At 39.7% G+C, this 138159-nt stretch overlaps 1 protein-coding gene and 1 non-coding gene across 2 annotated transcripts; one reads left to right on the plus strand and one right to left on the minus strand.

Annotated features, from left to right (window-relative positions):
* Positions 1 to 47850: 47850 nt before the first annotated feature.
* SP3 (Sp3 transcription factor) lies at positions 47851 to 104959 on the minus strand. The gene is made up of 7 exons (XM_061185038.1): positions 104234 to 104959; positions 103486 to 103616; positions 102871 to 102993; positions 93781 to 95140; positions 57566 to 57758; positions 51998 to 52194; positions 47851 to 49569 (listed from the first exon to the last, which is right to left on the minus strand). The coding sequence occupies exons 1-7, from the start codon at positions 104238 to 104240 to the stop codon at positions 49253 to 49255; spliced, it is 2328 nt and encodes a 775-aa protein (XP_061041021.1). The 5' UTR covers positions 104241 to 104959; the 3' UTR covers positions 47851 to 49252.
* LOC133078922 (U6 spliceosomal RNA) lies at positions 58570 to 58676 on the plus strand. Its single transcript, XR_009697974.1, has one exon. It is a non-coding gene; the product is annotated as a U6 spliceosomal RNA (small nuclear RNA).
* Positions 104960 to 138159: the final 33200 nt, after the last annotated feature.

Consider the following 138159-nt stretch of genomic DNA (forward strand, 5'->3'; position numbering starts at 1 on the left):
TTTCCCCAAAGGTGTTAATTACTATGAATAGGCTGCTTTTTGAGAGAGCCAGTTCTTCTCTGATCTATAAAGCATTTCAACAAAAACGCTTGCATCAAACTGGTTAGTTTTAAAAGAAAATTTCCAGATTAAAGTCCGTCTGGCAGACTGGACTGCTTGGCAGTTGGATGAGCTTAGCCAGGTGGCTCGACACATTTCTCAAACTTTATTTTTCTAATTTCCTATTACATAAATGATATAGAAGAATTATTTTAGTAGGAGAGAACTGAGAGGAAAAAAATAGAGCGTGCCTGTACATATCTGCCTCATGCAGACAGTGCAATCTACATTCTAGGGTAGAGAAGGCATATTTGCTTAACTTGTTTATCTAACAAAGCAAAACAAAATCTGCATGTTAGAACTGTTTGGTTCTAACAAAGCGTTAGTTGGTTGCAAAACTTCAAAACACAAACTAGCAAAAAAGAAAAAAAATAGATCCCATTGTCTGATACCAGACCACAGGAAGAGGGGTGCCTCCTGAGCAAGAGAACCAGATCCTCTCACACTGTCAAAGATCTCTCTCTGCCCACTCGTCCTCCTCCTCTCTGCTTTTCTCTGCTGCCTGCCTTCGTTCCCTCAGATCACCTTTACCTCCCGGCTACAACCCGAGCCACTTACAGTTCACACAGTTCCATCTTCCCAGGATCCAGGCAGGAAAGTAAAGTACCACTTCCTCTTTCCTACGGGCTTCTGTTTTTCTAAAAGCCAAGGAAAGACGCTGATTGGTCTGGCTTACGACGCATGCGCATTCTCGGACCAATCATTGTTTCCAGCGAATCAGGTGCTGTGACTGGCCCAACTCGCGCCAACTTCTCGCTTGGTGACAAGCACAGTGCCAGACAGTTGCGGTCAAATTAAAAAATGCAACTCTCTTTTAAATCATATATTAAACCAGCAGCTTCCCGAAATACAGTCTCAGAAGGGGGAGTGCTAAGCAAATAAAATAACAAATGCTCACCCAATTTATGTGGCAGTCATGACCCTACAGTCTTTGCCAGGTAAGATTTTGCCCTCGTTTGACATTTAAGATGCCAGAGATTAAATTATTATAAATTATTTTATATCAGAGGCCTTGTTTCCCCAAAATACAATTATAATTGTATGGATCATTAATTACGATGTAACATGAAAAGGAATAATTCTAGGGGGCAGAGAAATGGGGAGATGTCTGGTCAAAGGGCACAAAGTTTCAATTATGCAGTTTCAGATACGAATAAGTGCTGGACATCTAATATACAGCATGATGACTAGCTAATAATACTGTATACAGTACTTGAAATGTGCTGAGAGATTAGATCTTAAATGTTCTCATTACACATACACACACACAAATGGTAACTATGTGAGGTGGTGGATATGTTCATTAGCTTGATTGTGGTAATCATTTCATGATGTATACGTATATCAAAACATCACGTTGTACATCTTAAGTATATACAGTTTTTGTTTGTAAGTTATACCTCAATAAATCTGAAAAAAATAAATTGATATAGTTCATTTTTAGCGTTCTCTGATTAAAGGAATAATTCTGTAGTGACATTAGTTGAACTTTCTTTTTTTCATTTCTAGCATTCTCTTTTATTCAAGTAGGTCTTTGTGGAAATAAAGAGTTTTCTCATCATTTACAATAGGCTACATTGATAATTTTAGGGTGCCATTAATAATCTTTGCACATAAAAATAAATTCTCTAGAATTGTTCTAATTCAGCAATGTCAGCAGCGCCCAGGACACTAAATGAAAACACCACAAACACCTGTTATTAGTGGAAATGGCTGTGTCCTTCATCATACAGACATAGCCAAGCAATACTAGGAGCCAGTATAAAGGTGTCTTTTCTGCTCAGTGTTGGACGCCATAACAAACTGACACACAGGACTCTGAACCAGAGAGTTGGAGGTCATTATGGCAGGCAAGTGACCTCACTAGTCCCAGCCATCCTTTCCTTGGCTTTTAGAATGACAGGTTTGGGGTAGATAAACTTTAAGGTGCTTTCCAGTTCTAAAATATTATAATTCTAACAGAAAATAGCTTAGTATAATTGGGACATCAAAGGGCCATTTGTTTTATCATTTAGAGGAAAGCCAGTTTTCAGCCTCTCACTTATTAAATGTTTACACAGCCCCTTGCCGCCCTCTGGGCTGGGCGTCAGGGGCACAGAATGAGTACATTGCAGTCCTTGTCCTCAAGGAGCACACAGGCTGGGGGTGCAGAGGGGAGACAGGTGTGTAAACAGATCATTAACATGCAATGGCACAAGGGAGCTGGGAGAGGAGCCGACAAGGAACAGACGGGAGGAAGTGACTAACTCACCCTGGGAGATGCCCAACAGAGGAGGCGCTGTTCACGATGAGCCTGGAAAGGTGAGCTCAATAGATCATCCGTGCAGAAGGCCAAGTTAGAGGGAAGAAAATCTGGGCAGAGGAGAAAGCATGTGCCGAAGGAGCCCAGGATGTTCCAAGAAAGGAAGTCTGGTAAGAATGGGGGAAGCATGGGGACTTTCTCCTGTTGACAGGAAGAGCCACTGAAGGGCTTCACATAGGAGTGAGGCAGGCTCAGACCTGCCTTACAGCACGCTCCCTGGTACTGGTGTGGAGGGTGGATCAAGGGAGAAGGGCCTGAGGGCGGGGACACTGAGCCTTTGGGAAGCTCCTGCATTAAGAGTTGAATGAGCTGGTGAGGGTCTGGGTTAAGGCAGGGGCAAGGGAGAGAGAAGACAGGTGCTACTGAAGGAAAAGAAGTTTTTCCCAGGGCCCATGAACTGAATTACATTTATCATGTTGAGGAGGAAAAACTTTTTTTATACCCTCTTAGGTTCAGTAACTAGGGGACTGTGAATTAAACTAACACAAAACAGATTAACAGGAGAAAGAGCACAGAACTTTTGTTAATATTGAAACACATAGGAGTTCACAGAAAAGAAGTGAAACTCAAAAAAGCAATCAGGGCTTCCCTGGTGGCGCAGTGGTTGGGAGTCTGCCTGCCGATGCAGGGCACACGGGTTCGAGCCCTGGTCTGGGAAGATCCCACATGCCGCGGAGCAACTAGGTCCGCGAGCCACAACTACTGAGCCTGCACGTCTGGAGCCTGTGCTCCGCAACAAGAGAGGCCGCGATAGTGAAAGACCCGCGGACCGCGATGAAGAGTGGCCCCCACTTGCCACAACTAGAGAAAGCCCTCGCACAGAAACGAAGACCCAACACAGCCATAAATAAATAAATAAATATATAAAAATTAAAAAAAAAAGCAATCAGACTCAGAGGCGTATATACCATTTTAACAAAGGAAAGAAGGTTTGGGCTTCAAGGGAGGATAAATCATGGAGAAGTGACTAGGAAATATATAGGGGAACCAATGGAAGATAAGTTATCTTAGTAAGTTTTATGTCTGCAAGTTTATCTGGGTATCGACTCCCCATCTTGGTCTTCCCCTCCTGGTGATGGGGGCAGGTTAGGGTTCTTAAAGGAAGACTTATGCCCTCCTGTTAGGCAGATAAATGAAGGGTAGGATCTCTTCCTGCATCTGTTGATTCTCAGTTGCCTTCAGCTCAAGAGGATCCTTATGCCAAATTGGTATATTTCAGGGTGGCATATTCTGATGCTCTACATGAGTGGTTTTGAATTTAACCTCACTGAGCCTCACTTCCCTCACCTCCCAAATGAGGATAAAACTTTGCAGATTTACAATTAAAATAAAATGACACAATCCATTTAAACCACTCAAGACAATAGTAAGTTTCAGCAAACATAAGTCAACATCACCTTAATTATCATGCACTACGGTCCAGTCCTCCTTGAGGAAATGGGGCCAAAAGGAGCTGGCCAGTCCACTCGATCTTGGCATGAGGTCAGTGCAGACTAGGGCTCAGTGGGCGAGGGAACCCAGAGTGACCACGAGTCAAAGAGCCAGAAAACCAGGGAATAAGTGTCCTTTGGGTGTCAAGGGTCAAGGCTAGAAAAGCCAAAATCTGTCATCAAGGTTAAGGGACTAGCATGGAGGCCAAAATAGGAAACAAAGGCAAGAAGGTCAGGAAGATGCAGGGACTGAGTAAGAAGCCTAGAGCAAGGTTTGGGGAGAGGAAAGAAGGTTCAGAACAATTGCCTTGTGGACAGGGCTGAAGAGCCCAGGGTGTGGATGGCCCCGAGGAGTCAACTCGGTTTAAAAGACAGCATGGACTGGAGCAGACACCAGTGACCATCACCCACTAGTGACCTTGAGGACACCTCCCAACAAAAGACCCGAGAACCTTGTAAAGAATCTCTTCAGGGAACTCCCCGGTGGTCCAGTGGTTAGGACTCCGTGCTTTCACTGCCGAGGGCGCCGCAAAGTGTGGCCAAAAATGATTATAAAAGAAAAGAAAAAGAATCTTTCCAGTTTCAAGGTAACACTGGCAACATTCAGTCCCTCTCATTGTTCTTCCCCTCCAAGACTGAAGACACGTGGGAAGAGATCATTGCACAAAAGAAGAACTTTTATCTGACTCGCCAAACCTTGTTCTAAACGTTTTCCTGTATTAATCCTTTCATCCCCACAACCCCATGAAGTAGACACCATCCTCATCCCCATTTTACAGATGAGTCAGGTGAGGCTTAGAGATAGTGAGTAACCTGGCTGAGGTCGTCCAGCCCATAAGATCCCTGCTGCCTGACGCCAGAGAGCCCCAACCACTCGGCTCTACTGCCTCGTGCTGGGGCGAGACCGTGGTGGGTGGGAGGCAGGAGATGAAAGCTCAGCCTGGACGACTGATACCTCTTCCCGAAATGGAAGGGAAAACGGGGAAGGTCAAATAATTTGGAGTTTCGGGGAGAGGAAGGAAGTTGAGGTTGTTGAGACTTGATAGCCTGTATTTTCACTGAAAAGCCAAGCTTGGTTTGTGTGAAAGAGTTGGCAGGGTGATGGTGGGGAAACATGAGGTGTAGGATTTCCTGGAAGGGGCCCAGGACCCTGAAATGCAGGGAGAGGGCTGGCGATGGGCACTGCCCTACGCAAGACCGGGCTTTCCTGGACCAGGTGCTGCTTCTAAAGTCAGGAAGCCCCGGGCGGCCTTTAACAAGACCCAGCCCCAGAGCGCTGGCCTTTTTACATGCTGATTTGGGGAGTCCAACACAGACAATACTTGTGGGGCCCCCCTCTAACGTGTGCCCATGGAGAAGTGACTAGAACCTGGCTGCTCCTGTTGCAGCCCCAATTCAGCAGCAGCACCAGGAACTTGTTGCAGACTCTGGCCCGCAGTCACATTTACTGAATCAGAATCTGCATTTTAACAAGTTGCCCAGGTGATTCGTGTGTGCATTAGAGGGTGAGAAGCACTGCTCTAGAAGGCAAAATGCCCAGCTCCAAAGCGGCTGTTCAAGCCTCAGAGTCACTCGGGGTTGATAGTCTCATTACCATGTTTCTCATCAAGATGAAAACCTCTGGAGAATCAGCAGTGCTCGAGGCTGTGCCAATGATGCTAGAAAAAGTCTCGATTTCAATATTCAGATGAAAGATGACATGGGATGACTCCGTACGTTCTCTGCAAGGAGAAGGAAGCTGGTCTGAATGTGTGGCCTCGGGCAGGAGAGCACTCCTGTCTCGTATCCGGTGGCCTTGGGCAGTGTTCCCAGCACCATCCAGTCATAACTGAGCACCTACTAAGTGCCAGGCGCTCTCCTAGCAGCTGGGGAAACCACAGCGAACAAATCAGGCAAAAAATCCCTGCCTCCAAGAAGCTTACATTCTCCTGGGGAAAGAAAATAAATCAAATAAGTAAAAATACATAGTTTGCTAGATAGTGTCAGTACAATGGAGGAATGTGAAGCGGGAAGGAGTGCAGACAACATCAGTGGTCTTTGCAGTTTTAGATAGTGGAGACCAGGTAGGCCTCCCTGAGAAGGTGACATTAAGTCAAGGCCCAAAGGAGATGAGGGAGCAAGCTCGACAGTGATCTGGGGAAACAGCATTGCAGACAGAATAAACAGTCAATGCAAGGGCCCTGGGGCAGGAGTATGGCTCGCTTGCTTAAGGAACAAGGAGGCTGGTATGGCTGGAGAGGATGAATAAGAGGAGTAGGAGGGTTGGTCAGAGAGTCAGCACAGGGCCAGATCCGGTTAGGCCCTGTAGAGTGCAGTTAGAATTTTCACTTTTACCAGGAGTGAGATGGCAGGCAAAAAGGGTCTTGAGCAGAGGTGTGATGTAGCCTGACCTGGGTTTTAACAGGATCACTCTGGCTGCTGTGTCAAGGATAAGCAGAAGCAGGGAAAACAGTTGGGAGGCTCCTGAAAGTGTCCAGCCAAGAGATGCTGGGGACTTGGAGCTGGGTGGTAGCAGTGGCAGTGGTGAGAAGAGGCTGGATTCTGGATATTGACTGAAGGTAGAGCCAAGAGGATTTCCTGGCCAGTTTAATGTGGGATGACTCCAGAACTCTTGGCCTGAGTAACTGGAAGATGAAGTTGCCATCATCTGAAATGGGGAAGACTGCAGGCAGAGCAAGCCAAACAAAAGAATCTGGAGCCACAGAGCCTGGTGCGAGCGCTCAAGGAGAAACATGTCATGTTTTCATTTCATATGTCTGGGAGCAAGTGGTTTTTAGTTTTTGTTGGAAAATGTAGTTAGGTGTCTCCCGCTCCCCCACTTAAAAGGATAAACTAGGGCTTCCCCGGTGGCGCAGTGGTTGAGAATCTGCCTGCCAATGCAGGGGACACGGGTTCGAGCCCTGGTCTGGGAAGATCCCACATGCCGTGGAGCAACTAGGTCCGTGAGCCACAACTACTGAGCCTGCACGTCTGGAGCCTGTGCTCCGCAACAAGAGAGGCCGCGACAGTGAGAGGCCCGTGCACCGCGATGAAGAGTGGCCCCTGCTTGCCGCAACTAGAGAAAGCCCTCGCACAGAAACGAAGACCCAACACAACCAAAAATAAATAAATAAATAAAACTTAAACAAACAAACAAAAACTATTTAAAAAAAAGAAAGGATAAACTAAACTATCGGATTACCAAGTCCTCACAAATGTCAACAGTTGGCAGGCACCAAATGCATCCGAGCTAGTACATCACCCTGAGCACAAACAGTGAAGATCCAGCTCATTGCGATGGAAATGGAGGGCTGGATGGGACCGGGAAATCAGGTTAGCACCAGAAGTCACACTGCCTGGTACCACCCCGGCCCCATCCTCGTTCTCTCAGAACGAACCTTTAGTGAAAGCCACTTGGTGCTTGGCTTCTTCAGTCACAGATGAGAAGAGCCTTCCTCTGCCTAGAGGGCCACCAGTGAGGCCAGGAGAAGACCTGACCAGGGCACAACGTGGCCAGGCTTGATCAGCAGCTGGAGACCTCTTTTTTTCCCCTAGCTTTATTGAGATATAATTGATGTGTCACGTTGTGTAAGTTCAAGGTGTACAATGTGATGATTTGATACACGTATATATTGTGAAATTATTGTCATAATAAGGATAATTAACCCATCCTTCGCCTCACATAATTACCATTTTGTTGCTGTTGCTATAGTGAGAACCTTAAACCTCTACTCTCACAGCAACTTTCAAGTATACAGTACAGTATTGTTAACTAGAGTCACCAGGCTGTACATTAGATCCCCAGAACTTACTCATCTTATAACTGAAAGTTTGTACCTTTTGACCAACATCTCCCCATTTCCCCACCCCTCAGCCCCTGGAAGCCCCCATTTTACTCTCTGCTTCTATGCGTTTGAGGTTTTTAGATTCCACATATAAGTGCAGTCATATGGTATTTGTCTTTTTCCGTCTGACTTATTTCACTTAGCATAGGCTAAGTGAGGCTCCTGAAAGTGAGCCTCAAGGTCCCTCAAGGGACCCTCAAGGTCCATCCATGTTGTTTCAAATGGCAGGATTTCCTTCTTTTCTTTGGCTGAGTAGTGTCCCATGGTGTATATACACACCACATTTTGTTCATCCAGTCACCTGTCATGGAAACTTAGGTTGTCTCCATGTCTTGGCTATTGTAAATAATGCTGCAATGAACATGGAAGTGCAGATATCTCTTCAAAATAGTGATTTCATCTCCTTCAGATATATACCCAGAAGTGAAATTGCTGGATCATGGGGTAGTTCTATTTTTAATTTTTTGAGGAACCTCCATACTGTTCTCCATAGTGGCTGCACCAATTTACATTCCCACCAACAGTATACGAGGGTTCCCTTTTCTCCATATCCTTGCCAACATTTGTTATTTGTAGATGTTTTGATGATAGCCATTCTGACAGGTCTGAGATGATCTCTTATTGTGTTTTTGATTTGCATTTCCCTGATGATTACTGATATTGAGCACATTTTCATGTACTTGTTAGCCATTTGGGAAAATGTCTATTCAAGTCCTCTGCCCATGGGATTGTTTGGATTTCTTGCTGTTGAGTTGTGTGAGTTTCTTATAGATTTTGGATATTAACCCCTTATCAGACGTATGGTTTACAAACATTTTCTCCCATTCCATAGGTTGCCTTTTCATCTTTTTGATTGTTTCTTTCACTGTGGAGAAGCCTTTTAGTTTGATGTAGTCCCATTTGTTGACTTTTGCTTTTGTTGCTTATGTTTTTGCTATCATATCCAAAAAGTCATTGCCAAGACTGATGTCAAGGAGCTTCTCCCCTATGTTTTCTTTTAGGAATTTTACAGTTTTCGTTCTTACATTTAAGTCCTTAATCCATTTCGAGTTAATTTTTGTGAGTGGTGTAACTTTGGGTCCAATTTCATTCTTTTGCACATGACTATCCAGTTTTCCCAACACCATTAGGAAAATGGAAGAGACTATCCCTTTGCAGTTGAGTATTCTTGGTAGTTGGGGAACCTCTTGATGGAACCTTTATGAAGATCAACAAGGAACATGCCAAGGCCACCTGACATATGTTGTCCTTTTAAAAAATTCACTGAATTTATACACAGCCCTATGGAGAACATTTGGCTTATATCGTGCAGTTTCAGCACTAGGAGCCTTAAAAATCATCAATTTGATGATTTTACAGATGATGAAAAAGAGTCTATAGGTTAGCGGGAGTTACACAGCTAGTCAGGGGCAGAGCTGAAACAGAGATCCCACCATCCTGACTCCCCGCCCCGGGGCCATGAGTGTGCTTGGGGAGGCCAAGAGATGGCAATGGTCCACCAGTTCTTGTAGAGAGAAAACTTTGAACCTGTTTCTTATGTATACAGTTGAAATTATATTCGACCAGGATTTGTATAGCCCTCCCTGGAAGCATCCTAAATTCCCAATTATTATTTTGACCTGTGAGACTTCAGCGTAGCATCTGCCTCCACACTGCTACATCTAATGTGGCCACATTTCACAGCACCACCCCCTGTTGTGTTGCTTAGACACTGCGGGTTTTGTCAGTGCCATGATGTGAGAAGGGTCGAGAACTTTTCCTTTTTATATATATTTTTTTATCTTTTGATAATTTTAAAATATACCAATGTTGGTGGAATCTACTTTCCAGGTCATCAACCCCTTGACAATCATATTTCTTAAAAAGCTTGGCTGAGGACTTCCCTGGTGGCGCAGTGGTTAAGAATCTGCCTGCCAATGCAAGGGACACGGGTTCGAACCCTGGTCCGGGAAGATCCCACATGCCGCGGAGCAACTAAGCCTGTGCACCACAACTACTGAGCCTGTGCTCTAGAGCCCATGAGCCACAACTACTGAAGCCCGCGTGCCTAGAGCTTACGCTCCGCAACAAGGGAAGCCACCGCAATGAGAAGCCTGCACTCCGCAACGAAGAGTAGCCCCTGCTCACCACAACCAGAGAAAGCCTGCACACAGCAACGAAGACCCAATGCAGCCAAAAAAAAAAAAAAAAAGCTTGGCTGAGAGTCATCTTAGACCAGCCTTTCCAAGGGCAAAGGAAAGATGCTCAGTGTGGCCCACGATGGGAGGAAGGAGGCTGTACCTCTCAGGCTTCAGCCACAGTGACGGGAACCCGTCAGGAACACTCAGCCTCCATAAGGAAGGCGGCACCTGGACCTCCTTTAGACTGTGATCGATTTCCTTGTGATAAATGTTCTGAAGCTCTGAAATTCTTGCCTTGTTTCTAGAAGTCTTTCTTCATTCTAAGTCCATTTTTTAAAGTCTTCTAGATCCCATTTTTTTAAATCTTAGGAATAAGGTGTGTGTAAGGCTAGTATAAAGAATCTGTTCAATACGTGTGTGTTGAAAGCATATTGTAGTTAAAGTATATAAAGTCGTATGATAAAATAAGTGATCGTGCTCATTATCGGCTTTAACTGAATGTTTCACAGGACTTTTCTAAGTTGTAAAAAAAAATAGTAAATGGGTTCATTCAGTAAAACAAAACAGCAAATATTTGCTAAAAGGTTTAACTTTAAAAAAAAATTGATTGAGACTAAATTCAGCAGGTATCATCAGTGCATTATCACCAGAATGGTGTGATGTGATATGTAGATTATTTGCTTAATAATCCACAAAAACAACCCAAAATAACCAAATGGTAGACTGTTTCAGTCACCACTTTACTTTTTTATCCAAGGATAATGTAAACTACATTGAAATTACTGTAATATGTGGAATACTGGCAAAGCCTTCTAGCTAGAAATATGCAACTGTAAATGAGACGAGCTTATACTTTGTTCCACTGTGCACACCCATGGGATCTCAATTGTACAGAGTACTTGATTTCTTTGGAGAGTTATTGAGTTGAAGGTTTCATCTCTGTTCTTATATTTAAGGTCCTCCTTTGCTTCTTTTCGGGGGGGGGAGGGGAGAACTAGAGGTCCACAGCATGTCACGTCATATGGATATGCAATCAATATTAACCCCAAATAATTAAACAATATGTTCTTCATAAAAATAGGCCTTTGTTACTCTTTATACTGTAAGCATTCACACACACACACACACTCTATATTGTAAATCAATGTACCTCTAAAAAATATATATATATGTCAAAAAAAGAAAAAGAAACACTCTAATCGCCTACAAATTAACTATGTGAGTTTCCAGGAGCATTCACAAAAGCAATACCATAGAATTATTCTAGCCTGAATTCCTGCCCCTTTACCACACAAACACACAGCCAATTCATCCCACCTGCCAAATGACCAGTTTGATGCCTGTCAGTGAACGTCTGGGAATACTGTACTCTATTTGTGAAAGCATATTCTAATCCTTACCCACCCCCCCATCTCTTTGTATTACTAGGGATCATGCTAAACTGCCCTTTAATCTGTCACCCCCCAGCACGCCCAGTGATCAATGGTGCCTCCACGTGAAGCCTCACTGTTCCTTTTTTTTTTTTTAAACATCTTTATTGGAGTATAATTGCTTTACAATGGTGTGTTAGTTTCTGCTGTATAACAAAGTGAATCAGCTATACATATACATATGTCCCCATATCCCCTCCCTCTTGCGTCTCCCTCCCACCCTCGCTATCCCACCCCTCTAGGTGGTCACAAAGCACTGAGCTGATCTCCCTGTGCTATGCTATCCTCACTGTTCCTTGACTGGAGCATGCAGACGACTCCTCAAGGCTTAGCCCCCTTGCAGTTGGGCATGGCCGTGTGACTAGTCCTGACCATTGGGCTGGGAGGAGGAGGGAGTGCCCTTTCCGGGAGAAAGCACAGAAAAACCCCATGGGCCCCTCCAGGGTGATGAGGGGCAGCTTACTCCAATGGGCTTCTAAGTGGCTGTGTGGGCAGAGCCTCCTGCCGACTGGGGGGAACACGTAACAGGAGCAGGAAATGAAGGTTGCTGTGTTAAACCCCGGAGCTTGGGGGTTGCGTGTTTCTACAGCATCCTGATGAATCCAGAGACTTTAGCTGGCATTGCTTCTAAGCCACCTGGACCAGGTATTGTCCCTATAAATGTTCTGCACCTTCTCCAAGAAGCTCTATTTTCCGACCCTGCGGAAGAACACATAAATTTAGTTGCACAGATAGAGAACTTCTCCAGGAGGTGCCTTCTACCTCAAGAAACACCACCTTCTTCTGGCCCGCCTCATGCACACCTCTGCCGCTCTTCCCAAACACGTTCGTGAGCATCCTGGAAAGACAATTGCTGGGAAGCCCTGCGCAGCTCTCTTCCAGGACCTTCCTCCTGGGTCGCTCATACCCAGAAACCAGCTGCCTCAGGAAACTAACCTGTCCTTAGCTGGCCTCCTGGCTCCTCTCCAGCCCACTCACTGAATTCGATTCACAGCCCACTTCTCTGCAAAGCAGACTGAGACTCGCCTCGGTACCTAGGAGAGACACTACGTTCTCCCTCAGTTCATAAGCAAACACCTGTATTTCTGTATTTCTCTCTCCTCTACCAAGGAAGGAATCAGCTGCTTTCCACTGGGAGCCAGAAGCGGAAATCTGAACTGCAGTCCCGAGGTCACAGGGATGATCTCACACATCGTATCAGCCGTTCCAACGCAGGCAATTCCTGGGTACACGCTTCCAGCTAAAACTCTTCCATGCTCCACTTCTGAGTTTCCAGGGTTTCCTTGTCTGCCGGTTTAAGCCTGCTCCCTCCTGTTATTTTTAGATTTGGTTTTACTCCTTATAAAGGGCCAGGGGTGGGGATGGGGAGAACATTTTTTCTTTTTCATTGGAAGCAGATGACAAGGACAAGTCAGTCATGGGGATAACAGGAGTCGCGCTTTCTCTGTCCGTTCCCTCCACCAGCTGCCACTGAGCAGAAAAGCAGCCACGCTAATCCAGTCTCCTCTGCCTTTTCTAGAAGATACGCATTACCTAAGCAGGTGCCTACTGAGATTCCATTGGAAAACGGCATATGGTGTTCCCTTTCCATTCCTGCTCGCAGAAGGATCGCATCTTAGAGCTGGTAGGGAGCGTCTGTGATCGTCTTCAGGTTACCAGGGAGGAGCCCGGGGCAAAGGGAGGCCAAGGGAGGTGACCGAGAAGGTCTAGCCTCTTGAGGTCTCTCCAGTTCCACCTTGCAAACACTGAGCCTGTCTGCTGAATCCACGTTTCTCTGCTGCTAATAATCAAAATAGAGCAAGAGCTCCTTCCAGGGAGGGACCCCTGCCTTGTATGCTCTGTTGCTCACGCCTCAGGAACTCGCCCAGGCAGGTAATGGTTCAGGGCGAGGCACTCGGCTTTCGCTCATTCTCCCACGCACACTTCTTGTTGTTTACCTCCTTTCCGATGACTTTTTTCTGTCTCTCAACCAAATGTAGCCTTGTGCATACTCTGTAAGCCTGGATATTTGTTTGCTTGCCTGTTTCTTGACTCAAAGATAGTTTAATTCCAGATTTTCTTACAAGACTTCATTTAGATTCAGTTTCAAAGTCCCATTATTAAATGTGTTTACAGTTGAGATGTCCCAATATTGGACGTAATAATTCAAAAGTCCTGGTCTGCGTGCTCAGGTAAGTCACGCGGAACAAGCACAGTACTTGTGGTCATAGCATGGAATGCAGTTTGCTGCTGTCAGACTCTTGCCTTCCTTCCTTGTTTCCCCAAATGTAAGAAGAAGGCCATGGGGCGGGTGTGACCAGATGACATCACTTACAGGTTATCCGCGGGATTAAGCCAGGGAAGGCCTGGTGAGGACAACCTCTGCTTCCTGTCCTACAGCTGATGCAAAAGGCGTGCGTTCTGGAATCTCTGTGTTGCACACCAGGAAAATTAGGACACTCGATTGCAAAAGACAGAAACCCAAACTAGCTTGAGCGAAAGGGCAAACTTATTGCAAGGCTCACATCCCCGTCTGGGGTCTGGGAAGGGCAGGGAGGCCGCTGGACGTCAGAGGGGGCGGGGCCCAGGGCCTCACAGCCCCCATGTGCTCTCTTTCTCTCCCTCTCGCTCTGAGTCAGCATTATTTCTCCCAGGCGGGCTCTGTCCATGGAGAGCAACCACGAGCGCTTCCTCATCCCCAGTTTAAGCACTGGGGAGAGGTTAGCTCCCTCTCCCCAGTTCCAGCTGCAAAACCCCCAGGGAATGATTCGGTTGGTCTGCCGAGGGTTAGGTGCCTCCCCCCACGCCTGGGTACTGCGGGCCTTCCTCAGATGAGGAGAAATCATAGCCGGCCCCACAGCTACCTTGATTCACTTCCACCGCCACATGTGGCGATGGGCAAATTCCTTAGCTTCCCTGAGCCTTGCTTTCTTCACTGTAAAATGAAAAATTAGGTTTTTTTGGGTGGGAGGCAAAAATAATCGCTTCTTCAAAGAGCTGTCGATCATGTTACATAGACAACCAATGTCAGTGGCTGGTGCAGAGTCTGGTATACATGAAGCATCAATAAATATTCATTTTCTTTCAAGGTGAGTCTTAAAGTCAAGGAAGAAGTCAGTACGTTAAAATGGAGAGGAGAATGATTTGGAGCCCAGGGAACCAAATGGGAAATGCTACACAATTCAGAGTAAGAGGCACTACAGGTGTTGTTAAAAGGAGGGTAATTGAGTCTTAAATCATTCCTACCCTTAAATCACACACAAGATCTGTATTCCAGAAAAAGGGGGGCCAGCATTAGCTATCGGGAACCTGGAATGTCAAGTGGATCAATCCGTCTGTAGTTTGTGAGACATTCTCTGCTATCCGGGGGAAGATGATTTCAGTCAAGTAACATTTTAGGGCCAACATAAAAAGAATTGGAAAAGGTTCGGATTTTGATGAACTCCGAGGAGTAGAAGCTGCCTTTGCTCATATTCCCTTTATAACTTTTTGGAGCCAGGCCAATGAACGGACCCAGCTGTGCAGTAGGATAACTTGAATTTACTACTAGTTCTACAAAAATATACCCTGTGTTGTCTTCCCTCATACATTTCATCCTTAAGTTTTATGAGAGGAAAAATAAACTTCATATTAAACATTTCTTAGGTACGATTACTACACCAGTGCACCAATGGAGCACTGAAATCAATAGATTGTAAAATTTCCAGTTTTCCCAAAGCTTAGAGAGTTTAGTACACCTAAGGTTTGGCGGTTTTTGCATTTGAATCAATTTAACTCACACCAACATCTGCTCTTGATAAAATACTATGAAATTTAACATCTTCCTGGTGGCACAAGATCAAACTCTATCCCCTCTCCCTACTCTTCATCCCTTTCTTCCATAGTCTCCATGTCATCTGCTCCTCCAGTTTGTAAATGACCACGACGTCTGACAACTCACTAGAATTCACCCACCCCAGGACACACTTGTGGTGGCTGGAGTCCTGCACAGTTCAATCTCCACACCTGTCAGGTTCATCCCACCCCCTTGAGCTTTAACTCAGCCCAGAGCCTGGCCCTAAGACCCAGCCCCTCAATGAAAGCATCCCTTACTGTCCCAGCACAAGGCACATTCTCCTCCAAGCTCTTACTTAACAGCATCAGTACTTTGATCTTAATCAAAGGCTGCCTGGTATTGCAATTTCATCTTTACGTGCCTATGTCTGGGACCTTGCTGTGTACTTGCTCCCTGGTACCCAGCACAATGCCGATACACGGTTGAGGCTCCATAAATACATGCGTGCGTGAATGAGTGAGTGAATAGAATGCTTTTCTACACAGCTCGGCATTTAAGTCTTTGGGAATTGAGGTCTATGTCATATTTAGGTCTAAAGACAGCAGATTTTGGCTCAACCCTGTCGATTTCTCTTATAACAAATTGTCTCATGGATCTGGAGAAGCTAAGATCAGCATATGGAGATAGAATGAAACAGGGGGCCGTGACGGGTGAGCTGTGGGCAGGCACAGATGTGGGGATGGTGACACAGGATGGGGCAAACATCCCAAATCCTTGTCCAAGAACTATGTGACCTGCATTCTGCCCCTGGTCAATCACTAAAAAGCAGGTTCTGTGATCTAGGGCAAGTCACTGAACCTTCCTGAGCCCAAGAAAATTCATAGACATCTACCAATGTGTATATAAATTCCTCCTCTTCATCGGCAGAACAAATTCCAGCAACCATTTGAAAGTCTAAGTCATGGACCCAGTGTCAACCTGGCAGGAGACTTGCTACCCCAGGAGAAAATCATATGCAGGCCTGAGGGCTGCTCGGAAAATCATGACAATGCGGGCAGGCCATCAAGATCACTGACAGGTGACCCTCATATTTAAGGATCAGCTATCCCCTCTCCCTTGACACACTGGACACCTGAGCATCCCGCTACACCAGAGACCAGATTGGCTAGAAGAGGAGGAAGAGGGAGAAACTCCCAACGTTTGAGCATTTACCAGTAAGACCCTGAATTAACTGTTTTAAAGCAGAAAATAGAGATATCGGTCTTCAGTTTTCAATTAAAAATTTTTCCCCATCCCCTAAATCATCTGTGAGATGGCGTTCAAAAATAAGTTGAGGTAAGTTATATCCTATACAGGAAAGCCCTACAATGCTGACCAATGTTCCACAATAGACCCGCTGCTTTAGCTGAGTCATTCTATACCATCCATTAGGAGATCCAGTACTAATGCCCAAGACTGAGTTTGGGATGAAAAGAGGGGGAAGTCCTAAAACACTTTTAGCATTTCTTTATAAATATATCTATTTCAACATTTTTTAAAAAAATTATCAGCAAAACCACCAGCAACTCCAAAACTCCAAACTCAAATATTTATTTTTCTAACATAGGCTTGTGGGTCTCCTTCTTCACTTCATGTTGCTTTAAGGCTGCATTTCCAAACCTCCCCAAAGATAAGAGCCATTAGATGCCTGTTAATAAAACTAAGCCCAAACCCCTCCCTGGACAGTCAGGTACGGCAAGTTGGGGCAGGACCCAAGATCCTTTGTTCCTTAACAGGTGCCCAGGAAAGGAGGGGAAACACTGCTTTAAGGCAGTTGGTTCTCAAAGTGTGGTCACTGGACCAGCAGCGTCAGTGTCACTTTGGAACTTGTTACAAATGCAAATTCTCCTCCACCCCCAACACACACACATCTACTGAGTCAGAAGTTCTGGGCGTAGGGCCCAGTGATCTGGATTTTGCCAAGCTCCCCAGATGATTCTGATGCACACTAAAGTTTGAGAACAATTGCCGTCAGGAAAGGATAAACAGGGAATGATGAAAGTTTATTACAACTAAATGCCACTCATGGATCCACACCCCACCCACACCCAAGAACCCAACAAGAATTCACCTTGTATCCCTGTGTCCGACATGGCATGAGGTTGCTGTGACAATGGTTCCCAGACTTTGCTGTATGTTAGAATCTCCTGGGGAGGTTTGAAAGCTCCAGCTGCCCACATGGCTCCCCATATGGATCAAATCAGAACTCTGGGGTGGGAGCCAAGCACCAGTATTGGTTTCAGATACTCAGGTGATTCCAGTGTGCAGAGAAGTTTAAGAACCACTGGCAAAGCGCTAAACAAAGCCCCTGGGATCAGACTTGCCAGAAAAGATGACAAAATGCAGACAAGAGGCTGGATAAAATAGGGCAGGCCCAGCAGGGAGACTATCCTTGATGGAATAAAATGACTAGAAGCTGCTTCCCAGGAGTCACTGGAGAATTGGGAACACACTCTCATCCTCTTGAGTTCATCCAGAGTTAGCGAAAAGTGGATAGGTCAGAACAAGAAGGAGGAAGCTTCCCCTCCCCCTCCCTCTTGACCCTTTTCTGAACACATGTGAGCGCTATTAGCATTTGCATTAACATCTGACTCCCTCGTAGGGCTTGGTAAATAGCTACTGAGCAAGACTGGGTCCCTGGGTGCAGAATGATGGTGACAATGAGGGGGAAGAAGAGGAGGGGGAGGGAAGGAAGAGGGCAGGAGGAGGAAGAGAGCTAATGTTTTTTGTTTTTTGTTTTTTTTTTATTGTGAGAGCTAATGTTCTTGAGAGGCTCCCATGTGCCAAGCTCCGGGCCCCAGTCATTTTCTTATCTCCCTTTTGCAGAGGGCGATCTGAAGCCAGGACAGGGTAAGAACTTGCCCCTGGTCACACCTGTGAGTAGCAGAAGCTCTCACCAGCCAAGATGTGAAGGCTGCTGAGGGATCAAGGATGCCAAGGGACGGGAAAGAGACTCGGAGAGGGCAGACGGAGGATGCTTGAGGCTCACTGGGGCCAGATCTGTGACACAGTGACACTTTACGAATCAACCTTACCATCCGGTTTAGTCTAGGCGTGACATTCTGGATCATGGGGGAGCGAAGGGAGGCTTCCTGTGGGGTCCAGAGCAGCTGGGGTGAGGGAGGGGGCTTGGCACAGGGGCTTGGGGCAGGGGCATCTACCAATGGGCACAGATAGATTTCCACATTCAAGATTCAAAGATGAATCCTGGTTTAACCCAGTGCGGACACAGAGCATAAGTTTTTTTGTGGTTTAGGAGACTTAAATTTTTAAAAAGCCCTTTGGCATCCTCCTTAACCCATCTTTAATGAGGTCCCAGATGTCTCGATTGGGCCTCGAGCACAAGCACATCCAACTGCATCCAAGAGAACACAGCACCCCTCCCTCCACCGGAAGGCCATCCTGGGGGCTCTAATTGGAACCTGAGGTAAATAGTCATTGCACGTGAAGAACTAGTAGGTAGAGTGGTAGGGAGAGAGGGGGAGAGATTCATGAAACATTACCCAGATTTATCTCAACTTTCATATTTGAGCTCGGAAAACACACCCAAAACATAACAGATAGGAGCAGCTCATTGCTTCAATGTTGCAAGTTTCCAGTCTGCTAGGCATGGGCATCACAGTTTTGTCATCTTCGGAGAAAATGTCATCCAGCTGGGAGGGAGGGTGAGTGGGAGGAGGGAGGGGCGAGGCCCACAGGAAGGTCAGAGGATTATGACAGAGCTGGGAGTCTCGGGAGATTTCAGTGAAAACAAATCACAAGTTTGCCACTTCACAGATGTTAACCAAATTATGGCACAAAAATTCCTCAAGAAAAATGTGGACTGAAATGTATTGTTTCTGCAATGCTCTGGCAATCATTTTGCACAGATTTAAGAAAATCAGAGCATAGAAAAAGGGGCATCCAGTGCCAGTGACCCTGGTTTGAATTTTAAGCCAAGCGTCAAACCGTCTGTCAATAGTTACAGGGTGATGGTGAAAACTGAACTACTTGGATGTAAAAGTCACCTAAAAGCTAAATGTCACTACTCCGAAGATCCCAGTGATCGACACAGCACTTAGAATAGTAGCAAACAGCACCTGTGGAAAGTTTACCTCGTGCAAGCACGTCCTGACTATATTCTAGATGCTGTCCCGAGTAACCAGTGCGGCAACCTGCCCCCAAGTTACAAGGGAGGAACCAGGGAGGTCACACGAGTGGTACAAGGAAGAGCCAAGGGGTGACCTCAGGCAGCCTGATTCCAGAGCCCATCATTTCTTTATAGTTATGTGCTCTTTGCTTATGCTATAAATCAGTGACATTTCCAGGCACTGTCCTAAGCGGTTTACAGGTATTAATTCATTTAATTCTCATTGTTATGAGATACTAGTCACACACTTTTCTTTTCTTTCATTCTTTCTTCTTTTTGACAAATGAGAAAACTGAGGCACAGAAAAGAGATGTAAATTTTCCCAGATTTCACAGTTAGTACGCAGTGGAGCCAGGGTTCAAAATTAGGTAGCCTGATTCTGGGCCTCAGGCTCCTCACCAGCCAGTAACTGCCTAAGAAACACACACGAGTGTTGAGGAAAAGCCTTCATGGAAAGCGTGAAAGCAGGAAAAAATTCTGCTGCCTGAAATCTAATCGTGGTCATGGATGGGGAAAACCTCCACCCAACTGCCCGCATTAAGGCCGAGGGAATCATGGGAGCAGGTGACGAGCTCACCCCTTGGTGTTGCCGCCGTGCGAGCCTGGGTCTCAGTTTAACATGCACAGCTTAGCCTGGGTACCACCCTCTCGGCACAGGTGGGATGGGTCTCCACCCAGGTCAGGGCATCCCTGAACTCCTTTGTTTTTCTCATAAAGATGGTCCCTCTGTTTAGTTTCCCAAGCACGTGAATCTGCCCCAACTAGCACGCTGAGTAACCAACACTCCAGCCGTGTCAGGGAACCTAAGCTCAGACGGCTGCAGCCTGCTCCAACCCAAACCCGCGGGAGGAAGTGACGTTTATGGAAAGGTGTACTTACTCTAGGTCCCAGCCTCGCATTTAGATGCACCAGCAGAAAGCCGAATCCCTGCACTGTGTCACCCTCGTCCCTCGTAGAATGTCTTTCCTAGAGTTGCATTTGGATATTTTGCTGTCAACATTTACCAAAAATCCTTTGTGAAGCAGTCAAATGAAACTCTTTACAGCATCTGCCATTGGAAAATTTTTGAGGATATTGTCCACTGTATCACCCAGGCCCCAAAAGAAAAGCTCCCATAAAAAACTTGCTTTTTTTTTTAAGCTGAGAAAAACTTTACTTATCTTGAGAAAATAGTATGTTTTGTCATTTCTGAGCATGAAAATTATGTCCTAACTGTCCATCACTCTTTCTGTCTCTCTCATTTTTTTAAGCTTCTAGGAAGCTCAGAATCAAACTTGAAGTTGTGGGCCTTTATAGCCTATACCAGGGACCCCAAAACCTTTTTTTTCTTAATCTCACCATCTCCATAAGGGAAAAATTTAAAGATAAATCCCTATTAGGTATAGGGATTTATCTTTAAATAAATCCCTATGGATTTATTTAAAGAAATAAATAAATTTATTTATAAAGAAATTTACTTCTTTATCTATAAATTATATGCATGTACCTGATTATATAATATTACCTGATATTTTTAATCATAATATACACAGAGGTTGAAGTTCATTGTTAATGAATGGGGATATAAATCCATATTTCAAAGGGTCTTCTAATAATTTCAAAATTATTTTAGCCTCTTCTTTCAGCCCCAACTAGATTATATTTACTTTTAATGAGTCTGACAAAGAGCTTGCTCAAGCAACACCAGTACCTTCTTTGCTTGAAGATAATACCAGTATGACAAGCAAAACCGGCCGTTTCCTTGCAGAAATATTTTTAAGCTACTATCCTCCTTTCGTGAGGATATACTTAAACATGGGCAATACAAACCAGAAATCCACTTAACTGGACGCATGTGTGCTGCAAGATGTCCCAGCCTGCTGCAAGCAGCCAAGCAAACAAGGAGGCGCTGGGGTTCTCTGGCTGTAGGGCGTCTGCCCAGGGTTCCTCAGACGCCTTCCAGAAGTGTCAGGGGCTGGCTGAGGGAAGCACATGACAAACACATGTTAGATGGCACTAAGTCTTAACACCTCTCATTCTAGATGAAAAATGTCTCTAACTAAACATTCTAATGTATTTTCTTCCCATACCACAATTGTTCTCATATACGCACACCTCTCTGGAACCTACCTGTACCTCTGTCCATTTTTACCTTTTCCTGGTCCTGACCCCCTACTTATGCTTTTCCTCGCCCTCCCTCTATTTTTATTTACACTACCCATTATTTTGGCCTGCGTTCTCGTTAAATCCTCTACGGAATGAGAGTGTGTGTACATTCCTACATGTTGTGAACAGAACAGATATGAGAAAGTGAATGAAAACACTTTTCCTCAATGTCCTTATTGTTATTTTAGCTGATCATATATTTGAGAATCTGTAAGTTTGGGGTTATTCCATACACCTATGTCTCCGAACATTTCAAGGCCATGTTCAGAGGAATAAATGTGAGCTGGCATTGATTATCAGCTGAAATGGAAATATTTCGGCTTTAAGGAGATGTTAAGTATATACCTAATCAGGATTAGGTTTGATTAGGAAACCCTGAGAAAACAGTGACTTTAACCCACTAGGTTTTAGCCTTTCATGTAAAAGAAGTCCAGAGAAGGGTTCTCTAGGGTTAGTCTGGCAGCTCCATGAAATTATCTGGGACGCAGCCACCTTCAGTCACTCCCAGGATGTGGTCTTCATCCCTGTGCTCTAAGACGGCAGCTGGGGCTCCAGCCACCTCGTCCACTTTCCAGGCTAACAGCAAGAGGAAGAGGGGAAGGGCGTGTGTCCCTAAGGACACACCGCAGGGGGCTCCACACCACTTCCCTCACTTCTCAGCCAGGACACAGTGAGATGGTAGGTGGGTGGGAAACGGAGGCACTAAGATCAGGGAGAATGGATACTGGGAGAACAGCAAGCAGTCTTGGCCACAACTGCTTTAAATTTGAGCTTTTCATTAGCCAAGTACAGGATCCAATACTAGAATTGCATTCAACAGAATTCTAATTCTAGGCCATCAACTTATAACTGATTCCAACCTTTTCTTTTTTTTTTTTTTTTTCTATTCGAAGACCCATTATCCATTGCTATCCAAGGGTATTTAAAACAAGAGTCATCCCAGGAATACATTGTACATTGTAGAAGCCCTGAAACATGTCTCTGTGAATGCACAACTAATACAGACATATTGAAAGACAAACATTTTCTGCCTAATAGAAACCACAGTAAGTATCTTCCTAAGACATTGTTTTGCAAACCTGATCCTCCTTCAAATGCATTAGGAAAGTCAGCTACTTCATGGAACCCACAGTGAATGTGAGGCAGGGATTTGGGGGTGGGGGAGACTTCCATCTTATAATGTGAATAATCACACTCTAAAACATCTGTATCAGAATCTGAAATGTTCACTTATCAGATTTTCCTAAATTAATACAATCTCACAGATGATTTTAACAAACTAAAAGAAAGCCTCTGAAATAAACCCCAAATGTGAATCTCATCATGGGTCATCATTTCCCTTTTTAAGTCTCATCTCAGCCACTGCCGTGTGTTCTCCAGTAAAGGCCCCACTGGGAAGACAGTCAGTGGATTTTGCTACTTTCCCATCGACTTGACTTCCACTGTGGGAGATGCGGGCAGACGCTGAGCGGCGGTCTTGCTTGCTGAACATGAGTCAAGAAAGGATTCACTGTGCAACCACGCGCACCTCTCATCTTTCAGATGCCAAATGTTCCAAGTAGAAAAACACCTCCACTGGTCACTGAGTGGAATAAGACAGGCTGTGTTGCATTCATGAGCTCACACCTCATGGGTGACATCACACTCTAACCAGGAGGGCCTGTGCAGTTTATAACTAATCAACCATCAAGCCTAAAATAGACAAAGGTTCTCCTTTGCTGGGCCTCATGCCCCCTCACCAAAGCTGGAGTGCTTGCTCGCTCGAGTTTACAGGCGAAGTCCAGGAATCTGGAGAGCTCCATTAAGCTGAAGAGTAAAACACGCTGGGGGACAGGGGTTGAATTTAACTGTGTCCCTTACCAGTAGTGAAACGGCCATCTCAAGAGGTGTGGTTTCCGGAAAGCTGCCACCATGTGAGCACATTCACCGACCCATCAACATTACTTCCAACCCACAGGAGGGGAGGAAATCTCTTCCTCCGTTTTGTACTTTTCCTCCTCTGAATTTTAAGGGAAAGAGGAAAATTATAAAATCAGGAGACTGCCTATCCCCTGAGACATTTAAATTTAAGCTGGACCAAGCACTACCCCTGTATCACAGGCAACAATTTCACCCTGGCAGGGAAGTGGACTAAGTGACTTAATGGGTATTTTCCATCTCTAATTTCCATGATTAAAAGAAAGAGGTTGAGAGGGGTACATGTGGAGCCTATTGTGAGTTTGCCAATGAATCCTAATTTAGATCAAAGAGAGCCTATGTGACACTGAACCATAAACACCCTAGTGTGCGTTACTTCAAGGAAGTTGTTAGTGTGTCCCCGATGGCTATTATGGGATATAGTTGCGCTCTATAGGCTGCACCCTTTAATTACTAATATAGAAGAAAATCCCATATAAGAGGGAGGAATGTAAATGAGACCTCTGCTCTTTTGAACATTTTATGCACTTGCCAAATTAAAATTTGCTGTGGACTTTGGTTTTCCCTGAAAGCTGTTGGTAGTGATCATTTGGCTCGTGGGATTAAACCTGACTTTCCAAAACCTAGTTCCGATCGGTGTGCAGGTTTCCAATCTTTGTGTGCGCTTTGCTTAAGACATGGATCATCAGAACCAGACTGGGAACAATTTCTTTGAAGTTCTCAAAGGTAGGGAAGAAATCCTCTTTCATCCTCATCTTTCTTTGTGCCAGGCGCTGTTCAGTGCAGGTTGAGAGGGCTGCCACTGAGAGAGGAGCCCAGGGGTCCAGAGGCACAATGTCACACCACACTCGCACACTGCCCCCAACACATGCATGTGCTCCTGCGCTTTAGGGACGTGGGTCCGGCTCAGTAAGCACGACGATGCTCAAAGATGTGGGGCTTGTTCACGCTGAGTTTTAATGCGCAATTTCAGGATGAGGACAACCACAAGTGTCAACTTGAACAGCATGATTTTAATGCTACTTCCTTCCCTAGGATTCTTCTGTCCTCAGCCTTGTGTAGGGGAAAAGGATAGAGAACAACTTTGCATTTTAATGAGGAGCTGAGTGTAGGTTCACATGGATGAATGGCCCCAGGGTGAGGGACAGCCGCCCCGCCTCTCCAGGGGACTCTTCAAGACCAGCAGCCCTGTGGCTGACAGGGTCTTGGTGCGCCGGCTTGGTGTCAGGCCTGAGCCTCTGAGGTAGGAGAGCCGAGTTCAGGACATTGGACCACCAGAGACCTCCCAGCTCCACGTAATATCAAGCAGCAAGAGCTCCCCCAGAGATCTCCATCTCAACGCTAAGACCCAGCTCCACCCAACAGCCAGCAAGCCTCAGTGCTGGATGCCCCACGCCAAACAACTAGCAAGACAGGAACACAACCCCACCCATTAGCAGAGAGGCTGCCTAAAATCAGACTAAGTTCACAGACACGCCAAAACACACCACCAGATGCAGTTCTGCCCACCAGCAAGACAAGATCCAGCCTCATCCACCAGAACACAGGCACCACTCCCTTCCACTAGGAAGCTTACACAACCCACTGAACCAACCTTACCCACTGGGGGCAGACACCAAAAACAATGGTAACTATGAACCTGCAGCCTGCAAAAAGGAGACCCCAAACACAGTAAGTTAAACAAAATGAGAAGACAGAGAAATATGCAGCAGATGAAAGAGCAAGGTAAAAATCCACCAGACCAAACAAATGAAGAGGAAAAAGGCAGTCTACTTGAAAAAGAATTCAGAGTAATGAGAGTAAAGATGATCCAAAATCTTGGAAATAGAATGGAGAAAATACAAGAAATGTTTAACAAGAACCTAGAAGAACTAAAGAGTAAACAAACAATGATGAACAACACAATAAATAAAATTTAAAATTCTCTAGAAGGAATCAATAGCAGAATAACTGAGGCAGAAGAACGGATAAGTGACCTGGAAGATAAAATAGTGGAAATAACTACCACAGAGCAGAATAAAGAAAAAAGAATGAAAAGAATTGAGGACAGTCTCAGAGACCTCTGGACAACATTAAACACACCAACATTCGAATTATCGGGGTCACAGAAGAAGAAGAGAAAAAGAAGAGTTCTGAGAAAATATTTGACGAGATTATAGTTGAAAACTTCCCTAATATGGGAAAGGAAATAGTCAATCAAGTCCAGGAAGTACAGAGAGTCCCATACAGGATAAATCCAAGGAGAAACACGCCAAGACACATATTAATCAAACTATCAAAAATCAAATAAAAAGAAAAAATATTAAAAGCAGCAAGGGAAAAGCAACAAATAACATACAAGGGAATCCCCATAAGGTTAACAGCTGATCTTTCAGCAGAAACTCTGCAAGCCAGAAGGGAGTGGCAGGACATATTTAAAGTGATGAAAGGGAAAAAGCAATAACCAAGATTACTCTGCCCAGCAAGGATCTCATTCAGATTTGATGGAGAAATTAAAACATTTACAGACAAGCAAAAGTTAACATAATTCAGCACCACCAAACCAGCTTTACAACAAATGCTAAAGGAACTTCTCTAGGCAGGAAACTCAAGAGAAGGAAAAGATCTACAAAAACAAACCCAAAACAATTAAGGAAATGGTAATAGGAACATACATATTGATAATTACCTTAAATGTAAATGGATTAAACGCTCCAACCAAAAGACATAGACTGGCTGAATGGATACAAAAACAAGACCTGTATATATGCTGTCTACAAGAGACCCACTTCAGACCTAGGGACACATACAGACTGAAAGTGAAGGGACAGAAAAAGATATTCCATGCAAATGGAAATCAAAGGAAAGCTGGAGTAGCAATTCTCATATCAGACAAAATAGACTTTAAAATAAAGACTATTACAAGAGACAAAGAAGGACAGCCTCTTCAATAAGTGGTGTTGGGAAAACTGGACAGCCACATGTAAAAGAATGAAATTAGAACACTTCCTAACATCATACACAAAAATAAACTCAAAATGGATTAAAGACCTAAATGTAAGGCCAGACACTATAAAACTCTTAGAGGAAAACATAGGCAGAACATTCTATGACATAAATCACAGCAAGATCCTTTCTGACCCACCTCCTAGAGAAATGGAAATAAAAACAAAAATAAACAAATGGGACCTAATGAAACTTAAAAGCTTTTGCACAGCAAAGGAAACCATAAACAAGACGAAAAGACAACCCTCAGAATGGGAGAAAATATTTGCAAATGAAGCAACTGACAAAGGATTCATCTCCAAAATATACAAGCAGCTCATGCAGCTCAGTGTCAAAAAAAACAAACAACTCAATCCAAAAATGGGCAGAAGACCTAAATAGACATTTCTCCAAAGAAGATATACAGATTGCCAACAAACACACGAAAGGATGCTCAACATCATTAATTATTAGAGAAATGCAGGTCAAAGCTGCAGCAAGGTATCACCTCACACTGGTCAGAATGGCCATCATTAAAAAATCTACAAACAATAAATGCTGGAGAGGGTGTGGAGAAAAGGGAACCCTCTTGCACTGTTGGTGGGAATGCAAACTGATACAGCCACTATGGAGAACAGTATGGAGGTTTCTTAAAAAACTAAAAATAGAACTACCAAATGACCCAGCAATCCCAGTACTGGGCATATACCCTGAGAAAGCCATAATTCAAAAAGAGTCATGTACCACAATGTTCATGGCAGCACTATTTACAATAGCCGGGACATGGAAGCAACCTAAGTGTCCATTGACAGATGAATGGATATAGAAGTTGTGGTACATATATACAATGGAATATTACTCAGCCATAAAAAGAAACGAAATTGAGTTATTTGTAGTGAGGTGGATGGACCTAGAGTCTGTCATACAGAGTGAAGTAAGTCAGAAAGAGAAAAACAAATACCGTATGCTAACACATATGTATGAAACCTAAAAAAAAAAAAAAAAAAAAAGGTCTGAAGAACCTAGGGGCAGGACAGGAATAAAGACACAGATGTAGAGAATGGACTTGAGGACACTGGGAGGGGGAAGGGTAAGCTGGGACGAAGTGAGAGAGTAGCATTTATATATATACACTACCAAATGTGAAATAGATAGCTAGTGGGAAGCAGCTGCATAGCACAGGGAGATCAGCTCAGAGCTTTGTGACCACCTAGAGGGGTGGGATAGGGAGGGTGGGAGGGAGACGCAAGAGGGAGGGGATATGGGGATATATGTATACATATAGCTGATTCACTTTGCTATACAGCAAAAACTAACACACCATTGTAAAGCAATTATACTCCAATAAAGATGTTTAAAAAAAAGAGACACTTAAATTGTAATTTTAAAGAAAACTTAAATTAAAAAAAAAAAAGAGCTGAGTGTAGAACCAGGCCCTGTACAAAAGCCAAGATGCTTATTAGAAAGAATGAATACTGCAGATATTAACCGTTCAGGGAGATTTGCCATGTCCAACACTGCATCTTGTGCAGTAAAGCAAACTCCTTCTTTGCCATCTGTCTCATACTACAAAGGGATAATAATACTAAAATCATTGCTTAATGAGTAAACTAAGTAGAGGATAATTCCCTGGTAGATCATACTGGTGTTCTTCTCCAAAGGATGCCATACTCTCAATGAGGCAGAGAACACAGGGGAGAGTGTGTGCTCATGCACAAACGAGGATGCCTAAAATCAAAAACCAGTGCAGCATATGTCAGTATTTAAAGCCCCATCAAAGAAACATCCAACTTTTCAGCTGTAACCCAAATATAAATTTTCCTTACCCCATCAATTAGCAGATTACAAAACTTCTGTAGCAGGAAGACCATTCTGCCAACAAAGCCGTAGTGTTTGGAATGGGTCCAGGTCTGACAGATGGCGTGGAAAAGGGGTGCAATGAGACGTTCCCTATCAGCAGAGGCAACTGTTCTTCCGTGCAGCAAACGTAACCTTCGAAGGGAGGAGCCCCAAGTTGAAGTGCATCTCCACACAGCTGGAGAAGCCTACACACGTCCAGAATCACCAAAGTAGTCAGTGACAAGCACAACAATGGGCTGGCTTAAGGGGAAGCATTTACAAAAGGAAAATATGCAAAATATTAAATAACCGGAAACCTTGGTTTTTGGCACCTAAAATGTGTGCCCCCAACCCTAAGCCGATGGCCATAAAAAAGCAGAATCCCATCTTCTCCAAGTAAGACATGACTGCTAAGTTAGGATAATAGTTCTCGCTCTCTTTGGAATGCTGACTATACTATAAACACTTGAATGATGTAACCACAAGGGGAAGACAAAGAACATGTGTTATATTATTATTAAATGCCGCCTGTACATGTCACAGTCTGTTTGCAAAACTGGCTCACTTAGAAACAGCACCTATCCAGCTGCACAGAAAAGCTTGATTCAGAGTTGGTGATCAGTGAAGTTATTATGCATAGTAATAACAGTAACAGCTCATTGGATTTTAAAAGTGAGTTAAAAAATGTAGACACTAATTGATGACTTTTAACATTTTTTTTAAGAATTTAAATTCGCTTTCATTAAAATCAAAGAAGCAAACTACTTCATTAACTGAAATATTTTTAGGTCAGTAAAAGTGACTTTGTCGCTATTTCTTTAAATTAATAGTGACCAAGCCACTAGTATGCACCAACAGTACACACCCTTTGACGCTTTACACGTGTCAACCTACTTAACCCTCTAAACAGCCCTACAAAATGGAAAAATTCTCATCATTTTAGAGGTAATAAATTAAAGATCCAAGAAAGGAACCTGGCCACAGCAGCAATAACTCAAAGCACTGATATTCCAAACCCCGGGGTCTAGCTGGAAGGCTGTTTTCTCTCCACGCCACTGCAATGCCCTCAAGGACGAAGTGAGAGAGTAGCATCCCTCCCTCAAGGAGGGAGTGGCTGATTCCTGCAAGTTCTAAGTCAAACTTGCCTTCAGATGGAGAAGTGCCACCTGTTGACGTGCAGATGAATTGACCCAATGCAAGACAACCAGTTTCTTTATGTCCTAATTCCTATTTTAGCTAGCTCCAGGTCTTGGCTAGTAGAACATGATTTTGCACCATGAAGTTATTTGCGCCCAAGCACAGGCTGGAGTCTTACGCTGAAGCAGCTCTTCCTGAAGGTGTTCCTGCAGGCCCAGGAACCTGGTTCCACCCGGATGACTGTCTTCTGCCAAGTGAGAGATATACACAACACATAAGGAGGGCCTGGCCCTTTAGATCTTCTTGGTGCCCTTCCTCCTTCTATTGGTGCCCACTCACTCACAGAGGCTGTGGTGGCCAGGTGCTCTTGTTGACACAGCATAGAGAGGAAGACACCGGGGCCATTATCCTGACCACACTGGCTAAATTCTTTCCAGCTGCTTTAGCAAAAGTGGACTCTGCCTTCACACAGAGGATGCGTTTTCTTTACCATGATCTTGATCGAACAAAATAGCACATGTCATGCTCTGTCTGCAATAGCCCCTGATTAAAGAGACTATAGACCTGGCAATGCATTTGATGTTGTAGAGATTTCAGAACCAAAGCAAGGTTCACCCACCAAGCCTGGAGTGAAATTTTATGACTAGCACCACTGTTTTCACTTTACAACGACCTATAAGAAAGGTCGTGATTAAAACACAGTGATTAGGACTTCCCTGGTGGCGCAGTGGTTAAGAATCCTCCTGCCAATGCAGGGGACACGGATTCGAGCCCTGGTCCGGGAAGATCCCACATGCCGCGGAGCAACTAAGGCCGTGCACCACAACTACTGAGCCTGCGCTCTAGAGCCCGCGAGCCACAACTACTGAAGCCCGCGCACCTAGAACCCGTGCTCCTCAACAAGAGAAGCCACCACAATGAGAAGCCCACACACCGCAGCCAAGAGTAGCCCCCGCTCGCTGCAACTAGAGAAAGCCCGCGCGCAGCAACGAAGACCCAACGCAGCCAAAAGTAAATAAATAAAATAAAATAATTAATTAAAAAAACACACACACACAGTGATTAAAACAACAATTAACTTGGTCATCAGTTTAAACTTTTCAACCCAGGCCCCTGCCCTATATCCACACCCTGAGAAGAGAAGAAAAAGAAAGCACAAAAGCCTCACAGAAGTAACAATTGCCTACTTTAATGTTGGCAACGTATAAGTGACAATTATGTTGTTAATTGATAGTTATTTCAGCGAGTTGTCATCCATGTAGATTGTTCAGATTAGCTATGTTGTTTTTGCATTGTGATTAAAACACCGAGTAGCTGCACAAAAACTGTTGTATTCTATGGTACATACACTCTAACAACTCAGAAGAGAAAAGGGGCCAAGCTTTGTTTGTTTGTTTTTGAATTTTTATTGGAGTGTGGTTGATTTGCAGTGTTGTGTTGGTTTTGGGTGTGCGGCAGAGCGGATCGGTTATACATATACGTATGTCCACTCTTTTTTGGGTTCTTTTCCCATATGTGTCATTACAGAGTACTGAGTAGAGTTCCCTGTGCTGTGCAGTAGGTCTTATTAATCTGTTTTGTGTATGGTAGTGTGTATGTGTCAATCCCAATCTCCCAATTTATCCCTCCCCCCCTTTTGTGTTTTGGTTGGAGTCCTCCTGGTTTTCAAACTCTCTTTTCGGTGTGTGCACAATAAATTTTTACTAATTACAAAAAAAAAAAAAAAAAAAGATACAGATGACTTTTAAAAGAGTCTGAGAAATACAAAGTTTTGTTAAAATGTGATTTTTAGCAGAAGCCTGGATTAGTGAAATGCAATGTTTAATTAAAGAAGTTTTTTTCTATGTAAATGAAGTATTAATTAGACAGAAGGCAGTGAAAGAGGGAGTGATAGTTAGCAGCATGGTTACCGAGCATACCAAGGAAAATATTACTCCTGCCTAGCATGAGGCTAACGGAGCCTGTCCCTGGAACTCTCTCTCAAACTCATGACAGGGGCTGGTTTCTTTTTAGGGCTGAAGACCAGAGCAAGTAAAACCCCAAAGAAGTCTGGCCTGAAGGAAAGATTTAGAATAAATTCACAGCCCAAGACTAAATAGCAATGGATAACTCTACATCTTTTAAAAGAAACTCCCAAAACTCTACATCTTACTTAAGTTTTCTGTGGCTTTCCAATCTTACAAAAACAGATTGAATTTCGAAGTTTTCCTACTGTGTAGAAGCTTAAAGCTATAGCCATTTGATTAGTAACATAAAACAGTGATCTTGAAATCTGAGGGCAGCAACTCCAGAAGGCCTACTGGCCTCTCCAATCTCATGGGGCAGTCCTGGCCGCAAGGTGGCAGCTGCCCAAATCTTGGGTAAGTGACCTGTTGGAAGTAAACAGAGTCTAGAGGCCATTTCATAGAGTTTCTCCTTTTGGGTTGAGGTCTGGCAGGTCTCTACTAAAATGTAAATGCTGTGACCCAATCTATAAATATTCATCCAAGTTGTATCTGGAAGAGTAATATATTATTAACCATTAGCAACTTAGCATCGATTTATTAACCAGATTAGAAGTCTAAGAGGAGAGACCTGGATTGTGTGCTGACTTTGGGGGGGCCAGGTAGCAGGACCCAGGTGGAGAGAAGAGAGAGAAGCAGAGAGAAGAGGAATAGAGAAAGAAGAGTGGCACAGTGCCAAGAACAATCCGCCTAAGTTTCCTGTCTGCAGCTGCCATTTGCAGGAATCATATCAGCCTTGTTTAAGGGGCGTATTGGATCAGAGCCACCACACGCCGTTATGCAGGACATAACCTGGACGAGAGTGCAAGTAGGGACTGAAATCTAGCCAAGTCCCCTTGCCAAGCCCTGAGTCCTAGAGGGGCTGCATCTGCCCCAAGTGCCTTTCTCTGGTTGGTGCAAATACTTGGCAGTGGGAGTCCTGCATCAAAATCATTTTCAAGCCTTTTTTCACCCATGGAGGGACAAGAGCATGTTGACACTTCCTGGTGGCACAATCTTCTCCCACTTTGGGGAAAGTGACAAGGGACCTCGTCGCCTTCCACGTCAATGGTACGCCCAGGGCAATGTCCCCCAGTCACTCTCCTGACATTCAGGCTTGTTTGGGAGGTGACAGAAGGCAGAGGACTGTAGCCCAGGAAAGAACATTGCGGCAGTTATCAAATTATTTTCAATGACAGAGCTACTGGAGCCAAGTCTGTACTGGAAACATTGTGGACACTGATCTATCATCAGGGCGGTCAGAGAAGGACAGCGGAGGAAGCTTCCATTTTACAAGAATCCTATTCAACGGAAATCAAAAATGAAACATTTTTATCTTCTCTCTTTTCTGCTACGTTATTTACTGGAAAACAACACAACAACAACAACTAGAATCAACGTTAGGGAGATCCCTGTGCCCTGTAAGTTATTTCTCCCGACACTTTCAGGACGTTAGTTTGCAGGGTTGCTTCTATCATATTTTGACAAGGAAGAAGTGGCCAATTAGCTCATTATTTCTTTTAAGCAGCGCCAAGAGGCTCAGAGAAAATCCTGTCTGGCCTTAGAGTATCTTACCTGTTGAAGATAACCAGCAAATGTTCGTTCTAGTTTTGCCCAAACTCTTTTCTACAGCTTTTTCTCAGGCCGATAGCAGAAGCTGAGGCTCACTTTGGACCCGTGGTCATCTGGGGTCCCCCAGGATTGCTGTCACCTCCGGAGAGCAGCAGGCATCCTTGGTGAGCCCAGATGGGACCCCAAATCCCAGTCATGAAGGAAGCTTAGGCAATCACCATTGCATTTACTCTCCCTTGGTTTTTCTTTCAGTATTCCCAGTTAATGACATAATGCAGACGCTGAATACAGAGGAGGCGGCCACCTAGGAGATTTTAATTTGAGGCACCAACTGCGCTTGAGCTCTTCCTCCCAGTTGTCTGCCGCTGCCCAAAATGTTTGCACAGGGTTAAGGGATCGTGTCTCCCAATGGTCCTGTTAAATGCAAGCTTGCTATTCTGGAGGGACAGTACATTAGCAGCCCCTTCCTACAATCATGCAACAGGTACTTATTGATGACCTACTCTGCCCAATGAGGTCATATGCTAAGCCCTGAGGAGACAGTGCTAACCACATAGATATATGGAGCTGCCTGCCTAATTTGCCATTCTCATCTATCCAACTTTTTCCTCTTCAGCTTTTGTCACTGCTCCAGGAAGCCTTCCGTGAGCCTCAACTCTGGTTTACATGGCCCTTTTCTATTCTCCCAAGCAGTCTGTGCATCCGCCTACGGCCCCCAGCACTAAAAGGAAACTCCCGGTTCCCAGGATTTCAAATAGGGGCAAAGGTGAGTGTACATCTCAAAATCTCCTTTCATTTTCCCTTCAGTTGTAAAGGACCAGGTAAAATTCTTAAGTGCTCTTCAAAGGAGGGAACAATTGATATTCATTGCACAAAATCTGGAAAATATAGAGTCCATATTGCTGAAAATGGCAAAGGTGGTTGTGAGTCATGAATCTGGTCTAAATCACTAAAATCCGTAAAACAATAATTACAACGTGTTCATAAAACACCTCCTGCGAGACTTTCCATGACAAACTTTAGGAGGTAATGAAACATCAGACAATGGGAAGTGCTAATTAACTCGGGCAAAGCCTTGAGAAACTTGACTTTATTATCTTCATTAGGTGCATCATGAACACTGCACCATCGACACGTGCCTCCATCACCCGGGGTTCCGGTACTGATGGGCAAAAGGACTAGAGCTCTTTCTGCCACCGGACTTAATAGTCCAGATTTTATTTGTGAGCTTCACAATGTACCTTTGTATGTCTTCCTGCACATTCCTGGGTCACCAGATAGAATAGATCCTGTAATTGAGAATTAAGACTGTTAAGGGCCCAGGTCCCATGTTCAAAAATTGAAATTAAAACCAGACCTATAAATCATAGTGCAGGATGTGAAAGTAAAGTAAAGGGGAGGAAAATTACCAAACAGGCTAAGAAAAGTCCTTTTACATCTAGTTTCTCACATAAAATATGGAATCTTGGGAAAATTCATAGTATCTTGGATTCAGAAAGCCCTTTTTTACTCTTTCTCCTCTTTGCATTTTTCTTTTTAATCCATAGTAGCCTTGGCCTATGTTTTTAGGTTTCCCAGACCCACTAGCCATTCTGTATTACCATGGTGTTTATCATCATCTTGAGCTCTTGACAAAAGCAGAGGTAATTTTCCATCATGGTGAAACATTTGCTAAGTACTGACAAATATTATTTAAACATCTCCAAGAGGAGCTACTTTTGACGTGATAAAATAAAATAAGATTACGGAGTAATCTTTAGTCGTAATAATCTTATTATTCATGATGACCCTTTTTTTTTTTTTTAATTTATTTATTTATGGCTGTGTTGGGTCTTCGTTTCTGTGCGAGGGCTTTCTCTAGTTGCGGCGAGCGGGGGCCACTCTTCATCGTGGTGCGCGGGCCTCTCAGTATCGCGGCCTCTCTTGTTGCAGACCACAGGCTCCAGACGCGCAGGCTCAGTAGTTGTGGCACACGGGCTTAGTTGCTCCGCGGCATGTGGGATCTTCCCAGACCAGGGCTCGAACCCGTGTCCCCTGCATTGGCAGGCAGATTCTCAACCACTGCGCCACCAGGGAAGCCCCATGATGACCCATTTGATTTCACAAAAATAATTCAAAGGGAGGAAGGGAAATGCACCAATTGCTAACTGTCAAAACATATTAAGAGGTATCATGGCAAGAGTCAAGTTATTAGGTTAATCTACAGAAACTTTGATTTCTCTGGAGTCCCCCTGCCCACAATCTTCTGTTCAATATTTACTCCGTTGACATTACCTTTTAATGCCTAAGAACTGCTTTAAGATTTTTGAAACAGGAAAAAAGTCATTAACATATATTTGTACCAAAGGTGTACAGACACTGAGGCTGTAATTATGTATCATAATAAAGGATATATATAATTCAATGTCCTAAAAGACAGCTTGCCTGAAAACATGTAGGAGGTGATTTGGGCATGTGTTCAGGGACGGAGCAATTTGGTAGTTAGAAAATAATTTAGGCAGCAAGCAATGTGGTCTGCTTTCCCAAACCACAGAGCAAATGTAATTAAAACGGGGAATGGAAAATATTGTGGGTTTGACTTAAAAAAAGTGGGTAGGGACTTTTCCTGACTATAATTGTCTCTTGTTACAAATGTCAGCATAAGGAAGTATGGATGCAAAGAACATGAAACGATGGTAGATCTGTCCAGGCTCTTCCTCTTAACCACCCGGTACGCAGACAAATAGTGAGAAAGACAGAGATAACTCTAAATGGTAAAGCTGGTAAATTCAGATACTTCATCCCCTCCGATAAAAACCCTATACCAGCCCCCTTTCAGTCTTTTGCTGAACTAACATGTAAGAAAAAGAAGTCAAGAGAAGGAAAACAAAGAACCTGGAGGTTAACATAAAAAGAGAAAGACGTATTTCAACAAAACACGGCTATCCCTGCCCACCCCCTTCTGCTGCCAGCAGGTTGCTGCAAAAATGCCAGAGGAGATATATGATATAATGCTAGGGAAATCACCACACTCTCTGTTATACATTATTCTATTGATACTTGGAATTTCTTTCTTCATAAAGTTCCAATTTTACCTGAGACTTTCCAAAAAGCACAAGGTCTTGAAAAAAATATTTAGGGCAGCATAACATGGTTATATTTTACTATCTAACACCATCAGTGCCATCCTCAGGACTAGAGAGATTGGTCATTTTTCTTTTGTTAAGGTCAGGTTCCCCAAGGGGAAGTAATGAAATAGGGTGAAAGCATGAGAACCAAGAGGACCCTGGTACCAGGAGCTGGGGACCTGGATAGGCTCCAGCTGAGGGAGCCAGAAGGTGAGCTGATGATACAGACATGCAGAGCAGTTCTCTGCTTTAAGCTCAGACTGACCATTGCCATCAATTCACATTTCTCCCTGGAATGGACGCTGAGAATAAATCCACTCTCTATCCTACTCAGTGAGCCCCATCTGCTCTACAAGGCATTTCACAGGCTGGGGCTGTCCCTCTCCTGGTGCAGCAAAGATGCAATAGAAGCATCTCAGACAGAAGGAAAAGAATTCAGGGTGCAATTAATGTCAGACACAGTAGGCACAGCAGTGCCTAGGCTCACAATATGTTTAGGGGTCCACGAAAATGTTTTCAATTTCTTTTAAAATCAGGAGAATAATGAACCCAGCAATTATGCTCCTAGGTATATACCACCCCCCAAAAGTTGAAACAGGCATTCAAATAAATACTTGCACACAAATGTTCACAGCAGCACTATTCACAATAGCAAAAAGGTTAACAACCCAAATGCCCATCAGTGGATGAAAGGATAAACAAAATGTGGTAAATCCATACAATGGAATATTATTCAGCTGTGAAAAAGAATCAAGTACTGATACATGCTACAACATAGATGAACCTCCAAGACATTATGCCAAGTGAAAGAAGCCAGATACAAGAGGCCGTGTATTGTATGATTCCACTTATATGAAATATCCAGAATAAGTAAATCCATGGAGACAGAAAGCAGAATAGTGATTCTCAGAGACTGGGAGGAGAGTAACTGCTTAATGGGTACAGAGTTTCTCTTTGCAGTAATGTTTTGGAACTAGACAGAGGGGGTGGTTGCACAACAATGTGACTATATTAAATGCCACTGAATTGGACATTTTTAAATGGTTATGTTATGTGATTTTAATCTCGATAGAAAAAAGAAAAAGAAAAAAATCCAACCTGGATTATATTCATCTTGGTACCAATGTAGTCATAAAATACATGGTTTATTATTATTATTATTATTTATGAAGGAGCCCTTAAAGGCAAAAGTGCCTAGAGCCCACAGAAGTCATAATGCATCCCTGACAGAATACACGATCCCAGAGGCAAGCCAGAAGGAACATGAGGTATCCGAGGAAGTGAGAGATGGATTGTGGCTGGAGCACAGCAAGTGAAGTACAGACCCATCTGAGGAGGACCAACCAGGCCACGGCAAAGACTCAGGATGCTATCTGAAGCGCCAATAAAGACTTTTAATGAGACTGATATATTTTTTAAAAAATCATTCTGGGCTGCTACTTGGAGAGTAGATTAGTAGGGGTTCAAGAAGAGTGGTTATGGGGAGCCCAAACTAGGGGATATTTCCATAATCCAGGCAAAAATGATGGCTGTTGGCCAGGATACTGGCGGAGGAGATGGAGAGCGATCCATGCCTTTGAGACACCTGGAATATCAACAGGACTGATACGGGGGATGAGGAGGGGGCTGTCCAGGTTAACTTTCACTTTTCTGGCATGAGCATCTAGATGCATATGATGATGCTAGTCATTCAGATAAATCCTGAAGGTCGAAGTTTAGGGGAAGACATGCAGAAACTGAGTTTTTTATGAACACATAAAGTTTGAGGTACCTTCAAAACTGCCAACAGAGGAGCCTAACAGACAGTTCAATATCTTAGCTGCAACTCAAGTGAGGAGGAGTAGAGACAGAACTCTTGGGAGTTGTCCATGTCTGAAGTAAAAGGAAATCCCCAGAATGAATGAGGTCATCCAGTAAGAGTGTAATGTGAGAAGAGAAATCAGCTCAGGATCAAGCCTGGAGAAAATCCAACATTTAAGTGTCAGGTAGAAAAAGAAGAAAAGCCAGCAAAGAAGAGGAGACATGGAAAGAAGTAGAAGGAAACCCAGGAGGGCCGTGGATGTCAAGGAAAGCGACTGTATCAAGAAGGGGAGAATAGCCAACTGACCCGAACACTCTTGAGGTCAAGCAGGATGTGTATGTTTGTGTCACAGGGTTTAGTGACATGGAGGTCATTAAAGACTTTTCAAGAGCATTGTCAGTGGAGTGATGGGGCAGAAGAAACTGAGAAGAGTGAAAGGAAGGTAGGTAGAGAGTGTGGACCACTCTTTCAAGAAGCTGACTTCACTCACCCTCGCTGCCTGTCCATCTGGCAAGAGAGAAATGAAGGCAGAAGAAACTTGGCCAAAAACAAAGGAGCTAGCAACCTGGTGCTGCTAATTCTTAGAGATCCGTGATAAGCATGAATAAGGCCCTTCTGCAGCTGGAGGCCTGTCTGGCAACTTGATAGTAGCCACCCTGGGATCCTGCTAGTTTTATGACTGTTTGCAAAGGGACAGTTTTCTCTGCCCTTGCAAAGCAAAACCAGAGGAATAAAAGTTTGCAGCTTGCTCCCCAGCAGCTTTCAAGTTGTGAGGGAGAGCCTCAGGAACAAAGACTCTGGGGCAGAATCCCAAGAGCCATCTTCAAATAATGTTAAAACTCTGTACCAGCAGCAAGAAGTTGGCTCCTGTGAATAAATTCAGAGGTTCTTTCCGTCTAGGTGGTTAAGAGCATGCGCAGCACCAAGGCTGAAGGCTGAGCCCTGCCCCATGATTCTCCTGCACATTCCTCCACATCATCGGCTCTTAACTGCTCACTTCCTTTCTCCAAGCCTCTCCTCCCTGTGTCCCAATCTTAAATTCTGGGACACAAAAAATATCTCAAAAGCTGTCCCTTTATCTTTTTACCAGTTGAAGAAGGAAGCAGGCCAGCAGAGAGGAGCCAGATACGACAAGCCCCTGGGCTTTTTGGGTGGTGTTTACAGCTACTGCCCCTTCCACCTTGTCATCAGAGCAATGATTTTACAGGGCGGGATTATTATTTTTTTCCTTCTTCACCCACTGTGATGAGAAAGTTGGTTGTGTGCATATGTTGCTGCCTTGTAGTCTCCAGTTTCCAATTCAGGGCTGACTGTCTCCAGTAGTAGAATAGATTTGAAAAGACTTTGGCCAGAAAGACAGACCCCATAAGCAACTTTTCTTACTTTTTTTCCTACCCTGAATTTTGGCCTATCAAGTAAGCCTTGAGCTCAACAGTAGAGCCTGAGCAAGTCAGCCGCAAGTCAGCCGCTATGTTCTTTCTTTGAATGTCATAGAAGCTTTATTAGGTGCCCTCACGTATATAACCCCGTGCCAAGCAGAGGGCCCACATCAGGCTCTTGCATGCTTGGTGTATGATGTTCCAGATGTCACATCTGTGGACAGTTAGCAGGTTTATGCTGTAGCTCTTAGAGGCTCATGTGTATAAAAAAAAAAAAAAAAAAGCTAATCTTCCCCTAACTTTGAAATAGAAAGAATATGTTGCTATAATGGAAAGAGTACATGAAACTAGAGAAACCAGGTAGAATTTTTTTATTTAAGTCAGAAAGGTAATTGTAGTCAGAATGTCATCATCCTCTCTATATCCTTCAGGACAGGAACTATGAATTGATCATTTTTTTATCCCAAGTGCCGAGTATGTATCAGAAGAATCAAACAGGGTTACGTGTGGGAAAGAAAGGTAAATGGTAGTCAGAAACAGGACAGAGATGTCTGTTACCACCACTTCTAGTTAATATTAAGCTGCCAATGCAGTAAGATACTTTTTTAAAAAATAAAGGTATCAGAATTGGAAATGAAGAGACAAACCTTTTCTTATTTGAGGCCCATTTGACTGTCTATGTAGAAAATCTTATAGAATCTATAGGCAAACTATTAGAACTAGCAAAAGAATTATGTAGAATAGACAAAATCGATTTATAAAAATCAACTGCATTTATAAAGACCAACACTGATCAATTTACACATTAACTTAAAAAAAGCCTATTCCCCAGAAAAAAAAAAATTACATAGGAATAAATGTAAAAATAAGATGTGTTAAGACCTTTCAAAGAGATAACAATAACTTATAAAAAGGACATTAAAGTAGACTTGAATAAGTGAAGATAAAGAAGGTCCGTGGATAGGGACAGTCAGAACTATTTTGAAGGACAGGTAAGGGGGGGGCGGAGGAGACCTGCCCTACCAGACATCAAGATGTGAAAGCCATGCTGTGGACACAGGGGGAAGGGGAGGGTGGGACGAGTTGAGAGTAGCACTGACATATATACACTACTATGTGTAAAATAGATAGCTAGTGGGAAGCTGCTGTATAGCACAGGGAGCTCAGCTCTGTGCTCTGTGATGACCTAGAGGGCTCGGATTGGGCGGGGTGTGGGGTGGGAGGGAAGCTCAAGGTGGGGGGATATATGTATACATATAGCTGATTCACTTTGTTCTACAGCAGAAACACAACATTGTAAAGCGATTATACTCCAATTAAAAAAAAAAAAGTGAAACCCATGGTATTGATTGTATGGTCTCAGCACAGGAAAGGCAGAAAGAAATCAAGGAATAGACCCAGATGCAAATGGAAACTTGATAAATGAGAGGTAGCATTACAATTAGTGGGGAAAAGTTGGGCCATTCAATAAGCTGTGCTGAGACAACTGGTAATCCACATGGAAAGTATTAGGAACTTCACACCATAAACAAAAATCATTTCAAAGTGGATTAATAAGCCAAACTGAAAGACAAAATAAGAAAATTTTTAGAGAAAAATACTTTTATGACAGCAGAGAATTTGAGACAGAAGAGCTACAACACATAGATTCAATAAAACTTTTGTAGAACACTACCACACATACAAAACACCATAAACAAAGTTAAAAGATAAGCCAGACTAGGAAAAGATATTATCTGCCCATATATACCTAAAATAATATGTATCTGGAATATTATTATTATTAAGAATGCTTAAAAATCAATGCAAAATAAAAATAACCATAAAAGCAAATGGGCAAAGAATTCAAATAGATAATTCCTTTCAGAGGAAACATGGGTTACAAACGTAACAAAAATATGCTCGACCTCACCAGAATACAGAGAAATCAGAATCAAAATCATGAATTATTTCATATCATTCATGTAGGGATGGAGATATATATATATAATGTATATATAAAATATATTATATATATATATTTTATATATATATAATATATTTTATATATATTTTTTATATATATATATATATATAAAAAATATATATATTTAAGTGGCAACACTGGGGTCTCTGCAAGAAAGGATTTCCCCAGTTTGAAGTGGGCTTCTGCAGCTGATGGGCTGATCTATGACTACTTGAGTTGGAATATGGGTGGAGATGGAGGGGGAAGAATTGGAGAAAACAGGGCAAGAGGCCACAGCGCAGGAGACTATACTCCCAGCCCCTGGGAGAAGTGAACATCATGGAAAACAGCTAGCTAGGCCTGAGCCTTCTTTCCAATATTCAATCCAAGAGGGTTGTATACTGTGTGAAGAAACAGTATATTTTCTTATATAACTCTTGAATGAGAGTTAAGTGGTGGAACCAGTAAGAAAAACATGCATTGTTTCTGCTATAGTTAACATTATGTTTGGTTATGCCTACTGGTATCAATATCTTTATATATACATGGCTTTGTTTTTCTGATTCCTTTTTAACTTTTTACACCTGCTTGTTTTTCTCCCAGATGGATTTTAAAGCACTTTGTCAGACTCCAAAATAAAATTGCATTGTTTTTTTCATTGGAAAGAAATATCTGCCAAGTCCAAGGATTTGGGGAGAGTGTGGGAAAATGTGAACTCCTATGTACTGTTACTAGGAGTGGAATTTGGCACATACACCGTGGAGATCAATTTGGCAATATCTGGTAAATTTGAAGATAAGAATATCTTATTGACCAGTGACTGAAGTTCTAGATACATACCTCAGAGAAACACTCACACACATGCACAAGGAAACATGTCAAGTATTTCATTGCAGCATTGTTTATAATAGACAAAAATTGGAAATAACTGAAATGTGCATCAACAAGAAAATGGATAAACTGTGATATACTCAAAGAACTACAGCATTTAAAATGAAGTTTAGAGGAACATGTGTTAACATGGATACATCTCAAAAACATGAGTGCAAAAACAAGTGCCCAAAGATTATGTACAGTATGATACCATTTATATAAAGTTTCAAAAACATGAAAACAACCCTATATATGCACACATACAGTAAGCATTTAAAACCATTCATGGTATCATTCTGATAAACATCAAATCCAGACCAGCACTTACCCCTGTGGGTGAAAGGAGACAAATGGAATGAGACAGGACTATATAGATTTCAACTATAGCTATAATCGTTTTCTTTAAAAGAAACAAGCAAATATGTGTAAAATGATTAAGACTGTAAAAGCTGTAAAAGCTGGATTAAGACTGTAAAAGCTGGATACACAGGTATTTGTTATATTGTTTTCTATATTTTTTCTATATACTTGAAATACTTCATCAAAAAGGCACAATACAAATACTAGCAATTCTGTTAATGTCTGCTGACAGAAAACTAGGTGGATCTAAGTGAATGAACACATTAATACAAGATGGGGATAATTATTTCCAAGTGTAGGAAGATTACTGATTTCTCTAAGGCTAACATTTACTAATACTTAACTACGTGCCAGGCACTGTGGGAAGTGGTTTACATGCACTAACTTATTTCATCTCCTCCATCACCCTTATGAAGATGATGCTACTATTACCCCCATTTTACATTTTTAAAAACTGAGGCCCAGGGTGGAAAGGTAGAATCCATGGTCACACAGCTAGTAAGCAGCAGAGCCAGGACATAAACCCACGTGTGCCCAAGTCCAAAATCTATGCACTATGTTATACTGTGAAAGTTTTCACCTTTACTAAATGATTCAAGATGAAAAAGCCACACAAAGTTACCAACAGTAAAAATGGGAAAGATGCAATTAACTAAGAATTTTTAAAGGATCTGGATGGGAGGAAGCTAAGTAATTGGGTACACACAATTAAAAGTGAACCAAACTGCACCTGAGTCTGAAGACGTCATGAAAATATAAAGACCATGTGGTGGGAGATACTAACCATAAAGCTAATGCTGGCAAAAAGTCAGTGCTCCGTAAGACCACAAACACAGACACAAACATAGACACAGCCCTCTGGTAAGTATCCTCAGACTGTAGATGGACTTCTAGGCCTTTTAATCAGTTCTCCTGGGCGCATCTTATTGGCCCTTCAAAGCTCACCCTTTCTGACTCATTCAGGCTCTACGCTGAGTTTTCCCTCATCTAAACCTAACTGATCTGGCACTAACCATGACTTTTCGTTGGTATTTTCTACAGCACCAAGTCATCAACCGTTTCAACCAGTGTATTTTATTCAAGAAGGAATTGTATCTCAAGATGTTTTAGTTGGCACTATTTGGTAGCAAGTAACAGCCTCTCAAACTTAAGAAAAACCTGAAGATACAAGTGGGGGAGTCTCTGGAAGGTTTTGAGGGTATCTCATGGAATCCAGGAACAGGAAATGCACAGGCACAAAACATTGGAACAAAAACCAAAGTTATCAGGAATCAAGGCAGCCGTTCTCTTCATCTTTTTCTTCTGGGATTGTATGGTCTCTCATCTTTGATTTATTCTTTCTGCTTCACACGCAGGTTCCAAATGCAACGTCCCAAGACATCATTTTCCGACTCCGAACTCCTGGGAGAAATCATCTAATTGGCTCAAATTTGACCAGATGTCCGCTCCTTGTCCAATCATCTAAACAGCTCGCCCCTGAAGGTGGCAGGAAGTAATATTCAGAAAATGGGACATAAGTTGGGCAGATATCCTAAAAGTTATCTACCCTAACATTTCCTGTTATTTCACTGTTGCCTATTAATTGGAGGCTTAGACTTTTTTTGGAGAAATAAGCTGCATTTCTTTGATGACCTCTTCCAATTTTAAGGTTGGGACCACTAAACTGTAAATGTTACCTTTCAATCAAAATGAACCTAAAGATTCTTTGGCTGGTTCCTAGAAATGTTAAACTAGAATTTTCTATCAGGGTGTAATTTCTGTGTTTCCTTCTTTTCTTCTTATTCCATCCTTTCTGATGAGGCAGTCACTTCAGACACATTGTCCACTATCAATTTAGATTCTATAGCTCTCTTTTCAGATTTCTGCTTTGAAAACTCCCCCTCATTCTGAAGTTGAAAATCAATGCATGAACCGTATTTAAACAATGGACATCCTAAAACACTGGTCCCTTCACTACGGAAAAGTGAAATCTCCAGAGTTAATAATCGTGTGGGGGATAGGGGAAGATATCATTTATTGAGTCCCTACCGTAAGCCAGGAACTATGCTAAATGCTTACATTTTAATCCTCGCAACAATCCTATGAGGGATACTATTGTTAGTTATCCCCTTTTTATGGATGATGAAAATTAGGTTTTAAGAAGATAAGAAACCTACCCAATATCACACCATATAGTATGTAGCTTAATATGGATTTAGGAGAGAAGCAAGGCTGTTAAAAAGCTGGGGGGTGAGGAGAGGAAGGCTAAAGGCAATAGACTCCTTTTTCAGAACATCATGTATCTTAAATATATAATTTAAAAAACCGATATAAATCATGTTACATGACAGCAAATCATGCAGCTTTTTCTAAATTTCAACTCCAACTGATATGCATTTTCAAAGGAAATAAGTTATCTCTGAGTAGCTCAGGTTATTTAAATTCCTTCATACTCTTATTTTCTTAATATTTATCAATATTAAGTATCACTTATATAATCAGAAATTTTCCCAACAATTTTCTTAATCCTGACTGAGCCACACATCTGCCCATCTTTCTTCTCTTCACCACTTAATTTAGAATATCCTATGCTTCCTGTCTCCATAGCCTCTTCCCTGTGTCCTCAGTTTTTGACCCGACTGCTAACAAAGATCAGTTGGCAACTCCTTATTGCCAAAATCTTTTCTCTTTTCATCTAACTTGACCTCTCTACTGCATTTGATGTTCATCACCATCTTGACACTCAGTTTCTATGTCAGCCTCCTTGAGGACTCCTCTTTCTCCACCAGTTCCTTTAATGTGGCTATTTTCCAAGGTTCAGGACTTTGCTCAAATGAATCCTCATGTAGTGTTTGAACAGTTTTAACATTAGACTACAATGAATTAAATGTGCATTTTCTAAGACCTATGATCCCAAAAAGATTAGGAACCACTGGTAAAGATTAAAATCTGATCTCCTTTTCAATTTGACAGCCCCTCCTCCAAAACGTCCCCACTCCATCTCTCACAATTTCCCCTATCATCCATAGCAAAATCGCACCGTTCCTTTGCTAGAGCCATTTCTTCTGCCTGAATTTCCCAACTTCTCCATGCAGAATTCTCCCTCTTTTAAGTTTCTAGAGTGCTTTTTATCTGCCACTAGCATGTATTTACAATATATTTGATTATAATACAAATCTGCCTGAACAAGGGGCCAAGTCAGTATTATCTTTGTGTCTCCAACACTAAATAAAAAACATGATTTCACTAAAGTATCAAATCTTGTTCCCAAGATATCGACCAATTTTGTTCTGTGATTATCAGACTACAAAAGACTTACTGCTCACTCATGGCAAAAAGTTTTAAAAATACTATTTAGTAAAACAAATTGTTCTTACACTGAAAACTATTCTTGTCTACTCAACATAATTAAAAATGAAAACCAAATCGTCTACTAGTAGGGGAGCATGACCAACAATACTTTAAAACCAAATGTTACTAGTAATAACCCCACATTTCAAACAATATTGACTACAATATAAATTTTAATAAAACAAAAACTTTGGAATCATGAGTAAGTCAGTAATAGGATCCTTACTACAATTAAGATACTAAAGGAATGCTTGCTCTATTGAGAGTGATTCTAACCCAGGAGTGTTTATCAGAGCCACTTGAGGAGCTGTTAAAAATACATACAGTTGACCTCTGAACAACATGGGGGTTAATCCACATATAACTTATGGCCCTCACCATGCCTGATTCAGCCACATCTGTGAACTCAACCAACCAGACTGTACAGCACTGCCGTATTTTACCCCTGAAAAACAGCCGCGTTTAAGCAGACACCCCACAGTTCAAACCCACCGCCGTTCACGGGTCATGTGTGTGTACTCTCCATCTCCAGAAATGTAGATTTAGGTCAAGAATGAAGCTAGGCCTGTGGACATTTTTAAATGGCCCCAGCATTTTCTGATGAACAATACTGGCTAAGAACTATTTTCTATGAAGTATGTTTGACATGCCTTCAAATTACATGTACATGTATTTTTACTATTTAAGCGTTTTCACTATTCTGAAATAACTTAAGCATCTTCATTATTTTGCCCAAAGTTACTTACAGGGCACCTGACCTTTTGCAATAGGTGTATGTCTTTAAAACTTTATTAAAGTAATTTAATAATTACTTTTAATTTAATAAAGTAATTTAATTACTTTTCAAAGGCATTAAGTCTCAATCAACAGAAAATAACATTTTCTTAAGGATTATTTTCTTTAAATTGAGGTATATAGACACCTAGTCCACTAGAAGAGCATGTTCTGATAAACAGGAATTATTTGTATGTAAATATACTGAATATGCACTAACTCTAGCCTTTACAAAAATAAGGCAATTGCCAAAAACACCTTACTGAAGAATATACTTACACTAAGAAATATTATACCCATACACACTAATAGATTTTATAACTAGAAAAAAATTACTTCAGGGTAATTCTTCAAATATTAAGTTTCCAGAGTATATTCAACATTTTTTCAATAAAAATCAAGAAGTATTTAAAATCACCTTGGTTGAGGTTGAACACTAACTTTCATTTCTTTGTTAGGTAAAGATCCAAAATTCACAGGTATATTCCAGGTGGGCACTCAAAAAAATCTAAAAACTTATTTAAATAATATTTAAGACTACTTACTTTCTTCATTGCATTCATGTTCTAAGAACTGATAAAATTTGCTTGGAAACTCATGGATCAAAAACGCTCTATAAGCTTACTATAAATTTTCAATATTAAAAACAGCTCTACTATCACACTCTAAAAAGTTTTTTAATCTCCTGACTTAACAGGGGTTTTTGCTCAAGTGAGCAACCTCCTCACATAATCCTCTTCACACAACCTAAATAATTTTTTAAATTCTAGAAATTATTTACAGGAGTTTGAAGATTCAAATTCTAACCATGTAACTTCAAAATAGATGTACATTCATTAATTTCTATGATTCCAAGTAATACTTCCTATTTCACGTCACAAGCTTAAGTCTCACATGAGAAAAACTTTGTGTTTATATGTGTATCTAGCGTTGTCCTATGCGTTCAAAGATATTACTGACAGTATCAGATTGGGCCTGGAAAACAGACAATGGAAATCTTTAACCCCACTGTATACACGTAGAAAGTAACTGGATTTTTTATTTTAAAATATCTAAAATAGTCATATTAATATCCTGTTAGTTTTTCCTTCCCTCTTACCCTGCCTTTACGATTAGACATATATAAATTCAAAAACATAACTCTTTCAAATAACTCTTGCCATGGTTACCAAAGCTTGTCTTATGCTATCATTTTCAAGAATCTTCATGTAAACTCAAGTTTTTGATAAATCAAAATATCCTGCATTGCTTTAACAGGAAACAAACAAAGGAAAAACAAGGTTTGCAAAATGGATTGATAAAATTCTAATGAATCAAAGTGGGCTAAAAGATTTTTTTCAAAAGTTCTATTTAATAAGTTCATTTTTAGGCGAAAAAAATAGTAATCTGCTAGAGCCTCTACTCTTCCCTTTTTAAGTAAATATACCTGTTTACAATAATCTCAGCATCTGAAATCAAGAATCTGCAAATAAAATGCTAAGAAAAATAAACCACACTGATTTTCTTACCCCATACCACTGCAATTATTTTAAATGCATAGGAATACAACAAACTCAAAAGAAAAAAAAATAGTGTTTTATTAACTACCACACTGTTATAATACACTTTAAACGTACAATAAGGTAGCCTTTAAATTTGAGGTGGTCTTAAGAATAACAAATGAACAGAATCCCAAATTTTTGAAATAAGTGAACTGCTGCAGTTATAGGTATACATTTTGGAAAATTGTATAGCTCTTACAAGACCAGCAATGAAACTTTATTTTGTACATTTTTTAATAATTGAAAATATAAACAATAATTAAAAAATAAAAAGAAAATACAGCATAATAAAAAACATACATTTCTCAATTAAATGTACTGGATACATATAAATTTTAAGGGAAAAAGCAAAAAAGGAAAATGGTTGATATTTAAGTGCAGACTGACTACCTAGACCAAAAATAAAACAAACAAAAAAAAAACACTTAAAAAAATATCATAAAACCTCTAGTTCTCTATGACTAATATCCATATGGTTGGAGTATCGTCACTATGGAAGTGATTTTGTTATGTTTGCATATGTTATACTTCACTGGTAATTTACATGATGGCTTTTAAGGCCCTGGCAGACATGTGGTTTTTGGAAACAAGATTGGATTCAAAAAAAAAAAAATCACTGCTAAGACGCAATAACACCTTATTTTTTTGGTCCTCCAATACTCAAGAAAAGGGATAATTCACTATAACATTTTCTTACCACCCAAATGCCTCAACCTATACATTTTAAACTTTTTTAAACATTGGTTATATTGCCCAACTTCGTTATTGAAAGAATATTAACAAGACATTATTTTGGCAAATTAAATCTTAAACATGGCTTTTCAACAGGATTTAAAAGGTGACTATCCCTAGAGTTCCATGTTAAAATGTAGTTTTCAAAATCTTACAAGAGTAATGCTTAAAATATTGTACATAGTTAACCTAATTAAAATAATTAGCTTCAAAATGACAAATTGATAAGCTAAGTAAAGCCTACACTATGTAACATTTGCTTGGAAACTTGATTTGTCAGTTATGCATAATAAAAATTCCAGTCATCAAGAAAATTACAAAAATTTTTTTTATCATAACATGATTTCTTTCACCCACCAACTTTTTTTTTTATCTTACAATAGATAAATACCAACATGTTCTCATTTTTACACTAAACCACACAGGATTGATGCATTTGGTTAGACTACCATTCGCATTGTTAAATTCAATTTTCTCTTTATATAACTTGGTAAAATTTCATTTCTTCTAGATTCCAAAAGTACCTACAAAACCCATGCAATTTTACCATTTTTAATATACTATGGAATATCATACAAAGTAAGGCATTTCAGTGTCATGTATAACCAAGTTACTGTCAATCCAAAAATTTTTGCACATCAATAAAAAGATATCTAAGAACTTAGGAACAATGTTCTTCTCACTACTGTATAAAAATAACCACAATGAATAAGTATTTGTGTAATATTTACTCCATTGTCTCATTTCCAGAAACTGTGACAAGCTGTAAAGGTATTTCAGTGTTGGTAAGGATATCTTGATTGCTGGTGGTGGAAGTATTAACAGTTCCTATCCCTGAAACAGAACCTTGTTGAATATTTGCAAGGATAAGTGTTGTTCCTCCTGCAGTAATCAAAGTATCATCTCGTGCAGCTTCCACAGATGCCAGCACTGTACTGCTAGAATGAATACCTTTTTTATTCTGATGTGTTTTAATATGTTTGGCAAGGTGATCACTTCTCATAAAGCGTTTTGAACATTCTGGACAAACAAATTTCTTCTCACCTGTTGAAGAAATTAAGTTACTTAGTCTTTTAAATTTAACATTAATAGACTCATCATTCCCTGAGAAAGAAAATAAGCCAACACTGACAGTTAGGGACAGGGAGCAGAGTTCAATTAGAACTATATTAGTTTCATGAGCTGTCCCTGCAAGATTTCTCTCATAGAATATTTTTCCTCAAAATAAATCTGTCACCTTTATTTCTGGATGAAAAGCAATCTTCAAACTTATTAAATTATACACTGATATTCAGATAAGAATTTAATACCTCAACTATGCTAATAGTTTTGAAACATCTGTTACAAGATACCGGCTTAAAAATGACTATCTGTAGCATACTTCTCTAAAGAAAAATACACTGTTTTAAGCTATATTTAAGGTATTATTAACATGTCAGATCCCTGATACTCAACCTTCAACTCTTAAATGCGAATTCAAGTAACTACACAGAGTACTTCTAGATTAAAGCCAAGACACAAGCTTGAAGTCTAATAAAGACTGAGTAGTCCCAAGAATAATGGAGATGGCCAGCTGACCTGATTTCAGCTGGAATAATCAAGAGCAAGCCTAATACATCATGATGTTAAAAGTTAATAAGACTCCATGATGCCTAAATTTATTTCCCAGCATAAATAAAATACTTTTTTTAAACACAAAAGACAGACAGAACTTCTATTATTTTGAAGACCTACTATGTAAGACAATTAGTAGAAGATAAGGCAAAAGGCCAACCTACAAGGAATCTAGGGAGAACTCAATCAATCAACAAATCCAGTATTTTCTTAATTTATTTTCTTCAAAATGTCTTTCTTACCTATCTCTTGTTCCAGCACCTCTCCTCTCAGTAGGTCCTCATCAGACCTCATGCCTGAACTATGTTACAATGGCACGCTAGTCTCTCCCTTTCCAATCCAACAAATCAATGCCAGACAAATCTTCCTTAAATACCAAATTTTATTACAGTACAAAACTTCACCACTGTACTAATTAAGTGGTATGGGAATGCAAGAGTAACCTGCAGATAACTAAACAGTTTAGACTCTCCATTACCTAACTTCCAATGACTTCTATAACGTGGTTCAATCCTACGTAACAGAAATGTGTTAAATAAAATCTCATCTTCACTCGTGACAAACAATCTCTCACTTCTTCTATTCATATAATATTCTATTCTTCTGGGAAGGTATTTCCCAAAGCTTCTCTTGGAACATTGGTCCTGAGACATACTCCATGGCAAAATGGCACAATGAGAGGTTGCCACTACCTCCCCTGACTTGGAGAAGTACAGTGCTCATTAACATTCTACTAAAGGTCCTAAGAGGCATTCCTTGAAGGTACTTGTATAGTAACCCTCTTTAACACAGTGTTTCCTACACTTATTTGATCATAGACCTTTTTTCCCTTTTACATTATTTCTTTTTATATCCTGCTGATAAAATTCCACTGAGGAAAATTCTATTATAGGGCCATCTTAAGGTCTACCCCAGCCCAATGCTCAAAAATACCTTACTATCCCAGCAATAATGATCTCTGCCTCCAAGCACACTTTATCTACTTTCTTATATTGTCCATTGCAGTTTCAAACAGGTTAAGCTCATCTGTCTACCTACCTGATGAGACAGAAATTAAAACGAGTAGAGCATGTAACATAATACTACATACTTCATGGGTTATTTTATATATTTAGATCTAAGAGACTTCAAAATCCATATTGTCCACCATTTCACCATAGTTCTTTCTTCTAAGCTCTCTAAACTTTGTAAATGCATTATATATTTTTCAATTCTTCAGTATTGACCATAGACTGATGAACACCTTGATCATTACATGGCAGTAGAAGAAAACTATCTGTATATGTTATATTAAGTTAGAATTCAATTTGGGTCATTCCTAGGTCCATTTCATGTAACAACCACACGACACTATGTGTTAAAACAATTAAATGAAAGAGCCTTCACATCAACAATGCCTTGGTTATTCCTCAGTGAAATATCTTTTGCTTACCTCACACATATTAAAACAAGAGAAAGGGTGAAATGCCTGAATTTATCAGAGGAAAAGGAATTATTCTTTATTACAGTGTTAAGGAGGAGGAAGAAGATAATGATCAAGAGTAAAAGCACACAACTAATTTAAAACATTAACGTAATTAACAATGATGAGATAAATGTGGCTTAAGACACTGAATAGTATGAAAACAAAAGCTAACCAAAGTTTGTATAAAATAAAACATTATTTTGTAAGATAAGCCATACTGGCTTGTTTGGAATTAGTGTTTTGAAATTGGTGTTACTGAAGATAGAAATTTGATGTAATTGGTCTTATTTTAAAAGATTCAGTTCAGTAAGGTATGCTTAAAAAAAAAAAAAATTCAAGGTAGTATGTAGCCTTACAATTAACTTTTGTCTGTTAAAAGTAAATATTAGTAACCTGTATGTGTTCTTCTGTGCCTCTGTAATTCATCACTTCGAGTAAATCTTTTACCACAGAACATCCAGTTACAAATAAAAGGGCGCTCCCCAGAATGCCAACGCAGATGAGCTCTCAGATGTGAGGTCTTCCCATAGACTTTACCACATCCTGGTATATGACAAATGTGTTGCTTCTTTTTCCCAAGATTGGTACCTCTAAAAAACACACACAGAATAATATATACTTATATGAAAATATTCAAATGGACATTATCACTCATATCATACTCCCCATGTTGAATTTCAAATAGAAGACATTATCACCGTGAGGTCAATCAGAAACCAAGACCATTTAAAATTAATTTAAAGAAAAATTAGTAAGTTTTACATATTCATTTTACTCCACAACTAATGTGAGTGTTGTCCAAATGTAAATATGCTAAAGAAATATATAATTTAAAAGAACATTTCATACATAAAGAGTATATAGTAAAGTTATTTATTATTCGGTCAGAACCATTCCCAAATTCTATGCATAGGCCCAATCCAATTAAATTAGTTGTACCGGAAACTACATGGTCTATTCAGAGTCATGATGTCACCTAATTTAAAAAGTAATAAACCAACAATAAATGCATAACTAATCATAGGTACAATTAAGGCACCTTAAGAAGACTTTAAGATGATATAAGCATTATTTATTCCCATATTTGTATGGCCGCATCCTGAATATACACTGACTTGGAGAAAATCAGAGAAAAAAATCTAGACAAAGCTGTTGTCTTAGATCCCTAGAACTACATGAAATAAATTAAAATTATCTTTACAGTTAAAATTCCCTTATTAACCATGCAAAGATACCCAAAATTATAAATCAGAGATAATAAAATGCAGTTTCTCCACATTGCAAAATTTGACATCTGTTACATTTCAGTATTTGATACCAAGAACAGGGTTTAGAAGATATGTGCTTATTAGATGGGTGAACACAGGTATCTTAGCCTAAGCAAGAAGAAAACTTTTTTGATTCCAGAACTGATATTCAAATCATATTAAACACTACAGAAAATGTTTACTCAACCTCAAAAAAAAAGAAAAAGGCTAGTTACTGAATAAAAACAAATGAGTTTATAAAAAACATGACACTTTAGACTCATCAACTGTCAAAATCATATTATATAAACTTTGCAGTTTCTCTGAGATTACAAAAAGGTACATTTAAGACCCCCCCAACTTCCCCTCCTCCCACAATCTCACAGTCTAGGTATAGCCTGTTAAACCTTCCGTAAGCCTGCAAATCCTCCTGTATATAATATACCTATTGTTTTTCAAATTTTACTGGAAAAATGCATATTTCCCCACATTTATATTTTAATGTACTCACACTCAGTAGCATGTGAAATTGCCATAGGACAAACAGTGCTAAACGGTGCAGTGCTGGCTGTTAGATGCCATAGGTGTTCTGAACAGGGAGACATCAATGTGGGCTCCAGTAGTTAGAGAAGGCTTCGTGGAGGAGGTGGGTAGGATTTAGATAGAAAGGAGGGAAGGCATTCCAGGCAGAGGAATAGCATAAGTAAAGACAAGGAGGAGTCATGCTGTTGTCTCAAGGGCAAGGATGTCATAATCTAACACAATTCTAGTTTCTGCTCCAGTCCACCCCCAATTTCTACAACTCTCTTCAAAGAGCTGAGTTGAGTGAAACAGGTTTTGCTGGCTCACCTGCAATGCCAAAGTCTTAACCAAAGCCAATAATATTTCCATTTAATTTAGCTTTTTAAATTTGTTTTATTCTTAAATGGCCCTAAGAAAAAGAGCAATGTCTGTGGCTATTGGTGTACAAACCGATTTTACATATTGTGTTCACCATAGCAATTTCACAGAGAACCCAATTCAGTTCACTCTACACTCATAACTTGCCTCTCTTCTAATCCTACCACTCAGGTGAATCAATGTGCTTTTATAAATTCAAAAGTGCTATTTTACTAACTTAGCAAAATTTAGCTTTGAGAGCACGAACAAAGCACAAGACTGTAACAAATTACAGCAACAAATATGAGTTCCCAAAGAACCAAAAATCCAGGGAAAGATGTTTTTATCAATTGAATTATAAGGAAACAAGACATACTCATTGTCTGAAAATGGGACAGGCAACTAAGAAAAAAAAATGGAGACAGGGCACACAAAAATATACAATATAAGGGAAAAAGTCCAATACCGAGGTCCAAGTTTTTATTTAAAAAAAAAATTTTTACTCAAGATAAGATCTAGATATGCCAGATATGGATTTATGGCATGTGATGTGAAGGAAGAGAACTGAAGTGAATTTATCAACAAACTTCAAGTAGTAAAAGATTACCGTAAGTTTTCCTCTTGATTTATATAGTTACACCACTAATACCTATTGCATGATCTTAAAAAACTAACAATTTTAAGTTCATTTTCTTGACCGCTTAAACTTGCTCCCAAAATTTTAATAATGCAAAGACAGAGTGACACAATAAATAAAGCTAAATTCTGAGTAGAGGGATTAAGAAAAGTTAAGTAAATCGAGTCTTTTGCTTGGGACAGGAGAAACGGAACACAAACTGAAAGGCTAACAGGGAAGAAAACAGATTTTACAAATTAATTTTTTAAAAAATGGATTGAGGTTGTCTAAGCCACACAAAACCTATATAACAATAACGCCTTCAGAATTTATTTTACTTTATAAAATTGTCTCTTCCACTAGAGTATAAAGTTTCTGAAGTCTGGTTCTGCTTAATAAATATTGGCTAAATGCCCAAATGAATACAGTTTTTAAATATTTAATTATATTTTACACCTTGCTCAAAAAGGTAAAAATATAAAATTTAGTTCTCTAAAGATGCCACTTTATACATACTATTATTTTTTTAAAAGAATACTGTTGCGGAAAGAAAGGCTAATATTCTAAAATGTTTAAAGTGCCACCTACCTTACCTTTGCAGAACAGGATTTACTATATGTTATGCTTCTATTAATTAGATGCAGCAACTGTCAATGATACAATTGTGCCTATCATGAATATATTAGTTGAATTTTGTTCAAATGAGCTCTAAGAAACAATAGTTTTTTTTCTTAAGAACTTCAATTTTAATTGTTAGAATAAGTTATTAAAAAATGAACTCACAAAAGTTCTGGAAAACTATGAGTATTTTTATAATCCTCAGTTTAAGGAAGACTTTTAATAGCATGACAATAATGCATCTCAACTAAAAATTTTCTGCTTAAAAAAAAGTTTGCAAACTTTAAGTGAGAACTTTCTTTACTTGTGTAAATAAATGCATTTTGCAAACCACTGACAAAGTTGAAAGACAATGTAAAACTGAAAAAAATATGTGCACACATGACAGACAAATTAACAGATTCACAAAAGACAAAGAAATAATTCACAAAAGAAATTTTGAAATGGTAAAATAACACAACAAAAAATGTTCAATCTAATAAAGTAACAAAAATATACTGAATAAAACAATAGTGAGGTATTACTTTTCATCTCTCAGACTTTAAAAGGTTTTTAAAAATTATAAAATCCATTGTTGGCAAGGGTGTGGGAAAACAGATACTCTCATACACCACTGATGGAGTATAAATTGATACAACCTTTCTAGCAGACAATTTCCCTTTGATAAAACAATTCCACCACTGCCAACTTATACTGATGAAATAATCAGATGTGCAAAGATATGTGTAAGAATTAGAATTTCAACAATAAACTCCCAAAAAAGTTGTTAAATTCTTACACATCCATACAATAGAATACTACAGTCATAAAAAATTGATACAAACTCTATGTACACTTGGAAATACGATCACAAAAATTTTCAAAAGAAAAACAGACACGTAAAACAGTGAGAGTAAAGTCTGGAAGGATATATACAAAAATGTTACATTAGTCATCTTGAAGTAGGGTAGAAGTTTGGTATTCTTTTAAAACTCCTCTATATTTCTGAATTTTTATGAGCATGTATTAATTTAATAAAAATAATTTTAAAAGATTTTCAATTTAAAGAAAAGAATAAGCAAAACACAGGCAGCCTTGAGCCTCAGTTAGATTTGACTTTCATGAACAATTTATCTTGAAAGTTCCCGTAAAAATGAGAGTACATTTCAGAAAAGTTGTCTAACCAGAATTCCACACTAACTTATTTAAATTGACCAAAACATTTCAAAGAATAAGTAAAACTTCAAACAGGTGAATAATCACCAGTAGGAAATACAAATGCCTAAGGATCAGATGCAGAAGAAGCAAATTCACCTGGGAGGCAGTACAGCGCAGTGGTTAAGGCCTTGGTGAGAAACTGGGTCCAAATCCCAGCTGTGTATGCTGTAAAGAATCATTCAACCTCTCCATGCCTCACTTATAAGACCATCTAGAACACAGTAGGCTCTCAGTATTAAGAGTTACTAGTCATTACTACCATTGTGAATGGGCTGGCCAATGTACAAATCAACTCAAAGGCAGAGAGGCTCTATTAGATCAAGTTTATTAACTGTATTAACAGGGTTGTTTTTTTTTTTTCTGGTCTATTTAAATAGTTCATTTCTGAGAGAGGTATATTAAGGTCTTTCACTATGACTAGAGGATATGGTTATAATGTCTTTAGAGTTCTATCAGTTTTTGCTCTATATATTTCAAAGTTGTGGGGAAAAGGTACCAAGGCTATTAAATCTTCTTGGTGAAAACTTCATATTATTAAGAAATATATCCCTATCTATCCATTTGATATTTTCACCTTAATCTTACCATGTCCAAGTTTCCTTTTTGTTAACATTTGCCTAATAAATCTTTTCCATCCCTTTATTTTCAACATTCCTGCACCAATTTGAGATGTTCCTTATAATCAATATAAGGCTGGACTTTATGTCTTTTAAATATGATCTGAGAGTCAATCTCTCAATTATTAAGCTTAATCCATCCACATTTAATATAATTACTGATCTGTTTTGAGTTTATTTCTGTCATGTTATTATTTCTTAATGTTTATTTTTAAAAACACTGAATGGAAATATTACAGTTCCACTTTTTAAAAAATTCCATTATTAAGGCTTATTATTCATTTCTGTTGAAAATGGAAAATACTTATGCTTTATTAACAATTTCTGAACTTATTTTATATTATATAACTGTTATTCTCAAGCTAAGAATCAACTTTTTTTTAAAATTTATTTTTATTGGAGTACAGTTGCTTTACAATGTTGTGTTAGTTTCTACTGTACCGAAGAATCAACTTTTAAATCAGTATTTAGGCAAATCCACTGCTGGTTTGCAAACAGACTAATATCCAATATGGGCCTGTTAAATGGCATCTTACTATACTTTTTTTTTTTTTTTAAAGTAAACTAAGTAATTTTAGTTTTTTTTAAAAAGGCATTTAGAACTGAAAATTTGATTTCACATATTTTGTTCTCTAACTTTTTCTGCCACACTCATACAGACAAACACACAAGATGATCATGTAATGAATAATTTCCCTTAGTTAAGTGACATGGCATGCAGCATTTCAAAAATTAGGGTGATGATATTAACAGTCTAAAAAGAAAAGTATGTTTCATGTGTGCATACCTCCCACCACCTTCTTTACAGTTGGGACAGGTGCAAGCTACCCTTCGAAGTCTTTTTCCTTCTTGATGTTGTTGGTCCCCTTCTTCATCTACCACCTGTACTCTTAAGTGTGTTAGATCATTGGTATTCAATGTAGAATCACCACTGAGCTGCCACTCTTCAGGATCAGGTTCTTCTTCCTTGATCCTAATATCTAAAGAAGAAAACAAATACAGATGAGAAGCAGCCCACTGGCCCAAAAAGATAGCATGAGATCTGAGCCTCTCTAAGGTAAAATGAATAAATACTACGTAAAAGTAAAAAATCATCTGTTTGTGGAGCATAATCATTGCTCCCTGTTGTGGATTATTCTTTTAAAACAATCTATTTTATTCTAAATATCAGAGATTAAGCCAAAAAGAGAATAAAGCCACCATGAGAGCTTGCTTTTTAAAATTCATTAAGAAAGCCAATTTCTTTTGAGCAAGCTGAGTCATAAAACAATCTCAAACTTCAGTTATAATTGTTCAAACAGTCGATAAATCAATGGTCAACTCAGAATAGAACAAATTCTAATGCCTTAAACGTCTTTTTTACAGCCTGTTATCAATTACGCATATTTGTAGGTACTACGGGAATGCAAAATGTAGGTCCTATGGGAATGAAATTATGCCTGTCTGTAGGTACAATGAAATTATTACTCATAAACTTAAGTTTTAAAGTCAATCCTTACTAAAAATCTATAATGGCCACAACCACAATATCATTGTGGAAGGAGGTGCATAAGTATGAGAGAGTTTCTATTTTCAATGGGTTTTATTATAAACCAGACTGGGAAACAAAATGAGCATGCAATGGTGAGGAAGAGTGGATACGGCAGGAAGTTACATCATTCTGTCAGCATAGCCAAACACCTTTCTTTATATCGATAATGATATAACATCATTTCCTATGTGAAACTAACAGGTTCTTTCAACTCAGAAAACTAATTTAAAAAAAAAAAGAAAAAAAAAAACAATACATGAGTGCTAGCTTTGGCAGCACATATACTAAAATTGGAAGGATAGAGAGAAAATTAGCATGGCCCCTGTGCAAGGATGACACACAAATTCATGAAGCATTCCATATTTTTACAATTTGTACGGCAACACAAAAGACCCTGAATAGCCAAAACAATCTTGAGAAAGAAAAACGGAGCTGGAGGAATCAGGCTTCCTGACTTCAGACTATACTACAAAGGTACAGTAATCAAGACAGTATGGTACTGGCACAAAAACAGAAATATAGATCAATGGAACAAGATAGAAAGCCCAGAGATAAACCCACACACCTATGGTCAACTCATCTATGACAAAGAAAGCAAGAATATAACAATGGAGAAAAGACAGTCTCTTCAATGAGTGGCACTGGGAAAACAGGACAGCTACATGTAAAAGAATGAAATTAGAACATGCCCTAACACCATAGACAAAAATAAACTCAAAATGGATTAAAGACCTAAATATAAGACCAGACACTATAAACTCTTAGAGGAAAACATAGGAAAAACACTCTTTGACATAAATCACAGCAAGATTTTCTTTGGCCCACCTCTTAGAGTACTGAAAATAAAAACAGAAATAAACAAATGGGACCTAATGAAACTTAAAAGCTTTTGCACAGCAAAGAAAACCATAAACGAGACGAAAAGACACCCCTCAGAATGGGAGAAAATGTTTTGCAAATGAAGCAACTGACAAGGCATTAGTCTCCACAATATACAAACAGCTCATGCAGCTCAATATCAAAAAAACAAACAACCCAATCAAAAAATGGGCAGAAAACCTAAACAGACATTTCTCCAAAGAAGACATACAGATGGCCAAGAGGCACAAGATGCTCAACAACACTAATTATTAGAGAAATGCAGATCAAAACTGGTCAGAATGGCCATCATCAAAAAATCTACAAACAATAAATGCTGGAGAGGGTGTGGAGAAAAGGGAACTCTCTTGCACTGTTTGGTGGGAATGTAAACTGATACAGCACTACGGAGAACAGTATGGAGGTTCCTTAAAAAACTAAAAATAGAACTACCATATGACCCAGCAATCCCACTACTGGGCATATACCCAGAGAAAACCACAATTCAAAAAGACACATGCACCCCAATGTTCACTGCAGCACTATTTACAATAGTCAGGGCATGGAAGCAACCTAAATGCCCATCGACAGACGAATGGATAAAGAAGATGCGGCACATATATACAATGGAATATTACTCAGCCATAAAAAGGAACAAAATTGGGTCATTTGGAGAGGCGTGGATGGACCTAGAGTCTGTCATACAGAGTGAAGTAAGTCAGAAGGAGAAACACAAATACTGTATATTAACACATATATGTGGAATCTAGAAAAATGGTACAGATGACCTATTTGCAGGGCAGGAATAGAGACGCAGACGTAGAGAACGAACGTGTGGACACGGTGGGTGAGTGGTAAGGGACGGTGGGATGAACTGGGAGATTGGGACTGACATATACATACACACTACCATGTGTAAAACAGATAGCTAGTGGGAACCGCTGTATAGCGCAGGGAGCTCAGCTCTGTGCTCTGTGGTGACCTAGATGGGCGGGACTGGGGGGGGGGAGGTCCAAGAGGGAGGGGATATATGTATACATATAGCTGAGTCACTTCATTGTACAGCAGAAACTAACACAACATTGTAAAGCAACTATCCCCCAATTAAAAAAAACAAAAATAAAAATGAAAACAAAAAACCCCACAATACATGATTTATAACAAACACTGAACATAATCATCTTTGATAAAACATAAATTCCTACACATTTTTATTTTGATTTATGTAAACTAAAAATCTTAATGGAAATTTATTTTAGATTTATACCAGTCACTAATAATTGGAGCCAAAAATAGCCTAAAAAAATCAAATGTGCCCTAATAGCTCCTGAACTTATACTAATGAAAACTAGAATGTACAACCAAGAAAAATGCCTCAAACAGTTTAAAATTAATTTATTTTATCATAAAAACTACCAACTAAGAATCAAGGGGGGAAATGGGAAGAGAGGGCACTCTGGCCTGGGCAACAGGGTAGATGGTGGTGCCATTCACTGCAATAGGAAACACTGGAGAAGGTTCAGGTGGAGGTAAAGAAGGACAGTTAATGAATTCAAGGTTGTTGGTCATGGAGTCTGAACAGCTTGTGAGACAAAACAGTAAAAAAGCTGGATCTACACAGATAGAGTGCATCCAAAGCAGTAGGTTAGATCATTCAAGGACTATGAGTAGAATGAGAAGAGAAAGTAGCCTATGAGGAATGCAGACATTTAAGGAACAGGCAGAAGAGGATGAACCTGTGAAGGAAAGGCATACCCAGAAAAATGTGCTACATTAAAGAAAGGAAAAGTGGTCAACATCAAATACTGCAGAAAAATCAAGAAAGAAACTAAGAAAATGGGCAAGAAGTGAAAAAGTGTTTAATAACAAGTACAGATACGTTTTTTAAAATGTCTGGCTTGAGAGGGAGACAGAAACATGACACTACAAGCTAAAGGGGACCAAAAAAGAGAGTCTGGGGGAGGAAGTGTTTTGTTCCATGTTTGAAGACAGGGAAGACTTGAACCTGTGTAAGTGTTCATGAGAAAGATCCAGTACAGAGGGAGAGACTGAAAACACAAGAATAAAGTCCCTAAGAAGTCAAGAGGGGATGATGATCCATAGCACTTACAGGCTTAACTGCTGGAGCACAGCCACCTCTTCCTCTATTACATGAGGGAAGAAAAGATACAGGCACATTCATTCATTCAATAAGTGATTAGCTACTATGTGCCATGAACTGTGCTAGACCCCAGAGGCAGAGAGAATTTGATGCCTAGAAATTAAGGGGAAATGGTTTCTATTTCCTCAGTGAAAGGATGAAGAATTAGATATGTATAAAATTCATCCAAACACACAACATAAATGAGTATTGACCTCTGTTCCTTTATAATCAGGTGTCCACCTGCATCATTACGACAAGACATTTAAATATATGCACAAATACTGCATAGTATTAGCTTTTTTACAAGTTAAATAAAAGACACAGCATATGGATATCACATATCCAGAGATGGATAAATTTTAAGTCCATAAAATGAGGAATTTTGTCAGATGTTTTTAAAGCTACTCATCTTACATTATTTGTGACAAGACAGCAAGGAAAAAGGACGACAGAATAATATTAAGAGCAGATAAAGGAGTCTAGAGAGAGAGAAGATTTAAAGAAATCGCAGACAACAAATAAAGCAACTGATGGGAGAGGGCAAGAATGAAATACAACCTGACTGAGGGAATAACGATATTACAGGTCATTCCTACTCTTATTGCTAATTCTCTTACTGGAACCTACAAAATATCTTTAAAGAGTGTGTCATGGCCATGGATACTTATAACTTAGTTCTCTTACTGAATTCCAATAAAACAAAGGCACATAGAACATAACATGTCCAAATTGAACACATCTTGTCCACTCACCAAACCTTCTCCTGCATCCCCCTTTATTGATAATTACAAGCCACCTAATTGCTCAAACCATCAATTTCAGGTGAGTCCTGTCAGTCCATTCCCAGCCTCTCATCTCTCTCTTCTGCCAATCCAACTTCTACAGAGCTTCCAGAATCTTCTTCCTAAATACAAAATCTAATGGCATCACTTTCCTGATTCATTACCTGCACTAATTCTCTATTTTCTACAGTATTAAGTACTAACTTGTTAACTTGGTACTCAAGAACCTTCTCAATCTGGCCGCAACTGCTCTTCCAACTTCAGTATTAAAATACTGAAATTCTCATCATTGTCAGAACCCATGTCCTTTCTCAATGTCACACCCGTAAGTATGTGCCTCTCTTGCCTGGACTGTTTTCTAGCTCTTTTCCTTTTTCATGTAACTAACCTCTACTTATCCTTCAAGATTAGTTCAAATGTCATCTCCCTTATACATGCTTATGGTAGAATTAATTCTACTTACTGGCTCATACATCCCTTTAGATAATAAATGCTTCACTCAAAAGTGCTCAGAAAATACAATCTGACTAAATGAACAAACCCTTCCTTAAGGAGGAACTTCCAGTCTAGGTAATAATCTACCTGGAAAACTCTGCCCTCTACTTCTCTATGCTCCTTCTATCTGCAAATAATACATATAGAGAGGATTTTAAAAATTTAATTTTATCTCAAATGGATACTTAATTTTCTAGCATCACTTACTCAAAACAAAAAAAAGAGTCAGTTCATATGGACAGGACCACAAAGTGCTCATTAAAGACAATAAATTATTTGCCCAACAAGTGTTATACCCAATTTTCAATCATTTTTCTTGCTCATACACATCTGGGGTATTTTAGAATCTTAATCATAAATTTCACCCATCTAGTAAATCTTAAATAATTCCTCTTTGCCAACTTGCATTATCAATTTAATACAGACACCTTAAAAACAGGTCTTCAGTACGAGGCAGTCAAGTTTGTATCTTCCTCTATATCTTAGTGTAGATAATAGCAAAATATTTTTTACCATGCTGCATTAGTGGCCTACATGGTACCTAGTTATTCTTAGAAATCTACTGTTTATAAAGCTCAGGAGAAGGGGAAGTAGTACCCATCAAAATGGCCCACAGAAGTATGAAAAGGTACTCAATATTATTAGATATCAGGAAAATTAAAATTAAAATCATAGTGAAACATCCTACACATCCACCAAGATGGCTAAAACTATTTAACAGGCCACCTGTTAGCAAAGTAATAGAGCAACTGAAACTCTCCCACACTGCTGGTGGGTGTGTAAATCAGTGTAACAACTTTGGAAATCTTTTGACCATATCTTTTAAAGATGAACCTATGTATACCCTATAACGGAAGCAATTTCACTCCAACGGAAAGGCATATACACATGACACCAAAAGTACAGAAATTCATCCTAAACTGGAAGTAACTCATATATTCACTAGTGTTGGAATAGAAAAATCATAATATATTCATTCATACCGTGGAATATGTTAAAACAACGAAAATTAACAACTTACATGCAACAGGAACATCACAGACATAATTTTAAACAAAAGAAGGCACACACACACTCTCTCTTACATATAATATCTATATCTATAGAGAGACAGATATACCATTTAAATAAAGCTCAAAGCAACAGGAAACACTACTATACAGTGACTGCCTACCTTTACGAGGCGTAATGACTGGGTACAGGGAGATTGAGGAACTGCTGGCAATATCTTATTTCTTGATCCAGGTGGTAATTTTTCCTATGTGTTTGTTTTATAAAAATTCATCAAGTTACACACATATGATTTGCACATTTTTCTAAGTGTATATTATACTTTGAAAGATCATTCTAAATAAAAAATTTTAAAGTAATCTATAGGAGACTACTTAGGGAATTTGTTAAAGACAGTCAATCAGTGTTTGTGGTGGTTTCATCTCTAGTTCCTATATAACCAACTAGCCCCTTCTCCCACCACTGGAATTAAAAACAAAAACATAAACAAACAAACAAAAAAAACCTTAAGATGACTGGGCTCCCAGCAAAGTATTGCACTGGATCTGAACCCAGGCATTTGGATTCCAGAGCCTGCACTCTTAAGCACTAGTCCATACTAAATTAATAAACCCCTCATTAAGATAACGCAGTAGCAAGACCAGGAAATAAATCACATTTTATTTCTCATTTGAATTTCCAGTGTCTTAAACTCATGACAACACACTTCCATATTCAGTAAGTAATTATTAAGAATCTGCTGGATATCAGGCACTGTGCTATGGGACAAAGAATTAAAGGGAAAAAAGAGAAAATGAAAAAAAAATGTCTAAGGGATTTTATCGTACAAGAATAAAGTCATAATCAAAAGAAAAAAAAAAGATGACTGTGCTCCAAAAATTAAGTCAATTTGAAGTTTAGGACATAATGTTATTCTCTACAAATATGTGAGTGATTACAATATGCCAGTCACTGTTCTAGGTTCTAAGGATAAAAGTTAACAACAGTTAAGCTCATGTCTTTATCAAGTTTCCTTTTTAGTGGGAAAAGACAGAACAAATAATCGAGTAAATATGGCTGACCCTTGAACAATGCAGAGTTAGGAGTGCCATTGTGTAACTTATAGTTCTCCCTCCGTATACATCTGCCGATTCAACCAACTGCAGATCGTGTAGTGTAATACTGTTGTATTTACTACTGAAAAAACTCTGCGTGTAAATGGATTTGAGCAGTTCAAACCCATGTTCAAGGGTCAACTGTACACAGCATTTTGTGTGGTGGTGAACTGTTATGGGAATAAAGTGAGGTAAGGATAGACAGAAAGTGAAAGGAGAGAAGTACTTGCTGTTTTAAATAAGTGGCCAGAAAAAGCTTTGCTAATACGGTGACATCTGACCCTGAAGGAGGCAAAGGAGCAAGAAGGTGGGGGAAAGTATTCCAGGTAGAAGGAAGAGCAAGGTGGATGTATGCTTGGTGTGTTCAGAGAAATGCAAGGAGGCCTGTGCGGCTAGAAAGAAATGAATGTGAAAGAAAAGTAGTAAGTGATAAGATAGCAGAGATAAAAATGTAAAGGTGGGATAAGATTATATATGATGTTATACATTGTGTACTACCTTGTAGGCCACTAAAAGTTTACATTTTATTCAGTGAGTGAAGCCACTGAGAGTAGAGAGGTGATAAAGTGGCGTAAGACTAGTTGTTAATGAGGAAGTGGTAAGGAATGGTCAGAATCAGGAAATATTTTGTAGGCAGAGTCAAAGATATCTGCTAACAGATTTGATAGCAGGGTTTTATGTGAGGTGTGAGAACAAGGAGTTAAATATAACTCCAAGGTTTTAGTCCCGAGCAACTAAAAAGATGGAGTTGCCATTAACTGAAACAGAGTAGAGTGGAGGTAGAAAAAATTATGGGAGAGGGGTGCCATTCAGGGGTCCATTTTTGGATATGAAAGTTTTGAAGTACCTATGAAGTACCCAAATGATCATGTTGATTAGGCAGCTGACGGATCTGGAGTTCAAACAGAAGTATGGCCCACAAATATAAATTTGGGCATCGTCAACATTTATAGTCGGTTACTGAGAGTCACCTGGAATGAAGTATATATATATATATATAGGAAGAAACCCCAGGCACTTCAAAGCTGACAAGCAGAGGAGATTTAAAAAAGAAAAAAAGCCAGTGAGACAGGAGGAAGCTGGTATCCAAAAGCCAAGTGAAGAAATCATTTCAAGAAGAAAATAATCAAAGATGTCAAATGCTTGTCAGTCAAGTAAGATGAGGATTGAGAAATGACTTTTGGATGTAACAATGTGGTAATATCTTGACAAGAGCTGTTCCAATAGAGAAGTGAGAATACAACCCTGCCCAGAGTACATTCAAGAAAATGGAAGGAGATGAACTAGAAACAAGTATATACAAGTCTTTCCAAGAGTTCTGCGGGGAAAGCAAGCATTATAAAAAGGGCACTGAAGGTCCTAAACTAGCCCACAAGGGTAGATTTAACACATAACACTACCTGAAATAGTGTAAACTAACCTTTATTTTCAGTAGCACTACCTGTATGATATACACTAGTAATATAAAAATGAATATGCTTATTTAAACTTGACTTTTGGTACTTAAGGAATAACAAGTTTTAAACGCAAGAAAAAGACGTAAGCAATGGAAACAAATTCTCAAGGACATTTGAGTATACATTTAAGAACTTTATAAACTAACAGCACTGGTTTTTGATTGTATCTATTCTCTACCTCAAAATGCTTAAATGTCCGCTTCATCTGGCCTGGTATATGACTGACAGTATCTCTGTGCCATAGTTATAGTTGTTTTCAAGGCCTACCCCAATAAAACAAGTTTGTGAAAGGGATATATAAATGAACAAATTTTTTTTCCAGTTTCCTGCACACCTCGGTAAGAGCTAAAGGAAAAGAGAGAGAAACAGAGACTTTAAATGATGAAAAAATACACACACACACACACACAGTATGGTTACAAAGATAAGACTAATTTTCTTGTATAGCCAATGGACAAACACAAAATAATAGAAAGGTATTATTTTAACATGTCATTAATACACTTTAAGTAGAGGAATACCAAAAAAGTAGAGACTGGCGTACGGAAGTGTGGTGGTGAGGGTGTAGATGGATCCAACTTCCCATAGACACCACTATATAGCACTGATGACTTCAAAGAGTTTGGCTGTTTTTGTGGATTAGGAAGAGGATGAAGCCAGTGGTCTCCAAATCTTCTTGATTGCTCGACACTATTAGTAAAGTTGTGAACATGCACCCCGTAAATGTGTTTATTAAGTATATACAAGTAAATACTATTCTAACTGATTATTAAACATCATAAAACACAAATAGTTATATAAGATAAACAAATGTATTGTTCACTGTGATAGCTCAATATTAGATAATGTCACAACAATATTTAGGTAAGATTCAGTGTTATCAACAGCAGATGGAAACTCTACCATTTTCAGGGATACTTGCATTTCTTTTCTATTCAATCCATGGTTTCTTTACATGAATATTAAAGCCACTTGTCCACTCTGAAGGATATTCAGTTAAAACCAAAAAATACAATTCCATTTAATCCAAGCATATCCAAGTACATATAAACAGCAATATGCAGCAGCATGCTAAAAGCAACAAAAAGTGGGCAAGTGAGCAGGCTTATCATATGTAACACAAACACAAATGACATGGAATTAGTGAAGGCACCAATGGCAATCTGTATAACCAATATTAGTTAAGCATTAATAACTCAGGGCATGTTTAGATTTCTATTAAAAATATTACCAGAAGAAAATGTTAAATGCTTCCTCCTGAGACTATTTGCTACTTATTTGTCAACAGAGCTAACTGAATATTTAAGATAAATTCTTTACTGGTTTATCAAGTCTGAAACATGCATATTTAATTTAAATAACACTAGATAAGTATGAACTACAGTACTACTGATAAAATGAGACATTCTCCTTTATCAATAGCATATCATTAGGATTTTGTTGTTCTTATCAAAGGCTTTCATGTTCTCTGCCTTCAGTTTTTAAAGTACTGATGAAATTACTTCATTTGATTCTGAAAGTTTATTTTACTTACATTTTTTCTTTAATCAGTTTCACCTGCTATAAAAATCACCTAAACAGAATTACAGAATAATCCTACAAGATCTCAGAGTACATTATTTAATTAGATTTTCACGTTCATAACTATTTAGATTCCTATGGACATTTCAGAGCTACCAAGTCTTTTTTTTCTAGTTTTTCTTTCAAGGGGATAGTTCTAAACTACAGATATGGATTCCTAAAAATATAAGTTCACTAATTTGATCAAAAGAGGTTAACACTTTAGGGGAAGGTTTTAAAACCAAATTTTATTTCTTTAACAAATATAAACTTTATATATATAAAATCTCTGCTTTAACATGAAGCAATCTCTTTCCCATAAACCCTATCTCCTTAGATTTGGATCATTACTCTTCTATGACTGCTCCCTTCCCCCTCCCCCACTTAAATTTAATCTTTAATTTCATCTCTACTCATCTTTTTCAAATCCAACCCCCTTCTATTTTTTTTTTTACAGCAGTTTCCCAAATTATTTTCAAACCTTTTCTACCCAACTGGAGATTATACATTAATAGGAGTATTCTTCCTAGTAAATCTAAACAATGCAAGCTTTTGTAAGATACACACACATAGATATAAACATAACTGGAAATGACTGAATTTCTAATATGCCTTACAGAAGACCTCATTTTACAGACATACCACAAATATATGAGAAAGACTATGACCTGCAATTAATATACCACTGTGAACAGTGAAATACTAACGTCACTTTATTTAATCTGAAGTACTAAATAAGTTACTGTTAAAGGAACAGTGTTCAATACCGTATGCTAATGCATATATATGGAATTTTAAAAAGCTGTACTCGTGAACCTAGTGGCAAGGCAGGAATAAAGACACAGACGTAGAGAACGGACTTGAGGGCATGGGGCGGGGGAAGCTGGGATGAAGTGAGAGAGTAGCACTGACATATATACACTACCAAATGTAAAATGGATGGCTAGTGGGAAGATGCTTCACAGCACAAGGAGATCAACTTGATGCTTTGTGACAACCTAGAGGGATGGGATAGGGAGGCTTAAGAGGGAGGGGATATGGGGATATGTATACATATAGGTGATTCACTTTGTTGTACAGCAGCAACTAACACGGCATTGTAAAGCATTTATACTCAATAAAGATGCAAAAAAAAAAAAGGAACAGTGTTCTACTCTATCATGACAATAACATATAAGATTTACTACTTGTTGGACACTATTACAAGCACTTAACATACAGTGACTTACTTCATACTCCCAACTACCCTAAGGTTTTAGTCATACTTTTCTCCCTACTTTCTATATGAGAAAACAAAGAGGTTAAGTCATTTGCCTGAAGTCAAATGTGAAAAGTGGTGAAGCCAGGACATAAAACAAAGAATTATGCAAAACCATATTATAAGTATTGTTAAAAATCAGTTCCCTCGCTTTTGAAAATGTCCGTACCTAGCACCGTCCCTCCATCCAAATACTGGCAACCCTACGGTGGTCATTATAATAATTTGGGGAAAACTGGGATGGGAAACATTACCTGTGTGTAACTTTGCAAAGTCTGAGACCTCTGAGGTAGAGCACAATGTAGGGTAGAGCACAATGTAGGGCAAATGTCAAGGGCCTGACATCATCTTATTCAAAGAATCCATGTCCTTAGAAAACAGACTTGTGATTGCCAAGAGGGAAGGGGTATGGGGGAGGGATGGATTGGGAGTCTGGGGTTAGCAGATGCAAACCATTATATACAGAATGGATAAACAACAAGGTCCTACTGTATAGCACAGGGAACTGTATTCAATATCCTGTAATACACCAAAATGGAAAATAATTTTTAAAAGAATGTATATATATGTATAACTGAATCACTTTGCTGTACAGCAGAAATTAACACAACACTGTGAATCAACTATACTTCAATAAAAAAACCAAACCAAACCAAAAAAACCAGTTCCCTCCCAGGGCTAGTTCCCAGGAATAGCAGTCTAGCCTCCTTACATATGAATATATGGTTTTAATTGTAGTTTGTTCAAATCAGTGTGACTTAAAAAATGTGGGGACGATAAAGAAAATGTATATACATACAATGAAATATTGTGCAGCCTTAAAAAGGAAATCTTGTCATGTGCTACAACATGGATGAACCTTGAGAACATTACACTAAGTGAAATAAGCCAATCACAAAACGACAAATGCTGTATGAGTCTACTAATATGAAGTATCTAAAGTAGACAAAATCATAGACAGAACATAGAATGGTGGTTGCCAAGGGCTAGGAAGAGGAAAGAAGGGGAATGGATACAGATTTTCAGTTTTTCAATATGTAAAGTTCTACAGCCTGTTGCACAACAGTGTGAATATATTTAACACTACTGAACTATACACTTAAAATGGTTAAAATGGTAAATTTAATGTTATGTGTTTTTTACTATAATTTTTAAAAATCTGGGAAAATCTCCCCTGTTACTTCCCACTCCCACAGATGACTTATGTTAGGAACTTTACAGATAAAATCTTCAGTGTCACAGATAAGTTCAAATTAACTATGAAGGATACACATCAATATAAGATATTACTGCAGACAGTACTCTTTGCTAAGATTCATCCCTTCCTCCATTAGCTGCAGAGACTAGTTTTCCTCTCTAATTTCAGATTTATAAAGACTACTTTAAAACTATTCCAAAGTTTTTTAAAAAGTAAAAGCTGTTTTCCTCCAACACTCCCCCAGGTTAAAATAATAACAAAAAGATAGTTCTCAAAAAGCCCTGACTGCCCTCTAAGAAACAATAAGAAAGTGATTTGTTACCAGCAGCTCTCACAACTCTCACTATTCAAATCTTAACAGTACCAAACATTCATCCTAAGAGTAGATTCAATTTTTAGAGACAAGATGATGACCAGAAGTCACATGTTATGAATAATACTAGTATTTAAACTGGAAGATATAATTTTGCTCTTCATTCAAAACAAACCGTGACCACAATATAAATTGGATCCCTACAGTAGCTTACCTCCCTAGCACCGAATCATCATTGGAATAAGCAGAACACCTCCTTAGCCTAAGCAATTCAGGACCAATTTTTTTTAAAGTCTTCTTAGGAAGGCCAAGAGGGGAAATATACAAAAACGTAGTAAGTTATACATGACTTTTTTTTTTAACCTCACCTCTCACAATCCTATTCTCAGTTTTCATATCATCCATCCAGTAGATAAACATATCTTCTCCCATGTTCACAAATCTATGTTTATGTTACTCACCAAGGGTGCAAAATATAGCTCTACATTAATTCTACTACTAATCCATTCTAATTTCATGTTGCAAGAAAATTCTCTTCCAAACTGGTTTGCAGTCAGGAATTCCCTGGAGAGTCAGTGGTTAGGACTCGGCGCTTTCACTGCCAGGGGCCCAAGTTCAATCCCTGGTTGGGGAACTAAGATCCTGCAAGCCTCGCAGCGCAGTCAAAAAAAAAAACTGGTTTACAGTCATCTGTTAAAACACTCTTTTAAAAAATAGCTATGGAAGAACAGATAGTTGTTTGAATACTATATGTTATAATTTGTTGAAATACAATGGCAATAGCATATAGCATATAGTATACTATATGCTCATCTTCTCAAATTTATACAACCTGGGTTTCTTTTGTAAGTTTTAATTATTAAAAACTCTTTAAAAGGACTTCCCTGGTGGCGCAGTGGTTGAGAATCAACCTGCTAATGCAGGGGACACGGGTTCGAGCCCTGTTCCGGGAAGATCCCACATGCCGCGGAGCAACAAAGCCCGTGTTCCACAACTACTGAGCCTGTGCTCTAGAGCCTGCGAGCCACAACTACTGAAGCCCGTGCGCCTAGAGCCCGTGCTCCGCAACAAGGAAGACCCCACTCGCTGCAACTAGAGAAAGCCCATGCACAGCAAGGAAGACCCAACGCAGCCAAAAACAAACAAACAAAACTCTTTAAAAAATTAAACATTGGGAGTATGATCTACTACTTCAATGTTTATTTGTATATCACTTTAAAAATACATAGAAAACGTCTAAAATTTTAAACCTTCAGGGCATGAGTTGTTTAGAATGATAGTTTACCAGATAACTACAGGTTACCATATTTTGAATGGAAATCTCTCCAGAATTAATTATACATTTACCTACTTTCTTTAGTGGGAAGCTCAGTCTAATGACTCAAATTCATTATTAAAAATAATTTATGGGGCTTCCCTGGTGGCGCAGTGGTTGAGAATCTGCCTGCCAATGCAGGGGACACGGGTTCGAGCCCTGGTCTGGGAAGATCCCACATGCCGCGGAGCGACTAGGCCCGTGAACCACAATTACTGAGCCTGCGCGTCTGGAGCCTGTGCTCCACAACGAGAGGCCGCGATAGTGAGAGGCCCGCGCACCGCGATGAAGAGTGGCCCCCACTTGCCGCAACTAGAGAAAGCCCTCGCACAGCAACGAAGACCCAACACAGCCATAAATAAATAAATTAATTAATTAAATTAAAAAAAAAAAAGTGGACAAAAGAGAGGAAAATAACATTAATCAAAACTAAAGATACTTCTACTTTTTTCGAAAAGATTTCCTTATCTCCTTTAGAAGTTAACGTTCTGCCATTTAACACTGTAACATAAAAATCAATTGCCTAGCAGTGGTTAAGAGTCCGCCTGCCAGTGCAGGGGACACGGGTTTGAGCCCTGCTCCCGGAAGATCCCACATGTCGCGGAGCAACTAAGCCTGTGCACCACAACTACTGAGCCTGCGCTGTAGAGCCCGCGTGCTTAGAGCCCGTGTTCTGCACCAAGAGAAGCCACCGCAATGAGAAGCCCAGGCACTGCAACTAGAGAAAGCCTGCACGCAGCAACGAAGAACCAATGCAGCCAAAAATAAAATAATTAAAAAAAAAAAATCAATTGCCTATTTATTCATCCAAAATAAAGGTATTATTTCAAAGCTTAAAGTTTTACTTTCACAGGCCTAAGGCTGAAACCCCTTTCTTCTAAAAATAAACTCTTACACTCTATTCCACCTTCACTTAAGCATCAAAAGAAAGAATTTTAGCCTATTAGAGGACCCAAGATACTGGCTGGATTACATGAAGTTTTAGAAATTAAAGGGTATCCCAGTGAGGTATAAGTGGTAGGCAGTAAAAGAGCATCATGGACTTGCCTGACGGCACAGTGGTTAAGAATCCGCCTGCCAATGCAGGGGACACGGGTTCGAGCCCTGGTCCGGGAAGATCCCACATGCCACGGAGCAACTAAACCCGTGCGCCACAACTACTGAGCCTGCACTCTAGAGCCCACGGGCCACAACTACTGAAGCCCGCGTGCCTAGAGCCCATGCTCCGCAACAAGAGAAGCCCCAGCTCGCCACAACTAGAGAAAGCCTGCGCACAGCAACGAAGACCCAACGCAGCCAAAATTAACTTAAAAAAAAAAAAGAGCATCACAAGGAGGGACTAATGTAAATAAAACAGCAAATTTTGCTTAGGGAATACATGTGTGCTGGTATATATGGGGATTGGTTTCATATAACCATTAATACCTCCCTACAAAATCCTTGTTTTGAAGCCGGGTATTCTAACTTAATTATGAATCAGGGTAAAATAAACTCTTAAATAAAGAATAAGTGATAATATCTCAAACTGATAAGCAATCAACATAGACGACTTTCTGAGAGAAAATAATAAGACAAAGCCAAACCCCAAACAAACAAACAAAACCAAAACTATACTGAATCCAAACTAAACTTTGATGCCAGACATCAGAAGAGAAATACCTGTTTTCCTGCTACCCAAAGAAATCTACTACCCACTAAAACTTTATAATCCTAAAAGAATATCTTAGAAATGGTACCAAATATACACATTTTCATGCATTTTTATTAATGCTAACAGACCATCTAATTAATTTACAGTCCCCATCCCCCCAAATCTCCCCCAAATCTTCTTTTTTATAACTTTCTCATTCAGCTTACCTACTCATGACTTCATGTTATCACCTCTCTTCTACAGAATTCCAGTCCTCTGTCCTGAGCTCAGTCCTCTCTCTCTACTACCAATAGTCACTGCAACCTAGCACCACAAATTCAATCCATTAAAACTGGTATCCCTTTGCTTCCGCAGATCAGTTTCCCTTCCCAACTCTGCCCATGGTATGATCTTTTTAAAATAAAGGACTCATCTTTTATTCCAGATAGCTTATCACTAAATCCTGTAGATTCAACTTCTGAAATGTCGAGCATTTTTACTTCCTTACTTTATCCCTCTATGACTGAAACAGCTTCCTATCATCTATAGTGCCAGTTTCTTCCCATTCCAATATATTCCTGAAGTACATCTTCCAAGAGTTGACTTATTCATGTTACTCATTTGTTCAAAAACCTTCAAGGGCCTACGTTAAAAATATTAAAATCCTCACCAATAGTACTTAGCGCTGTCTACTCTTACCCAAACATGTCCTATCAGTCTCTGGTCCCCAGACAACATCAAAGCCTTCTATTTATGCTGTTACCGCTTTCCCAAAGCGTTTCTCACAATTAACCCAAGAAATACTTATCTCCAGAGATGCATAATCTAAAAAAGGATGCTGCTTCCTTTCCTTAAACAGTCAGGTTTATTTTCCACAGGATTTCTCAGACTTTAATAAGCTAATGAGAATTTTTCATAACCTATTTAATAATACCCATTAATATCTTACAAGCCATTTTTTGGGAAATGCTGGGCTATTAAACTGTCTTCTGGATAGATTGTCTCTATTCTCACTTATATGGCTTTTTGTCTTGTTAGAACATATCTTCCCCTCATCTTTCTACCTATACAAATCTATATTCCTCTACTGAAGTTCTCTCTTTTCCATAAAATCTTCCCTGACAGCTGGAACCCTCTTTGATCTAAGAATTCTCTGAACTTTCCTCATATGCAGACAAGACTAAATCTAAATTCCTTGTGCTTCTCTTGTTTTTTTCCCCCCACAGATTTATAGATTGGTTTCTGAAACATAATTCTCAATCCCAACAGTCTTTAAAAAGCTACTCATTTAACACAATTACACAATTGGAAGCAGTATAAAATAAACAAGTATCAGGCATCTCACACAACTGAACAAAGTTAATCATTTCAGAAGCAAGCAGGTAAAATTTACATCATATGTTACCACACAAACCTATGTTTATCCTGTATCTATTACTGATATTTCATTCGTTCACTCTCAAAAAAAGCACAGACATCAAAAGATGAATAAGAAATAATTGCTGAATTCCAAAAGAAGACAAACATGTTAACTGTAATACACAAACATGCTATTAAAATAAAGGAGGCAGGAGTCAGGAAAGGCTATGGGATGAGGTAGTATCTGAGCTAAGCCTTGGAAGATGTCAACTCAAAGGTTACTCCTCTACTCCTCCCTGTTCCCAACTGTGGTTCAATGTTAGTGTACCATTTACCACATTACATTAGGATCTTCTACCTGACTGCCTAACCCAATGGTTCTCAAAGAAAAGGGGGGAAATTTTGCCCTCCAGTGGACATTCGGCAATGTCTAAAGCCATTTTTTATTGTCACGAATGAAGTGTTAGGGGGTGCGACTGGCATCTAGTGAGGGATGCTGCTAAACATCCTACAATGGAAAGGACAGCCCCCACAACAAAGAATTATCAGGTCAAAAATATCAATAACGTGGAGACTGAGAATACCCAGTCTAATCTTTAGATTATGAACAATTTTGGTGCAAGAAGTATCTTATTCACCTTTGTATGCCCAGCACTGGACATAGCAGGAACTCTATACATAGTGGTAAATAAACCTCAATTTAAAGGCAATGGAATACAACTTTACATGTCAATTGTACCTCAATACAAATGAAATAAAAAATAAATAAAGGCAATGGAAGAGCCAGTGAAAATTTTAAAGAAGGCAACAACATGACCTGTGTTTACTGATGTAAAGGATATACTGGAACAACTTCCAGTATCTTCCAAAATTAAAGATGTATATAATCTCTAGATATATATCTATTCTTCAGATACACATACATTCCGTAGGTGAAAAAAATATGTGTATAAGGGTATTCACTGCAGTATAATTTGAAGTAAGATAGAAAATAAATACCCACCAATAAGGATCTTATTAAATGACAAGATACTTGTTCAATAGAATACTGTTACTGTCATTGTTAAGAATGAGATAGCTCTCTACTTGTAATATTAAGAGGTCCAACATAAAAATCTTTTATGCAGAAGAATGGTACAATTTCAGGGAATGGTAGAGAATACACAGGTATGGTAGTGTTTGTAAATGTATCCTTCCACCAGAGATATTCTATACAGTTAAAAAAAACCCAAAAAACTGGTAACAATGGCAATCTCTCGGGAGAGAAACTGGGGGGTTAAGATAAGGAGGGAAAGAGACTAACTCTTTAATGATTACCCTTTAATGTATTTTCTGAATGTATGCCTTGTGCAATTATTACTTATTATTCAACAAAAAATTTTTCTAAAAAGAATTTTAAATGCACTATAAAGAGGAAAGATTAGAGGCATGGAAAACAAATTAACTATTATAACAACAGCCTAGGAGAACAGTAAAAGCCAGACTAATAAAATGAGAATGGACAGGAAGAACAGATCACAAAAACATGGCAGAGATAATACCAAAAGGACTTGGAACTTTCTACCAGGAAACAGAAAAGAGTTAACCCTGCACCTGCATGCAAGCAACTAAAGGTAACTGGAGAAAAAACACAATTGTACTAATTATTCAACTGAGCACCCAGTAACACCTGCAATTCTGTCTCACCAATAATTTCACTTTGCAATTGTCTCAGATGACCATTTCATGCCTTTTTCCTTCTTAAATTTCTAAAACCTGTCCTCCTCACCCATCTCAGCTTCTTATAACAAAAGGAAATTAGAAGCAATCTGACAAGAATGACCTTACCTTCCTACCAACATAGCTGTATCTGCAAAGACCTATCCCATGCCCTTCCCATTAAAACATGATTATTCCCACTCTTCTCTGTGGCCAACCTCTATACCTGTGTCCTTTATTTCATCTTGCTTGCCTTAATAACTTTCCTCTATTATACCTTCTTCCTGCATCATCAATTTCTTACTTTTTTTGAGACATTCCCAGAAAAACCCACCCTGACCTCAAGCTTACCTCCAACTACCATGTCTTATTTCAACATTCCTCTTCTTAACAGAAAAAAACCCTTAAAACATTTGTCTGTAATTACTGTTGCTACTCCCTCTTCCCTTCATCTCCTTTTAAATCACTCTATTCAGGCTTTTCTCCCCAACACTCCACTGAAACCACAACAATCGGATTCCCATTCTTTACCATCTTATGTACACTCCACAATATCTGAAAAGTTAAGAACTCTTCCTTTAAGTGGTTCATTCACTTGGCTTCCAGGATATTGCTCTCTGCTGGAAGCACCTTCCATTGCCCTTACTGGTTGCTCCTCTACTTCTTGCCCCCTAAATGTTTAAAATGTCCTCAGATTCAGCCAAGGATTTCCTTCAATTTTGATCATTTTAAGTTTCAGTTCCTGAATTTGTATTTGGTTCTTTTACAAATCTCCCATGTCATTTTCATCACAATCCCAAACTCTGTTAAAAATTTTCAAGCTTGGCTTTTTCCTTCCAGACCATAGTAAAACAGTTGTTTTAATCCATATTTGGTATATAAAGTGCCAGTAAGTCTTATTTCTATTGTCTGATGTTTCTGCTGGTTCTCACTCATGGCATGTCATCTCCTCATATGCCCAACTACCTCTGATTCTGTGCTAGACACTGCATTTGAAAAATCAAGGAAAATAATCTGAGGCTCAAGATGATACTATCTTCCAATCTCTTCTTTATCTATATTCTTTCTGTATTAAGTTACTAATTTTTAAACCAGTTGCACTTCAAAATCTCTTGGGGGCTTTTAAAATACATCTTTCCTAGGCCTAATGCAGCAATTAAATTAGAATTGGGAGGACGCTCAACACAAACTGTTGGCATTTTTAAAAAGTTCCCTGTGAGAGAGAGCAGACAGCAGAAGCAAGAACTACAATTCTGCGGCCTGTGGAAGGAAAACCACATTCACAGAAACACAGACAAAATGAAAAGGCAGAGGACTATGTACCAGATGAAGGAACAACACATAAAACCCCAGAAAAACTAAATGGAGATAAGCAACCTTCCAGAAAGAGAATTTAGAATAATGATAGTGAAGATGATCCAGAACCTCAGAAAAAGAATGGAGGCAGACTTGAGAAGATGCAAGAAATGTTTAACAAAGACCTAGAAGAATTAAAGAAAAAACACCTAGAATAATTAAAGAACAAACAAACAGCAATGAACAATACAATAACTGAAATGAAAAATACACTAGAAGGAATCAACAGCAGAATAACTGAGGCAGAAGAACAGATAAGTGACCTGGAAGACAGAATGGTGGAATTCGCTGCCGTGGAACAGAATAAAGGAAAAAGGATGAAAAGAAATTAAGACAGCCTAAGAGACCTCTGGGACAACATTAAATGCAACAACATTCGCATTACAGGGGTCCCAGAAGGAGAAGAGAGAGAGAAAGGACCAGAGAAAATATTTGAAGAGATTACAGTCGAAAACTTCCCTAACATGGGAAAGGAAAAACCCACCCAAGTCCAGGAAGCACAGAGAGTCCAAGGCAGGATAAACCCAAGGAGAAACAAGCCAAGACACACAGTAATCAAATCGACAAAAATTAAAGACAAAGAATAATGTTGAAAGCAGCAAGGGAAAAATGACAAATAACATACAAGGGAACTCCCATAAGGTTAACAGCTGATTTCTCAACAAAAACTCTACAAGCCAGAAGGGAGTGGCATGACATATTTGAAGTGATGAAAGGGAAGAACCTACAAGCAAAATTACTCTACCCGGCAAGGATCTCATTCAGATTCGATGGAGAAATCAAAACTTTTACAGACAAGCAAAAGCTAAGAGAATTCAGCACCACCAAACCAGCTCTACAACAAATGCTAAAGGAACTTCTCTAAGTGGGAAACACAACAGAAGAAAAGGACCTACAAAAACAAACCCAAAACAATTAAGAAAATGGTCATAGGAACATACATATTGATAATTACCTTAAACGTGAAGGGATTAAATGCTCCAACCAAAAGACACAGGCTCGCTGAATGACTACAAAAACAAGACCCATATATATGCTGTCTACAAGAGACCCACTTCAGACCTAGGGACACATACAGACTGAAAGTGAGGGAATGGAAAAAGATATTCCATGCAAATGGTAATCAAAAGAAAGCTGGAGTAGCAATACTCATATACTAGATAAAATAGACTTTAAAATAAAGAATGTTACAAGAGACAAGGATGGACACTACATAATGATCAAGGGATCAGTCCAAGAAAAAGATATAACAATTATATATGCACCCAACATAGGAGCACCTCAATACATCAGGCAACTGCTAACAGCTATAAAAAGAGGAAATAAACAGTAACACAAGAATAGTGGGGGACTTGAACACCTCACTTACACCAATGGACAGATCATCCAAAATGAAAATAAATAAGAAAACAGAAGCTTTAAATGACACAATAGACCAGATAGATTTAATTGATATTTATAGGACATTCCATCCAAAAACAGCAGATTACACTTTCTTCTCAAGTGCACACGCAACATTCTCCAGGATAGATCACATCTTGGGTCACAAATCAAGCCTCAATAAATTTAAGAAAATTGAAATCATATCAAGCATCTTTTCTGACCACAACTCTGTGAGGTTAGAAATGAATTACAGGGAAAAAAATGTAAAAACCACAAACACATGGAGGCTAAACAATACGTTACTAAATAACCAAGAGATCACTGAAGAAATCAAAGAGGAAATCAAAAAATACCTAGAGACAAATGACAATGAAAACACGACGATCCAAAACCTATGCAATGCAGCAAAAGCAGTTCTAAGAGGGAAGTTTATAGCTATACAAGTCTACCTCAAGAAACGAGAAAAATCTCAAATAAACAATCTAACCTTACACCTAAAGGAACTAGAGAAAGAAGAACAAAAAACCCCAAAGTTAGCAGAAGGAAAGAAATCATAAAGATCAGAGCAGAAATAAATGAATTCGAAACAAAGAAAATAGGAAAGATCACTAAAACTAAAATCTGGTTCTTTGAGAAGATAAACAAAATTGATAAACCATTAGCCAGACTCATCCAGAAAAAGAGGGAGAGGACTCAAATCAGTAAAATTAGAAGTGAAAAAGGAGAAGTTACAAGAGACACAGCAGAAATACAAAGCATCCTAAGAGACTACCACAAGCAACTCTATGCCAATAAAATGGACAACCTGGCAGAAATGGACAAATTTTTAGAAAGGTATAACCTTCCAAGACTGAACCAGGAAGAAATAGAAAATATGAACAAACCAATCACAAGTAATGAAATTGAAACTGTGATTAAAAATCTTCCAACAAACACAAGTCCAGGACCAGATGGCTTCACAGGTGAATTCTATCAAACATTTACAGAAGAGCTAACACCCATCCTTCTCAAACTCTTCCAAAAATTGCAGAGGAAGGAACACTCCCAAACTCATTCTATGAGGCCACCATCAAATCACCCTGATACCAAAACCAGAGAAAGATACTACAAAGAAAGAAAATTACAGACTAATATCACTGATGAATATAGATGTAAAAATCCTCAACAAAATACTAGCAAACAGAATCCAACAACACAGTAAAAGGATCATACACCATGATCAAGTGGGATTTATCCCAGGGATGCAAGGATTCTTCAATATACGCAAATCAATCAATGTGATACACCATATTAACAAATTGAAGAAGAAAAACCATATGATCATCTCAATAGATGCAGAAAAATCTTCTGACAAAATTCAACACCCATTTATGATAAAAACTCTCCAGAAAGTGGGCATAGAGGGAACCTACCTCAACATAATAAAGGCCATATATGACAAACCCACAGCAAACATCATTCTCAATGGTGAAAAACTGAAAGCATTTCCTCCAACATCAGGAACAATACAAGGATGTCCACTCTCACCACTATTATTCAACACAGTTTTTGAAGTCCTAGCCAAGGCAATCGGAGAAGAAAAAGAAAAGGAATACAAATTGGAAAAGAAGTAAAACTGTCACTGTTTGCAGATGACATGATACTATACACAGAGAATCCTAAAGATACCACCAGAAAACTACTAGAGCTAGTCAATGAATTTGGTAAAGTTGCAGGATACAAAATTAATGCACAGAAATCTCTTGCATTCCTATACACGGATGACAAATCTGAAAGAAAAATTAAGGAAACACTCCCATTTACCACTGCAACAAAAAGAATAAAATACCTAGGAATAAACCTACCTAGGGAGACAAAAGACCTGTATGCAGCAAACTACAAGACACTGATGAAAGAAATTAAAGATGATACCAACAGATGGGAGAGATATACCACGTTCTTGGATTGGAAGAATCAATATTGTAAAACTGACTATACTACCCAAAGCAATCTACAGATTCAATGCAATCCCTAGCAAATTACCAATGGCATGTTTTACGGAACTAGAACAGAAAATCAGAAAATCTGAAAATCTGTATGGAGACACAAAAGACCCCAAATAGCCAAAGCAGTCTTGAGGGAAAAAAACTGAGCTGGAGGAATCAGACTCCCTGACTTCAGACTGTACTACAAAGCTATAGTAATCAAGACAATATGGTACTGGCACATAAACAGAAATATAGATCAATGGAACAAGACAGAAAGCCCAGAGATAAACCCACGCACCTATGGTCAACTAATCTATGACAAAGGAGGCAAGGATATACAATGGAGAAAAGACAGTCTCTTCAATAAGCGGTGCTGGGAAAACTGGACAGCTACATGTAAAAGAATGAAATTAGAACACTCCCTAACACCATACACAAAAATAAACTGAAAATGGATTCGAGACCTAAATGTAAGACCGGACACTATAAAACTCTTAGAGGTAAACATAGGAGGAACACTCTTTGACATAAATCACAGCAAGATCTTTTTTGAACCACCTCCTAGAGTAATGGAAATAAAAACAAAAACAAACAAAGGGGACCTAATGAAACTTCAAAGCCTTTGCACAGCAAAGGAAACCATAAACAAGACAAAAAGACAACCCTCAGAATGGGAGAAAATATTTCCAAACCAATCAATGGACAAAGGATTAATCTCCAAAATATATAAACAGCTCATGCAGCTCAATATTAAAAAAACAAACAACCCAATCCAAAAGTGGGCAGAAGACCTAAATAGACATTTCTCCAAAGACATACAGATGGCCAAGAAGCACATGAAATGCTACTCAACATCACTAATTATTAGAGAAATGCAAATCAAAACTACAATGAGGTATCACCTCACACCAGTTAGAATGGGCATCATCAGAAAATCTACAAACAACAAATGCTGGAGAGGGTGTGGAGAGAAGGGAACCCTCTTGCACTGTTGGTGGGAATGTAAATTGATACAGCCACTATGGAGAACAGTACGGAGGTTCCTTAAAAAACTAAAAACAGAACTACCATATGACCCAGCAATCCCACTACTGGGCATATACCCAGAGAAAACCATAATTCAAAAAGACACATGCACCCCCAATGTTCATTGCAGCACTATTTACAACAGCCAGGTCATGGAAGCAACCTAAATGCCCATCAACAGACAAATGGATAAAGAAGACGTGGTACATATATACAATGGAATATTACTCAGCCATAAAAAGGAACGAAATTAGGTCACTTGTAGAGACGTGGATGGATCTAGAAACTGTCATACAGAGTGAAATAAATCAGAAAAATGAATATCGTGTATTAATACATATATGTGGAACCTAGAAAAATGGTACAGATGAACCAGTTTGCAAGGCAAATAGAGATACTGATGTAGAGAACAAACGTATGGACACCAAGGGGGGAAAGTGGCAGGGGGGGGCTGCTGGTGGTGGTGGTGGTGGTGGGATGAATTGGGAGATTGGGATTGACATATATATACTAATACGTATAAAACAGATAACTAATAAGAACGTTCTATATAAAAAATTGAATAAAATTCAAAAATTAAATCAAAACAAACAAACAAACATAGTAGTTCCCTGTGAGATTCTACCATGCAGCCAAAAAAGCTATGACCCAAATTTTTTCATCTGGTCACTTCTATCTACATTAAAGCCTCCCCAAATTTTATCTCTTGCTTGACCTGAGCTCCAGATTCTGATATACAACTGTTTACTTGAACCATCCACTTGGCTATCTAATAGACATTTCAAATTTAACAAAGCCACAACAGAAGTCCTACTTCTCCCTTCACCCCTCCTTTCTCCAGGCTTTCCTTACTACTAGGCGTAGCCAGACTCACTATCTCCTTTTGCCTCTATTACTGCACTAGCCTTATCCTTACTCTTGTCATTCCAACCCCCAACCCCCATCACCACCTGCCACAGGGATCTGCCAGAGTGATCTTCTTAAAACATAAAAACCTCCAACGTTTTCATATTAAAAAAAAAAAATCCAAGTTCCTTACCATGGCTTTGATTATCCCTGCCTACTTCCAATCTCATATTCTGACTCCACCCATTCACTAAATCCCAGCCACCTTTGCTCATTACTTGTCCTCCAGATGTCAATAAGACAGGCTCCTCAATGTCCAGATCTGAACTTCTTTTTCACCTCGTTATAAGGAGGTTATTTCCTAACCACCCTACCTAAAATAACAACCAACCTCCATGGTTTTCCATATTCCCTACTATTCCATAACCCTAACTTTATTTTGTTCAAACACTAGTCATGTAAAATTACTGTGTTTGCTTATTTGTCTTCGTCCACTAAAACACAAAATTTATGAGAGTGGGGACTTTTTCTCTTTCACTGTTGCAAAGAACCTAAAAAACATTACCTGGAAAACTGTAGTATAGACTCAAATACTTGTGGACTGACTGAATGATGACTGACTTCCCTAATCTAAGTTGCCAGCAAGATGACGGTACTGTTCATCAGAGGAGAATTTATGAGATTTATGAAGTGTCACATGTCAAGTACCCTCACATAAAATAAAGTTGGATACAAAGTCTGTCCCCAAGAACCACTGAAATGACAAAGTAGTGTAAAGACCAGCTTTAATAAAGTTATTCTAATTAAAAATAATATGGAACTACAGAACAATGTATCAAAGAAGGCATACTAATGAAAACCACACATTATGTGATTTCCATTCTGTTGTGTCCATCAAGAATTCTAATTTGCATTATTACTATTACATTATGAGGTAAATTTGGTTAATCATAAATTAAATATACTATTTCAGAAAATAAAGAGAAATGTATTTAAAAACAGACACCAAGCAGCCATTTGTTGAAGATGCATCTGATGAGTTAAACTAGTTGACCCCTCTAAGATTCCATGGTTTAAATAACAGAGATACATAATACTGTTATTATATATTCCAATGTTACTATATATACCATATAATAATGATACTACTATTGAATATTATACCTAAAATATCTGAGACTTCTAGAAGTATCATTGTCAAAGGATTACTCATGGATCTGTGAACACTAATTTTCCATAGGATACTAAGAAAATAACAAGTGTGACCAAAAACATACATTAAAATGATTTATTTTAAAAGGCACATAGTGTACTCTAGATATTTTTCTAGGCATAGGAATTATCATTTGAAATTCCCAACTTCTTGCACAAATTGTTGAATTGCATCAGATGACTTGTAAATCAATACAAACTGAGTTCAAAAACTATGGTTCAAAGTTTCTAAATTATTTTACTCAAAAAAAAAGTCTAGTAAGAACTTACATGTACTAAAACTCACCACTAAACGAACTTAATGGCAAACAAATTGAGAAAATATCTGTGGTGTGTGACAAAAGACTAATGCCCTTAACATAAAGAGGTCTTTTAAAAATATCTTACCAAAAAAAAAAAAAAAAGTCTTACAAATCAGTAGTGAGGGAAAAACAGGCAAAAAACATGAAAGGGTAATGACCAAACACAAATAGACAATAAACATGCAAAAATGTTCAAGTTCCCCAATAATAAATAAATGTATTAGATTCTATTTTTACCACCCCAAAACTCTGCCATTTGACAAAATGATATCCCAGTACAAAAAACCCTATCCTCGCATACAATGGGGGTGAAAGAGCATTTCTGCAGTATATATAAAAGCCTTAAATTCTTCTGCATAAGGAAATAATCAGAAGTGTGAGCAAAGATTTCTATATAACAGGAAAAAAATGAAAAATAACCTAAACACCTAACAAGAGAGGATTAGTTAAATCATGAAATATCCGCACCAAAATACTTAGTAATGAAACTAAATAATCACGTTGTGGAAAACTAATGATCTGGGAAATGCACACAATATATTATTTGGAAAAAAAAAGTTATAAAGTTGTGTATATGACCGCAATTTTAAAGTGACCCCGAAGTGTAAAGACACAGTATGCAATATGCACAGAAAAAAGACCAGAAGATTATACAGGCAATTTACCAACTTTATTGGTTGTAGGATTACTAATTTTTTTTTCTTTTCAGGACTGTCCTGAATTTCTACATCTGATATTAGTCTTTTTCTTTGCTATACTTCTTCTCCTTTCCTATTTTCTGTTGGATTGATAATTTTCTACCTCCTGCCCCAGTTTAGAAGTTAAAAATTGCATTTTTGGAATAGACAGAACACAGAGGGTCTCCAGGGCAGTAAAAATACTCTTACAATACCATAATGATGGATATGTTGTTATACATTTGCCCAAACTCAAAGAATGTACAACACCAAGAGTGAACCATTATGTAAACTATGGACTTCGTGTAATTATGATGTATTAATGTAGGTTCATCAGTTTTAACAAATGTATCACTATGGTGAAAGACGTCATGATGGGGGAGGCTATGCATGTTTAGGGACAGAAGGTAGATGGAAAATCTCTGTACCTTCTCTTCAATGTTGCTGTGAACCTAAAACTGCTCTAAAAAAAAACAGTCTTAATTTAAAAAAAAATATATATAAAATCGCACTTCTGTTCTCTTAATTACTTTTATCCAAATTATAAATTGATGTAAAATGGCTAAAACTATTTTCTATAAAGCTGATCCTCCTAAAAATGACAAGAACCTCTACCCAGGAACCAATCCCCACGAGTCCCACACCGCTATTTCTTTTTTAGGCTTAGTATTCCATTTCTTAACAATATAAATATTAATTTCCAAGAATAATGAATACCATGTATTAAAATACAACTGATAAAAAAATGAGTTCACAATGATACACCAAAGGGAAAAAAAAAAAGAGAGAGAGAGAACCTCTGATGGCAGCTAAGACACCAACTCATTCTGAAAACAGATAAATAAAAGGAATGGATTTAATAGCTTATCCTGCCTTTCTTGTACAAACTGTGCTTCAGGGTAACCAAATAGCTAACAAGGGAGGGATCTTTTCAGAAAAAAATCACAGCTTAACACAAAAGGACTGAGAAAATTAGAAAAATCACCATTTTGCAAATCTTAATGAAATAATGAATCCAAGTGACAACAATGAAAAGCTGCTAAAACCATTATTTGAAAAGCTGAGACTTGGAGGCACATGAACCAATAAAAGACACAGTGCTTGTTTGAATCCTAACTTGATCAATTCTAAAAAGATATTTTTTAATCATTTGGGGAAAACTAAACATTACAAGGTTATTAAATAATATTAAAGGATAACTATAAATTTAGGGTATTGTAAATAATGGTACTATGGTTATGTTTCTTAAAATCCTTATTCGTTAGCGCAGCAGTTTGCAAACTTTTTGATATCAGAATCACTTTGTTTTAAAAATTACTGAGGACTTCAAAGAGTTTTTGTTTATGTGAGTAACACCTATTTGCCAGAGAACAAGGGTAAAGGAGAATGGCTGACTATGAAGTGGCATATGGGAATGGAGAGAAGTGGTAAAATGATACTATATCTTAATTATGGTGGTGATTATACAACTGTGTTCAGTTACTGAAAGTGCAGATTTGTGCACTAAAATTTTAGAAGGAATTTTACTGTACGTAAATTATGTTGTTAAAAAAAATGGGAAGAAATCCATTTTTAAAAAATTTGAAGATTTCAATGGGCCTCTGCTTATATAAGTATATCAATATTTTCCATACTAGGAATCAAAACTGGGAACATTTTAGAAGTTGATTTATTAATTTTAAAGTAACATCTTATGAAAAATATGTATTTTTAAAAATTAGAATAGTTTGACATTTTTGCAGATCTCTTTAATATCTGGCTTCTTAGAAAATAGCTAGATCCTACTAGGTAAAATAAGTCACACAAAGACAAATATATGCTATCACTGATACAAATTAACTTATTTACAAAACAGAAATATACTCACAGACACAGAAAACAAACTTATGGTTACAAAATGGGAAAGGAGAGGGAAGGAATAAATTAGGAGTTTGGGATTAACAGATACACACTACTCTATATAAAACAGATAACAAGGACCTACTGTATAGCACAGGGAACTATATTCAATATCTTATAATAACCTATAATGGAAAAAAATCTGAAATAGATATATACATATATATACCTTTACTGGTTTGCTGTACACCTGAAACTAACACAACATTGTAAATCAATAATACTTCAATTAAAAAAACCCCCAAAAAACAGCTAGATCTTTGTATCAGCTTCTGTGTTAAATCTGCTGTTATCACATATCATATAGCCTCTGAAAAACTCCACTGTACACCACTTGTGAGGCAAAAATGAAATAAGCAAATAGCATCTTGGTATTATTATGAAAATAACTTGGACCTCACAGACCCCTATGAAAAGGGTCTGGGACTCCTAGACCACACCGTGCAAATCACTCCATTAGTGTTATTGGGTAAAGTTATACACTCTCTGGAATTTACTTTAAAATACTCCAGCAAGAGTAAAATTTTAAACAGTGGGAAGAGAGGAAAGAAGAACGGCAGAATGTTGATAACTGTTGAAGCTGCGAGGTGGTTACCTTAAGGTTCATCATACATTTATCTGCTTTGGTGTATCTCTGAAATTTTCTGTAACTTAAAGTTACTAGTGTTTTATGGTCAGTTAAATTATTAATTTTTTACCCACTGTAATCACTACTATGTCCTCATTTCCTCTGGATCCATTTTTCTACTTAACACTTCAGTAGTTAGATTCATAAGGGTCTTTGAATAATAAACTTTCAGTTCTTGATTATTTTAAATATCGTCATTATATTCTAACTCTTAAGTAGGATTTTTAACTGCATACAGAATTCTTGCCTGCTGGTTATTTTCTCTCAGTGCTATAAAGATACTACTACATGATCTTCTGGTATGTGTGTGTGGCTGATGAGAAGTTTGTAGGTCTGTAATTTCTTTGTTAGCAATCGACTTCTCTGTTAAAATTTAAGATTATCTTCCTCCAAAATTTTAGTTTAAGACAGAGGTGGACTTATCTTTCTTAATACTTGAAGCAAAATTTTCATTTGTAAACTATATATCTCCAACACAAGAAAATTCTCAGCCATTATCTCATCCAATACTGCTTCTCTTGCCATTCACTCTACTCTCTTTTTCTGAAAATCTTATGTTGGTGACTCAATCTTTCAAGTCTCTACTTGTTCATTATCTCTAAACTATATTCTGGGTAAATTTCTAAGTATATTACTATTCACTCATTTTTTTCTATGTCCAGCCTAAAGGTTCTCCTGTTTGTCCCGCCAAATTTTTCTATTTCATCTAGACAATGCTATCAAGACATACCACTACCAGTAAAAAAGAAAAAGCACTGTAAATTAAACACTGACATGCCACAGTCGGTAAGATATACTCAGATCTCAGAAATGTTAAAATGTTAAACAATGCGTGTCTTAGAATCAATGAAATATGCTTCTCCTTTCTAGGATTTCTGGTTGTTTCTCTTACACATCTACCTTTCTTGTTTCACAACTTCTTTTCTAAAGGTGCTATAGCTTCCTTTTATCTCATTGACAGGTATAAATATACTGATTTTAAAGTCTTTCACAGATTTTTAAATTATCTTTCTTTAATTGGACATGAATTCATCTCTTGATTGTTGATTTTACTGGCTATCTTTCATAGATTTTCCCTTCATCATGTATTTTGGAATTTTGGTTTTCAGGCTTATATTGAGTATCATTTTTCTCTCTGCATTATACCTCCATGCCTGGCATTTTTCCAAGTGTTTCCACCAAGTCTCTCTGGCGCTAGTGCAGACCTAGGTCTTTTATTGGCTTCAGAGGTAATACTGGAGATGTCGTAAATCTAGACACCAAGTTAACAGCTCAACGGTTCAGACTGGTTCAGAATCTGATCACAAGACTGCTGATGTCCTCCTATTTCCCCATGTCCTCTTCTCATTTCTGTAAGTGTACAGCCTCATTTAAGCTGTACCTTAGAGTAACAGACAGCAACAAACTTTTTTTTAAGCTCCAGGCCCTGGTTTTAGGCAGTGAATTTGACTCTCAGCTCCTTCTCATGTGGCGTCTTTTTAACTATATTAATAGATAATTAAATAGAATATAATTCCTGACCTAAATACTTAACAGGTATGGTCACCCTACCAAAAAAAGTAACTAAAAATTAAGCAGGATAAAAAAACTGTGCAAGCAGTATAGTTATGACAATATTTTAAAATGTGTATGACACCAAGTTTTAAATATACCCAATCTTAGAGGATAAGCCAAAATTGGATAGAGAACTAAAATTTGAGAAACTGGGTTAAGTCTTGGCTTGAATTTGGGAGAAATTTTCTGACTCGAAAAGATGTTAGAAAGATCGCCTAGCTTCAAATACACAGCAAATGGTAGATAGAGTAAAAATTAAATTTCAAAAACAGCATGCATTTCTCAGTGGGCAAGGAAAAGAAATAAAGGGAGTGAGTGCGGTTGCAGCTTGGGGCCCAATGAGCTCTATGTTCCAAGGAAGATGAGGGTTTGGTTTCTAAGGGATAAGAGGCACTAAACATACCCCTCACGAGGAGAGGCCCTGAATCAGATTCACTTCTTAAAACAGGTTGGAATAGAGGTCATTTTTGTGAAAGGGGAGCTTAGAAAAAAGGTCAAAGAAATTGCAGAGTCTTGGTAAAAAAAAACGGTGTGGTCTCATTTATTTGGGAAATGTGTTACATTGTTTCCATACTCACCAAAAAGCAAAATGCAAACCAATGGTGTCAAAATTTTAAGCAGTTCATCTGTGCATACTATGCTCTAACACTGATAAAGTTTTTTTTACTGATTTTTCATGTAAGAAAACACATCCTAAAATAATTTCTTCCTTCTTGCCAATTAAAAAGACAGTACACCAAGGGATAGTTTTCCTATTACCAAATTACCCCCAAATTACAACTTCCTGGTTTTTATTTCTAAATATGCTGCTATGTACTATGCAGCATTTTTATTCTGATTCTCTTTAACTTTTATTTTCTCAAGTTCTTTCCCCATTCCTTTAAAATTGGGGAAAAAGTTCAAATTTAATGGCCTTCTGGAGTGCTTATTTTACCCTTCCTTGCCAACATACAATAAACTAAATTATCATTCTAAAAATTCGATTTTGTATTTAATTCAAACACTGTTGCTATTTTGATAGTATTTTGGAAATAAATTATTGTACTGAGCACTTAGTGCTTTATATCAATCTAATTTCATGACCAATATAAATCCACAAAATCACAAATAAATTCTCTAGAGATGTTTTTCTAACATGTATAGATCTCCATAACTTTAACTGTGTGGAAGCTTTAAAAACTGGTTTCTAAAAACTATCTTCTATGTCTTCAGAAGTCTGTCATTCTACCAGTATTCTCAAACTTTTCAGTCTCAGGACTCCTTCTAAACTCTTAAATATTACTGAGGTCCCCAAAAAGCTTTTGTTAATGTAGGGTATTTATTTTGATATTTACTGTATTAGGAATTAGAAGAGAAATTTTTAACATTTTAATTCATTTGAAAACAATAAATCCATTAAATGTTAACACAAATTAAGATTTTATGAAAAACAACTATTTTCCAAAAACATACATAAAAGTTTAATGAGGAGAGAGGTCATGTTTCACATTTTTGCAAATCTCTTTAATATCTAGGTTAAAAGAAGACAACTGGAGTTTCATATTTGCTTTTGCAGTGTGTTGCAATACGTGGTTTGGGCTGAAGCATATGAAGAATATCTAGTTTCACAAAGATATGTGGCTGGAAAAAGAAGTAATCTGATAGTCTTTCAGCCAATTGTGGTTATTCTTCTTGGATACTATACCAAATCTGACAAGTGCTAAATTTCTTAAAGGTCAGTTGTAATGCGGAATCTGAAACTATATTGGTAAACTTTCCACATGCTTATTGTTGGTCTATCTTGAACTCTGAACGGATGGATCTTTTACCCATGCAGGATTTTGTAACACGAGTTGGTCATCTGAAAACTACTGGTTCACTGAGTTATCATAAAGATCTTCCAAATGATGGCATATTTCATTATAATACAGTATCCCAAAAAATCCTATTTATTAATATTAATATCACTGTCCATTTCATCAGAAATGTATGTAATTATTAACAAGTTACCAAGTTCATAGTAGTAGATTCAAGTTTTCCAAAATTCTAATTTTCACTGGAAAGCCCAAATTTTATCATTGGTAGGAAACAGACAAGTTTTTTTCCTTTAAGGGACAGGCTCACTTAATTCATTATATTTTTGAGAAAATATCTGTCACTTAAGTACATGAGTCTCTCAATAACCATAGTTTGTCAGTCTTTCAAGTAAAACGTGTTTCCGAAAAATAGCATCTAGTTCAGCTTGCAACTCACACAATTGCTCAACTGAAAACAATATCTATTTTTTCAAAGATAATCATCTTATTTTGGTATGTAGCAGAAGTACTTTATTAAAGTATATTTACCATTTTGTCACAAAGAATATTACAAAGACATGCAGCAGGAACTACAAATCAGAAACACAATGAGATACCACTTCACACCCATTCTTAGTATATCTAAAATCAAAAAGGAGGACAATGATAAATGTTGGTGGGGATGTAGAAAAACCGGAACCCTTTTGCTGGTGAGAATGTAAAATGGTACAGTCACTTTGGAAAAACAGTTTGGCAGTTCCTCAAAATGTTAAACATACAACCCAGCAATTCCCCTGCTAAGTATATACCCAAAAGAAACAAAAACATGTCCACACCAAAAAACTGTACACGAATGTTCATAGCCGCATTATTCTTAATAGCTAAAAAATGGAAATGTTGTCCATCAATGGATAAATGAATAAAACGTGGTATATCCATACAATGGAATATTATTCAACCACAAAAAAGAACAAAGTATGGTTAAAGGCTACAAGACAGATGAACCCTAAAAATATTATGGTAAATGAAAAGTCCGACACAGAGAGCCACATACTGTATGATTCTACTGATAAGATATAATAGGCAAATCTAAAGAGACAGAAAGTAGGATTAGTGGTTGCTGGGGGCTCAGGGGACGGGGCAGGGAACGTGGAGTGACTGCTAATGGGTATGGGGTTTGGGGGAGGTGCTGAAAATGCTCTAAAATTAGAGTGATGATGGGTGCACCAGTCTGCCTATATTAAAAACCACTAAATTGTATACTTTAAAGGGTGAGTTTTATAGTATGTGAATTATATTCCAATAAAGCTATTATTTTAAAAAGGACATGTAGCATTCAAGGGTCAAGGTTTAGTAAAAAAAACTCTTTTGACTTGTTCATCAAGGTCATTGTTCAGTGAAGCTGGCTAGCATTTTTCTTTAACTGCAAGTGGATGGTCATAAAGAATACAAGTTCTAGTACAGTTTAGCATCACAGCTTTGATTTGTGCTAAGACACAGCAGTTTTAGCCACCATCGGTGAAAATGTCTATACAAGAAAAAAGGCAAATAAATTGTACTATTATTATGAAAAGTAGTTTGATATCAAGGACCTCTGAGGGGGTCTCAGGGATCCTCAGAGATCCACAGACCACACTTTGAGAATGCTGCTCTAAACCATAGCTTCAGAAGGCTCAAATGCAATTAAAGGCTTTCTAAGTACAGACAATTCCCATTTTCTAAGTATATACCACAAATTTCTCAAAAGAAAAAAGATAATACCATTACTTCAAAAAATTAAATCCAAGTGTCCCAATTTAAGAGTTTAGAATCACTGACTCAGTGGAAGGTTGTAACAGCACAATCTCCACAAAAACCCAAATAATGAAGTAAAAGAGTAAAAGTAAGAATTTAGTGTACAACAAAACATTCAATAAAACACTATCTAAATAAATAACATCACTAAGGTAATGATGATACTATCTTTTAAAAGAGATTATTTATATATTTTTATTATTAAGTAATTATGTATTACTTAATTCTTACACAACAAAGAGTAGACTTCCGAAATTTCTACCCATACTATCAATAATAACATATCTAACACAGGTAGGTTTAAGGACTACTTCACACTTGTAAGAATAAACTATCACAGAACTGAAGAATTTCAGGTCTAGAAGGTACCCTAGATATAGTTACCTAGTCCAACAGCCGCATTTTACATGCTGAGAAAACTGAGTTTGCAAGAGAAAAAGTAACTTAGCCAAAACCACACAGCTAGCTAATGGGTGAGACAGCATAAACAGTACCTACTCCCAGTACCATGTTTTCACTATACCAACCTGATTGCCCAACCAAATAAAAGGCATAAAACATTTAATTTACATCACACCAAGAACAGCCAAGACACCTTACATGCGAAATAAAAATTTTGTGATGCTTTAGAGTACCAATCAGACATGAAAAAAAGTACAAAACTAAGTGACGAAAAACAACAAATGTAATTGGCGTAACAGAGAAATGAATCCTTGACTTCAAAAACTACAATCTTTCAATGAAGAACAATTTGGAACACATTTTGGTGTTGACTTTTCACACAGACACAGGGAAATGTATCATCACCTTTAAAGATAGCCAGATGCTGATAAACACCTCACTGAACTTATCTACAGCATGACATGACTTGGAAAACTCACCTGCAGGACTGTCAGCATTCTCTCCGGGGTGTAGTTGTATACCAGTAGAATCTATAGAGTTTACTGTAACTGTCTGTAGATTTGGCAACTGACCAGTGCTTAGACTAACTGGAGTTGAAGTCAAGGCTCCACCTGCTGCAACTTGACCAAGCGTGAGTGTCTGCACAGGCGTCAAAGTTATTTGTTGGGCAGCAGTATTCTGTATTTGCAAATTCTGCAAGTTCTGAACCCCTTGTACTTGAAATGTTTGCCAAGTTATCTGTCCAGAAGGGGTCACTGTCTGTGCCTGAATTAAAAAGGTTCCAGGATTCAGCTGCAACTGAAGATTCTGCAAAGCCTGTTGTGATATATTCTGACCACTGGCTTGCACACCATGGATTGTCTGTGGTGTAATACCTTGCACAATTTGGGCTTGACTGGTTGGCTGCTGAGACTCTTGAAGTTGTAGATGTTGTACAACAGGCTGTGCTGTAGAAACCTGAATATTCTGAGCCTGTGTCTCTTCAGAAACAGGCGACTGGATATAATTTCCCTGAAGATCTGAAGAATGGACTTGCCCACTAGTAGTAGTCAAGCTATTTGTATTTTGTTGTAATATACCTGTACTATCTATAGTAACAGGCAACTGTGATGAAGAGGATGTTGGCACAAATAAATCTGTATCAGTATTAGTTTCATTAATATCAGGAGAAACCCGCTCACCAGTCCTTTCTGAATTGTCTGAACTATCCATAGCTTGTCCTGTGTTTATCAAATGTCCATCAGCATTAATGCCTGCGGTCATTGTCTGAGAACTGCCCGAGAGTCCCAAAGAATCTAGATCGACACTATTGATTGGTACAAAGGTAATATTTCCTGGAAGACCAAGAGGCACATTAGCAACTACTTGGGTTTGGCCAGGAAAAGATGAACCACCAATTGCAACTCCCTGAACCTGGACTTGACCAGTCTGTGGTATGAGATTCTGGATATTAGCAGGAGGTGTTCCAGAGGCAAGCAAGGTTTGATTAGAGCCAGGAATGATCTGAATTTGACCACTTTCTTGATTTATACCCCCATTATCTGAAGAGCCTGTGAAACCAATCTGAACCTGCTGACCATCTGATGACTGAATCTGTGGTATTACTTGATACTGAACATTGGACACTGTACCATTTGATGAATCTGATCCTGGTGCAACTGAAAATATTTGCTGATTCTGCAAATTCTGAAGGGGAAGGACATACTGCCCACTGGAAGTAGCAGCACTTGGAATCTGTACTAGATTACCAGCTTCATCTTTTATAGTTGTAGGTGTGGCTGACAAAACCTCCCATCGGTTTGGTGCTCCTCCTAACTGTGCAGAAGCCAAATCACCTGTCTGGATAAAGAAAACAAAAAACGTTATGTGATATGTATTTGCGGTACGTTTAATCCAATCCTCAAAAAACTCTAAAAACTGATATAAACCCTACCACCTGAAAATAAAAGTTCTCTTAGTAACACAACACAGCTCAAATACAGAAGTACTATATAAACTACAATAATCATCATTTCCAATTTTGTTAGTTATTGCAAACATAACCCATGCTATTTGAGCAGGAAAAAAGTTCAATTAGAATATTCTTTGTTTTATGAGTACCAACTGATTTTCTAATCCCTCACCTATGATCTACAGTTAAAAATAAATAAATAAAAGTAGAAGTAGCTAGAGAAAAGATTATGGACAGCTCAAACCAAACATACCTCACTGAACAGAGTTCAAAAGGTATAAAACTCACTAAAAACATACCACTAAATCAGGTGCATTACATTTGCGTACAAAAAAGAAATATCAGAGCAGTGTCATCAGTTCCCTGAGTTAGAAAAAGTTAGCTATCAACCTTAAATCAAACAATTAAAGCTACTCTTTCATGGCATGTATTAAGGTACTCCAGAGTAAACTCAGGGTGAGGGCGATTCCTTTAGTGAGCCATCAAATTCTTTACTTTTCCCATAACTACTAAAAAAAATATGAGACCTTAAAAAATTTTAATGAGGAAAGGTTATTGCCCTGTGACCACCACTGCAAAGTCAGCCCACCTGAAAGGTTTTTCTAGAATCTAAAAGTTGGAGGATATAGACTGTTGCTTTACCATTTCTACCTAAGTTTGCAGTAGAATGCTAGACATATACATTTTGTATTCTGTGACCTGCTAGAATCTCAGGTACCATCTCCATATTTTATGGATTAGACAAGACTAGAAAAATAGCAATGGAGGAAAGTAGAAAGCAATAAAACCCAACAAATCAATGTCAAAGGGTAAATTTTTTAAGGAATAATACCAGTAACATGTAACATTTGAACCGTTCTTCTATATGCCAAGGACCACTTTTATATGCCAAGAACCATGATAGGGATTTATAAGATTATATCACCTGTTGCTTACAACTATCCTATGAGGTATTATTATGACTATCCCCATATCACAGATGACAAAATTGAGAGACAAAATCACACAGCTATCAAATGGCCAAAACAGGATTTAAAACTAAGCCAGTCTAACTCCAGAAGCCAGGCTCTTAAATACTATACCATACTTGTCTCCCACTAAGACCAGGAGTAAAGACATGGGGAATGAGACCCTATATGAATTAATCACCATCAAAATAATGCCATCCCTAACCCATTTCCTTCTAGATCTGTATATGATTTCCTATAACTCCACACACCACTAGACAATGAGAACATGAGCATATCTAGCCCAGAATTCTCAACCTAGGATCCATGCCTGGGATTCAAGGGATCTTTAAATCCTCTAAAATAGCATACCAACTTTTTGATAGAGGGCCTAGGTGCGGGGGTGGGCAATGGTATCTAGAGTCTCTTCATATTCTCAAAGGGGGTCTGTGACCATAAAAAAAAAGGTTAAGACAAATACTGTTCTCTCAACGTAAACCATTCCACAAAATTTAATACAAATATTGCAGACCAGATGAACCTAAAAATTTCTTAAGGAGACTCACTACCTAATTTTCATGTGCACACACAGTTGAAGAGTATATATTTCAATAAATGAACCACAGTGTAATGACTCCATTCAAGACACCTGAGCCTATCTGACAAGAGGAAATAAGGATGAGTAAGCCCATGAGATATACAAGCTCATCTTCAAGTGGTTCACAATCTATCCAAGCAGACATACACACACAAGCTACTACTATGTGAATAGTGGTGTACACTAGGCATATGATCAAAACACTTTGGGGGAACATAGGAAAATGAAAAAAAAAGATTTCACATAAGAGTTTTTTAAGTAATTGTGGATAAAATTTAAGATTTCACTGTGGGTGGTTAGGAAGCAGAAATACAGTCATTAACAAGGTATAGAAATAAAGTCACAGACTTTTAAGAGACTCTAAAAAAATAATGTGTAGTTTGGAGTTCAAGAGAGGATCCAGAAAACATTCATACTCATAGAAAGAGTAATGGGGAACAGAACTAGACATTTTTATCAGGGCCTGTAGTAAATGGTTTCACAGGTCCTACTAAGGAGTTTGGACTTTATCCTACAGATAGTGAATGAAAGCTATAAAAGGTTTTGAGGCAAGTGAGTGGCACAATCAGATCTGTGGCTTTATAAAGATAAACTAAGACCTAGTGAAGGAGACTGAAAGGCTGAAAACAATAAAGGCAGAGAAACCGTAGGACCCAGTACAAATGTCCAGGACTGAACTAAAATAGTGATCTATCTTTTAAACACAAACATTTAAACTTATCAAACTTAAATTGTTAAAATGAAGCACCAGACTTTAAAAGTAGCCTACATTCTTCAAATTCTACCTGGTATAAAAATTACAAGCTTAAGTCATCTTTCCCTATATTAGAGTGACAATTCATGTTTCACTTCAGTCTCTTGGCATTTTAAATAAACTAAAGATATTTAAATCTATCCTCTATACTGAAATCTACACTAAAGTGTAGTGCTTCAAATCCCATTCTTATCTTCTTAAGGTTATTGTTCACCTTTGGAGAATCAACCTTGAATTTTTTCTGACCAGCATTAAATATACAATTTTTCAACTTATATCAAAGAATATAGTATCTTACATACAAATTAATTTTACAATGCAGTCATCCGTAGGTATCCCCAGGGGATTGGTTCCAGGACCCTGCAGATACCAAAATCCCCCATGCTCAATTCCCTTACATAAAATGTATACTACAGGCAGACCTCCAAGGATGCAGAACCCACAGATATAGAGAGACAACTGTACTGGCATTTTGTCTCTTCATCATCCTTAAAATAAAAAGTCAAATTTATGGCATCTGAGTATTTTTTTTAAACAAAATCTTAATAAGAGCAGACATTCAACCATAAGTGAACAGCTTTCTAATTCAAGAAATTCCTTGAAAATAAATACAACTACTCAAATGACAAGTCTGAATAAATAGTACCCAAGAACCCCCTTCTCCAGAAGCTAAATAAAAATAAACTACAGTACCACTTTTCCCAACAATGCAGGCCATTAATTGAAGGGAAATCCCCAAACCTAGAACAAAATGATGTACTTGAACTTTTTTGAGTAAACCTAAGGTTAAAAGCATATATAAAAAACATTTATGAACACTGAAGCAAGAATACTAAACTTCCATGATACAAGCTAAGACTATAAATGCTTAGAGGAAGGGAGTACCCTGCACTAGAAAGGAAAAAATTCATAACTGGGTTCTAGCCTAGCTAGAACCGTGGAATTATGTGTGATTTAGAGCAGGACCTTATGGGAAAAATATTACCTTGCAGGGTCATAAGATCCTAAAGAAAGTGTTAAGCTTCATGAACTGTAAAGCACTATATAATCCTAAAGTATCCCTATGATAACTAAGATTATGAAGACAGATTTGAAAAACATCTAATTGTGCCTAGCATAATGATCAATAAATACTTATTGAATGAATAAAAGTATTTTACTTTAAAATTATTGCAAAGGAAATGATAGGAAAAATCAATCAATAAAACCGACCTTGAGATATTACAGTCTTCAATGAAAAACTCTACACCAATTTTAAACCAATTCCACAATGAATAAGCCCCAAATATTTCAAAACTACAAAGCCTACTAAAACCATTCATTTGTAAGAGAAATTTCATCAGCAGCATACCAAAAAAAATAGATAAATTAGAATCTGAGACCAAAAAAAAGTTTTAAGAATGTGTGATGGGGCTTCCCCGGTGGCGCAGTGGTTAAGAATCCGCCTGCCAATGCAGGGGACACAGGTTCAAGCCCTGGTCCGGGAAGATCCCACAAGACATGGAGCAACTAAGCTCGTGCGCCACAACTACTGAGCCTGCGCTCTAGAGCCCATGAGCCACAACTACTGAAGCCCACGTGCTCAGAGCCCTTGCTCCAAAACAAGAGAAGCCACCGCAATGAGAAGCCCACGCACCACAACGAACAGTAGCCCCTGCTCACCGCAACTCGAGAAAAGCCCGCACACAGCAACGAACACCCAACGCAGCCATAAATTAATTAATTAATTTTTTTAAAATGTGTGATGTTAGGCTACTGGAAACACTACAAAGGAAGGGAGACATAAAAACACATAACCCAGGCAAGAATTAGTATTTGGTTTGAATTCAAGATAACCCTCTTCATTAAGCCTAGACATTAAAAGAAAAACCCACCAGTGTTTCTCTCAGTAATTCTAATATTCTTATTGACAAACAAAAAACCAATTAACATGGACACTGGCATTACTGTAAAAGGTCGTAATTGAAGGTAATCCGAGCTTCCCTCTGTATACAAACACATAATCACAAGGTAAAAAAGACCACATCCAAGAGTAGCCCTGGGACACTGCTATAGCAAATTCACTACAACCAGGCATAAAATGGGGAGACACACACACACACACACACACACACACACAACATCCAAGGATATCTTCTCCATAACACCTGTGTAAAGGAAAAAAATAAACTTCATACCACCTTATTACATCACATTTAGAAAGGATTATTAACCTCTCAGTTAATGGCTTTATGAAAGCCAGAAATGGGCAAGGAAAGAATATAACTGGAAACAAGTGTGAAGCTAAAGTGAAAACAAACTTAAGAACCACTCTTAGGCAAGTACTAAAGTTTCTTAAAATCTTCAAAGGAACAGTAAAGAACACAGACTGCAGATACAAAAACAATTACCTAATGAATTCCTTACAATGACAGTGTAAGTCTTATTTGAAATAACAGCCAAAATAACCTTTTTTTGAAATAAGCTATTATTCACTTTATAGTTTACCAACATTTACGTAATAAATGAACACTAAATTTACAAGTTAAACTGAAATTCAGGCAATGCCTTTCATAATATTTACTTGTTCAATTTATCACACTGAATTACAAACGACATAAGCAAATTAGTAATTCACAGGTTCACACAAATGTAGATTGGACAAGTTAATATCTCATAAAGGTCTACTTTTTCTATACCTTGATCTATTACTAAAACTACACAACTTTTAATAATAAGTATAAAAGAGTCTTGCCATCAAACCAATTTTGAGAGTTCACGCTGTGGGACATAACAGGTGAGACTGCTTTGTGATTAGATCTATTCAGCTCTGTACTGAGGGTAACCAAACACTCTTGGCCAGGATCCACGATGAACACGTATTATACTCTAACAAATTCTAAATTGAAAATATGTAAAGCAAATCTGCAGTACAGCTATTGGCTTTTCAATGCCCTTTTAATCTTAAAATGCCCAACTAAACTAGTATAAAGTTGCATTTTATGTGTTTATTTCCCCTTGGTTTTAAACACAACAATACTATATGCAATGTGGTATCCTGAACTGGATCCTGGAACAGAAAATGGGCATTAGTGAAAAAATGGTGATATCAGAATAAAGTCTATAGTTTAGCTAATAACACTGTACCATTGTTAATCTCCTAGTTTTGACAAATGTACCATGGTTATATTAACATTAGAGGAAGCTGGGTGAAAGGTAAAAGGTACCTCTCAGTTGTTCTATCTTTGCAACTTTTGTGTAAATATGAAATAAACCCAAAATAAAATTTTTAAAAAGCACAGCTCCAAAAAATCTCTCCCTAAACCTCTCATAATTCCCAGCAATTTGAATAAAGTAACATTATCCAAACACATTTTTAAGTGGGGAAAACTACTATGAAATCACTTAAATTCTTTCATTTTCTGAGATGTCCATGTCTAAAATTCATCTTTGAACTGGAAAAATAATTTTCCCATTCACTAAGGCAAACATACTCAAGCAGTCTTACTAATTTTTACTCAGTGAAAAATGTTATGCACAGGTACCAAACATACAAAGAAAAAATGCTCAGGCTGATTCTGGTTCATGTTCATCTGGCGGGAAATGTGATGTCAGTAGAGATTTGGCAGTTCAGAGGAGCTGAAGAGGCATGGAAACAACTTCCCTACAAGTATATGGCCACAGAAGGGTAAGGTTGGAGACAGTATTCTATTCTTTGGGTGAGACTCATGTACATATACATATTTTTTACCTGTAACTTCCTCCTTCACTTCTCTCCTCCCGCAATCACTGAGCTGATATCTAAACTTGGTAAGTTGCAGTTACAAAAAGTTTTTTGTTCTATTTGAAAGATTAAAAAAGATAAGTAGAAGCAATCTGCTTTACAATTTTACTCATGCAATGGTTTTTTTAAGATAAACTTTTTTTTTTTTTTTTTTGTGGCACTGTGGGCCTAACGGGATATAGTTCATTAAAGAGGTTTACCAGTCCATAAATTTGTTTAAAAGTAACAATGCCTCTCACATACATGATTTTAAGCCTTTACATTTTAATCTGCTTACAAAAGGACAAAACCTAAAATCATACTTTTAAGTCATTAAATCTACTCACATCCCTCTACAGTATAATTTCAAACACTAAAATTACAAATACAATATTTAACAATATAGCTTAACATTAGCGTCACTTTTAATGCCTTGGAATACTAAGAATTTCCTGCAGACTATATCAAATATCAAACTTTTTTGTCCACAGTGACAATTCAAAATATCATGACACAGATTCCCATAATCCACATTAAAAAAAAAAAAACACGCAAAAATGATGGGAGAAGTTTCAATTATTTTAATAAGTGAACACATCTACATGCTAAACTAATGCAACAACAAAGATTCAAACGAATATAAAATTCACAATAGTCTTATAAACAGTTCCTAGCTAATTGGTATGAAGCCCTCCTGTAACACTGACCAGCTCCTCCCCCTGCCCCCGACAAACTAAAAACCCTATAAAGAGAATCCCACCACATCTTATCAGACTGGCAATCACAATAAAATGAAAATATAGCTTTGCCAACTAAGTATGGTATGCATTAGCATTCATGTAAATATTGATATAATTCCATACACGTACTTTTGCTTCTAACACTGGTATACCTATTCAATTTCAAAAGCCAAAGTACTAAGTAACTTCGCCGATTTCAACGGTCACTTAAACTCCATTTATGAAAAATTACTGTAAATTTAAGTAGTCTGCAAAAACTAAAATTCGACAATTTAGAATGGCCACCAAAAAAGCACTCAAAAAGTATTCAAGTGTTCATTCTTGTACACAAAAGAGTAATTCAAAGAGTAAACCTTCGTTCCTTTTTTTAAAAAAACGATTTAACACTTAAATCAGTAAGATCTAGTAACTTCCAGCAGGAAAAGCCCCGAGTCCAAAAAATGCTAGAAACTGAAGACACTGCCTCCGTAGCTGATACTATCTATGGCCGATAGGCTGTGCCTGAAATTTCCGTAGTGCTCGGCGAAGGAGTTTTCAGCACTGATATGAATTGCTCTAACATCCATTTTGGAGTCCTCTACCCCCACCCTCTCAGACTTCATTTTGTAGTGAATTCGGATGGAGGTGCCGCAGTGACAATGTAGAGAAAGTCTGGTCTGGCTTCTAATCCGAACAAGCATGCGAAAGAGCAGGAAAGGACGCCCCGGCCGCGCGAGCGTCCCTCTCCGGGAAGGCGCGGGCCCCGGGGAGGCCTTTCGGGCGGGATGGCGGGCGCGCCGCGGGCCCGGGATGGCGGGCGCAGGGCCTCGGCGGGGGCGGGCCGCGCGCGAGACTTACCGCTCCGGCGGCGGCGGGGGCCCCGGCTGCGGCGGCCGCCTCCTCCTCGTCGTCGCCCGGCGATGGTGGCCCTATCTTGCTGCAGGTAGCGGCCAGCAGAGCGAGCGGTGACGGCTGAGTGTCCTACCCCCGATGGGCGGGTTCAGAGAGGGAGACAGGGGGAGGGGGCGGCGGTTAGGGCCGGGCCGCGCTCGCACAGGAAGTGCGACTCGGGCCTCGCAGGCTGCACCCGGGCGAGCGCCAGCCCGCGCTCTCCTCCTCCTCCTCGCCTCCGGCTCGCGCCCTCCGGCTCGCACGCACACGGGCTCCACCGTCCGCGGGAAGGCGGGCGGCGGGCCGCGCGCCGGGCCTCCACCTTCCGCCCGGAACCCACCCCCGGGAGGGCGCACGCTCACACACACTCACACTCTCTCACTCACATACACACACACACACACTCACACACAAAAAGACGGCGGGCGGGGGAGCGCGGGCGGGGTCGGAGCGTTGGCGCCTCGGGCGGGCAGCTCCCGGGGCGGGGGGAGGGGAGGAGAGAAGCGCGGAGGGAGGGGAGAGGCGAGGGGAGGAGAAAGCGGCGCGAGGGGGGAGCCGGGCCGGGGCTAAGCCGCTCCTCACCTGGGCCGCCGCCGCCGCCACCGCGCCGTTTCCGTGCTGCTGCTGCTGCAGATACTCGCCGTGGCCGCCGCCGCCGCCGCTGTCCACGTCCAAGGCAGCCATTTCCTCTTGTTTCACGGGCTTTTCGGGAGCTGCAGGCACAGCGCGGGGGGGTGGGGGTGGGGAGGAAGGCGGGTGGAGGAGAGGGAGGGGGCCCGCGGGCCGAGGCGAAATTACTCCGAAAGCCCGGACCGAGTCCCCTTCCCCTCCCCCACCCGCCCCCCGGCGGCGGCGGCGGCTGCTCCCTCCTCCCCTCCTGCTGCTGCCCCCGCCCGCCGCTGCCTGTAACCCTCCTCCTCCTCTTTCCCTCCTCCTCCTCCTCCCCGCGCTGCCCCTGCCCCCTCTCCTCTCCTCTCCTCCCCTTTCCCTTCGCGCCGCTCGCTCTCACTCGCGCTCGCTCCTCTCGCACCGTCAGTCACTCACACGCCCGCCCGCCGCCCGCGCCCGCACACAGGGGGATGCGCTCCCGGCGGCCCGGGCCGCCAGCCCCGGGCCCGGCGGGGACACTGCGTTGCTGGGGCTTGAGGGGTGGACGGTAGCTGGCGGGGAGGGGAGGGAGGCGGAGGGGAGTGCGGCTTTCTGCCTCTCACAGACACTCGGTCGCACACAGGGGGCCGGGAGCCGGCGGCGGTGGCCCCCGGCTGGCTGTGGTCGGCGGTAGCGGCGGCGGCGGCAGCAGCAAGGGTTGCTCTCTCTCGGCTTTACGTACCGGTCATAGTGTGTTTAGGGCACCTCAGGCGGGGCTCCCCGCCGCCTTACACATGGTGAGGAGCGAAGGCGGCGGCGGCGGGAGAGGATGCGGGAAGCGGCGGCGGACACGGCCGGAGCGGTCCGGGGATTTTTTTTCCTATTTTGATTGACTGTGCGGGAAACACAAAAGGTGGAGCCTCCAGCCCAAAAGGGGGGAAGAGGGTGACAGCCCGCCCGGAAGTTCCGCCCCTCTTCTCCGCGCTCATTCGCTACCACGCTCTTCGTAGGCAGTGCTCATTGGCCCGGATGCCCGTTCGTCACTCGGCCAGGCGGCGCGCTTCCTGTTTGCCCCCCGGGTGGAAGGGGAGAGACAATGAGCGGTCGTGGCGGCGAAGGTTCCCGAGAGCGGCCACGGCTCGCCTGTTACCCCGCTGTGGCCGCCTAGTTCGCCGGCTGCCGCTGCCAGGCCGAGGCGAAGGCGTCTTCCACCTTACAGGCGCTCGGAGCAGACCCCAGCAAGCTGTAGGGGGGCTGAACTGGGGAGGAAATCCGTCCCCGGAGGATCCGGCTCCACTCGACGCTTCCTCCATCCCGGCGGCAGCCGGATCTCCCCAGGGCGCTCTCGGAGCCTCTGCTTCCCTGCGCTGCCAGGAGGCCGCCGCCGCTCAGCCCCGGGGCTGCTGCTGCGACCGCTGCTGCTACTGAGCAAACCGGGCCCGCCCCGCGAGCCCGGGAGGAGGGAGCTGGTATTGGGGGAGACACCCCCTCCGAGGCTGGAGGAGGATTTTCTCCCACACACGTTCAGCTCTTAGATTCAGTCTGAGCCATCTCGTTCCCATCCCCCTTAGCCCCTGGTTTCCCAGCCAGTCTCCCACTTTTACATATACTGGAAGCAGGCATTTTAAACAGAAAAGAAATCTGAATTCACCTCACAGATAGGAGAGCTTTCATTCTGGCCAGTGGCACCAAAGCAGACAAATATATTTCATTTAATACGTAGTGCGTATATTCAAAGGGACAGGATCCTTTAAAAAAAAATTTTTTTTCACCCACATAAGCATTTTGTTGCACAAACATAAATTATTCCCTGCTTCTTAATCGACTTGGTAACAAGTGAAATATCTGAAAAAGCCCATCAATAATTGCCAGCATTTTTAAAATAGTGAATCTCAGCGAAGTATTTTTTTTTTCTTGGAACATTTTAGTTATACTTTAATTCAAAATCCCGTTTCGCTTACTGGATTAGGTTAACACTCCTTAGCTCTTTGGCATCCTTGACATCCTGATGTCATCCTGGGTGGGAGAAATACTCAAGTTTTATGTGTGTGTGTGTGTGTGTGTGTGTGTGTTTTGCCAACTAAGAGACATCTCTGCCTATTACCTTTAGATCTAATTGCCAAGAGAGAGGTTAAGCTCAAGAGGTAGAAATGCTGTCCACCATACGCTTTTTGTTAGAAATCTGACTCCGAGAATTAGTGTTCCAACTGTGATGATTATATTTGTTTCGTAAATAAACTTGTGCTGGGGGCTGGAGTTGTAAAGCCCAAGCACTTGAACTAGATTTTGTGTGCGCTAACTGAAAAGAATTTAAGAATTATGAGAGACAGAGCTTGCATCTCAGTTTTTATATTTTCATCTTCTCATAGGATCAGAAACATTGCATGGTTAATGGGCACTTAATTGTACAAAAGATGGAATTTCCAGGGAAATGACCTAAAAACCACAAACATGCAAAAACAAGACTTGAAATTCTAAATCTAAGAATGAAGTTGATGTCTTCTAACAGTGAGAACTTTTGTCTCATAAGTAGAAGAATCACTTTTTAAAGTAAATTGTATAAACCCTGTACCATTTTACACTTAAATTCTAAAGGAAAATTAAAGTGTTATAGAATAAGCTGATTTTTGAAGAAGAAAAAGAGGGATGGGAGGCTTCAGGGGAGGACAAGTGAAAACAAATGGAGTGGGAGAGAGGGAGGGAAGTCACAGTATTGTCACTCTTTCTACTTACATGGATGTAGTGGATAGAGAATAGCTCTTTCCCTAGAAGAGATACTTCAGACATTTTCAGGTGTTTTTCTAGGAGTTGGGGATGTGTTTTATGAGTCTAAGCATACTACCTCCATGCCCCTTTCACAAAGTCTTAAGTCTAGCCACCCATAGAAAGCAAAGTACTTGGCCACAGAAATTCAGTTCATTTCCTCACTGATACCAGTTGACAAATGGAAATGAAAAAATCATTTTCAAACATTTTTGGTCCATAGACCATTCTGACAAGATGCAAAAACACTTCATCTAATCTAACTGAAGAAATAATAACCTACCAGAGCTAACTATTCTGCTTTTAATGCAATGCTTTTAAGAGACACATATACCAAAAGTATCACTACTACATAATCAGATTCAGAGGACCTGCTCAGACCACACTGAAAAGAGTTATTGTCATGGAATATCTTAAGAAGACTGGAAATGAAGGTAGTCTCTGGAAAGAACATCTTTTCTTAGCTATTCCAGTACTGTAGTCAAATCTTGAAATACAATTTGTGTTAATTAAAAGATATTTGTTTTTCGGTAGAAGACGGCCTCTCAATGGCACTTACTGCTACATTACATAGGAACTCAGAAATTGCAGTTGCTTATCAAGAAGGGAAGTGCTGTGCTGGATATTATTTATACTTTCTCCTTTCCAAAGATGATTTGAGGAAGCTCTATGCTGGTCACTGTTTACATCAGAGCAGGAGATCTGAATGTCACTTTATTTTCCCTTTTTTGTCAATTTCCTCACTTATTTTTTTAAATCTTATTTGTGTTTTTGTAAGTTAAATCCTTTGGAAACCGTGATGAATGTCAAAGGGCCTCAAAGACTTCTATAAACCCACTGGCATGACATCTTCACACACCTTCAATCCCCTTTTTCTCTACAGAGAGAAGAGGGCACTAAATAATACTTGATTCACATCTGCAGGAGCCTAACCATTCTGTATTAAAAACAGTGACAGCCCTGGTTAACTGCACCACAGCTAAAGGGCTCTGCCCTTTCCTTCACAGCCCCTACTGCCTTTCTTCCCTTCTGAACATCTATTAAGTGAACAATATTAAATTGCCAATATTCACCCATTTTTTGTCTAAAAAGGTGGCAATTTTGTATAGTTCCACCTAAGTCAATGTCTATTTAACATAAAATTTGTTGCTATGATTGTGACCCTCCTTTTACCCACCTCTGAATCTCTTTAGCTTGTGTACACTGGATTTCAAAAATCTTCAAGTTTGTTCTACTTATGTAATCATATTTCAGAAGCATTCTAGTTGACATTGACTAGGTGTACTTAACCCCCTTCATATTTCATATCTTCCCTACTTTCTCAAAAATATACCTCAAAAGCCATGTCTCCTGTCTTATTTTTACTTAGTCTACCAAAAAGGAGAGCTTTTTGAGCTTTTGCTATGTGCCAACTCCTTTGCATCTTTAATCCTCACAGCCCTAAAAGGTAAGTATCATAGGTTCATCATTGTACAGATAAGGAAACTGAGGCTAGCAAGGTTTTGAGACTTGCTCAGTGTCATTTTCAATTAAATGGCAGAGTCAGGCTTCAAACCCATGCGTCAGTCTCACCAATCAACATATCAAGTCTTCTTAAATGATCAACTGAAAAGACTCACTTACCCGTTATGTAAAAAATAAGAAAAGAGAAAAGATAAAGGAAACACAATAAAGTAGATCAAACATACATATTTATAAGGAAGATCATTTTTAAAGCAAGTCTTAGAATGTGAACTCCTTGTGTTAGGGGTCATATATATTGAATGCTCTAACCAATACTGAACACGTTGTGGATGTTTAATTAATACTAAGCAGAAAGACTGTCAAGACAATTATCTTGTGGGAAAATGAATGATGCATTAAAAAATTACAATTAACCAATACATACTGTATGATAAAATTTCTTTGACCTTATAATAGTTCACCTCTTTCAAGATCAACTTTCCCAAGTGAGTTAGACCCTCATTTTCATTCAAGCTCCACACCAATGATACCACCATGGTACAAAAGGACTGATATTTTTACAATTCAAGAAATCCCATTCTTTTCATTCAGGCTGTTGACTTCCCTGGGTATTCTAAATTTTCTAAGTATCCGTAACACTTCTGAAGTCATCTTCATGTCAGTCCAGGAAGCTTAGTCCACTGCCATATTTCTGAGTTGTTGCAATTTTCTAAGAAAAGATGGATTATGCATTTCTACCTTGTTAATAATCTGTCTTAGAAGAATATAAAGTGCTAGAAAGTATCTTGTGAATTATCTTTCTTAGAATAATATAAAAATGCTAGAAATTCTCTTGGTCGTAAGTTAGCAAACTTACGAGGTAGCTTTACTTAAAAATATTAACACTTAAAAATATACTTTAGGGACTTCCCTGGTGGTGCAGTGGTTAAGAATCCGCCTGCCAATGCAAGAGACACGGGTTTGATCCCTGGTCTGGGAAGATCCCACATGCCGCGGAGCAACTAAGCCCGTGCGCCACAACTACTGAGCCTGTGCTCTAGAGCCCGCGAATCACAGCTACTGAGCCCACGTGCGGCAACTACTGAAGCCCGCGTACCTAGAGCCCATGCTCTACGACAAGAGAAGCCACCGCAATGAGAAGCCCGCGCACCGCAACGAAGAGTAGCCCCTGCTTGCCGCAACCAGAGAAAGCCCGCGCGCAGCAACGAAGACCCAACGCAGCCAAAAATAAATAAATAAATAAATTTATTTATTTTTTTAAAAAAGATTATTATAAAAAAGTATATATATACTTTAATAATACTTAAAAATAAACCTGATGCCATTAAATTGTGGTGTCCCTCAATGATGAACAATAACCTTCAACATGAAGTGTATTCATAATTTATTTCATGATTAAATCTCTATCTTATAATGGAATTTTTTGTTTGTTTGTTTTTGGCCGCACGGTGTGGCTTGTGGGATCTTAGTTCCCTGACCAGGGATCAAACCCCGGGCCATGGCCGAGGCGCCGAGTCCTAACCACTGGACTGCCAGGGAATTCCATTTTTCTATCCTTTAATCCTATAAGCCAGACAGATCTACCAACTATTCTCAAAAAGAGCCAACAATGCCCAAGGCCTAGTTAGAGGAGGTAAGAGAAAGAGGAAAAAATAAAGAATGAAGTGGCAGAGAGCAAGTTGGATAGAACTGTAGAAAATATTGAAAACAGTTTTTACCTGCCTTGAGGAATAGAATTTTTCCAATTACCCAAAAAATGGCTGAAATGCTGCACCAGGTCATCACTCCATTTCAACTCTACAGTCGAGTAAAAATATAAAAGCAATTATACACACACATATTTATTATATATACAAATGTGTGTGTATATATGTGTACACATTATATACAATAAAATGCACAATGGTTAATAAATTATGGTATATTCATTAAATAACATTTAAAATAAATGAAAGATGATTCATCACGGATAAATCTCAAAAATAATAGTGAGTGAAAAAAAGTTATAGTAGGATAAACAGTATACCACCATTTATATAAAGTTTAAAAACATACCGACTTATATTCTGTACTATATATGGATACATGTGGAGTAAAACTATAAATCTTGCATGGGAATGATAAATACTAAATTTTAAATGTTGATTACCCTTGGTATGGAGAGAAGGATGGGATCTGAATGGATTTCATATTTCAAGTTTTTCTTAAGCTAGGCTGAGTACACTAGCATTATGTTATTGTTCTCTATTACTACCCTTTTTGCCTGAAATATTTCATAATCATTATTCTAAACAAACAAACAAAAAGAATAAATTAATACATGAGTCTATGGCAGAGGTATTAAAATAAGCATGCCCAGGCAGCTGACTGACTGAAGGAGTGGAGGGGAGGGAGAGAATGATTCACATATGACTAAGTTTTCCAGCTTTAGTAACTGGAAAGATGAGCTGGGAATAAAGAATATAAAAAATGGAATGGGTATGGGACGGACAATCATGAGTTTGATTTTAGATGTGTTGAGTTGGAGGTGCTAGCAGGATATTCATGAGATATCCAAGTTTACAGACTACTGTAAACTTGAACTCATAGCTAAAAAGAGAAGCAAATGCAGGGCAGGGATTTGGGTGCCTGTGAAATAATAGAAAATATATGTATTGCTCTCTGTCCCCTCCCCACGCCCCCAGCCCCGTTCCTGGCACAGAGCTCCTATCACTCTTATGATTTCCTAAGTGATAGGAGCACTAGGAGAATCTTTTGTTCAAATATTTGGTCTTTGACCCTGGATCTTGACACAGAGCTCCTAAATCCCTTGGAATTTCCTGGATGATAGGAGTATCTTTTGTTCTAATGAGCTGACTTTGAGTGGGCTCCTGGATGGGGGCCAATCACTGTAAAGACCAAGCCATGATTAGAAACTTGGAACTTTCAGCCCCACCCGCTATCCTCTGGAGAGGGGCTGGAAAATGAGTTAATAATCGGTCGTGCCTATGTGATGACGCCTCCATAAAAATCCCTAAAGTATGGAGTTCAGAGATCTTCCAGATTGCCAGATGCTAGGAAGGTGGCATGCCAGGAGAGGGCATGGAAGCTCCTAACCCCTTCCCCAAACCTCACCATACGTATCTTTCATCTGGCTGCTCATCTATATCCCTTACGGTAAATGTGTCTTCCTGAATTCTGTGGGACATTCAAGCAAATCATCAAACCCAAGGATGATGTTGTAGGGACCCCAACTTATAGCTGGTCGGTCAGAAGTACTGGAAACAATCGAAGACTTGCAACTGGTGTCTGAAGTGGGGACAGGCTTGTGAGGCTGAGCCATTAACCTGTGAGATCTGACCCTAATTCCAGACAGTGTCAGAACTGAATTGTAGGACATCCAGCTGATGTTGGAGAACTGGTTGGTGCGGGATTAAAAACACACATCTGGGGACTTCCCTGGTGGTCCAGTGGTAAAGAATCCGCCTTCCAATGCAGGGGATGTGGGTTCGATCCCTGGTCAGGGAACCAAGATCCCACATGCCGCGGGACAACTAAGCCCGAGCACCACAACTACTGAGCTCGGGCACCTCAGCTAGAGAGGCTGTGTGCCGCAAAGTACAGAGCCCACGTGCTCTGGAACCCACACGCCACAACTACAGAGCCCACGTGCCCTGGAGCCCGTGCACCATAACTAGAGAAGAGAAAAACCCACAGGCCACAACTAGAGAGAAGCCCAAGTGCTGCAACGAAGAGCCCATGCACTGCAACGGAAGATCCCGCATGCCTCAACGAAGATCCTGCGTGCTGCAACTAAGACCCGACCGACACAGCCAATAAATAAATAAATAAATAAATATTTTTTTAAAAAAACACACACATTTGGTGACTAGAACTGAAGTGTTCTGAGGATTATGACTGTGACAGTAAAAAGAGAAACAAGGAGTTTTTCCCAGACAAAGCCCTTAACATCTTCATAGGCCTCTGTCCATTCTCCAAACATGAACAAGTCTCCCATCTTTAAAACCCCTCCATGTGACTCTGCGGTTTTCTCTAATTATTGTCTTCTTTCTTTCCTTTCCTTGTCCAAGGTCTCAATAACTTGCTCTCTACCTACTGCCTTCCTAATGCAATGCTACATCAGTTTCTGTCCCTACCATGCTACCTGAAATTGCTCTTAAAGGTCTCCAATGACTTCCTTATTGCCAAATCCATGGATTGTCCCTACCCCGATTTTCATTCTTTTTCAGCATTTGACGCTGTAAACATTTCATCCTTAAACTTTCTCCTCCCTTGAAAGGTCATCGGCTTTCTGGTTTTCTCTCAAATGAGTATTTCTCTATATCTTTGCAATGCTGTCCAATAAAACTATGATGAGGGAAACATTTTGTTTGCACTGTCCATTACAGTAGCCACTAATCACACGTGGCTAGTGAGCATTTGAAATGTGGCTATTGTGATCCAGGAACTGAGTTTTAATTGTATTTAATTTTAATTAATTTAAATTTAGATGGCCACATGTGGCTAGTGACTACCATACTGGACAGTGCAGGTTTAGGGTTTCTTTCCCTCCTTCCAGCTCTTAAATGATAAACATTACTCCAGACTCGGGTTTTGATTCCCTGAGCTTTTCTTTACAAGCTCATCCCCTGGAAGCTCGACCATTCCTGCAACTTCAGCCATCTCTAAATTCAATCCCAAATCTCTGTAGTTGTCTCCTGTCACCTGAGTTCCAGTTCCATAACCTCAAGCACTGTAAAGTCCTCTGGAATGTCTCACTTTCACCTCAAACCCAGAATGTTCAAAGCTAAACCTATAACTTTCTACAGAACCAGCTCCCCTCTCCCTTGTGACATTCCTATCTCTGACAGCAAGGTTCTTGTTTTCTCAGATGCCCATACATGAAATTGCCTTTGACACATTTCTCTCTTTCTTCTCTCACTGGCAGCCAGTTACGAGGTGCTTACAAGTTTTCCTGCAGAATCTCTCTCAGCTACCCTCTGAAACCACAAAATTTATTGAACGCTATTCCATAAGATACTGCTTGGTCTCTACTGCCAAGAAGCAGATAATCAATTTAAGAGACAAAAGATAAACATACACAAATCCAGATAAAACAGAAGAGAAATAACAAAGTCTAAAGTCCACTACATACATTGCTAAAGGAGTATCTTCCAAATTCAGAAATCACTGAGGGTTAGACAGCTCCTTCTGAAAGAGATCAAAGGGTGCTTTGCCCTGTCTGGACTTCTGTAGCTCTAGATGGTACTCCAGACTTTCCTGCGCCCTTCTTTTCTGCATCTGCCACCAAATTAACCTTCCATTGCCTCAAAAATGTTAGTGATTCTCATGATCTAACGCATACAAACCCCTCACTGCCCTATGTGTGTAATCACTCCTACCCCTGAACGTTTACTCACTCTACCACCAGGTTTGTCCTGCCCTCTCCCCCGTGCTCTTGCAAATTCTAACAAGCTTTTAAGTCTCAGTTCAAGTCTTAACCTCTTCCATAAAGCCATTGCTTCCAGCAATTAGTAATTCCCTTGCTTTTAATTTTCCAAGACACATAGAGTATGTACCCTTACTATTATGCTTAATTCATGACCACGTTGTCACCACTGTTTCAATCCTACATATTTTGTGCCCCAGCATGATGTCTCACCCTTCTTCTGTGACTTGTAAGCAGTGATTCTCAAGGAAGGAGAGGCGTATGATTTGAAAAGAAAATAACTCTTCATTTGTCCCACTGGGACTTTTTTTTTAAAAGCTATGACATTGTTATTTGAATTTCAAATATTAAAAGAAAATGTTAGATTTTTATGCTTTATCAAAAGAGACATGTTTGATATCAGTTCAGGAAACAATTCTATTTGTTGAGCAAAGAGAAGATAATCAACAAACATCTATTAAATGGTTCATTGATTTCAATACACCACGAATTTGGATTCTGTTACGATGAAAGTCTCAGACATCTTATTTTCATGGAGAAACTGCTAGTAATATGACGTGCTGATTGTAAAGGGGCCACAAAACTAGCATTCACCAGCTGAACAAATCATCACAAACTTGTAAGGAAATCTTTAAATGTTTTTATTATATACCATTTGATATATATAAAATATGTGCACTATATATGTAAATTATAAAGCATAATAAATAATAAATTAGGTGACTCTACCACCTAATAAGATATTTCTCTTATTGATAGACTACCCAGAATACAAGTGTTCTCTCATCCCTGACAGCAAATGTCACTATTTTCTTTTTTTGGGCCGCACCACGTGTCTTGTGGGATCTTAGTTCCCCAACCAGGGATTGAACCTGGGTCCTTGGCAGTGAAAGCTCGGAGTCCTAACCACTGGACCGCCAGGGAATTCCCAAAGCATAATTATTTTCTCTAATTATATATATTCCAGTGAGTTATTTTTTTAGTCTACTACATTAAAAATACACGTAATGTTTTTACTTAGAATATTAATATTTAAATTCTATAGTCAATATTCCTTTCTTACTCATAGCATTTGAATTATTTTATTTCTAGCATGCTTATTTACTCACCTAATGAGTTTTCATTCTTTTACTCTATTTTGAACATTGTGATTTCATATTACTGTGAGATAATCTTTCTACTTCATATTTCCTCCACCTTGAATTGAATAAGCCACTTATCTGCTTCTGTTCCTAGTCTACTCAAGCCTTTTCATTCCTTCTTTGTATTGACTGTCCCTCCTTCTCGTTTTGTATAACAAGCTTACTGCATGTTCCTTCTTCTAAGTCACTGACATATAAAATGAATAAAATTGGTCCTAATATTGATCCCTAGAGCTTTGTAATCCATCCATTCCAAACTATTCCACACTTTGATATCAAAGTCAATGTTTAATCTACTTAAGTAGTTCATCCTTACACCTTACTTCTCTAACTTCCAGATTAGTTGTTTGTATAGTATTCTTTTCATGGTGCTTTATCCCAAGTAATTGGTTCATGGCTTCCCTCAGCTGATATCTGTTGTTAGACCCAGAGGTTATTTCACATAACTGAGGCAGATAAGATGTGAATTCATGCTGACTTTTTAAATTAAATCATAACTTTCTGATACTTTCAGTCATTGATTTCCTACAGAATTTACCAATGTCTTGTCCTCCATGAAATTTAAACTTAATAATTCTGAATCTTGTACTCAGGAGAAAAGGAATATTTAGGAAATGAACAATAATTTAATGAAGTTTTAATTTATTATAACTGGTATAGACATAGTCCGTAAGCATTTCAAGTCACCTTTATCTTGATTGCTGAATTCAAACATCTATTAAGAATCAAGAAGAGAATATTTGAATTACAATTGTAAAACATCTAGTATAGTCCAAAATCCATAGAATTGTGCCTGAAAATGATGTTTTACTGTATGTAAATTTTACCTTGATTTTTCTAAATGCGAAGAAAAGAAGTAAATAGAATCTTCACTTTTAAAAATCTAGTAGAATACTGGAGTGAAAGACTCTATAAGAACAGTATAGGGACCTGTGCATAAAGGGGTTCAACCAATCATGGAAACGTTTTTGAGAGGAGATGAGAGCATATGAACAAAGGCTTAGAAATGAATATTTCAAAAGTAAGTAAAATCCATGGATAAAGCAATGGAATGAAAGAAGTACAAACTTTTTAAAGTTTATTTAATGTATATTAAAAGTGAATACATTAAAAGGCCACTTGCAAACAAATATCTCTGAAAACACAAACAGCAAGATAATAAAAAGATGAGTAGTGTATATTTCATATGTAGAAAGTCCCTCTCCCAGGCAAACCAGGATGGTTAGTCACCCTACAATGTTAACACCTTATATTACCCTGGTACACTCGTCAAAACTAAGAAACCAGCATTGGTGAGTTACTACCAACTAAACTCCAGACTTTATTTGGATTTCACCTGTTTGTCCACTTATGTTCTTCTGTTCTTAGATCTAAATCAGGATACCACATTGTGTTTAGTTGTCCTGTCTTCGTGTCCTCTGACCTGTGACAGTTTCTCAGTCTTTCCTTGCTTCTCACGACCTTGACTCTTTTGAGGAGTAATTGTATTTTGTAGAATGCCGCTCTCAATTTGGGTTTGTCTGATGTTTTTCTCATGTTTAGACTGGTGTAATGGGCTTTGGGGCCCTAATTTATTTTTAAACTCCGCAAATGTCAGTGCTTATTTTCATGGTTACATTAGTCCTTGTGGACTTTAATTTCCTCAGAACATCATTTTAATTTTAAAAGGGGATTAAATCACTTGTCTAAGAGTCAGAGTGAATTTTTAATTCTAGAGAGAGTTCTCACATTACTATTCCACAAAGAGCAAAATCAAATTGCTTCAAATTCAAAAAATTCTTATTTAAAATTTGAAAATGATAGAGCTCATTGCCCAAGTTACCTTTGAAGCCATAAGGCTTCTTCCACTGGCACCATCCTCAGGGGATAAAAATATACCACCATTTGGCTAAATAAATAATGCTATGAAGGTTTATTTTTCTATTTATGAAAAGAAAATATATTCTCTGTAGAAAATTTATAAAACAGAGATGATGAAAACGAAGAAAAATTAACTGCAATTCCACTACCCTAGAAAAACCACTGGTTATAACTGTTAACTTTCTTTTATATCCTTTTAGTCTTCTTCTCTATCCATCAGATTTTCTTTTGTAAAAATTGGATTATACTGTTATATGCTAATTTTTAAAAATTATTTATTTATTTATTTTTGGCTGTGTTGGGTCTTCGTTGCTTCGTGCAGGCTCTCTCTAGTTGCAGCCAGTGGGGGCTACTCTTCATTGCGGTGCGCGGACTTGTCATTGCAGTGACTTCTCTTGTTGCGTAGCACAGGCTCTTGGCGCGTGTGCTTCAGTAGTTGTGGCTCGTGGGCTCAGCAGGTTGTGGCTCACAGGCTCTAGAGTGCAGGCTCAGTAGTTGTGGTGCACGGGCTTAGTTGCTCCGCGGCATGTGGATCTTCCCGGACCAGGGCTCGAACCCGTGTCCCCTGCATTGGCAGGCGGATTCTTAACCACTGCGCCATCAGGGAAGTCCCGTTATATGCTAATTTTAATTAACTTTTAAAATTTGACGTATTATGAATATCCTTTTATATAATTAAATACCTATGACATCATTTTTAATACCTGCGTATTTCAGTGCTCGCTTCGGCAGCACATATACTAAAATACCTGCGTATTTCATAGTATAGGTATATTATTTAACATTCTTGTAGCTAAATAGTTACACAGATCCATGATAATTCCTTAAAGTTAAATTCCTTTTGTTTTTTGGCTGCACCATGCAGCTTGTGGGATCTTAGTTCCCCGACCAGGGATCTAACTCGTAGAAGCACGGAGTCCTAATCACTGGACTGCCAGGGAGTTCCCTAAAGTTAAATTCCTTTAATTGGACTTGCTGTATCAAAGGGTACACACAATTTTAAGGTTTCTGATATGCACTGCCAAATTGCCCTCCAATTTATACACTCACTAGCTACTTATAAAAGTAAGTACCCATTTCTTACATACTCACCAACTCAGTTTCTATTTCTATTTTTAATCTTTGCCAATTTGATAATCAAAAACATGGTTTTTTGTTTAAGTTGAAATTCTTTGATTACTAGGAAGGGTGAGCATTTTTATACAGTTAGTACCATTTGTATTTCTTATACTGCGCATTATTATATTGTTATACCCTTTATCGAGGTATTTGCCATTTTCTTCTTGATTTGAAAGTGCACTTTTTGGGGGGTGGGGGCCACACCATGCAGCATGCAGGATCTAAGCTCCCCGACCAGGGATCGAACCCGTGTCCCCTGCAGTGGAAGCACAGAGTCCTAACCACTGGACCACCAGGGAAGTCCTGAAGGTGCACTTTCAAATGACATTAAACTTGTCTTTTAATTTTGAAATTCAGAGGTGTGAAATGTTCTCATTTGTTTTCTGCCTTTGATAGCTGTTTTTGGTTTTGGGTTTGGTTTTGGTTTGTTTTTAATATTGAGCTCAGTCCTGAATCCTGCCTGTCCCTATTCAGGGCACATCATGCGAGTCTAGGCATCCTGTAGCACAGCAGTTTCAGCACAGGTTGACATGTTCCCTTTCCTAATGAAGCAATGCCCTGAGTCCTCACAACCCCAAGCTTTAGGAGAGGAAAAAAAGAAACAAAAAAGAAATGAAAGCAAATTCAAAAGCACACTGCCCTGGGGCTTCCCTGGTAGCGCAGTGGTTGAGAATCTGCCTGCCAATGCAGGGGACACGGGTTCGAGCCCTGGTCTGGGAAGATCCCACATGCCGCGGAGCAACTAGGCCCGTGAGCCACAACTACTGAGCCTGCGCGTCTGGAGCCTGTGCTCCGCAACAAGAGAGGCCGCGATAGTGAGAGGCCCGCGCACCGCAATGAAGAGTGGCCCCCGCTTGCCGCAACTAGAGAAAGCCCTCGCACAGAAACGAAGACCCAACACAACCAAAAATAAATAAATAAATAAATAAATATTTAAAAAAAAAAAAAAAAGCACACTGCCCTGAACACTGCCAAATTCAGGCTGCCACCAACCTCCAAGGAAATAAATTCCAAAGATAGTAGTAACTCTCAGTTAAAATTTAAAAAAAAAAAAAAAGCCCACCTCTTAAGACAAATCAGCTCCCAAACCTCAAAATCATCTGTTTTAGTAGCTTTAGTGTTGTGCAGAGTAAGGCTCCCCAGCCCACTGTTTGTGAGCACCCCTGCCTTCAAGTCCTTCCCTGGGGCTCCTGGCTCCTTCTGCACAGGGAGGAGAGCCTGGGCTCCAAAGTCAGGCTCAGGGAGGCCAGGAGTTCTCTTCCTGCTTCCCCTTCCTCTTGCCTAAAGTCATGGCAATTTCAAGGCAAATGTCAGAACTGAAAATTATTAGAAAGAACCAGAAAGATTTAAAAGCCTTCTTCTCCCCCTCCCCCCCTTTTTTTAATGAAAACATTTAAGACAGCAAACGTTTTACATTAAATTTCAGCCAAGAAAAAACAAATAGAAAAGAAAAACATAAGGCAAGAAGAAGGCCTGGTTCACAAGACAGTAGACATAGTCGCTTTTGTGTTGTGAATCAAGGGGTCTCAGGAAGGCCTCCTCCTCACACATTCCCCAGAATATCTCCCTACCACAAACTCACCATAAATGGTTCCTTTCTGAAGTGCCTGACCCAATACCCAGATAGAGTGGGTGTTTGTGAGTCACTGTTAGAAACGTAGAAATTCCTGGGAAGTACTGGGGTATATGAACTAGGTGTTTGTCCTCAAGTCTTCAGAGATACAGATTGCCCTCCAGAATAAAGAGGTACCGTTATACCCCCAGAGTAGAGTTCTGCTTGATTTGCCCTTTCCAGTTGAGAAGGGGATCCTGATGGGGACAAGAGCCCATGTAGCTTTGATTCAAGTGGGAGTAGGAACTGGGAGAGGGCGCTGCTGGTGCCTGAAGCATACGCTTACTCTGCCCATCGGGTAATCCAGCCTTGGTCCTGAGGGAGATACCACACTGATGTTCAATGGTATTAAAAATAGGAAAGGGGATGTGGTTTTCACCCCAACCTACTCACTACTCCCAGAAGCCAGTCTAATTCTGAAGCTGCAGATCAGAACAACTCAACATTCAGCCAACAACCCCAGGTCACATCCCTGATTCTAAAAGGTTCCAGCCCAGCTCCAGCTCAAGGATGCTGTGATAGAGAAATATTTTAACACTTGTAAACTGCCTGCTTTCTAGAGTTTCCTTGTTGGTGACCTTATTTTGCCATCCAGCTGCAATATTAATTCAGCATGGAAGGGGAGTGGAGGGATGCCCCAGCTTGAGCCTAAGCTGGGCTCAGAGCCAGGATTCAGATTTGTCTAGGCATGTCTGATGCACTTGCCAGGCAGGAGTTTCTCAGCACAAGGGATGGAGGAGGCTCACAGATAATAGCATCCTAAGGCAGTGAGCGTGGAGGGACACATCACAGGTATCAGAATCACCAGGGAAACTTCTAAAAATATGTACACCCTGCACAAATGCATTCCCCATTCTGATAGTGTGTGTGTGTGTGTGTGTGTGCGTGTGTGTGTGTACACATGGGTACACACTAGCAAGGAGCACTGCTTTGGAACCAAAATTGGCCCTCGGAGTTACACAGGTCAGCCTGCACCAGGAGCACTGAGGACCCCAGAGAATACAGCGTGGCTTCCGTATGTGACAGCTCCCGACGCATTGCCAGCAGGACCCTGCTGTGTAGCTCTGAACGCTGATGGCTTCCACACTTCAGGGACTGTCTGCATCAGGAATTCTTAAACTGGAGACCATGGACTCCTGGGAGTCCAAGAAGAGGCTGCAAGGGTCCATGAACTCTTGAAAACTGCATGCAACTAACTGGGTATATATGTTTATTTCTCTGGAAATAGGTTCCGTAAGTTTCTCAGATGCTGAAAAGAGGATATGATTCTCAAATGGTTAAGAAATGGCAAGTGCCAAAAGAATACTGGGGCAGGCAGATTGGGTAAGGTTTAGCACGCCACTATAGTAGATTTGGACCAAAGCCAGAAAAATACTGTTTTTTTCAGTTACCGTGACTTATTTTTACCTTGAGGCATCAGTGACCTGGTGAAACATTGAAAATATGAAATCCCACCTATGCTTCAAGCCCACCTCAAATACCCGCACCTCCTACCCAGCCAAAAAGTATTGCTCCCTTGCCTAAGCCTTGTTGGTGTACCTCTCGAAACACTGAACACTTTCCCCCTTGTATTTTAGATAGGCATGTGCACACATCATGTCTCTTCTACAAATTATAACCTTTGAGAGTAGGAATCATGTCTTACCCATCTTCTTTCTGTTACCGTGTCCAACATAGCATATTTACTTAGTTATTACTGGATGAGGGAATGAACAGATCACAAATCCATCCTATCTGCCAGACTTTTTTACTCTCTCTGCTAAAAGCAACTAACCCTATTTTCTTGTAAATTATGCATTTTGAATGTATTCCTTGTAATTTATATTGTCATAGTTAATTGATTTACTTCTTTACACCTTATCCAATATTCACCTGCTTTATCTGTTTACTTGGTTGTAAATTGCTTAGAGGGCAAGGATCATGTATAACTCAAACTAGGTAAACCCACGTGCCTCTTGGGAGGAACACACGGGGCTAACCAATGAGTTCAGTGCCTTGGCCAACACACCCAAGAGGAAATCTTTCATAAGAAGACACAGACTCAGATGGAACAGAGGTTGGTAGAAAAGAAAAAAGCAACTATTAACAGGAACTAAGCAGAAGAGCAAAATCATCAGGTTGTGGAACTGAATTATAAAGAGGAGATAAACCAAAGAGAACAGCCTGAACCTGCCTGAGGAAGAAGAGTGTGAACCAGAAACAGCCCTGCCTCAGAGGAGGTGTGGCTGGACAGCAGTTCAGAGCTTTGGCCCTGGCTCCATGCAGGTTTTGCAAGAGCTGCCAGGTTTTTCCTAGCCCTGTTACCCTATTTGGCTTGTTCCCTATTTGTGTCAGGCTTTTCTTGTGTTCAAAAAACCCTGACTGCCATTATTATATGTGCAATGATGTTAATGAAATTGTTTTACAAAAAGTTAAATCTGTTTTCAGAGTGGAACACAAGCCAAGCAGAGAATTTTTCAACTGCTCTGAGCACACCCATGATTATCAGAGAGAGGCACGCGCAAAGACAGGGCAGCTCTCTCCTCTTTTTCTCCTCTTGGTCTCAGTTTAATATTTACTTACTTACATATCCACCCACACGTTACCATACCCTTAGTTCTCCACAATCAAAGTCTGGAGGATTGTGTGATCTTGCTAACCATTTCAGCTTAATGACTGAATTGATACAGTATGATTATTCTGGGGAAATTTATTAACTGATGATGGGCAGAGCCATAAATGTCAGACCAACCATTCCACAGGCAAGGGTCACACCAGAGAAAGTGCAAGTAGAAGGAGGAAAGGCCAAGCCAATTAGTGGCTACATGAATAGTACCTTAGCTAGTGATTCAGAATTATCCAGAGAACGGCCCTAGGGCACAGGGGGCATTTTGGGGTGAATGCAGTTAGATAAATTAGATACTCTCACATTGCTTATTTAGCTTATCACAAGTTTAAAGTATTCATTTGTCATTCAATAGCATATATTGAGTGCCTAGGTATGAGATCCATCATTAAACAGAACGAAAACCCCTGCCCTTGTGAAGTTTACATCCCAGCAGCAAAGAGTCCTATCCGGGCATCATCTGTCAATCCTTGCGGTAGTTTTGCATCTTCTCTAGGTCTAAACTCTTAGGGGTCATTATCTTGCTTGTCTCTGTTATTTGCATCTCTGGACCCCAAATGAGTTTGTATTCAGCTCCCTAAGTCTTTAGAGAAGCAGGGTCTCTACATTTCTGGGTCCCAGGTGCAACTTGACCCTCTCCCATATGCACATTTAAACATGCTGTTTTCCTCACCACCTCAGCCTGACCATTGGAAATCTGTGATTACTGAGAGAGACTTCCAGGACAAAGGTTGGGGAAAATACGACAGATATCCAGTTTAACCCACATACTTCTCAGATGTGGAAACTGAGACCCAGAAAGGCAAAGTGACTTGCCAGTGTCACACATGGGACCTCATCTTATCCCTTGGCCCCTTCCTCCCAGTCTAGTGCTTTTCTATCATATGATAAATAACATAATTCTTGGGATCAAATGGGCCAAAAGAGCCAAAAGTGACTATAGAACAGAGGTGGAGCAGGACAGACTCAGACACAGCTCACACTTGAAGAATAATACTAGGGAGGACTGACTATTTTGTCAGACCTGAAATCCACCCTAGCTTATGTGTTTGAGTACCTTGGCATCACATCCTCTCCAGCACCCCAGACAGGATGAAAGCAAGGCCTAGGAACTGGAGTTGGGTGTCTGTCCTGAAAGCTAATGCAGCTATTGGCCAGACTGTAGTTAAGTTAGAATTTAAAAATCTGTGTTCCATAAACTAATCCATGTATGTGTTTTTACAACTGTTTTCTCAGTTTACTAGGGTGAGCCAATTTTGAAAGGGTCCAATGTTGTCACAGCTGGGCTGGACTCCGCTAAGAGGAAAGAGAATATTTCTAGATCTCATTCAATATTGGGATGAGGAAAAACAGTTGCTTGAGCCAACAAACCTGACAAATATGGGACAGAGGGAGCTGAAGCCATAGGAAGCTTGAGCTTGCCTACCCGCTGAGATTTTCTTTTAAAGAACCCTCACAAAATTTAAAACTTTAATAAGAAACCATATGATTCAAGGCACATATACATAATTCATTAGTTTTTTTTTTTTTTTAATTCATTAGTTTTTAACAGTCCTTACCAGACTAATCAGTTAGCAGTTAAAGAAGAGCATGGGGTTGGGATCAGAAGACTTACATTCCTCATGTGCCAGCTTTATGACTTGGGACAAGATCCTTAACTTTCCTGAGACTTGACCTCTCCAGCCATAAAGTAGAGAGAGTAAAACCTGCCTCAACTTCCTCTCTATGTTGCGAAAATTAAATGAGCAAGCATATGAATGCTTTTTATAAACTGTAAAGGACTATAAGATTTTAATTATCATTGTCAATTAACGTTCAACTTGAAAATTTTCCTAATTAAACTCAATCTTAAATTTAGCAACAATATGAACTTGAAACTCTGTTTGGGGGTGGGGACAGGGGCGATGGTTGCATGTTACCAACATCAAAATTTTTTTTTTTTTTTTTAATTTTTGGCTGCGTTGGGTCTTCGTTGCTGCGCGCGGGCTTTTTCTAGTTGTGGTGAGCGGGGGCTACTCTTGGTTGCAGTGCGCGGGCTTCTTATTGCGGTGGCTTCTCTTGTTGCGGAGCACGGGCTCTAGGCGTGTGGGCTTCAGTAGTTGTGGCATGTGGGCTCAGTAGTTGTGGCTTGTGGGCTCTAGAGCGCAGGCTCAGTAGTTGTGGCGCACGGGCTTAGTTGCTCCGCAGCATGTGGGATCTTCCTGGACCAGGGCTCGAACCCGTGTCCCCTGCATTGGCAGGCGGATTCTTAACCACTGCGCCACCAGGGAAGCCCTCAAAATTTTAAAATTCAAAGAAACAAAACAAATTCCTACAGGTATAATCATACGAATAAAAATAACTTTTCTTTCTTTTTTAAATGAAAAATACAATTTCTTTCCCTTGTCAAGGAAAAGTTTTTTAAAAAAAGAGCCAGTGGGGTGAATTTTCTAATATACACTTCATGGAGCAGATATTATTTACTCAATTGCTGAGTGCTGGAGCAGAGTGAGAATCAGTATTAGCTGCCCATCCTTCAAAAGGGCTCACACGGGACTTCCCTGGTGGCGCAGCAGATAAGACTCTGTGTTCCCAACACAGGGGGCCCAGGTTCGATCCCTGGTCGGGGAACTAGATCCCACATTCATGCCGCAACTAAGAGTTTGCATGCTGCAACTAAGGAGCCCGCCTGCCGCAACTAAGGGGCCCATGTGCTTGCAACTAAGGAGCCAGCGAGCCACAACTAAGGAGCCCTGGAGCTGTAACTAAGTAGCCCACCTGCCACAACTAAGGAGCCCACATGCCGCAACTAAGGAGCCCGCGTGCTGCAACTAACACCCCATGCAACCAAATAAATAAATAAATATTTTAAAAAACAAAAACAAAAGGGCTCACACTTTCGACTGCAGGAAAATCTCATCTCATCAGATCCTCTGCTTTCATTTTACACCATAGAAACGTTTGTTACTTGGTCCCAAATTGCATGAAGACCTTCTTTGCTGAGATAAACAAAGCTTTGCCATTTTTAGTACTTTTGATCGCAAACAGATTCTACAGATCTGGCTGCCCAGACAAGCCGACTGATGGGCAGATATTTATGAGTCTGCACATAACTGAGGGATGCCCTTACAATGCAATAATTCTTAAGCCCACATCTGCCAACCTCCAGGGCATAATTATTTTATTTTTAAAATTGCACCCTGTGCAACACAGCCCTTGGGTACTTGTAGAGAAAATGAGCACATTATAACAAATAAAATACTACAGAACAACTAATAGTTTAAACCCATTAAAAATAAGAACCCACAAAATAGCCTTACTGCTGGGCCACCGGGAAGGAACAAAATCCTTTAACCACTAAGACCGGGATGCACTGGAAAGGAGTGACTTTGCTTAGGCAATGCTGGAGAAGCAGGAGTAGGTAGAGGGAAGAGGGCTGGAGGAGGAAAACATCAAGCTTTATTTGGAGCACATTACTTCACAGCAGGCCCACCAAAGGTCCCCACATATGGTCCAGGCAGCACTGGCCCACATCTGCCCTGAGGACCATAGGTAGGTAGGTCATATTTGGTTTCTTGAGATGTGTAGTCCAAATTTACATCACTAGCTGAAGCCTTCCCTATTTCATTTTCCTGCCAGACTTAGAACCTGATGTCATCTCCCTCACTTTTCCAAATAGGAAAAGTTCTTTTATATGTTATTTTAAAACTTAAATAGAACTTATTTATTTCATATACACAAATCATAACAGTAAAAATGTATAAATAAGTGTACACAGGCATATGGCATACACACGTTTACACACGCACTCCCACATGTGTATCTGTGAACTTGCCCTTCCCCAGATGACAACATAGGATAACATAATTAATCTACTAGCCAAAATACAAAGCCAGTAGGCATTCTTGAAATGAGTGTACTCTAACTTTTCTTTAAGCCTCCACAAAGTTTTGCATTGCTATCAAAATATTTTTGGAAATTCTGTAATGTTTCTCCTTTTCCCTTGGCTTCTTATTTCTGGCAAGGACTAAACCCCAAAATATCTTTCCTCTGGGACACTGAAATAACTGTCCCAAAGCAGCTGCCAGAGCTACAGCTATTCAGAATTTTAGGACAGATTTCAAGGAAGGCCATTTGCAATTTTAATTATTAGAGTCAAAAGCCCCACCTTCTCAGATTCTCTAAGAACAGGTATGGGGGGGGATGAGGGGTAGGGGTGGTAATCTTCCTGGATTCTCTCATTTTCGTTCATGACTCTATCTGCTGTTTCACTTCTGCTTCTTCCCTCCTTCTGTCTTTGCCCCACCCCTCCTCTGGGTTTTATTTTAGATGTAAAGAAAAAACCAGCAAACCACTCCCTCTCCTCCCAGTGCTCTGAAGTTGTATTCCTCCTCTGCTAACTTTCCAAAAGCTCTCTTACTATAATGGTACCACGGAACTGGGTTCTTTTTACCCAGGACCACCTCCCTCAAGCTTAGAACAAGTTAGAGGAGGTATCTGGTAGATAAAGAGAGAAAGAAAGAGGTCTTCACCAGCAAGTACAGCTGCCTGACTGGCCCAAACTGAGGGACTTCCTGCAGACGAATAAGGTTTGGACCCATTATGTAGCACACAGGAACCTTGACTGTGTTCGTGTCCAGGCTATTCACCTTTACATCAGTGGTTCTCAACCCTGGTTGCATCTCAGAGCCACCTGGGAATGGTTACAAAAAGTACCTTTGTCAAACAAAAAACAAAACAGAAAACAAATGAACAAAAACTTTGTGCAAGTCTGATGCACTGAATCTGGGCCTGGGCCTGAGAGTCTCAATTTTTTAACAGCTCCCAGATGATTCCATTGTGCAGCAGGGTTAAGATTTAGCTCGTGGAAGCTATCCAACCCTGAGCTTACTCCCTTCCTTCCAAATACACCCCAGGAGATTCCTCTGCCTGTTCTCACACCAAAGATTTCTGGGAGCCAGGAAATAGAGTACCACAGCCTAGGGAATGCAGTTTAGTTTTTGAAGGGAAAGGGGTTGAAAAGAGAGGAGGTGCCAGGGCATGGGGGAGGCTGGCCTTGGTGGTCCTCCGGGCCCCCCTGGATGTGACGGCACACAGCTGGTGTACATGAGGCCACCTCCTCTCCCCAGCGTCTGATTCTCTCAGGACTTGGAGGATGAGATACTTTAGGAGTCATAATTCTGTTTCTTTCTTGCCTGGGTAGGAGAGGGGGAAAACTAAGTTATGGAGGACACTGGAGACTCAGGAACTGTGATGCAGAGACTTGGGAAAAGAATACAATCCCCAGCCAGCAAGAGGGCAATTTAAAAATTAAGTCACAAAAAAAAAAAAAAAAAAAAATTAAGTCACATCTATGCTGAAAAGGTTAGGATACAATAACGAGTATGATTTTACATGCAGATCGTAGCTGGAGAGACACACAGCTGCTGCCGTGACTCAGCCCACTCCTGGTCACAGGACTCAGCTGGCCTGGGGAAAGTGGCTCCAGAAGCCCCCAAACATGACGGCCACTTCAGACCCTCCAGCTGCTCACCACACGGTTTGGAAAGAATAAGGAGGCCCCTCCTTGGAGCCCAGAGTTCTAACAAACCCCCGGGGCTTCCAACACCCCCCGGTTGCTGAGGCAACTGGTGGGCACCGTCTGATTCTTCTAGGCCGGACCAGTGCTGGGAGACGGGCTTGCCCTGCTGCTCAGCTCTCGCTCAGAGATTCTTGGCTCTCTGCCAGCCCCCCTCTGGCACGTTGACGGCTGCTGTTGTGCTCTTGGCTTCTTCTATACAGACAAGGTCTCCCTGCCTCTCCCCGTCTTTCTTCCAATCTCTCTCTCCCCAGCTGTCTCAGGGTTTATGTGGGAAAGCATGAGCTTACCGCCTATGAAAGAGACTTTCAAGGCCATGCCTTCCCCTGCAGCCTCTGGAGTCAACTGTGTCCAGGCTGTGTGAAGGGGACTGAACCGGAGCGGGTGACTATTTGCATTCTCTGGGTAGAGTTGCTAAATGTTTCTGGGTTTCCCCTGGCACGGTTCTGATTAGTGAGCATCCAAAACTCAGGTCCTTGCCCTCAGAAACAATCGTGAAAAGCACGGGCTGCAGGACTAATGCAGATGTGCAACACGGATGGGTTCCAGCTAGGAAGGAGCAGGGGTTTACATTTTCTTGTTCAATTAAAACCCTCCCCATTCACACGACCTTGGTGCTTCCAACTTAATGAAGTTCCATTACTTCAAATTCTGGGTGTGTTTCTTTTTTTTTTTTTTCTCCAAAAGAAGTTCAAGCAATGACCAAATGAGAGTGAATGATCTCTGTTTCAGATAATGAACCTCCAGAGGCCAGGCTGAGCTGTGCCCCACCAAACCAGCATGTGTCAGCCTGTGCTGGTCACCACGACTCCTTCCAGACTCAAGCCATCCAGCTGACTCCTCTAGGGCTGGGGGATGGTCCCTTCTTAGAGCTTCAGCATGATATTAGTAAACATGTGTACCTCCCAACTTCAAGAACAGTATTTTTTTAATGAAATGAAACCACGTAACCTACTGTATTTGCATTCTAATCTAACAGTCAGACCTAGACACTGAATGTGGTGTATCTTTAAAACTTATCAGAGTGATCACATACCAAGGAAAGGGAATAGGAATGCCCAAAGGCAGGTCCTCCTACAGGAGGAGACTGGCAGGAACGCCCTGCCTGGAACAAGCACTCCTGCTGGAGGGGTTTCTTACCCTGTTTTGTTTTTAGAAACCAGAAAAACATGAAATGTAAAAAGGGCTCCAGTTCTAACCATCCCACTCAGGCCTGGCCCCAGGCAAAATGAGAAACCGAGCCAGCCGGGCCAGGCCAGGCTTCCAGCCCCATCTGCCCCTGTAAAAGCCAAGAACCCAGTCAGGGACACCCTACTCCCCAGCCCAGAGGAGATAGAGCGGCTCAGGGGCACGTGCATTCCAGAAATCTCTGTGTATAGGAAAGAGAGCAGAAAAGACAGAGAAGTATATCAGGGAGTCAATATAATAACCAGCATGATAATAATAACAAAAATAATAATGGCTATGAGGAGGCTTATCCTAGTTCTGCTACTTAGAGGCTTTGTAACCTTGGACAATCATTTAACCTCTCTCTTTCTTCACCTGTAAAATGGTTATAATTATCTACGCTGCCCTTGTCCCAAAGTTGTCATAAGAACCAGTTGAGATCATATGAAAGTTATTTTGAAAACTGCAAAGTTGATTTGTAACCTGTTTAGAATATTTATTCTTTTTAAGACTACTTAACCACACCTAAATATTATACCTAGTAGATAGTATCTTAGTTATCAGTTGATGGCTAAATATTCAGAATTTGGTGGGCACATCTGCTATATTGTATTTTTCTTATACTAGTCCAAACTGTTACTGAGGATACGTAAATAGCCTCATTGCGTAAAACCAGTTATCATGGCATTTGCTAAAGTGGGCTTCTACCAGTGATGTGGTCTGGTTTCAAGGGTCCTTAAGGGGTGCTCTGCACAACTCTGAATGGGTGGTGCACATCTTTAACTAGACCACATAAAAATTCTCTCTATTCTCGTTGAGCGCAGCTATCTCTGTGATTTGTGAGTAGGCTGCTCAATGAGTTCAAAAAAACATTTCCCTCTAGCTCCAGCTGGCAAGATGTCAAGATTGAAAAACACATTTCCTGGTTCTCTTTCTTGCCCCAATTGGGATGAATGACCCTAATTCTCACCAGCCCATTTCCTTAAGGCATTAGCAGTGATTGAACCTCTGCCCACCCCAATGAGCCTCACACAGACAATTTTAATGCACAGCAGCACCCATAATAGAGAGAACTATGTTGTGAAACTTCAAATTTACCTTTAATTCCATCTTTGACAGAGCAAATTGCAGCCATGGGTTATACTTTGCTACGGTCACTTAACACTAGTTGGAAATTCAGGCACCCTTCAGTTTGTAAAAGTTTCCCTCTCCCATTAGCCCCAGATCAAATAGAGGCATCTCCATTTCTATCTTGATGGCTTTCAGTCCACACCAAGGGTTCATCTTGACAAGGAGGTGGTATAGGAAGGACAGCCAGAAGCCAGTGTCCCTGAGGAATTGGGGACGTAATAGGAGAGACAATGAGACAGCCAAGTGTCCTCTTACTGTACCTACATTCACTGTGCACTTGTTAAGTGCTGCTGAATGAGGAAGGAGTTTCATGAAACACAAAAACACTACAAGTAATATTCACTCATTCTTAAGTGACCAAGCATCATTTATCCGCTATAAAGTTTCAGAGAAGAGAAAGATAACAGCAACATCACCATTGACTACTATCTCTCTTTATTCTCACAACAAACCCATGAGGTACTATGATTCCCATTTTATAGATGAGGTAATAGGAGGCTTAGAAAGGTTGAGTAACTTGCCTAACAGTCAACAGATATTGGGTGGCAGACAAAAAATTCCAATCCAGATTTATCTGATTCCCAAGCCCTTTCTCTTTACCATTATACTCAGCTGCCTACCATTGTCCAGAGGGGTGAATCAGGAAACCTTTAGGAAGGTGAGGCTTGAATTGGCACTTGAGGGCAGTGTATGGTTTGGATTGCCTTGGATTAAGGAAGAAGGGAAGATGGCATAATCCAAATCGCTGAGTTTGTATCCCCAGGACACAAAACACTGCTTCATATATGGTATATGCTCAATATCTATTTAAAGAATGAATGAATGAGAAACAGTACAAATAAAGACAAGGAGATGGGTCCAAGGATGGAGAGCAAGGGCTGGGAAAGGGAAAATGAGAAAGTGGAAGGGGAAAGAAGAGCAAAGAGACCAGATTGGAGCACAGTATTCACTGTGGCAAGGAGCTGAGGTCATCTAAGCCAGGTGGAACTATATGATGGGAGAAAACTGTAGTGTGAGGAGTTTGGATTTAGTCCTATGCATGTTGTAAAATTAATTCCTAAAGAGGGACCCGATAAGGTGAAAGCCATGATTTACAAGGATTCATCTGTCCCCCTTAGTGAGGGGGACTCACTAAGGAGGACCTGGGGTCTCTGATTGGTGAGCTAGGGTAAGAGGCAAGCACAGACTTGTGTCTTAGTTAGACAAGAGACGGAGGTGTTTACAGCAAGCAGAGGACAGCAGGGAAACATACAATCTCTCTTCATCTCCAGGGCACTCTGATATGGAGATACTTTGAAAATATTTAGCTAAGCCTCACTGTACAAACAATTACTTTTAAAAATCTTTGGATACCAGGTCAAAGGAATTGGCTACTGGTCTAAGCAAATGGTTACATGTACTTTTAATGATCTTCATTGACTTGAGTTTTTAAGTCCTCAAATTGAAGCAGTTCTTTGGTTTAAATTAGGTGGATCCTCTTGCTAATAAGAGTTATGAACCATAGGTGTCCACTTCTACAGAAAATTCCCCAGCCAGATGGCCAGCTTGTTGAGAACAAGGATGGGGCCTTCTCCTTTCGGGAGAACCTCACAGTGGATTCAGCACTGGGTACATAGAAATGAACACTTCACAAATACATACTGTCTTGACTTTCTAGTCACTGAGAGAGATTTGTCCTTATGGCCTATACAGACTTGGCACTCAGCTGCTTCTGGTAAATGCTCAAAGAGCAACTGGAGCATCAAACACTTGTGTCCAACGTCAGTTCTCTGACTACACCTTGATCACATGCACCCACAGGGGTTGTGCCTTTAAGAAATGCACCTTAGGGTTCTTGGATATTAGTAGTATTCTCTGAACAGAAGACGTTTTGAAAGTGCAGATATATAGATGTCCATCAATCATTCAACAAACATTTGCTGTGTGCCTGCTATATATATATATATATATATATATATATATATATATATATATACACACACACACACACACACACACACATATGCCAGGCACTGTTTATGGCACTAAAAATATATCAGTAAACAACATGGGTAATCCTGCCTTCATGAAGGTTACCTTCTAGTAGAAGGAGAAAAATGATGAGCAATAAATATAATAAAAAAGTGAATTAGTAGACTGGAAAGTGATAAGTACCATGGAGAAAAGAAAGAGTATCATGGTTGCAGGTGGTATCATAATTTTAAATAAGGTGGTCAAAATCGGCTTCATTGAGATGGTGATATTGATAAGCGACCTGAAAGTGATAATTGTCCGTGTTGTCCGTTAGTTATAATACTTAAAGTCTTTCTTCAAACTTAAGGTAAAAATAAAACATTAGCTTATATCTGGTATAAGGAGAATTGGGGACTGGCCTTCTTATTATGAAACTAATCAGACACATATTTTATACACTTGCATTTTAACAACAAAAGCAATTAGAAAGCTTAATCTTCCAAGGGAAACTGTGTTAAAATACCATCTCCAAAATCTGTGTAACAAAACTCCCCTCTGTTAAAACACGGGCCCCGCCTGTCAGTGCCGCTCTCTCTCAGGTACCAGTCTTCCTCTGAAGACTACAATAACAACTGCTCTCTTACCAAGATTAAAAACAGAAACCAAATTTTTGTAGGGAATAATTAGTAGCCAACAGAAAGTTTTAGCATTAATGCAGCGGCATATGAACAAATTACAAAAATTCCCTTTGCTAGAGAAACAATCAGCTGTCTTACCGATCACCCAGCAAGCAGCCTTTATTTCCCACTTGGTACTATATTTATGGCTTTTATGGGGGAAAAAAGAGGTTGAGATTTATGGGTTGAATAAATTTGATATCTGTCTAACCAAAGATAACAATTCACGTTTAAGTGCATATTGTTAAATTTGTAATCTCTCTTCCAGATTCTAAGCTATTGTAATATGCTTCTTTTCAAGACTTTCAGATTTCAAATGGCTCCCAAATCTAGAAAATTATCTTACTGGTCAGCTAGCCAAGGCGTTGACCTTGAATGAAACCAGTTTAGAGAGAGCTCCCCTGGGGTACTTTCAAGAATTCTGAAACATAATGTGTGTCTGAGAAATTAGCAAATTCACAACATGTGTTTCTGTTACATGATTATAACTGGGTTTGTGAGTGGTGTTCACGGCTACTAAGTGGTTCTGCTCAGAGATTCACCCCCAATACCTCCACATGGCTGCCTCCTGCCCGCATTCCTCTGCTGGTGTATAAATCTTCACTCTGACCTTGCTCAACACAGCTCAGGTCTTCCCCGATTCTGGGCTGCCAAGACCAGAGTGCGTGGCTGAAACATTTTTGAATACTCATGTGAAAGGAACTCAACTTCTGCTTTTGGGTCATTTAGTAACAGTTGCTCTATTTCCTTTTCTTCTATTAAGCAATTCTATTTGCACAGGAAAATATAACCAGCAAGTGACTTTTTTTTTTTACCAAGTAATAAAAACAATGATAATAAACTAAACTATGCCAGACATTTACATAACCTACTCCATGCTCACTGGTCACATCTGGCAATGTGTTGTGAGCTCTTTCAGAGGAGAAATAACAAAGAACTTAAAAGAACTTTACAGAGAAAAGAAAGCATGGTTTAATTGCGATTTGACCTGATGAGAAACACTTCCTGCTTCAAGCAAAAAAACTTCAGACTATTAGGCACATTATCAGACTGATGTTTGAATACCCCTGTTTATTTTCTCCATCTTTTGCCAGATGCTCAATTCCAAGACTTGGTCTAGAACCAATAAATACTTCCCGTTAAAGCACAAGCAGGAAATAGATTCTTCCACAGGAAGGCTCAACAGGAAAGCTCAAGCACTATCTCCTTGACCTATCCATTCTTGAGGCTCCATTCATGACTTTCTACATGCATCGAGCAACCCTGTATCTCACTATAACCTCAACCATCCCCCTATTGTATAGATGAATTGACTGTGACAAGATGAAGTGATCTGCCCAAGATCCAAGCGCAGGTGTCAGCACCAGAACTAGAACTCAGGTCTCCAGACTGCAGAGGTGCTCTATTGCCCAAGGTTACACAAGTAATTAACGAAAAGTACAATTATTCCCTGCTTTCCAGCTTCTAGCAACACCCAACTCCCCTACCCTCTAGTACCTCCCTCAACACACCTAGCCCGTGACTCACACACAATGGGAATGTCTTACTGCTATAACATGCACTTGTATACACTCTCTCTTCTATGTCATTTGGTTGAGTGCTGCCTGTCTTAGATGCAGCGCTGATATTCAAAATATTTTACAACTTGTATGGCCTAGGCACTGACCAGTCAGAAGGGATGCTGGCTTACTGCTGGATCAAGGACCTGGAGGCTACCCTCCCCCTGCAATAGGCCCCTGTAGCTGCAGGTGTGGGGGGAGATTAGAGGGACTCCAGGAAAGACTTGCTTAGGGGCAGCTTCTGAAGGGAAACTTGTAAAGGATCCCGTCTTCTGTAATTTGTGCACCATGTGCACAATGTTTGCAATTTATTATTCATTCAACAAATATTAAGTAACTACAATGTGAGGAACCTTATGAGAAAAGCAAAGGCAGTCAGACATGCCTCCATGTCCTACCTTATTTCCTGGTAGAATAGATAAGAAATGTATCTCAGTAGCTACAGTAGAAACCAGAACTTTGTCTATGTTTTAGGATAGGTCCAGGAAAATGGGTATGGCTGTTGACAAAAAAAGAAGAGATCCTTTCTGGTTGTAGATCATAGAAGGCTTTCTGGAGGGCTCATTTCAGCTGTGGCTTTTAAAGGGTGGGGAGGAGTGATGATCATTTTTGTAATATATAGAAATATTAAATCACTATGTGTGCACCAGGAACTAACACTGTAGGTCAATTATACTTCAAAAACAAACAAACAAACAAACAAACTCACAGAAAAAGAGATCAGATTTGTGGTTACCAGAGGCAGGGGGTAGAGTGAGGGAGAACTGGATGAAGGTGGTCAAAAGGTACAAACTTCCAGTTATAAGTACTAGGGATATAACGTACAACATGATAAATATAATTAACATATATGAAAGTTGGCAAGAAAGTAAATCCTGAGTTCTCATCACAAGGAAAAAAATTTTTGCTTTATTTTGTATCTATATGAGATGATGGATGGTCACTAAACTTATTGTGGTGATCATTTCATGATGTATGTAAGTCACATCATTGTGCTGTATACCTTAACCTTACACTGTATGTCAATTACATCTCAATAAAACTGGAAGGGAAAAGAAATGAATGAATGAATGAATGAATGGTGGGGAGGATTTGGCGAGGAGGAGCTAAAAGGGATGAACATTCCAGACTTCGGGAAGAAGATGAACGGCACACATTCCTGAGAAATGCTAGGGTAGAGAAAGGCGGCAGTGGCTGGACTGAAAGGTGCTGGAGGGCACTGGTGGTGCCTGTGTAGGCATCTGCTCCGAGTGATGTGGCAGACCAGGTAAGGGGGCTCAGCAAGGACCACATGCTCGGATCAAGGCTCCCTGGGGTTCAGCGCCTGCTCCCTAAGGGCCCTCTCATTTCCAAACTAGCCAGGCGCTCCCTCCACGCCCCCTCCCCATTCTGACCATACTAGAGAACAAATAGGCATTTGCCAAGTGGCCTAAGGGATTACATGCCCTTGCCTGGCTCCGAGGATTCAATGTTGCCCCTGGAATCGCTGCCCAGGAACAGGATGCATTCTCTCAGCCTGCTTGGAGGCAGCCCAGCGCTGAACCTGGCTCCAGTCCAATCCAGTGCGGGAGCCAGGAGAGAGTACGTGGCAATGGGCGGTGGGTGCTCCCTGGTTCCTAGCACTGACTCAGTTGAGGCTGGAGGTGGGAAAGGGGAGGGTTGGTCAAAGGCAGATTTAAAATAGGAGTAGGCAGACAACACGGGGAGAAGTCATTTGAGAAGAATGATGGATTTCTCAGAGTCTGCTGTAGACAAAATTGGAAGAGAGTTAAAAGTCGTTTTTACCGTCTCCTATAGAATATAAGCGACCCTCATAATGTTAGTCGAATGACAAAAACTAGCTACGTGCTAATTGGAAAGAGCGCGGTCTCTGGAGTTCCCTAATCTGGTCCAAGTCCCTTCCTTGTCAGGAGAAGAGCACAATTCCTATTTACCTAGAAATGATGCATTGGCAGGGAGGGTTCATGGATTCATGATGAAGTCTAGGAAAAGGAAAGTTAGTGAACAATAATTTGTTCTTGCCTCCTCTATCATAAGGCAAGAAAGATGGAGCTCTGTTCTCCATGACTGGTAGAGTCTTAAACAAAAATATTTGTAGAGCAAATGCAGGTCAAGATAACCAGCTACCCTTGTCTGACAACTGTGTTCCCTGAGAACAGCCAACTCCCTCTGTTCTTATTCTACACCCACCAATCTGCCTTCTCATCTGCAATCTGGTTTCCTGAGTGGACTTGCTTTAGAGCATCCTGTATACATAACTAGCTCCCGTTTTCAAACAAAGCCTTTCTTCTATTGCATTATTTTTCATATTGGAGTCTTCAATCATATACTTAGAGGTCCAGGAATTCTTTAGAATAATTTTAAAATTTTGTTTTCATTTTAAAGATAATACAAAAATTTTAACACAAGCATCACCTGGATCGCCACCTTTTCATAGAGCAATGCCAATGTTCAGACTAGATTTGCATTTCTGACTGTTTTGATCAAGTGATCACATAAAGTCTCATGATGTAAGTAAGAATACAATGTTTCTCAAAGTGGGATATATTCAAGAGTCTACAAGTTCTCAAGTTTGAGAAATATTTCCTATTTTAAATAATCTGACAAGCTGGTCTATACATCAGTTTCTTATAAGTTTGGCTATATGAATTAATCCTTTCCAGCCTAATCACCCTGAGTGAAGGGGCCCAGGAGTTATTTGATGTGTAAAGCTGAGGATCAGATCCGTGGTATCTGTACCAGTATACTGCCAGTCAGTGAAGCAACCAACCAGATGACCTCCTCCTGAAAAGCTCTACTCTCTTCTATGTGATAGATGGATTGTAATTGGTTCATCAGACAAACCCATCTTAGATTTGAAATAGAAGACTTTCTGATCCTGGGTAAATCCCTTAATCTCTGCTCTCAATTTTGTAAAATACAGGTGATACTAGCACCACCACTACTGCCAACAACAGGGATCTTGTGCTAATAATTTCACACTTTCTGCCATGCCGGCTCTGTCTGGCCCTGCTCCTGACACAGTACACTAAGGGGCTTACAATTTGCCAAGACACCAATGAGATAGGGAGGCATGAGAAGGAATATTTTGGGAGTCATCCCTGAGGTCTGAAGACTAGCTCTGGTGGAACTGTGATAAGTGTCTTTAGGCAAATAGCACATCTCAGAGACATCTTAGAGTCTGGGTGGGAGTAGCAATAAGCCTATTTTGGAGGCAAGTAACAAAGTAACAGAGGACTCATTGGCTCTTGTAACTGAAGTGCAGAGGTGGATCAGGCTTCAGGTTCAGCACTGCCCTCAGGACCATTTCTTTCTGCCACTCTGCACTGCCACCCACAGTTTGACTCTCCTCATGGGCATAGGATGCCTGCCACGTGCTTCCTCATTTGGAGATGCTTCTGTTCAGCATTCCAAGCAAGAATTGTAAGGTTCACCCTGATTAGAGTCCTCCTTGACATGTCTTCTCCAACGTTCACATCCAATCTGTCAGAAAATGGTTCTACCTTCAAATTTTATCCAACATCTAACACCTCTCACCATCTCTGCTGCTACTACCCTATTGCCAATCATCAACGTTTCATCTGCATTACTGGAGTCATCTCCTAACTGGTCCTCCCTGCTTCTGCTCCTGTCCCTCCTACCGCAGCCTGAACGATACTTTAAAAATATAAGTCAGATCATGTCACTGCTCAGAATCTTCCAATTGATTCCCATCTCACTGGAGTAAAAGCCGATGACCTTGCAATGCCCTGTAAGGACATGATCTGACTCCCCTGTAACCTCTGACCTCAGCCTCTGCCACCTCCCTCCCTTTCGTACTCCACTCCAGCCACACTGGCCTCCTGTTTCAGTTAACAGGCCAGGTGTGCTCAGCTTCTGACCGGGGACTTTATACTGGCTGTCCCCTCTGCTTGGGACAGTCTTCTTCTGGAGAACCACATGGCCCACCTAAGTCACGTTGTCAGTGAGGCCTACCCAGGACACCCCTTTGAAAACTGTAATGCCCGCAGACTCTCTGCATTCACAATCCTTCTACACTGTTTGTATTTGTCTATAGCACTGCTCACCTAGTGTATTTATTGATTTGTTGACTGTTAACTCCCAGCTTGAATGTAAGGGATTTGTGTCTATTTGTATTATTGATGTACCTACAGACCCTAGAACAGTATTTAGTTCATAGCAGATGCTCAAAAATTTGTTGAATGAATGAATGAACAAATTGGACTGGCTTGGATACCCACTCTTCTTCTGAACTCTTAGGTGGGGAATGCCTAAGTCCTTAAAGCTAAGAGTACAACCTACCAAGGTTGGACCAAGCTGGGTGTCTCCAGAACCTGGAATTTAGATTATGCTCTAAGAAAGAATCTAGCACAAATCAACAGATAATCAGTGAGGTTAACAGCACCTATGATGCTTATTTAACATGATTATCCTTGGGTCTCACCATAAACTTACAAATCAAAATTTCAAGAGGCAGGGGTCACAAATCTGCTTTTTATTGGTGTGTTCATTTGTCTCTTTTAATCAGCAGCCTGCAGCTGATTCTTCCGTTAACTAAAACAGAATAGTCTGGGTAGCACGTGTAAATGCTTGGCAGGAGCAACCCAGGTGTACTGTAAGACATAACTGGA

Source organism: Eubalaena glacialis, chromosome 1, assembly GCF_028564815.1.
Source record: "Eubalaena glacialis isolate mEubGla1 chromosome 1, mEubGla1.1.hap2.+ XY, whole genome shotgun sequence".
Lineage (NCBI taxonomy): Eukaryota > Metazoa > Chordata > Mammalia > Artiodactyla > Balaenidae > Eubalaena > Eubalaena glacialis.

Excerpts from the sequence above, each read along its gene's own strand:
- SP3 (XM_061185038.1), bottom strand. Across the intron at positions 102,994-103,485 it reads TGGCGGCGGCGGCGGCCCAG|GACACTCAGCCGTCACCGCT; the intron begins GTGAGGAGCGGC and ends CATCGGGGGTAG. Across the intron at positions 57,759-93,780 it reads GAATGCTGACAGTCCTGCAG|ATATTAGGATCAAGGAAGAA; the intron begins GTGAGTTTTCCA and ends TTTCTTCTTTAG.